Genomic DNA, 144,179 nt, shown 5'->3' on the forward strand with positions numbered 1-144,179 from the left:
GTGCTGCTTATGTCTTTAATTGATTGGCAACCGACTTTATACCCTTACTAAGCACACTCTAGAATTAAAAAAAAAAATATATTTCCATTGAAACAATAAATGGAGATTTATCTCAAACAATGTGTCACTGTTTAAAGTGTAGCTTTGTGTTATTTCATAGAAGGTTTTGATTTCCCACTAAATACAAGTGTAAACAATTTAAAATAAAATTCAAGACCAAAAACTGTATAGACTTGCCTAAGCTGCCATATTCATACAGTAACCAATCAGAAATCGGGCAAAGTGGCTATTTTTTTTTTTTTTTTTACTAAATCTGGGGATTGAATTATACAAAATACAAATAAAAGCGACGCATACATGCTTACAAAAAAGAAAATCAACATAATTTGAAACAATCAATTCGTCTCTTTTTTGATTGTTTAATCTATATTTACGAAGAGTTAATAAGAATGTTCAAATTAAATCGCACTGTTAAACTGTAAGCTGCGTAAAAAAGGGATTATTGGCGAGGGATTGTAATAGATAAGATGAAGAATGTGTATTTGAAGTATGTGTATTTAAAGTATGTGTATTTGAAGTATGTGTATTTTCCAACAAATCAAACTCAGTTAATGTATTTCTTTCTACGTATTCGTAATGGTCCAATCAGATCTCGATATTCTACTAAAAGAATTTTTTAAAGATACCATTGCAAGTCAGTGTAAATTGATTTCACGTGTTTGTCCAAAAAGAAAACTTCGACAAACATGCAATCAACTTTATCAAATGAAATGTTCTACTCTTTTCTGTATGTCAAAAACAGAATACAGTCCAAATTGTTGTATATTTGACACTTTTGACGAAGGATAATAAGTAAAGATCCCAAGAATGAATTTAATGTAAACTGGTTAATAGTAAACTAATTTTTTTAAGTCAGGGTTTACAGAAAAAATGGTGTTCCAAGAAAGTGACAGGTGTGTTTTGTTTTTACTCAAAGTAACTGAATTGCTTGTTACAGCTTTTTATGACTTTTAAAGAACAGATGCCAAAGACAGTCACTTTGATAGACTTATCTAGCTAGGACAGTTTCGTCGTTTAATATTTCTCATCAAATAAATTGTATTTCTGTAAAGAGAGGTTGATAATATTTCTGCTCTCTGGAAAAGGACAAACAAATTAAATAGGAATTATGGTAATGTTAAATCAAATTTATCCAGTATATTATCTGCAAATCTAAACTAAGTTAAATGGTATGTTGAACTGACTTTGAACCCAATTTTCGAATTTCCACCTCATGTATTTGAAAATCAGCGATAGCAGCTTCTGTTGATTAAGAGATGTGTATTTTGGTCAGAGAATTAAATTCCCGCTTATTTTTTTTATTTTTATTTTTTGCTTCTCTTTTATTTTCTTCGAATGTAAACAATCGATTTAAATATGATTCTTATCCAAATTAGATTTTTTCTTTATTTCGTTTAAACGTTTATTGCAGTACCTTGACATATTGCGTGTGATATATTAAAAATGGCCGCACTTTTGCATACATGGAAACAATAGCAAATTGATGAACATGGTGTATAAATCATGTGGTAATACATTTATCGTCACACTAGGTCACATATACTTTATTTTTTAAAAAAAGATACTTGTAAGCAATTTTATATTTTGGAAAAGGCATCTCTTTCTACAACGAAACACAAATGAGAAAAATCAAACACTTCTCCTTAAGGGGGTTGGATGGTCAGCAAAATAACCATCAGATCTACCTTAAGAAGGCTGGATGGTCAACAGACTGACCATCAGATCTACCTTAAGGAGGCTGGATGGTCAGCAAAATAACCATCAGATCTACCTTAAGGAGGCTGGATGGTCAACAAACTAACCATCAGATCTACCTTAAGGAGGCTGGATGGTCGACAAACTAACCATCAGATCTACCTTAAGGGGGCTTAGCTGGATGGTCAGCAAAATAACCATCAGATCTATATCAAATTGTCAGAAATGATCTTTAAAGCTATGGACTTATCTTTTGTGAAGAAAAAATTCAAATGTTATAGTTTTTACATTTGAACATTTTCTTACATCTTTATATAGTGCTCTTCCTTTTATGGAGAACAGTATAGTTCGAAAATGGCCTCGACCATCAAGCTCTCTCAAAATTAATTTCCTTTTTTGCATTAGAACGTGAAAAGTCGCACAAAACATTTTGTATGAATTGAGTTATATCGACACACTATAAATACCTGTCATTTAAGAATGACATTTTCTTATATGTGGAACTTGGGCAAAGATTCCGTTAATCTTTGTTTTTGGGAGTTGATTTTAATCAACTCTCCTATGCAGTTACTCTGACAAACCGAGAGTGAAACAGTGTTTGGACCAAAGCACAAATCATCGCCGCTGACAAGAATTAGTTCTTCAGAATAATTGATAAATCCGAAATAATGTATACTAAAGCATTGTTTTTCAAGGAAACATATTTATAGATACCTTGAAAATAGTCAGATTTTAAATGGTACGAATAATTTAGATATTTTTTGTAGTTGTATGTATTCTTATGCCAGAGTTCAATATAGTCTCCTTTAACTCGACGCTCGGCTGTCTCCGTAAATCTCCGACAAGCAGAGAGTCTCTCTTGCTTGTCGGAGATTAACGGTGACAGCCGAGCGTTTTGTTGAACGAGACGAGAGTTCAATATTGCTTGGATCCATAAATTTCAGAAATATATCTATCACTGATACATAGACATAGTTTGATTGAATTTATTCTATCTTATTTAACATGATTCACATGGGGTTTTATCAACATTCTTGTGTCGAAAAAGTCCGAAAATTCATATTATAAAAATATGCGTAATTCAAATACAGATTAGAAACTACCTGTACATGTCATGCAAAATATCATATCATTGATTTTAGAATAAATACCCATCGATAAAATCAACTCCCGTCAGTTCTTCGGTACTTTGGTACTTCGTTTCCAACATAGGTTTCGTACTGTTTCTTCTTCTCATTATTTATTTCGACAAATTTATTATTTCAAATACAGATTAGAAACTACCTGTACTTGTCATGCAAAATATTATATCATTGATTTTAGAATAAATACCCATTGATAAAATCAACTCCCGTCAGTTCTTCGGTACTTCGTTTCCAACAAAGGTTTCGTACTTTTTCTTCTTCTCATTATTTATTTCGACAAATTTATTATTTATTTATCTCAGAAACTATCAAACTATAAATGAAAATATATTCATTTAACTAGATTTCGTTACGAGTAACGAGTAGGTCCTGTCCGATTTTGTTTTATATGATGCAATGAAATATAGATACTCTCTGCCAAATCTGAGATCCTTGTGAAACCAGGTTTTTTGTCTCGAGACCGGAAACGGACGAAGGAAAGTGATTAATGAAAAAAAAATCTGATATTTCTTGTACATTTGGTGTTAATGTCTTTATTTTCCATCTAATAATCTGATAAAACATACGTGGAAGTAGTCTTATCTCCTTTTTAAAGCACTGTAGAAACTCAACCCATTTGCAAAGTCAAATATTTTCATTTATTTACTTTCGATTGAAACATAAGAAAGTTTTTGAAAGAATAATATGGTGGTAGTCGGAGATAAAAGGGAGATCGTTTATAAATTCATGTTAGCTTTAAGGGGGCATGGTCACGATTTTGGTCAAATTCTATTTTTATGTTTTTATTATTTACAATGCTTTAGAAATGCATTTCTAATGATCAAATAACAGTTTGAGAGTCTTTCGTAGAGTTACAGGCAAGAAACAGGGCTCACAATTCTTTGTCATGTAAACAAGGCGCGTGCCCTGTTTTTGTTTACATAGGTTCAATATACCAGTAAAAAATCTTTTTCCAGCTCATTTGTATATTTTTTTAGGCATAGATAACCAGTTCCTAGCGTTTAAAACATTTGTTTTAGGTTTGAAACTGAAGTTTTTACTTCAACGTTCAAAATTTAAACAAACGCTTTGTTTACATAACTAAGAATTTCAAGCTCTGTTACTCGCTTATAACTCAACAAATGACAATCAAATTTTGGTTGCCTATTAAAAATGCCTTTCTAAAGCATTGTAAATATTAAAATCGGAAAAATAATTTTTGACCAGAATCGTGACCATGCCCCTTTAAGGAGTTGTGGGTCTCATCCAAAAAAACAAACAATTGAATTATAAGAATATTTTCTTTCACAATCTTGAGGTTTAAGAACGTATATAAGCAAAATAGGATGAAGCGCTAGCGTGTGATATTAGTTTATATTTTTCTAAAATTTGTTTAAAAGTATTTAATGTCAAAGATTTGAAAATTTGAAAATTTTCTTTTAAAATTATTTACGACACACGCAAGCTCAGAGGACTGTAATTACTACATCATGACATACCGGTATATTATGATCAAGTGACCCCTGCATATACCAGGCTGAAGCTAGCAGCCACTAACAGCAGCCACTAAGACCGTAGAAGCTAGCAGCTAATAAGGAAATTCATCAAAGTACTGAGAGTACTCGAACAAAAAATTATATTTTAATTAATTATCGACATATTTTAATTAATATCAAAATGATTAATGCTCAATAATTTGTACGAGCATTGACGACTTCCGAAGCAGTAAAGCTTGCCTGGGTAAGAGTTATAAATGCGTCTTTGTTGGATAGAAATGAAATACGTTAATACGGGTCATAAGTTATGAAACTAATGCTATCGTATAAGTGTAGTCTTGTTGATACAAGTAGAAAAACTATATAAAAGCAGTTGGAACGTATGTACACAATCTCACCAACCTTGAATTGTTAATCCATATCTAGAGGATGGTACATATTCGAGACTTTGAGAAGATTGAGAGAAATATCAAAAAACTCAACACAAAACATACACTGACCAGTTAAAGGGGCATGGTCACGAATTTGGTCGAAAAATAATGTTTACAATGCTTCAAAAAGGCATTCTTAATAGGCAACCAAAATTTCAGTGTCGTTCGTTGAGTTATAAGTGAGTTACAGAGCTTATAATTTTTTGCTATGTAAACAAAGCGTTTGTCTACATTTTAAACCTAAAATGATTGTGTAAAACGTTAGGAAATGTTTATTTATGCTACAAATAAATAATTTAATTCTGGTCGTAACGCGGCATTTGATTGGATAGAAAAATTTAGTTAAATTTGTATAACCTGGTTTGCATGTCACAAGACACGTCACAATGCACCAACGTACTAATTCACTTGACGTTACGTTTGAATTTTGAACAGATTTATATCATTTTTAAAAGTAAAACGGACTCAATTTGTACAGCAAATTCCAGAAAATTAAATTATAAGAAATGAACTCAATGTCTACCCAAGTTATACTCGTATAACCTGGGTTGGAGCAATTTACGCTTTTTTATAATCCGCTTCGCGGATTATAAAGCGTAAATTGCCCCAACCCAGGTTATACGAGTATAACTTGGGTAGACATTGAGTTCATTTCTTAAATAATCAGCTTGAAAAAGATATTTTACTGGTATATTGAACTTTTGTAAACAAAAACATGGTACGAGCCTTGTTTACATGACAAAGAATTGTGAGCCCTGTATCTTGCATATTACTCAACGACTGACTCTCAAATTTCATTTGATTATTAGAAATGTATTCCTAGATCATTGTAAATAATAGATACAGAAAAAATAGAATTTGACCAAAATCGTGACCATGCCCCTTAATAGACTTTAAAAAAAATTAATTATGATTTTTTTCAATGTATTAATGAATTTGATAGGGCAATAATGGTTTATGATTTCTATTGATGTTGGATAATTGTAAATTTCCTGTAGAGGACTAAAACAACTGACATTTACAGGTCGAATATGTGTACTTTACTTGTATGTACTGACAAAACATTTTGTTCCTTTTTTCATTTCTCTTTTCTCAACACAAATATGAGATATCTGTCCATCTTTCTTTTAAAGCAAAACGGGTTAATGTTAACCTGACTCTATCCTCAAGCGATTCCACTGAAATACAAAGTGGATGTATTATTTCCAGTACCGAATACCACATGAAGTGGCAGGCATATAGAATGATACCTCTCCAACTGATATCATAATTCTATGTGGATTGTCGAGTAAATTGCATTGTGTAAACTTGTATGTTTTCACAATCTATAGATGGATGGATAGTCTTGTTCGTTCACCAATGCTCCTTGCCTCAGATACCTTCAAATATTCAGGCACGTAGCATCGGGGGGGGGGGGGGGGGGGGGCACTATTTCTCGCAGCAACTAATTTTTTATATACAACCCCCCCCCCCCCACCACCACGGATTAGGATTTTGAAGATTTTGGGAAAGTCCTAATTCTTTTATTTTTATTTTTTTTTGCTTGTCAAGATTTTTTGGATGAGTCTGCCCCCCCCCCCCTTCAAAAACGATGCTACGTGCCTGATCTGTTCACCGTTCCATCAATTTTCATTACTATTTCAGAAAGAGAGAGAGAGAGTGTGTGTGTGTTTGTGAGTTCTCCTTAGATACGAGGTGATATGGCAGATGATATGCTACCTCGAGTATAAACTTACCTCAGTAAAGCAATTACTCCTAAGTGATCCTCTGACTCATCTTCCTCTCTCTGCCCTAACAGAGATGAGGTCTCATGGTGATTTTCTCCATGTCGACTTTCCCTTTGACGTGGCCAAGTACAATTTGAATAGGGACATGTTGCATTGCCGGTTTACATACACTTTCTGTTTACTTGCCTGCGAGATAAGTATTATAAGCCGTATCGAACTGTTTTGTCACTTTTCACCTAAAGATATTTTTCAGGACTATAGAAATTAAGGTTTACAGTATGTGTACATGTTCTTGTACATAATCAACAGGAAAAAACCCGACCTAATTTTATCATATGACATTCACTAAATATATATACAGAAAAGATGATCAAAATTAAAAAAAAATTAATTCATTCAAATCATTTATTTCTTAGTTTATTTAAATACTATCAAAATGTTTATAGTTACAGAGAAAAGATAGACTTTCGACAATAAAAAACCCACTTTGATGGATTAAAAAAAGAACACATATTTTGAACAAATCATGAAGCGAAGATACTGTTAAACAGATCTATATAGATATCTTCAATTCACTTTCTATTGATATACATGTATACATTCTCCATAAATGACCTGTATATATATTATGTAACTTTCAGGTAAATTTGAAATGACGTAACAAACGTAATATACATTAGCTTGTTCCCCTGATAATTTCCAAAATAAAGTAAGAAATGCACACGTGAAACCTTATAGGTTGAACACATTGATTTCTTGTGTATACAGTTAACAGAAATATAAGACGAAACAGTGTGACATAAATAAATTGATATTTTAAAGACGACTTTTACACACAAACACACAAGTAAAGACTTATCATGTACATTCAATCTAAAAGCATAAGTCTTAATTCTTCTTTAAAGATAAAAAATGTTATTCTTTTAATTACAACAATCTGATCAACAGCATATAAATACTTCACACATACGATTTAATTTTTAAAAAAGAACTATTTAAGTTTTTAAACGAGTTTTAAATATGACTAAATAAATGTGTTAAATATCTATATTAATCTGATTATTCCTATCCTAACAAACAACATAGACAAATACTTATTTTAACTGAAAAAATTATAAAACACAAACAACAATAATAACATACTAGTAAATATTTGACCCATTCAAGTTCTAATTATGACCAGCTATTGGCTCAAAGCTACAACGTTGGTGATTTTTTCACGCATAATAAAATAGAAATAAGCAAAAAGAGGTTTAATCTTCATCAGGTTTTTCACTAACTTTGGGTAATTAGTGTGATCACTGGCCTCCTTATGACACCAAGGCCAGAAGTACCTTCCTGTAATCCCCAGAAGTGTCGTCCTGTAATTAAGATACATGTATCATGGTAAAAAAAAAATTATAGAATTATTTTAAAATGCTACAAAGAAAGATTACTTAAAATAACAAAATATTGTAAAGTGTACAGTCAATTACATATCAACTATTTATAAAACCCCTATGTACATGAATTTGCTTAAAAACGGACATAAAACAGTGACTCAACTAAGACCTGTTACCGTCAATTTGAACACAAGAACTCCACCTTGCGGGGGGGGGGGGGGGGGGGCTGCATATTTCCAGAAAAGGTATAGTTATGAATATCTTTTCGCAGTTTCTTTTTGCAATTTTGAATCGAAGTCAAAATTACAGCATAATACACAATTTTAAAATAACGAGTTTTTGCCATTCTATCACACCAAATTATTTCAAGACATTGCAGAAAATTTACATTTAAGCTTTTTTATACCCAAAGAGTCATTCAGACAATGTCATTTTCAATGTTATTTTTATTACATGCATATATACTTACCTTGATGAAGTCTTCCAGGGACTTGCCAAACTCTTTCTGGAACTCCTGTTTGACCTGAACCATATCAACTTCTGCCCTGGTTATAATGACTCTGATCAGAGTTTTGTCATCTGTTCCCAATCCCTGAATTCAAAATTTAACATTTCTTAAGACTGACATTTTTGTGTAGACACTTTATTTTTTTAGTCTCTGTCTTCACTTCACTTAGTAATCATAAAGTACTAGTATATGAAATGAAGGGCAAGGAGATTTTATACTTCTTGCACACTTTACCTTCATTGAATGGTAGAGTTTCTTTGCAAAGTATCCTGGTCTGTTTCTTACTACTCGAACTGGAAATTTCAAGAATCAGTTATTAAGTGTCTTATTATACCTAGAAATGTATATGTCATTTATTCAATAATGACATTCAAAAATTTCTTGCAATCTTCTACCTTATGTCTATTTTTCAGCTTACGTTCTTTTTCATTTCTTTTAATAGCCTTCTATTTGTATGCAGTCGATACTTTCTTTCCTACATATTATGCAACCTATATATTTTCAACAATTGAAAGACATCTTGCAGTCTTAGTGTTCATATCTGATACAAAAAACGTAGTCTACCAACCTATAGCCACCGTCTCTATATCTACTCACCAATAGCAATCATCAATGTATATACCGACTAATAACCACTATCACCCTTTATTTATCTACTTATAGTCATTATCCCTTCCTATCCACTAATAGCAACCATTCCTGTATCTACCCACTAATAGTCACTAACCGTATACATTTATGAACTCACCAATAATCACTACTCCTATATCTACCTACCAAAAGCCACTATCCCTATCTCTACCCACCAATAGCCACCAACCCTATATCAACTCACCTATAGCCACCATCTCTACGTCTACCCATCAGTAGCCATATCCCTATATTTACCCACCAATAGCCACCATCCCTATATAAACTCACCAATCGCCACCATCCCTATCTCTTCCCATCAATAGACACCATCCCTATATCAACTCACCAATAATCACCACTCCTATATCTACCCACCAATAGCCACATCCCTTTATCAAACCACTTAAAGCCACATCCCTTTGTCTACCAACCAATAGCCACCATCCCTATATCTACCCACCAATAGATATAGGTTTATGTCTACCCATCAATAGCCACATCCCATGTCTACCCACCAAAAGCCACCATCCCTATATCTACCCACCAATAGCCACATCTTTATGTCTAACCATCAATAGTCCCATCCCTATGTCTACCCATGAACAGCCACATCCCTATATCTAGCCACCAATAGCCACATCTTTATGTCTACCCATCAATAGCCACATCCCTATGTCTACCCACCAATAGCCACCATCCCTATATCTACCCACCAAGAGTCACCACTCCTATATCTACCCATCAATAGCCACATCCCATTGTCTACCTACCAATAGCCACATCCCTTTGTCTATACACCAATAGCCACCATCCCTATATCAACCCACCAATAGCCACATCTTTATGTCTACCCATCAATAGCCACATCCCTTTGTCTACCCACCAATAGCCACCATCCCTATATCTACCCACCAATAGTCACCACTCCTATATCTACCCATCAATAGCCACATCCCTTTGTCTACCCACCAATAGCCACATCCTTTTGTCTACCCACCACTAGACACCATCCCTAATCTACACAACAATAGCCACCATCCCTATATCTACCCACCAATAGCCACACCCTTATGTCTACCCATCAATGGCCACATCCCTATGTCTACCCACCCATAGCCACCATCCCTAATCTACTTAACAATAGCCACCATCCCTATATCTACCCACCAATAGCCACATCCTTATGTCTACCCATCAATAGCCACATCCCTATGTCTACCCACCAATAGCCACCATCCCCATATCTACCCACCAATAGCCACATCTTACTTCTACCCATCAATAGTCACATCCCTATATCTACCTATCAATAGCCACCATCCCTATATCTACCCACCAATAGCCACCATCCCTATATCTACCCACCAATAGCCACATCTTATGTCTACCCATCAATAGTCACATCCCTATATCTACCTATCAATAGCCACCATCCCTATATCTACCCACCAATAGCACATCTTTATGTCTACCCATCAATAGCCACATCCCTATGTCTACCCATCAATAGCCACATCCTTATGTCTACCCACCAATAGCCACATCCTTATGTCTACCCACCAATAGCAACATCTTTATGTCTACCCATCAATAGCCACATCCCTGTGTCTACCCACCAATAGCCACCATTCCTATCTCCAGATTTCCAGACATTTCACTCTTGATGACTTGCTCTATGTCTTTTCCAGAGATTTTTTGATATGCATCAAACACAGCTCTTAGTTGTTCGTAACTCTGGGAAGCCAACAGTGAATTGAATGTAGACTCATCTGTCCCTAGTTTTTTCTCCCCAGCTGCGTAAAGTCTCTGCAAAATGAATGAATCTTTGTCAACACTTGAAAAATCTTTTACTTTTCTTCCTTAATTTCTGTTAGTATATTTCCCCTTCAGTTAGGATTATCTCCCCTTCAATTAAGTTTATTTCCCATTAAGTAAAGTTTGTCTTCCCGTTTCAGTTTTTATTTGTCAATCGTTTCCTATCCCAGATCTATTTCTGGGTATTTTACTATATATTATAGTGCACTGAAATGGCTGACCTGTGCGTCTTCTTGAGCTTTCGTCATGTCTACAGGTTGGTTTTCCATCCTCCCTCCCTGTCCAACAAATAAATCAAGGAGTTTTGAAACAAATCCATTGTAATTAAATTGTTAAGAAAGATCCCCATCAGACACCCATGCTTAAACTGGCTAACGACACCATCACACACCCACACTTACACTGGCTAAACGACACCATTAGACGCCAACACTTACACTGGCTAAACGACACCATCAAACGCCCACACTTACACTGGCTAAACGTCACCATCAGACGCCCACACTTACAATGGCTTCTGACATCATCAGACGTCCACCCTCTCACTAGCTAATGACACTATGAGAAACCCATACTAACACTGGCTAACGACAACATCAGACGCCCACACTTACACTGGCTGACGACACAATCACATGCCCACACTTACACTGGCTAAATGATACTATCAGACGCCCACACTTACAATGGCTAATGACATCATTAGACGCCCACACTTACACTAGCTAATGACTCCACGAGACACCCATACTTACACTAGCTAATGACACCACGAGACACCTATACTTACACTGGCTAAACGACACCATCAGACACCCACACTTACACTGACTAACGATACCATTTACACTGGCTAATGACATCATCAGACACCCACACTTACACTGGCTAATGATATCATCAGACACCCACGCTTACACTAGCTAATGACACCATCATACACCCACAATTACACTGGCTAACGACAACATCAGACACCCATACTTACACTGGCTAATGACATCATCAGACACCACCCATACTTACACTGGCCAATGACATCATCAGACACCCACACTTACACTAGCTAATGATATCATCAGACACCCACGCTTACACTAGCTAATGACACCATCAGACACCCACAATTACACTGGCTAACGACAACATCAGACACCCATACTTACACTGGCTAACGACATCATCAGACACCCATACTTACACTGGCTAACGAAACCATCAGTCGCTTGAAATGCCCGGATGTATCACTTTCAATATCTTTTTCCAAAGTTGCCTTAAACACTAAAAAGATTATTAGAAGAAACGCTGGGTAATACAAGGAATCTTGCTCACTAAGTGTTTCAGAATCAATTTAACTGTTTTACATGTACTAGTATATTATGACATTTTTACATCGTTTGTATGCATCTTTAATGTCCTTGATCTGTTGGTTGGTGCGGCTACATAAAATCTCGATCATGGCATCCTCGTCTGTTCCAAGTCCCTGTCAACAAAAGTAGATCAAAACATAGCAATAGGTTTAACAATATATCAAAATATGTACTCATAAACTGGTACTTTAAATTGATAGCTTGTAGCATTTCTAATTCCCAATGTGCAATATTTCTTCTTTAAAGTAAGGACACCATATTAATCAATTCTGGTTAAAGCCTGAAAACATAACATGTTTGCTAGCTAAAAACTTGTGAGACTTGGTTGAAAAAATACTTCTATGAGCTGCATACTGTAGCTCTACAGTCTCTCAACTAGCAAGGCTTTCAGTCTGCGGCTGTAGTTTAACATGCTCAAATAAAAAAAAAGAAATATATTAAACGGGTAAACAGCCCTACCTTCATGGCTCTCTTGAGTTCGCTTGCGTCGTACTCAGCCTCCGTCATCATGAGACCCACAATGACGTCCTCAAACTTCCCGCCTAATTCACTCTTGAGGTCCTTCACTAGATCCTAGCAAATCAAAGACGGTAAAGCAAGTTGACTATGAGTAATGAAGGATTTTCATTTTTTTAAATTACATCTATGATGATTTGATTAGATTTTTATCGAATGCTGCATGATTGAATTTATTTTCAATAAAAAACAGCATACTGAACTATAAAAGTACCTTTCCAAACATAGTTTTGTACAAGGCTTTGATTTCCTGGCGTTGTGAACATGATCGATGGGCAAGGACATCAATGATAGCTTTCTCATCAGTGCCTAATTAATGGATAAAAGAAAAATTGATGCACTGTTGAAAATCTACGACGGTGTCTACAGGGGTACTTCATTGTTTAATATTATCTTTTTTTTTTGGTTAATCAACATGATATTCAATTATGCTGTGAAACTTGGTTTAAAGTCGAATGCCTATGAAAAACTCTCTGAGTAGCGTATCATATGAGTTAGAATTATTAAGGGTGATAAAAACCAATTTACAAATGAAACTTATAGGATTATATTCTTAATTGGGTCGTTTTAAACTCTGTTTTTATAAACTGCTAGGAAAGTAGATATATAGCTGAAGCTAAGAAAATCGAACTATGAATAAAACATGAAAACAATCGTTATCATTTATGGAGACAACGCCACTCATTCTGAGGCCAGTTGCATAAAACTGAATTATTATGAAATGCAGAACCAGAGGAAGAAAAAATCAAACCATACAATGATCCACTTACCCAACCCCTTCATCGCTTTCCTCAGGACGTTAGCATCGTTTTCAGCATTAAAGTTGCTGGCTGGTTTCAAAGTGGGCTAGTTAAGACAAAAGAAAACAAGTGACATTCTTTATTGTTATACTTTCATGTTAAATACTGAAATTTGATTGGTTAAGACGCAGTTAATAATATTTACTATTACCCTCAGCGTTAGCAACGCACTTGGCAACGGGTAACATTAAAAAATGTTACATGCGCGAAAATTATGCGCGTACGGTTCGCTGTAGAATTCACGTTATTCCTATATAAAAGCAGTAAAATTTTCTTAAAAATTTTAAAAAAGACATTCAGTATAACAAAATAAATAGTGCCTGTTTGGGAGGATAACAGTTGAAATTGACACCCCTCGAAAACCATTGTCAACCTCCGCTTCGCGTCGGATGACAATGGTTTTCTCGGGGTGTCAATTTCAACTGTTACCCTCCCAAACAGGCACTATTTATATAATGGTAAGTTCTTCAGTTTAATGTACGTATCAACATTACATGTCAGGTTCTTTTTCTTCTGTTGTATTCCTCTTAACGTTTAGAATTCTTTTGTGTGATTTTTTTTTATTTGGCTTCATGGAATGTTCACAGACTGTTCCTTTGAAATGCCAAACATTTCTGCACGGTGTTAATTATTCTAAACAAAAGACCAATGGACCATTTGACTGAATAGAGCAATGTAAATCAAAACTTACTACTGGGTAATTGTAAGAAAAACGTTAAATTCGAATGGCCACATAGATATTAATGTTAAAATTGCATATCAAATAAACCATCGTGTAAGAGTTTTAAAATGCTTTTTCTATACTGCAGAATTTTTAATCTGTCAATTTTTAATCCTCTAAGAGTATTGTCTTTTAAAAAGTTTTGAATTCTAAAATATTAATTTCAAAAAATCTGCCCTCTTTATTCTTAAGAACAGCTCACCTTATGATAAATGATACATATCGCATGTTGCTATATCCTACAGAAGATTTTTTTTTATCTGTCATTTCTTTTATTCATAAACATTATTGAATTAAAAATATCAATTTCACTAAACCTGCCTTCTGCATTCTTCTGCAGAAAACTAGTTTTTCGTTATTACAATTTAAATGTCTGGATCCCAAAACATTGTCATTTTCAAAAGCAATGCGTCATGGGTTGAATTAAAAAATAAAAGCCAAAAAATTATGAAGCAACCTATCGGGGTTTCTTGCTGCCAAAAACAAAATGTCTGTTCATTATTAAATATGTTGCGATAGGTATATATTTTGGCTGCTGAATTTCTGCTGATATAATTCAAAGTTGGAAAAAACTGAGAGATTAATAAAAGACAACACAAATGTATTTTAAGAAAACATTTTTATTCCTAGGTGTTAATGTTCGTGGATAGCCGAAATGGTCCTGGTTCCTGGGGACATAATTTCGTTGGTAGCAAGTACGGGATAATTTTAATGTTAAACAAATGATTGTTTGTACGTTTGTGGAGGTGCAAGATTGTGTGGGTACAAGTTCGTTGGCAAGGGATAGACCTAAAAGCCACAAACACTGGTCCCTCACGAGCAAAGATGTTTCCTCAGTGATGTGTTTGATTGACTCTCTTTGATTCAGTGTATACTGTATCTCAATGAAAAAGACTCTGTTTTGAACAAGCAAACTTTATTGAAAGGCTACAGAGTATAGAGCGATTTTCTCCCCTTCTTTACACACAGCCAGTTTCCCTTCTTTACTCGCAGCAGGTTTTTGGCGTGTGGGTTCGTGGGTGGTTAGATGAATGGCTGTGCGACCCGTAGAATGAGTGTTGTGACAATAGAGATACAAACGAAACCGTTATCATGATCAAAACAGAGATTTTGGAATTTGTTCATAATAGCCCTCGCCTCTTCAAAACAATTACAAACCCAAAAAACCCGGATTTTTCTCCTAGGATACAAATGGCTATTTAGTACAATTTTTCCTCGGGAAGAAATTGGCTTTATTATCAGCTGTAATATCGGGTTTGAAATACGCTCTGTGTTTATCATTTTTACGCTTGTTGATTTTGATTACCAATTTACTAGTACATGTATTTTAGTAAAATATCTACGTTTAAGTTTTTTATCATCTTCACGTGTCTTACTGGTCACTTTAAAATACAGGAAGAATATATTTACATTATGATATTAACATCACCCTTGTTTATTGTACATAGGAGTCTTTGATTGTTCTAAAGGTCATTTATACTATATTTATGAATTTACTTTCTTATTTTGCTCCACGTTTTAGGAACATGTAACAATATATGGAAACCACTGAAAGTAACTGCTAAAATATGTCGCAGTTACATGGGTTAAAACATAGAAGTGGGAAGAAACATTTCCTATAAATTTTGATATGGAGGAATAATTTTACGTTGGTAGTTTAGTGTTAAATATGGAAATAATTAGCGGAGCTCCAAAATTCGCTGGCCACATCATGACCTGGGCCTTGGAATAAATAATTTCCTGATCCAACATTTAAAGCTGATAGAGTGATCTTAAACTAATTAAAAGTATTTAAACATCCTCCACGTAACCATACCGATTAGAGCTGAAACGATCCTCCCAGCCCCCCCCCCCCATAAATGTAAAGAAAGTTTTCTATTGCTTTCTTTTCAGATCAAGATTATTTGGATAACCCGCAGGATGACAAACCTACGTGCCCGTATACATCCACATACGATGCCCTGGTCCAGAAATATACAAAAGGATATTCTACAACAAACGCTGAAATAAATATTGCTAATACTTTCTACTTAATCCTTCCTTTATTGTCATTTTCTGGACAGATGACGTTATGTTTCAGGAAGTGTATAGATATATGTACTCAGGAAGTTTTTGTCTAAGTTTTCCCCCGTTTTTCTTACATGTATGAGGACATATGTGTAAGTGATCACAATACCAGTAAAAAATTTTACGTAGATTTTTAGCTGCACGTAATATCTTGAAATCTAAATGAAATTGCTCAAAACGTCCCGCCATGGTTTTAAATACCTGAAAGAAATTTTTCCAGGAAAAACAACATAGGAGGGGCTTCTATATAAATAGTCCGTTTTTCAAGGAAGGGACATCCGTGTCCTTGAAAAGGACTTTTGAGGGGATGGGCAACCTCAGATATAATACAATAATATCTATATACAATAAAGTCGGAACTGAAAGTTGTTTAGTTGATGCCGATGAAACTTATGTTACAAAAGGCTTCTTCAACATCCAGATGAGCTTAATAAAAATTTCTCATTGCTTGAGAATGCCGTATAGAATTTTTATCTAAACTTGACAGAAGCACTATATATATGATTAATGTTTTCTGACATTTTCCCTTAGCTTTCAAAATTTTTAGATCACAGGCATTTCCTATATCTTCCGTACATAGTTTAAGATTATTTTTTCTTGATAAGTAAACGAAGAGACAAATAGAACAGGTTTCTCTATTTTTTTTTTTTAAGTTTCCCGTCATGAAAAGAGCGAAGGTAAATTTAAAGGTTTCCTAACGCTGGTCCTACGAGAGGAGGCGTGTCCCCCACCCTACACCCAGCGCACTACTCACGGACACTGCCCAGAGCCCAAAGGAACCTCAACTCAACATGAAAGTATAACAATACCGAATACCACATGAAGTGGCAGGCATATAGAATGATACCTCTCCAACTGATATCATAATTCTATGTGGATTGTCGAGTAAATTGCATTATGTAAACTTGTATGTTTTCACAATCTATAGATGGATGGATAGTCTTGTTCGTTCACCAATGCTCCTTGCCTCAGATACCTTCAAATCTGCAGGCACGTGGCATCAGGTGGGGGGGGGGGCACTTTTTCTCGCAGCAACTAATTTTTTAAAATTTACATAAAAAACTGAAGTTATATACTACCCCCCCCCCCCCCACCACCACCACCACCACGGATTAGGATTTTGAAGATTTTTGGAAAGTCCTAATTCTTTTCTTTCTTTTTTTTGCTTGTCAAGATTTTTTGGATGAGTCTGCCCCCCCCTTTCAAAATCGATGCTACGTGCCTGATCTGTTCACCGTTCCATCAATTTTCATTACTATTTCAGAAAGAGAGAGAGAGTGTGTGTGTTTGTGAGTTCTCCTTAGATACGAGGTGATATGGCAGATAATATGCTACCTTGAGTATAAACTTACCTCAGTAAAGCAATTACTCCTAAGTGATCCTCTGACTCATCTTCCTCTCTCTGTCCTAACACAGATGAGGTCTCATGGTGATTTTCTCCATGTCGGCTTTCCCTTTGACGTGGCCAATTACAATTTGAATAGGGACATGTTGCACTGCCTGTTTACATACACTTTCTGTTTACTTGCCTGCGAGATAAGTATTATAAGCCGTATCGAACTGTTTTGTCACTTTTCACCTAAAGATATTTTTCAGGACTATAGAAATTAAGGTTTACAGTATGTGTTCATGTACATAATCAACAGGAAAAAACCCGACCTAATTTTATCATATGACATTAACTAAATATATAGACAGAAAAGATAATCAAAATCAAAAAAAAAATTCATTCATTCAAATCATTAATTTGTTAGTTTATTTAAATACTATCAAAATGTTTATAGTTACAGAGAAAAGATAGACTTTCGACAATAAAAAAAACCCCACTGTGATGGATTAAAAAAAGAACACATATTTTGAACAAATCATGAAGCGAAGATACTGTTAAACAGATCTATATAGATATCTTCAATTCACTTTCTATTGATATACATGTATACATTCTCCATAAATGACCAGTATATATATATATATATAAAACATCTGAAGATGAAAATGAAAGCGCTTATGTTTTACTCGGACTTTGTGTTTTTATTCATTTAAGTTATATATATATATATATATATATATATATATATATATATATATATATATATATATATATATATATATATATATATATATATATATATATATATATATATATATATATCGTAAAAAATGCTACCATGCCATATCCCATGAGGACAAACGTAAATCAATTTCCGAATAAAGGCAACTAACTTAGAAGACTTTCCGATAAACATTTTTTTTATGTAACTTTCAGGTAAATTTGAAATGACGTAACAAACGAAATATACATTAGCTTGTTCCCCTGATAATTTCCAAAATAAAGTAAGAAATGCACACATAAAACCTTATAGGTTGAACACATTGATTTCTTGTGTATACAGTTAACAGAAATATAAGACGAAACAGTGTGACATAAATAAATTGATATTTTTAAGACGACTTTAACACACAAACACACAAGTAAAGACTTATCATGTAAATTCAGTCTAAAAGCATAAGTCTTAATTCTTCTTTAAAGATAAAAAATGTTATTCTTTTAATTACAACAATCTGATCAACAGCATATAAATACTTCACACATACGATTTAATTTTTTAAAAAGAACTATTTAAGTTTTTAAACGAGTTTTAAATATGACTAAATAAATGTGTTAAATATCTATATTAATCTGATTATTCCTATCCTAACAAACAACATAGACAAATACTTATTTTAACTGAAAAAATTATAAAACACAAACAACAATAATAACATACTAGTAAATATTTGACCCATTCAAGTTCTAATTATGACCAGCTATTGGCTCAAAGCTACAACGTTGGTGATTTTTTCACGCATAATAAAATAGAAATAAGCAAAAAGAGGTTTAATCTTCATCAGGTTTTTCACTAACTTTGGGTATTTAGTGTGATCACTGGCCTCCTTATGACACCAAGGCCAGAAGTACCTTCCTGTAATCCCCAGAAGTGTCGTCCTGTAATTAAGATACATGTATCATGGTAAAAAAAAATTAAAGAATTATTTTAAAATGCTACAAAGAAAGATTACTTAAAATAACAAAATATTGTAAAGTGTACAGTCAATTACATATCAACTATTTATAAAACCCCTATGTACATGAATTTGCTTAAAAACGGACATAAAACAGTGACTCAACTAAGACCTGTTACCGTCAATTTGAACACAAGAACTCCACCTTGCGGGGGGGGGGGGGGGGGGGGGCTGCATATTTCCAGAAAAGGTATAGTTATGAATATCTTTTCGCAGTTTCTTTTTGCAATTTTGAATCGAAGTCAAAATTACAGCATAATACACAATTTTAAAATAACGAGTTTTTGCCATTCTATCACACCAAATTATTTCAAGACATTGCAGAAAATTTACATTTAAGCTTTTTTATACCCAAAGAGTCATTCAGACAATGTCATTTTCAATGTTATTTTTATTACATGCATATATACTTACCTTGATGAAGTCTTCCAGGGACTTGCCAAACTCTTTCTGGAACTCCTGTTTGACCTGAACCATATCAACTTCTGCCCTGGTTATAATGACTCTGATCAGAGTTTTGTCATCTGTTCCCAATCCCTGAATTCAAAATTTAACATTTCTTAAGACTGACATTTTTGTGTAGACACTTTATTTTTTTAGTCTCTGTCTTCACTTCACTTAGTAATCATAAAGTACTAGTATATGAAATGAAGGGCAAGGAGATTTTATACTTCTTGCACACTTTACCTTCATTGAATGGTAGAGTTTCTTTGCAAAGTATCCTGGTCTGTTTCTTACTACTCGAACTGGAAATTTCAAGAATCAGTTATTAAGTGTCTTATTATACCTAGAAATGTATATGTCATTTATTCAATAATGACATTCAAAAATTTCTTGCAATCTTCTACCTTATGTCTATTTTTCAGCTTACGTTCTTTTTCATTTCTTTTAATAGCCTTCTATTTGTATGCAGTCGATACTTTCTTTCCTACATATTATGCAACCTATATATTTTCAACAATTGAAAGACATCTTGCAGTCTTAGTGTTCATATCTGATACAAAAAACGTAGTCTACCAACCTATAGCCACCGTCTCTATATCTACTCACCAATAGCAATCATCAATGTATATACTGACTAATAACCACTATCACCCTTTATTTATCTACTTATAGTCATTATCCCTTCCTATCCACTAATAGCAACCATTCCTGTATCTACCCACTAATAGTCACTAACCGTATACATTTATGAACTCACCAATAATCACTACTCCTATATCTACCTACCAAAAGCCACTATCCCTATCTCTACCCACCAATAGCCACCAACCCTATATCAACTCACCTATAGCCACCATCTCTACGTCTACCCATGCACCAGTAGCCATATCCCTATATTTACCCACCAATAGCCACCATCCCTATATAAACTCACCAATCGCCACCATCCCTATCTCTTCCCATCAATAGACACCATCCCTATATCAACTCACCAATAATCACCACTCCTATATCTACCCACCAATAGCCACATCCCTATATCAAACCACTTAAAGCCACATCCCTTTGTCTACCAACCAATAGCCACCATCCCTATATCTACCCACCAATAGATATAGGTTTATGTCTACCCATCAATAGCCACATCCCATGTCTACCCACCAAAAGCCACCATCCCTATATCTACCCACCAATAGCCACATCTTTATGTCTAACCATCAATAGTCCCATCCCTATGTCTACCCATGAACAGCCACATCCCTATATCTAGCCACCAATAGCCACATCTTTATGTCTACCCATCAATAGCCACATCCCTATGTCTACCCACCAATAGCCACCATCCCTATATCTACCCACCAAGAGTCACCACTCCTATATCTACCCATCAATAGCCACATCCCATTGTCTACCTACCAATAGCCACATCCCTTTGTCTATCCACCAATAGCCACCATCCCTATATCAACCCACCAATAGCCACATCTTTATGTCTACACATCAATAGCCACATCCCTTTGTCTACCCACCAATAGCCACCATCCCTATATCTACCCACCAATAGTCACCACTCCTATATCTACCCATCAATAGCCACATCCCTTTGTCTACCCACCAATAGCCACATCCTTTTGTCTACCCACCACTAGACACCATCCCTAATCTACACAACAATAGCCACCATCCCTATATCTACCCACCAATAGCCACATCCTTATGTCTACCCATCAATGGCCACATCCCTATGTCTACCCACCCATAGCCACCATCCCTAATCTACTTAACAATAGCCACCATCCCTATATCTACCCACCAATAGCCACATCCTTATGTCTACCCATCAATAGCCACATCCCTATGTCTACCCACCAATAGCCACCATCCCTATATCTACCCACCAATAGCCACATCTTATGTCTACCCATCAATAGTCACATCCCTATATCTACCTATCAATAGCCACCATCCCTATATCTACCCACCAATAGCCACCATCCCTATATCTACCCACCAATAGCCACCATCCCTATATCTACCCACCAATAGCACATCTTTATGTCTACCCATCAATAGCCACATCCCTATGTCTACCCATCAATAGCCACATCCTTATGTCTACCCACCAATAGCCACATCCTTATGTCTACCCACCAATAGCAACATCTTTATGTCTACCCATCAATAGCCACATCCCTGTGTCTACCCACCAATAGCCACCATTCCTATCTCCAGATTTCCAGACATTTCACTCTTGATGACTTGCTCTATGTCTTTTCCAGAGATTTTTTGATATGCATCAAACACAGCTCTTAGTTGTTCGTAACTCTGGGAAGCCAACAGTGAATTGAATGTAGACTCATCTGTCCCTAGTTTTTTCTCCCCAGCTGCGTAAAGTCTCTGCAAAATGAATGAATCTTTGTCAACACTTGAGAAATCTTTTACTTTTCTTCCTTAATTTCTGTTAGTATATTTCCCCTTCAGTTAGGATTATCTCCCCTTCAATTAAGTTTATTTCCCATTAAGTAAAGTTTGTCTTCCCGTTTCAGTTTTTATTTGTCAATCGTTTCCTATCCCAGATCTATTTCTGGGTATTTTACTATATATTATAGTGCACTGAAATGGCTGACCTGTGCGTCTTCTTGAGCTTTCGTCATGTCTACAGGTTGGTTTTCCATCCTCCCTCCCTGTCCAACAAATAAATCAAGGAGTTTTGAAACAAATCCATTGTAATTAAATTGTTAAGAAAGATCCCCATCAGACACCCATGCTTAAACTGGCTAACGACACCATCACACACCCACACTTACACTGGCTAAACGACACCATTAGACGCCAACACTTACACTGGCTAAACGACACCATCAAACGCCCACACTTACACTGGCTAAACGTCACCATCAGACGCCCACACTTATACTGGCTAAACGACAACATCAGATGCCCACACTTACAATGGCTTCTGACATCATCAGACGTCCACCCTCTCACTAGCTAATGACACCATGAGAAACCCATACTAACACTGGCTAACGACAACATCAGACGCCCACACTTACACTGGCTGACGACACAATCACATGCCCACACTTACACTGGCTAAATGATACTATCAGACGCCCACACTTACAATGGCTAATGACATCATTAGACGCCCACACTTACACTAGCTAATGACTCCACGAGACACCCATACTTACACTAGCTAATGACACCACGAGACACCTATACTTACACTGGCTAAACGACACCATCAGACACCCACACTTACACTGACTAACGATACCATTTACACTGGCTAATGACATCATCAGACACCCACACTTACACTGGCTAATGATATCATCAGACACCCACGCTTACACTAGCTAATGACACCATCAGACACCCACAATTACACTGGCTAACGACAACATCAGACACCCATACTTACACTGGCTAACGACATCATCAGACACCCATACTTACACTGGCTAACGAAACCATCAGTCGCTTGAAATGCCCGGATGTATCACTTTCAATATCTTTTTCCAAAGTTGCCTTAAACACTAAAAAGATTATTAGAAGAAACGCTGGGTAATACAAGGAATCTTGCTCACTAAGTGTTTCAGAATCAATTTAACTGTTTTACATGTACTAGTATATTATGACATTTTTACATCGTTTGTATGCATCTTTAATGTCCTTGATCTGTTGGTTGGTGCGGCTACACAAAATCTCGATCATGGCATCCTCGTCTGTTCCAAGTCCCTGTCAACAAAAGTAGATCAAAACATAGCAATAGGTTTAACAATATATCAAAATATGTACTCATAAACTGGTACTTTAAATTGATAGCTTGTAGCATTTCTAATTCCCAATGTGCAATATTTCTTCTTTAAAGTAAGGACACCATATTAATCAATTTTGGTTAAAGCCTGAAAACATAACATGTTTGCTAGCTAAAAACTTGTGAGACTTGGTTGAAAAAATACTTCTATGAGCTGCATACTGTAGCTCTACAGTCTCTCAACTAGCAAGGCTTTCAGTCTGCGGCTGTAGTTTAACATGCTCAAATAAAAAAAAAGAAATATATTAAACGGGTAAACAGCCCTACCTTCATGGCTCTCTTGAGTTCGCTTGCGTCGTACTCAGCCTCCGTCATCATGAGACCCACAATGACGTCCTCAAACTTCCCGCCTAATTCACTCTTGAGGTCCTTCACTAGATCCTAGCAAATCAAAGACGGTAAAGCAAGTTGACTATGAGTAATGAAGGATTTTCATTTTTTTAAATTACATCTATGATGATTTGATTAGATTTTTATCGAATGCTGCATGATTGAATTTATTTTCAATAAAAAACAGCATACTGAACTATAAAAGTACCTTTCCAAACATAGTTTTGTACAAGGCTTTGATTTCCTGGCGTTGTGAACATGATCGATGGGCAAGGACATCAATGATAGCTTTCTCATCAGTGCCTAATTAATGGATAAAAGAAAAATTGATGCACTGTTGAAAATCTACGACGGTGTCTACAGGGGTACTTCATTGTTTAATATTATCTTTTTTTTTGGTTAATCAACATGATATTCAATTATGCTGTGAAACTTGGTTTAAAGTCGAATGCCTATGAAAAACTCTCTGAGTAGCGTATCATATGAGTTAGAATTATTAAGGGTGATAAAAAACAATTTACAAATGAAACTTATAGGATTATATTCTTAATTGGGTCGTTTTAAACTCTGTTTTTATAAACTGCTAGGAAAGTAGATATATAGTTGAAGCTAAGTAAATCGAACTATGAATAAAACATGAAAACAATCGTTATCATTTATGGAGACAACGCCACTCATTCTGAGGCCAGTTGCATAAAACTGAATTATTATGAAATGCAGAACCAGAGGAAGAAAAAAATCAAACCATACAATGATCCACTTACCCAACCCCTTCATCGCTTTCCTCAGGACGTTAGCATCGTTTTCAGCATTAAAGTTGCTGGCTGGTTTCAAAGTTGGCTAGTTTAGACAAAAGAAAACAAGCGACATTCTTTAATGGTAAGTTCTTCAGTTTAATGTACGTATCAACATTACATGTCAGGTTCTTTTTCTTCTGTTGTATTCCTCTTAACGTTTAGAATTCTTTTGTGTGATTTTTTTTTATTTGGCTTCATGGAATGTTCACAGACTGTTCCTTTGAAATGCCAAACATTTCTGCACAGTGTTAATTATTCTAAACAAAAGACCAATGGACCATTTGACTGAATAGAGCAATGTAAATCAAAACTTACTACTGGGTAATTGTAAGAAAAACGTTAAATTCGAATGGCCACATAGATATTAGTGTTAAAATTGCATATCAAATAAACCATCGTGTAAGAGTTTTAAAATGCTTTTTCTATACTGCAGAATTTTTAATCTGTCAATTTTTAATCCTCTAAGAGTATTGTCTTTTAAAAAGTTTTGAATTCTGAAATATTAATTTCAAAAAATCTGCCCTCTTTATTCTTAAGAACAGCTCACCTTATGATAAATGATACATATCGCATGTTGCTATATCCTACAGAAGATTTTTTTTTATCTGTCATTTCTTAAATTCATAAACATTATTGAATTAAAAATATCAATTTCACTACACCTGCCTTCTGCATTCTTCTGCAGAAAACTAGTTTTTCGTTATTACAATTTAAATGTCTGGAACCCAAAACATTGTCATTTTCAAAAGCAATGCGTCATGGGTTGAATTAAAAAAAAGCCAAAAAATTATGAAGCAACCTATCGGGGTTTCTTGGTGTCAAAAACAAAATGTCTGTTCATTAAATATGTTGCGATAGGTATATATTTTGGCTGCTGAATTTCTGCTGATATAATTCAAAGTTGGAAAAAACTGAGAGATTAATAAAAGACAACACAAATGTATTTCACGAAAACATTTTTATTCCTAGGGGTTAATGTTCATGGATAGCCAAAATGGTCCTGGTTCGTGGGGACATAATTTCATTGGTAGCAAGTACGGGATAATTTTAATGTTAAACAAATGATTGTATGTACGTTTGTGGGGGTGCAAGATTGTGTGGGTGCAAGTTCGTGGGCAAGGGATAGACCTAAAAGCCACAAACACTGGTCCCTCACGAGCAAAGATGTTTCCTCAGTGATGTGTTTGATTGACTCTCTTTGACTCAGTGTATACTGTATCTCAATGAAAAAGACTCTGTTTTGAACAAGCAAACTTTATTGAAAGGCTACAGAGTATAGAGCGATTTTCTCCCCTTCTTTACACACAGCCAGTTTCCCTTCTTTACTCGCAGCAGGTTTTTGGCGTGTGGGTTCGTGGGTGGTTAGATGAATGGCTGTGCGACCCGTAGAGTGAGTGTTGTGACAATAGAGAAACAAACGAAACCGTTATCTTGATCAAAACGTATATTTTGGAATTTGTTCATAATAGCCCTCGCCTCTTCAAAACAATAACAAACCCAAAAAACCCGGATTTTTCTCCTAGGATACAAATGGCTATTTAGTACAATTTTTCCTCGGGAAGAAATTGGCTTTATTATCAGCTGTAATATCGGGTTTGAAATACGCTCTGTGTTTATCATTTTTACGCTTGTTGATTTTGATTACCAATTTACTAGTACATGTATTTTAGTAAAATATCTACGTTTAAGTTTTTTATCATCTTCACGCGTCTTACTGGTCACTTTAAAATACAGGAAGAATATATTTACATTATGATATTAACATCACCCTTGTTTATTGTACATAGGAGTCTTTGATTGTTCTAAAGGTCATTTATACTATATTTATGAATTTACTTTCTTATTTTGCTCCACGTTTTAGGAACATGTAACAATATATGGAAACCACTGAAAGTAACTGCTAAAATATGTCGCAGTTACATGGGTTAAAACATAGAAGTGGGAGAAACATTTCCTATAAATTTTGATATGGAGGAATAATTTTACGTTGGTAGTTTAGTGTTAAATATGGAAATAATTAGCGGAGCTCCAAAATTCGCTGGCCACATCATGACCTGGGCCTTGGAATAAATAATTTCCTGATCAAACATTTAAAGCTGATAGAGTGATCTTAAACTAATTAAAAGTGTTTAAACATCCTCCACGTAACCATACCGATTAGAGCTGAAACGATCCTCCCAGCCCCCCCCCCCCCCCCCATAAATGTAAAGAAAGTTTTCTATTGCTTTCTTTTCAGATCAAGATTATTTGGATAACCCGCAGGATGACAAACCTACGTGCCCGTATTCATCCACATACGATGCCCTGGTCCAGAAATATACAAAAGGATATTCTACAACAAACGCTGAAATAAATATTGCTAATACTTTCTACTTAATCCTTCCTTTATCGTCATTTTCTGGACAGATGACGTTATGTTTCAGGAAGTGTATAGATGTATGTACTCAGGAAGTTTTTTGTCTAAGTTTTCCCCCGTTTTTCTTACATGTATGAGGACATATGTGTAAGTGATCACAATACCAGTAAAAAATTTTACGTAGATTTTTAGCTGCACGTAATATCTTGAAATCTAAATGAAATTGCTCAAAACGTCCCGCCATGGTTTTAAATACCTGAAAGAAATTTTTCCAAGAAAAACAACATAGGAGGGGCTTCTATATAAATAGTCCGTTTTTCAAGGAAGGGACACCCGTGTCCTTGAAAAGGACTTTTGAGGGGATGGGCAAGCTCAGATATAATACAATAATATCTATATACAATAAAGTCGGAACTGAAAGTTGTTTAGTTGATGCCGATGAAACTTATGTTACAAAAGGCTTCTTCAACATCCAGATGAGCTTAATAAAAATTTCTCATTGCTTGAGAATGCCGTATAGAATTTTTATCTAAACTTGACAGAAGCACTATATATATGATTAATGTTTTCTGACATTTTCCCTTAGCTTTCAAAATTTTTAGATCACTGAGGCATTTCCATATATCTTCCGTACATAGTTTAAGATTATTTTTTCTCGATAAGTAAACGAAGAGACAAATAGAACAGGTTTCTCCAATTTTTTTTTAAAAGTTTCCCGTCATGAAAAGAGCGAAGGTAAATTTAAAGGTTTCCCATCGCTGGTCCTCCGAGAGGAGGCGTGTCCCCACCCTTCAGCCAGCGCACTACTCACGGACACTGCCCAGAGCCCAAAGGAACCTCAACTCAAAGTTCCCTAAACAACGCTAAATTATGGATCCGCACCTGGACGGAGAAAATGCTAATGATGCTGACACACCCCGGCTTTTCCAGCTGGGTCATTTTAAACATTTCAACTTACCTCCATTATCCTCCTCGGTAAATCTGTCTTTGGTGGTAAGATATTAAGTACAAGTACGCGTCTATGGCAAGTGCGTGTTACCTATGCGTAAACAATCAATAGCACAATTTTCACGGCCGTGAACTTCGGTGAAGTTTACAAATCTCACATGTATGGCGGTAGATAAAGGACTTGCTAATTTATTTTTGCTATCGACCATTTCAGTGCAATCGCAACTTCTCGGATCTTTCCGGCAAGCTCGGAAAAACACCTCGAATGTATTACCTAGACGTCCATGACAACCCCCCTTTTTGTAAAACTTGAAATAAATAGAACACATTTTACGATCTGTTGAGATGTGAGCTATACTTCATTAAAGTAAACGATATACACTAAAATATAACACAGCAGCGACATACAAGTCTGTCTAGCCGATACTTATTTAATGGGAAGCGACTCCATTTTGTATAAAATTCTAACATCCGGTGATGTTAATACATTCGAGGTGTTTTTCCGAGCTTGCCGGAAAGGCCCGAGAAGTTGCGATTGCATTTCAGTGGTCAATATTGAGAAAGTTACGGAGGTGTTTTTGGGCCAAAGCAATATTCTTTTTATCTTGATATATACATGTATTAAGAGTGATTTGCTATAATCATGAATTAAGTTACTATAATTAGGTATCACCAAAAAGGATATTAATTATGATTGAACAAATTATAAATCTCTTTTAAGAAATGATTCAATCGTTGTAACAAATTAACAATAAGGATTAATATTTTTATTTAAAAAAAGAAATATCAATTTGTTATAACACTAAGTAGCAGCTATATAAACACTAAGTAGCAGCTATATAAAAACTAAGTAACATTTTCGACGATGTAAAAATAACATATTTAGAGGCATCATAATTATGGTATGAAGGAATATGGCACGCCAAATTTTTTAAAAAAAGGAGATACTACAGTGATATTAATCATAATTTCACAGTCGATAATCTAGGTTAAAGATAACGGTTGTAAACTAAAGTTTACGGACAGAGAACTATAGTTTGCGACGTCAATCTTAAGTCCACATCTGTAAACCATTGTTAACGCGATCATCTATGTTTCAGAAGTGTAAAAAAAATAATCAACACTGAAAACAACCATTTGCGATTGCAACGCATAGTTTATCTGACGAATATAGATTTACGATTGTGAAATTATGATTAACAATGCTTAACTATAATTTAAAATATTTATCAACAAAAGCTATCGTTTACGTTGTTCGCAGACACATACACTATATTTATCATTCGTAAAATATAGTGTGCAACCGTATCACATATGAACACAATAGTTAACGAATCGTTAACTATAGTTTACGGTTTGTAAACTATAGTCGACAGTCAATAAACCAAATTTATCAAATGTAAAAGGTTTAGCTCATTTTAAGTGAACTTGCTGTGCCATTAAGGAAGCGAGCTTTGCAGAAAAAAACCCCATAAACTACGTCATCATTTTCCAGTAATTATTATCACCTTCAAATCATTTTGGATCCAAAATATTTCGCCTCGAGTCTCTTTCCTTCATTACCTTAACTTGAAATACACAAGTTATTGTTAATGAGGTAATTTCTTCCACGAGACGTCAGTCCGAGTAGTTCGAGTTCCCGATGAAACTTGAGTTTTTATCAATCATGAAATATTGATAATGAAATAATAAGTGCAATCAACCTCAGTCAAAAGTATTAAAGAAAACGGCATTCAGCAAAATAAAAATAATTTATTTTAGTAATTGGAATAAATTTTGCCACTTTATGAACTTTAAAATTACTTTATATAAAACAATTAAGTACAATGCGGTTGAATTAAGGTGGTATAGGACACTTCCATGTTGTGACGTATTGTTTATCGAAATAAACAATAAAATAAAGTGTAATTATATAAGTAGTTTCTTTCCAAAGATTGTCACATAACTCCGTAGCGCAGTGGGTTAGATGGTTTACTACGAACCTGTAAGTCATGAGTACGAATCCCGCTGGGGGTTTTACAATTTCTACTTTTTCAAATATTTTTTAAAGCGATTTTTTGGTTAAATATTGTAAAATTTGAAAATTCTAAACCGGTGAAAGTGTTTCAATTATATAGTACTTTAATCCACATTAATATCGATAGATGTCCCATGCCACCTTAAATAAAAAGTTCACGGAATGCTTGATTAAATCTGGTCAAAATGTCAGTAGCTGCAGTAAGCACAATCCCATTTCTCTAGAAAAATAAAATATCAGTTTATATAAATTTCATGACTACATAGCATAGACATGTAGTCGCCTGGTATCCGTTTTTATTCTCTTGTAATGTCGGAGTTCGCCAAGGAGAAGATTTATCACCTTTTTTGTTTTCTTTGTACATCAATGATTAAGAAAATTACCCTGTTCAAAATAAATTGTTGGTTTACAAAGTTTTACCAAATCAATAGAAAATGAATTTGTATACATGTCGGCAACAAGGTTTCTCCATCCGCTCCTCTCATTTGTAGTTCTGTTATTTCAGTCATATCCTGCTTCCTATGGTGGTCCTCCATGGGCCATTTGGTCTTCCAGGCTTCCTCTTTCCACGTGGAGTCCATTTTAAGGATCTTCTATCAATGTTCTCTATATCTCGTCGAAATACGCGGCTTAACTATCTCCAGCGTCTCTTCTTGATTTTAACATTTATATCCGCCATTTACTTGTTGCTTATGCGATCTTGGCATTTAATACCCATTACTAGTATTCGCCGCCTTTAAACACACGAAGTCCGCTATCTATCTTCTTGCTTGTTGTTCGTTTCAGCAGCATATAGAAGCACTGTTCTTGCATTACTTTTGTACAACCTTATCTTCCTTAATCTAGTTATTTTCTTTAATTTCCAGATGTTGTTCCGTTTTTTAAACGCTGAAGCTGCTTTTCCAATCCTAATGGTATTCCACTCTTGTTGCAATGTAATTAAAATTAGAACTTCCATCCACTTCCTGGTTTGATACGTCGCATGAGAGAGAGAGAGAGAGAGAGAGAGAGAGAGAAAAGTAAACTAGGTTAATCGACTGTTAGTTAAAGTTTACGAACCATTAATTATAGTTAACTGTTAACTTAAGTTTACAATCGTAAGCTATAGTTAACGAACGCTAATTTAAAGTTTTTTTGTTTGCAAATAAACGTTAACCATATATTATGCTGATAAATATACATTAACATCTGTAAACTATAATTTACAGTCGTCGTTAACTATAGTTAAGAATTGTTAATCATTGTTTCACAATCGTAAAACTATATTTAAATTATGTTTTGCAACCGCAAATGTTTGTTTTTAGTAATATAGTTTTACATTTCTGAAACATACATGATCGCGTGTACTGTGGTTAATAGATGTGAAATATAGATAAACGTCGTTAACTGTAGTTTTCTGTTCGTAAACTACAGTGATCAACCCATGAACCAAGTTTATTGAGTGAATCTATGTTTGGCTCTTTTTTGTCAACTTCACGTGCCATATTTGCATAATTTGTTGTGTGTGACTTTGTATAGTAATATCATCTGCAAAGTCTTCGCCTTCCAATGTAGTAGTGAAGGTCCAGTGTATTCCTCGCTTTCCTTCTGTCACCTCCCTCATCAACTGGTCAATACCCAGTAAAAACATGAATGGTGATCAGATGTGTACACGTACTGTAGCCAGAAACCAGTCAGAAGTTGATATTTCGTGCTATACAGTACATCTGAACCTTTCATACCTTTTATGATTTTGATGATCTTTGATAGTGTTCCATATCTTTTTGATATTTTTCCAGAGCGTAATACGTAATACCATCAGACGTCTTCTCAAAGTCAACAAAATTTATATATAAAATTTATATGATGACCATCATTTCAAACTCTATTCTATGATGTTACACAAGCAGAATGTATTATCAAAAATAATCTATTCTTAATCCACTTTGTTTTTTCTTTAAGATGGTGTCCATTTCACCTTTCATTTTATTAAAAATAATTCTGCATAGAACATTGCCAGGTATTGAGAGTACTTAATGTAATAGATAACCCACTGCTACTCTGAGTTAGGTCCCCTTTCTTTGGGAGTTTCACAATGCTACCCTTTTTTCATTTTTAAGCACTTTCTCTTCTTCCCAAATCTTGTTACATAGAAAAAATTGAAAAGGGTTCACTAATGTTCACTCTACAAGCATCTGTTGAGAAAAAGGTTGAATCTTTCCAGGTATGCTGTAGCTTTGTCTCAAAATAGGGTACCGTATTTTATATCAGTCGGTATTGGATCTACTTTTAGATAGAAAGGATGTCTTGTGATCTTCCGTTATTTCTAAACAATCTATACTAATTCTACTGGTTGTTCATTTTTTTCAGGATTTTCTCTATTGTGTACAGAACAGAAGTGTTTCTTCCATCTTTCAACTTGGTCTTCTTCCCGATTCAAGATGTTGCCGTTTCCATTTTTAACCTATGTTTTTCCAGTGAAGTTTTTAAACAAATTTGATTTATGATCAAAGATGAAATGTAGAGTCCTAAGCTTAAGGTGTCATTTCTGCTATTTCTGCCTGTTTTTCTATGCAATTTTTCTTCTGGTTTCTTACTCCTGTTTTGATGATTTTGTCTCCTTCAACATAATGCTTTCAGAATTTCGGTTGTTCACCCTCGGTTTTGATGGAGTGTAGCTTCTGTATCAGACATTTCCTCTCTTTTATAAGTTTCCATGTATCATCAGACAGTCGTTTTTTCCCTTTTTATTATTTTTATAACCTCTGGAAATATCTCAATGCTCTTCTGTGGTGTTTCCAACTTCTGCAAACTTGTTTTAGACAGAAATACCGGTATTGCGCTTGGTCTTTCTCCTCGTCATTATCAACTTTTGTGGGTACGTAACATTGAATCGCCGACAGACTGCTCTTACTTGTTCTCAAACGCGCTTATATGACTTTGTGATTCTTGTCGCGCCATTCCAATGAAAACTTGCTGACTGTTTGACTGAAAAGCATTGCTACTCCGGATTAATGCTCTCCGTCATCATTTCCTGAATAGCACACAACTCATTCTGAACTTTGAGTAATTCTCGTGGGTCCAATTCATCTACATTCACTAGCACCTGATCTTGCACTTTAACATATCTTGAGTGACTTATGATAGTCCTCCAGTTCCGTGCATAGTCCTCACATTCCAACAACATTTCAAAGTAGTCTGATTTGGAGAATGTATGGAGATGACATGTATCAAAGTGTGTTCACTCGCCATATGCTGTCCTCGAACAGAGATTTTGATTTGCCTTCCAGAATCTGATTTATGATACTGTTGTGGCTATTTTTTTGCTTTTACAGTTGGTGTTGTCGATCCCAAGCACTACCCCCTGAACCCGGAGGACATGTGTTTTTCTGTTTGGGGTTTGCCGTCCCATAGCCACATGTTTCAGTTATTTGAAGACGCTGAGAATCTTTTTTTTTCGACACAGTCACTAACTCAGCTACTGAAAGCATTACCAAGGTCCCCAGACCGGGGAAGTTTGAAATGCGACTAGCTTGCAGAGCCCATCTGCTCCGGTGGGAATTAACTCAAGGTTGTGGTACTAAGGGACAGGAAATACTAGCAGCGCTAACCCATGGATTGACTGTATACGTCAAATTTTTAACTCATGTTTGGAAAGGCCAATATTTAAATACAATGTATTGTATTATATCGCAGTTCCAGAATAGGGTTATACATTAACATAATTCTGTTCGACAAAACCATGCTAACTCATTTTTAAACTTTACTGAGTTTAACACAACAAAGGAAAACAATACATAACCCGCGTTAGAAGGTAATGTATTTTTTTCTGCAATGGTCGCTACCATCATAACACGCACAAATCATCAACAAAAGCATGTTATTTTTTTTTTTATAGTTACGACTTTCTTTTAACATATTAATGAATTGAGAGTAAGTAAATGTATAGCCAAGTCGTCTTATATAGGATCATCATGATTATTTCGTGCAGTCAGTTATTTTTCATAGGTTGCTGAACGTTTCGACCGATCTATAAACTGGTTATAATTGTAAACTTCAATCCTGTCAGTTACTCAGAAGTTTCTATTGCGCCATGAATTACCGATGCAATCAATTTCCATAAGAAATAGAGAGAATCACACTTGGTGGATGTAAATAGATTTTTATTAACACTTAGAAAAAAGGCATTTGTATATCTATAAATACATTTAAGAAATATGAATAAAGAAACAACAAACATCATTCTGATAGACATGAGCACTTTTTCTTTCAACATTAAAAGACTGACAAGTTCAGGTAACTCCACTAGTTTACTACGGCACAGTATCACACTGAATCACTCTCATGCAGAGATAAATAAGAAACAATTGTTTTATAATCAGCTGTGTCTACTTGCTGTAAACCCTTGTTTAATAAAATGATATTTTTATGCACCACTTACATCTAACTCAACTTTGTTTATATTTTAGAGAGAATCTACTATATATTTAATATTACCATACAATCACAAAATACCAAAATAAGAAATAAGGTACCCACAAGTATAATCATACGAAAGCTGTAACTGTACCCCTCTGTTTATTGCTTGTATTAGGATATCTATGGAAAATAATATATGTACAAGCTGGTACAGTAATGTAGTAATTGAAAACGAGAAAAAACAAACTAGCCATCTTAAATATATTAAAAAATCTATAAATGATGTTTTAATACACACAATTTTATAAACAAAGAATTTTCTTTGAAACAAGAAAATTATTAGAAATTTTAATACAACAATAATTCTAATAAATTCTGATTAATGGCAAGTACAGGTAGATACTCCACAATCATGTTCGCTATAATAATATAATAATAATGATAATAATAATAATATTAATAATAATAATAATATATTAAGACTATGTAAGATTTATTAACTTTATAAGAATAGTCAATAGTGTTCATTAAGAATGAACCTCTATTTAATTGCAAGTAACTAACTAGTTACATAACAGTTTGATAAATTCCCAATTTGATTATCACATCTATAAAATTAATACATCTATCTTATTTTAATTGAAAACACTCCTCACATTCTAACAACAATGAAAACATTACAGTATTGTTAATTGAAACTATGGGGACCCAATGCTAACAATAAAGTATATACACTCATGCATGATTAGATAATTAATTCCCAAGCTGCTATATACTATAGATAAAGTCTTTACTTATTTTTATTTTATTTTTGTACTTTGGGTGATTAGTGTAATCACTTAGTAGCCTCCTTGTGACACCAAGGCCAGAAGTACCTTCCTGTAATCCCCAGAAGTGTCGTCCTGTAATTACAATGGATATGTTGTGGTAAAAGATATTGTAACAGTAGAACAAGCTTACAACAAAGTGCTAGAGAAGGGCCATTTTTCTTTGATATAAGCGTAATTTGTTATATCCATCAAGTTTACAACATGTTATTTACTCATGGAGAATGAAAATCATTCACTGTAAGTGTCACTTCATTATGAGTGTATTTGCTATGCCAGTGTTTTACTGTACATAAGTATTTACAAATGCATTCTAGATATTTATTTAAACAAAATTTATGGGAATTTCTCGCCAACAAAATGGATAAAGAATAAAGATAAATAACTGATGCATGAAAAGATGGTCCACACACATCATAAAGATACACAGTGCAAACACTATATCTAATTTATTCAGTCACTTATCAACAACTGCTAGCTGGTAGCTTCTAGTCAGTGGGGAAAACATGTTGAAAAGCCAGGAGTAAAAAACTATTTTAATAGACCTTAAAGGTACATACAGTAAAACTCGGTTATAGCGAAGTCCTAGGGACCAATGGAATTACTTCATTATATCCGTTATTCGTTATATCCGTAAAATAAATTTGTAATACCAGACTATAATTTTTGCTATTTGAAGCTTAAAATAAAAATACATTACTTTGATACATTTGATAATCGGATTGTGAATTGAAAAAATTATATGAAAATAAATTCATTTAAACTCTTTTGTTAAATGGTAGGGCAAACTTTTTTAAACTGTGAAATTTTTTTATACAAAGGTGCTAAATTTCATTATTATTCACCTCTATGGGCCACAAAAATCAGTTCGCTATATCCGTAAATTCGTTGTATCAGAATTCATTAGAACTGTAAAATTTTGCAAAGATTTGTTAAGAATTTTACCGGGGACTCAAAATAACTTAGCTTTAGGCGAGAATTCATTACATCCATGTTCCTACTAAACGAGTTTTACTGTATAGTACTTACATTGGTGAATATACATGATACATGTACAAGTAACTTGATCAGGGTTTTGATAACATACTACTTACCCTAATAAACCCATCCAGGGACTTGCCAAACTGCTTCTGGAACTCCTGTTTTATTTGAACCATGTCAACCTCTGCCCTTGTTATAATAATTCTGATCAGAGTTCGGTCATCTGTTCCCAGCCCCTACAGACAGAATCCATTTAATACATGGCAGCATTTCTCTATTTATTATGATAATATAATTTTTGCTATTTTTCTGATCATAAAATACATAAAAATTATGTAAGCTATTGTGCATTATATATTCATGTAACTTCTAAATGCAAAAAAATGACTTGCCTAAACAAAATTTTTACAGATTTACCTAAACATACCAAAATATTGATAAAACATATTTTTATGAACACTACACATTAAAATAATGATCAGTGTGTCAGCACATTCATTAAGTATAAAAAATAACAAGATTAGCAGCTTACCTTCATCGAATGATAAAGTTTTCTAGCAAAGTATCCAGGTCTGTTTCTAACAACTCGAACTAAAACAAACAATTGTATAAAAGTCTTATTATATCTGCAGATGTATGGTATAATAATTCATTACCTAATCAAAGGGATTTTGTTGTTTTAATACAAATTAAATATTTGCGTCTATTTTGAACTGCCGGTCAATAGACTGCGATCTAATGGACCAGCAACGTGTTTCAGAACACTGGTATGTTAAGACTTCCCAATTGATTTTACAGCCATGTGTACAAAGAAATTTTTCTGTACATTATACGATGTCATAGTTTACTTTGATGTCATGATCTGCATCCTTTCGATAGTTCTCAGGGAATGTATTGTAACGTTATGTTTAAGTACTTGGTGAAACCAAATTAAATGTTATCAATATTGAGTATCAAAATATTCAATAATTTTAAAGCCTCATATTAGGTAATTGACTATTTATAATCTGATGGGTTGGAGACTTCCCCTTCTTTGTGTTAACTAATATTAAGTGGAGATGTTTTAATGCATGCAAAAGGTTTGGCGCATGTAAAAGATGAAAAAAAAAATCTTAGTATATTTCATTATGGCACGAAAACCATCTGTAATATGCAAAATGTAAACCCTGAAAAATAAGAAGAAAAAGGAATTAGGTAATAAAACAATTATTTAATGCCTGAGCAATCAATAGACCAGAATTTTTCCCCTTGGTGCAGGGAACAGCTCAGCCATTGTCCTCGGGCAATAGATTATACTGAGCTGTTTCCTGCACCTCGGGAAAAATATTCTGGTCTATTGACTGCTCAAGCATTTAATACTTGTAAAATATTGGCACACAGAATAAGAGTCAGTTTATCCCTACTCTACTGATTGCATCATATCAAGACGTGCATTAGTTTTAAGGAAATGCTGTAAATATTTCCATATAACTTCCTTTCGCTGATTTATATTATGAAATCTATATCTTCCTATCTCTTAAGTTTCCTACAATAGAAATCCATTGTACAGTCTTCATTATCCTATCTTATTCCAATAATTGATTCATATCATTCAGTTTATATTTTCCTATCTCTTTCTATCAACTGATAAATAAAAGTATCATTCAGTAAACTTTGACATCTGTGTTGCTGTATATAAGTTTCTATATTTGGTATACACTGTATGTACATGTTAATCACATAATTCTACCCACCAATAGCCACCATTCCTATGTCTACCCACCAATAGCCACCATCCCTATGTCTACCCAAAAATAGCCACATCCCTATGTCTACCCACCAATAGCCACATCCCTATATCTACCCACCAATGGCCACCATCCCTATGTCTACCCACCAATAGCCACCATCCCTATGTCTACCCACCAATAGTCACCATCCCTATGTCTACCCACCAATAGCCACCATCACTATATCTACCCACCAATAGCCACCATTCCTATGTCTACCCACCAATAGCCACATACATCCCTATGTCTACCCACCAATAGCCACCATCCCTATGTCTTAGTGATGGGAAATCGGAAAATTTTCATAATCGATTATCGGAAATAATCGAAAGTGTATAATCGATTAAATAATCGAAATTTTCAAATTATGTTTAATTGAATGAAACTCTGAACAAAAACTTGCGTTGTATATACAGTAATTTATACTTGTTTCAGTTGTTTGAAATTATTAAATATTTTTTCAAATAAATCAAATATGTTAATAAAATTTATATATTATTACATGTATGCACATACAATGTTATTTACTGCACCTGGTTAGAATAAAAGAAAACTAGAAATTGTACCATTTAATATAGTGACTAAACTTCATGCAAACAATAAACGTAAACAATTTAAAATATAACAAATTAATTAGAAATTCAGAGTTCAAATCCTATTTTAAAATCATTAAACCAAAACAATTTAACATTTAAACATCGTGACTAGAAATCGTGACTAGAAAGTTTACTACTGGCTGAATCACATGACATACCACTTCAATATCATTTCAAGGTTTTTATTCAAGAAAATAAGCAAGTCAACAATTATCCAAAATACTTCCACACCGTGGATTTAAAGTTTGTATTTGGATATGGAAATATTTCCTGAGTCATGTTATTGTTGGGATCTTGATTAGTGGCATTTGCCTCGTACGTGAGGCTTGCACATCGCGCTGCCATTTTGTTTAAACCTATTTTCGTTTTGATGTTTGGAAAAAGTCAAGTCGTACTAAGAATTTTCGTAACTTACGTTTTTATTAAAAAAAAATTTTTAATAATCGATTATGAAAATCTTAATCGATCATCGACATCGGGAGACATTTAGCGACCGACTTTCGATTGTCGGCGATAATCGGCCCATCACTACTATGTCTACCAACCAATAGCCACCATTCCTATGTCTACCCACCAATAGCCACATCCCTATGTCTGCCCACCAATAGCCACATTCCTATATCTACCCACCAAAAGCCACCATCACTATATCTACCCACCAATAGCCACCATTCCTATGTCTAACACCAATAGCCACATACATCCCTATGTCTACCCACCAATAGCCACCATCCCTATGTCTACCCACCAACAACCACATCTTTATGTCTACCCACCAATAGCCACATCCCTATGTCTACCAACCAAAAGCCACATCTTTATGTCTACCCACCAATAGCCACCATCCCTATGTCTATCCACCAAAAGCCACCATCCCTATGACTTCCCACCAATAGCCACATCCCTATGTCTACCCACCAATAGCCACATCCCTATATCTACCCACCAATAGCCACCATCCCTATTTCTACCCATCAATAGCCACATCTTTATGTCTACCCACCAATAGCCACATCTTTATGTCTACCCACCAATAGCCACCATCCCTATATCTACCCACCAATAGCCACATCCCTATTTCTATCCAACATAGCCACCATCCCTATGTCTACCCACCAATAGCCACATCCCTATGTCTACCCACCAATAGCCACATCCCTATATCTACCCACCAATAGCCACCATCCCTATGTCTACCCACCAACAGCCACATCTTTATGTCTACCCACCAATAGCCACATCCCTATGTCTACCAACCAAAAGCCACATCTTTATGTCTACCCACCAATAGCCACCATCCCTATGTCTATCCACCAAAAACCACCATCCCTATGACTTCCCACCAATAGCCACATCCCTATGTCTACCCACCAATAGCCACATCCCTATATCTACCCACCAATAGCCACATCCCTATTTCTACCCATCAATAGCCACATTTTTATGTCTACCCACCAATAGCCACATCTTTATGTCTACCCACCAATAGCCACATCCCTATATCTACCCACCAATAGCCACATCCCTATTTCTATCCAACATAGCCACCATCCCTATGTCTACCCACCAAAAGCCACATCCCTATTTCTACCCACCAATAGCCACCATTCCTATCTCCAGATTTCCAGACATTTCACTCTTGATGACTTGCTCTATGTCTTTTCCAGATATTTTTTGATATGCATCAAACACAGCTCTAAGTTGATCGTAACTCTGGGAAGCCAACAGGGCATTGAATGTGGATTCATCTGTTCCTAGTTTCTTCTCTCCAGCAGCGTAAAGTCTCTGTGAAATAAATGAATGAGATCCCAATAATAACCTCTCTCCTCCAGTTTTCATTATAATTTGTAGTTTCTTAACACACATGCCCCCTTCCCAATTTTATTTGAAAAATCATGGTGTCCATATTATGAACTGACCTGTGCATCATCCTGGGCTTTCTTCATATCTACAGCCTGGTTCTCCATCCTTCCTCCCTGTCAAACAAACAAATAATGACTTGGGGAAACAGTTAGATAAACCCGAGGCCCATGTGCTACATAGCTAACCTCAACAACAATGCATAGCACTGTACATATAAGTGCAATATGGATATTTATCATAAAACTTCAAATTAATATTCATACAAGCCTTTTAAGTTTTCCCAAATAGTTGTCCTTATATTCTTCTTAAGATTTATGAATAAGTTGAACATTTAGTCAAAACAGCAGGTGAAGTTATCTATTAGGCTTAAGGGGGCTCACTCAAGTTTCTCAAAGCGGCAGAAAATATTCTTGATTGTGACAGATAGCATGATGCATAAGACGTTCATGTATATCAGTCAAATATGCAATTTCGGATGATTTTCAAAAATTTAATTCAGTAAATACTGTAAACCAACTTTTATTCGCCAGCGAGATATTTTCAGGAGGTTCACATAAGCATCGTCATCGCAAAAATTTCTTGCCGTATGGTTGTTATAACAACACAGGTCTTTATAAGGCTTACTCATGAAAATTAGTTGTCCAGTAAATCACAAAATAATGTCGTTGCAAATAAAAGTTGGTATGAACGAAAGCCACAGACAGTTCACATTTCGTAATCTGCGGTTATTCAACCAAATTCATTCATACAAACAATTTAACAAAATATTTAAATCACCATTTTGTGACATATCGGTACATGTAGTGTATTAAAAACTATAAGTCTCGATGTAGTGAGCTACCTTAAACTATAATATACAATGTACATGTATATAGTTCAACAAATTTACCCAAACCATCAGATACACTTACATTAGCTAGGGACACCATCAGTCGTTTGAAATGCCCAGAAGTATCACTGACAATATCCTGCTCCAAAGTTCTACCATACACTGTAAAGAGGTATATCTGAGTAAAATGGCCAAAAATGACTCCACATTTTCAGGTATTTGTAAAATTCTGCATACATACAGTGCATATACTCCTTTGTTGTTTAATTATCACTTTCAAGATCTTAAGGGTATCTTACTTCGTTTGTATGTATCATTTATGTCTCGGATCTGTTGGTTGGTACGGCTACACAAAATCTCAATCATGGCATCCTCGTCTGTTCCCAGTCCCTGTCAACAAAGTAGATCCAAATATATTGACAAGTTTCACAAGAAAAAAATAGGTATATTAAGTCTGATACACATGTACTTGTTTAATGGGTTTTAAGTCTAAAATGCATCATGTTCATCATGCATCAAGCTTAAAAGTTTATGTAGTCTAAATTGCCAAACCCAGATATATAAAAATAACTTTCAGTCATCACCTTCATTCCAGTAATCAAGCCTGAAATGTGTTCAATTCTTTTAAATATTTTCAAGGAAAACTTCGTAAAAAGTATGCAAGCATCCCTACCTTCATGGCTCTCTTCAGTTCATAGGCATCATATTCTGGTTCTGACATCATTAGACCAACAATGACGTCCTCAAACTTCCCACCTAATTCACTCTTCAGATCTTTCACAAGATCCTGGCAAATGGTCAATCATAGACATTAATTTAATTTGCCATAAATACTGAAAAGACTCCACAGAAAATTTCCATTATGATGAACATTTTTTTTATTACCTTTCCAAACATTGTTTTGAACATGGTTTTTATTTGTTGACGTTGGGAACATGAACGGTAAGCAAGAACATCTACGATTGCCTTTTCATCAGTGCCTAGTAAGTAAACAAAATTTTCACATTCCTTGGGAAATTGAAGTCAGTACTGTGTTTAAAACTTTGATTACTGGTATCATATGACACGAATGATTTTCACTATATTTAAAATTCATTTCATTACTATACAAATATATGACAGGTTCTTCATTATTGTACAAAAGTTCATTGTATTTCATCCCTTTCAGGTAGTGAAAACCAAATATCATATCTGTACAATTAGTATTTGCAAAATTTGCAAGCAACATCCACTTACAGATATTGATCATAACAGACCCATGTTCTTGTCATGCTCAAGAAAACTAACTTTTGTAAATCACTTCTCAACTGACCAATCATGATTAAATAAATTACACATAATTTATGGTACTTGATATGGTGTTTTTGTCTCTCAGTTAATACGATATGCAGAGCATGCTCTTAGTATGAACAGTTTTTAAGGCGAGGCAAGCTACTGACAAACAAGTTGATAAAACAGGACTATCACCAGTCTCGTTTGGAGTCATCCTTTCGTAAGTTCTATGGACGATACAACGACTTTGTCAGCAAATATCTTCCACTGGGTGGCATGCTGACTGACGTTTTTCATACTAATTGTTAGACCATAATTAATCACCCAATTGTCTACAGACTTTTCTGTTTTTTCCTGATTTTAATAAAGAGCACAAGGTGGGTGTGACCGTTCAGTAGAGGATGCTCACTCCTCCTAGGCACCTGATCCTACCTTTATCATTTTTGAGGTATGTGTTGCTCTGCTTTGAATTTGTATTTGGTTTTATGGATTTTTGAGATGGTTGACAGTTTGTTATTGTCATTTTTTCATAAACAGTTAGGCAGTATAGTTAAAAATCAATATTTAGAGCAAAAGAGGAAGAAGGAAAAATAGGAATTATAAAAAAGCTGTACCAAATCCCTTCATTGCTTTTCTTAGAATGTTTGCATCATTTTCTGCACTAAAGTTTCTTGCTGGTCTAAGAGTGGGCTCCTCCTGAATAAAAATAAATGCATATCATTGTTACAGTGTATAAATCAATATTATCATCTTTTATTAATAATCTTTTAACAAACTGAATAATACATGTTAATCAATACATGTATAACCTCTTTTCAACTAAAAAGTAAACAACAAATGAAAGTAATAAAAATATCTCAACATAATTACGTAGGGAATGATGCTTTACTACTTCTTGGTCCTTGATAAATGACCATTCTTCACTACCTTTGGTCCTTAGCAACTGACACTATTTAAGTAACTTTATTCCATGAAAACATACCTTGGCTTTGTAGGCGTTAGCGGCACTGGGACCCTGGGAGGGTTGTCCCTGACCGTAGCCTGGTGCAGAGGGGTTGGAGTAGTTCTGACCAGGCATCTGTGAGGGTGCTCCATAGCTCTGTCCAGGTGGTTGAGAAACTGCAGGGTTTCCTCCATAGGAAGGTGTGCTGGACTGTTAAAAGCAAAATTCTTCTGTTAAAAACACTAGGGAATCAAATCAACTCCTCTGCATTAATTTTACAAAATCTGTATATATTGCCTGCTCCATTTTATTACATGATCACCAATTTTTTGTCCTCAAATAATCCAGGCTGAGATAATGCATCAAAAAAAGAGCAATTAATTTTTACAACTGAACCAAACATTTCCATGAATAATAACAAAACTTGTATATATATTTTTCAGATTTAAGTACAAAACTTGCATATATATTTATCACATATAAGTACCGATCTCGTAGACTCACATAGCTTTGTGGTTGTGACTGTGGGGGGCCATATCCAGGCTGGGCCGCAGCAGGTGCCCCATATCCCCCTGGCTGGGGGTACCCTGGGGCATTGCTGACCGGGGGTTGCTGGGGAGGGGCACCTCCAAATCCTGGTCCTCCGTACATATTCTGTTGAGAAGGAGGAGGGGGTCCTCCAAATGACTGCTGTGGGGGAGCTCCACCATAACCCGGTTGTTGAGGATATCCTCCGGCTTGTGGCTGGGGGTATCCCCCTGGCTGAGGGGCACCCCCAAAACCAGGCTGTGGAGCTCCGTATCCAGGTCCACTGTTGAAACCTTGGGAAACACCCTGATCCATGGAAAAAATATATATGAATTGTGAAATCTGTCTTTTTGTTAGACACATGTGTACTTGAAGTAATATATCAAAATAAAGAAACTGTAGACTATATGTAACAAACTCTGAGTGATAGTACTGAACATTTCAAATCTTATGGAAAAAATCCTTCTCTGCATAAAAACTTAGCTTGGTGAATGGTGATGCAATACAGTCATATACAAATAAACAGCAAGCAATTCTAATATGTACTGAAATATTAAATTAAATGTTTGCTCCTTTTTAATATATAGATACAACATACAAAACTAAAGAATATTTGATGGGATCTGTCTAAATTTTAAAGTAAATTGTGACTAGACTTTATAGATACAGGTGCATACTACTAGTATACAGGGTATTCTGATAACACCTTGAAACACATGCAAATTAATGATTGTAATGTCATGTTTTGTTTACACAAGTTGATGTCTGCCTATTGTCCAAACATTGTAACTTAATCTAACAAAAACAGATGTGTATCAATTTAACAGTTAAAAAAAATAATCATAGCTATAGAAATACTTTTATCAAACAGAAAGAACCCCCTTCCTTTAAAAAAAAAAAATGGGAAAATCATGTATGCTTCATTTTTGTTTTGCTGAAAAGAATGGGATGAAGCTCTGCCATTCAAACACTTTTCAGTCACCTTTCAGTCATATTTTAGTTGACTGAAATGTACGATTTCATCCTATGACAAAGCCCCTTGTAATTCTGCAGATAAATTGTAATAGAAGGAGTCTGTTGGTTGAAGTACCCATGACAATTCACATATTCTTCAGAGATCAACGTTATACCAGCCTGTGCTAGATCAATAGACCTTCATAACACATGTACTAACAGGAAATTTCCAAGTTCTGTTCTGACTTCCTGAATGGTTTCTACAGCTATCAATACACATGTATATTGAGGCATGTTTTATATTGTCTACAAAGTTACAAAGAATATTACCCCGAATCCTATCTGTCCCGGGGCCCCAGGGTTTGCCGGGTACCCACCAGATGATCCATAGGCTGCTGCATTGGCAGACTCGGGGGTCGGCATGGACACCTGTAATACAAACAAGCAAATCTATAATTTTGATCAGAGAGATAGATATTATGTTAGCATTTGAGGCCATGAGGACACAGAGAAACTGACAATATCATTAAATGCTCCATTTTATGCTTTGATAAACATACGATGGTGAAGACAGGTCCATAAAACCTAACTTTTCATTTCCTTCCAAGACCAACATTGTATCTGTTCAATATTTCATTGTATCTTTAATTTAATAAAGTCATACTGATAGTGGGAACATCAGACCCGGTTGTCGGTGATGCTGTTCTGATACCTACCTGTACATGTAGCAATGTTTGACACCTGTACAAATTTAACTCTGAAAATATTACGCTCGCAAAACTAGCATGACAATTCAACATGTTGTGAATAACATTTCTAATTGCACCTGAAAAATCTTTGATAATATGTTTACAGTCATCCTCTAGTGTTTTTTACATTCAAATTGTCCCTGTCATATGTCTATTGATAAATGATCAGCTGATTCTGTTTCGTTAAATCTCATTGTGTCTTCTACTACATACAGGTTCCTCACAAAATATCTGTCATGTAATAATTGTTACTTGGAATGACAGGATTTCCTGTCTTTCTTTCCTCTATTTGTCTTATTGAGTGTTTTGTTGAGTCCTGTTGGTCATAATCCCGTAAACTCCCTCTACACTATGATCAGCACCCACCCATTTCCTGATATACCAAGCATGCATCCTTATTCAGGGGATTGACTAGGTACATAGAACATGCATGTTAAAGCCTAAAATTATCTTTCAGAAGTTTATGTGATGTTCTAATCAAACTCTTTCACAAGATTAACTATGCTAAATCTTTATAACTATGGCAAGACTGGCTGTGATATTATGATCAATGAATCTCACTAGGAATGTTTATTACTCAATGATTCCCATAAGGAAATTATAACTATTTATATAATCAAAGTAATAAAATAATAACTGGAAACCCTTCTAACCAATAACATTCAAGAGGGCAATAATAACTTGCTGAGATTTATGATAGTTGGGAAATGTCACACATCTTTTTTCTTAACACTTATCAGATGTCTTCAGAGATAAATGTGATTTTTCTTTGACAATAACTCCACACACATATCCATCAAAGTCATAATATCAAAACAAGAGATTTCAGATTTCTCTATTAAAAATAAAGACAACATTTTTCCCCATATTGTACTACACTCAATAAACATTTCAGGAAATCCAGATTATCAGAAGGTCTGGTTAATAAAATTACAATAAACCTGTTCATTGAATGCATCCAAACTGCATGACAATGGTGCATTTATGGGTGGATAAAGTTCTTACATTGCCCTGTGGGTAGCCTCCTTGCTGGGGATATCCGCCCTGCTGAGGATATCCCGGCTGTTGTCCACCTGGATATCCATATCCACCCCCTCCATACGGATAGCTCATGTTTCTGAAACAATGATCAATATACAGGTGTCAGGGTGTTTGCTGTTTAATCCATGTCGCTACATTGATCTCCTCAATGTAGTCAGGTAAATTAATTGATGAACGGTGACCTTGACTTTAAAAAAAGACAGAATCTACTGACTAGAATCAAGTCGACTTTCCACTACACATGGACCATTGTAAGTGAAACTGGTCCAAAGAGAAAATCAATGTTTCACACAAATTGATCTCAAAGTTCAAGATCAATATTATGTAACATGTATATCAGATGATATCACTCATGATATTTGACAAATCTTTGCTTCAAAATGCCATAATTTGGCAAACCAGACCCTGTTAGTCAAAAGCTGAAAATGTATCATTCACCTGGCATTGTTTTCTTTTTAAAGACTTATTTGTGATCTACACAAATTTAAGTCATAACCTAATGTTACACAACTTTGTGTTATTTTTCTTGCCATTGAGGCAGCAATAGATTTCTTTACAAATCAGAAAATTTCAAAATCTTTATCATTTAATTTACAATTTTCTTTTTGATTTCTTTTTATCTTGTGTACTAAATACTACAGGTATCTTGTTTTGATGAAGTTAGAAATCGCTTTCAGAATAACTTCCCTCTTTGTTTACACAAAACAAACACAGTATTAACAACAAAAGAGAGCAGACAATGTTCACACTCATCTGTGTGAAGTTTTTGAAAAATAGATACTCTGTACTTTAAAAAATTCAAATATAATATACAAAAACATGTACAAGTACTATCAATGTATTTTGTTATGATCATTTGTACAACATGTGTATAAAGTTTCTACCAAAAAATTTGGTAAAACAACATATCACATATTGATTTAAGTTAGTTTCCATAATACCATAAAAATTGAATGAAAGCCCACTGAATATGTGTATAATTCAATACAAGTTGGTAATAAAAATCTCATTCCCTCTTGGGATAAAAAACAAATCAAGTATCATTAGATATTGCAAAAAATTAGGACTGCGTTTTAAGAAAAGGAAAAAGGGGTTTTTTTTAGAAAAGGATTGTAGGCTAATTAGTCTGTGGCATTCAGTCATTATGTTAGTACTGTACCCTCTGTACCTTAGTGACCTACAGGTATCTTTAATAATTTGCTACTTTCATTTTCCAATGCTTTTACACTGCATGGTACCCTCCTTGTAACCCTTTTTCTCCTTAAAGATATAGAAGTGTACCCTAGGGTACAAAAGTATCACCTCAAAACATAGTCCTAATTTCTTGCCATATATGAGTATCTCTTCCGTGACACAGAGATGGTCTGTACTTAGATCATTGATTGTTGAACACCAACATTCATGGCTTTCATTGTTGATTCTCAAAATTAATTACTCATTCAAACAAGAAACGTGACAACAATACAGTGTATTAATACTGTACCAGTAGTTTGACAATTGTCAATTAAATCACGTACTTTCAAAGCTATGAATTTTATGAAATCCACAGTATCAATTTAAAAATATCCCCTTTACATAAGGAAAAACATATGTATGTACAAATGTACATGTCATTCAGTGTAAACCAATTGATAATCTTACCTTTAAGAGAGATTGGACTTGAATATTACAAATGGCGTAGATATTTACAATTCCTTCATGATTTTTTTAACAGTCCTGCATAATTTTAGTTTACTTAGGGGAGACTGCAATATAACTGTATATGTTATATGAAGTCTTCACCCATTGCACGTCCTAACTCCCAGCCGGGTATTACAAAGAAAGGAGACTAACGTGATAGGCCCCCCACTAACCAAGGGTAAACAATGAAATCAAATGAAACATGCATATTTTCTCTGTGAATATGAATGTGTATATATATATATGTTCCTCACACTGACAACCAAGACCCTTCAGATCTCTTTGAAATTATAATTATGACCAATTGAAATTACCTTTATAACGGAATCTAATTATACACGAGAGATTGATATTATGTCCTTACACCCCTTTGTTTTCTTAAGAATTCACACCTTTTCAAAATCAACGACCCGTCAGTTCCTTGTTTATTGAACGTACACAAATTGTTATTTTGATAGAAATGATAACTGAGATTATAACGTTTAGGAAACTCGAAAATACATTTAATTTTTTAAGGTGAACTTGGTATCTGGTTGTTATTGTGAGCAATACATATTTGCATATTCATATATATGTTATACATTGCTCAAATTCTGTGTGAAGAAAATGTTTTTGTTTGTATTGTTGGCATTATATCTACAGTAGGGGTGACCTTGATAGGAAAACTATCAGTGTTCAACAGCGTACAACCAAAGACAGATCGCTAGTAAAGTACATGATAGTTTAGAATAGGAGATCAATGTTTTGTGTACAACCCGAGACAGAACACTCTACATTGATCAATATTATGTATATTATGTATAGTGTAGGTTCCCTTTCGAATAGGATAAAAAATGAGGGAGAAAGAATGAATCATTGCAGATACAGCTGGCTAGTATATATGGCGGGGATTTTAAGCAATTAACAATAAGAGTTCCATCCATACAGCAACAGACAAACAGCGTAGATTGCGGCCTATTTGCCATCGCCAACCTCGTTCAGTTCTGCATCGGCTACTATGTAGGAAAACAGCTCATAAAGTTTGACGAGGAGTACCTTAGGGAGCATTTGATTTCATGTCTGGAAAACGGTCGCTTTACGCCTTTTCCACGACTGGAAACAAAAGCCAAGTTGAATAAGAAAAAGACGGTATACATCGACGTGCCATGTGACTGTTCGAAATGCAGCCTTCCAAATCTAATGCAGGAGATGATTGGGTGTGAAGCGGGGAAGAACTTCTGTGATATATGGAAACATTTGGATTGTGCAGATGTAGAATCAGATTCAGAGTTTTACTGCACACCACACAGACGAACGCAGTAGAATCAGATTCAGAGTTTTACTGCACACCACACAGACGAACCCAATGAGTGTCACATATTGTAAATAGTTTGTAAATAAAAAAAAAACAAAATGTAAAAACAAAATGTCAAAATAAAAAAAAAAAAAACAAAACAAAAAAAAAAAAAAAAAACAAAACAAAACAAAAAACTATACAAACTAATATTGACCCAGAGTAGAACCACGTCCACGTCGTTGGGTCTGGAAACATGCATGGGCATGGCTAAGAGTTCTACGTTCACTCTAAAAATAATTAATAATAGCCATCAGGTCATTACTGTTATACTGAATATCAGGACAGTTCGAAATGCAATCAGTTTTCAAAAGGCGGTATAAAATATTCTTAAGTCGTGACGAAATTATTATTTTTTTAATAAACAATTAACGTCATATAAAGATTAATCAAATATAAGTATAAATAATTAAATATCATCATTTTAATCATGTACAATGTGAAAATAAAGTTCATCAGGTCATTATACAAAATATCAGGGCATTATATCCGTCAGATTTAAGAACATGTAATAAAATATTCCAAATTCATTACAAAATATTTTTTTTCTTCAAATAATCATTTAAGAATATAAAGATTAATCAAATAATATGCAAAAATTATTAAAAGCCATCTATTAATTATCTAAAACTTGAAAAGAAAGTTCATCAGGTCTTCAAGTCTTATACAAAATATCAGGACATTATACCCGTCAGATTTAAAAACATGTAATAACATATTCCAAATTCATAACAAAATATTTTTCTTCTTCAAATAATCATTTAATAATATAAAAATTAATCAAATAACATGCAAAATTTATTAAAGCAAACGGGCCTGTATAATGACCTGATATGTATAATGTCCTGATGACCTGATGAACTTTCTTTTTAAGTTTTAGATAATTAAATAGATGGTTATTAATAAATTTTGCATGTTATTTGATTAATTTTTATATTCTTAAATGATTAATTGAAAAAAAAATATTTTGTTATGAATTTGGAATATTTTATTACGTTTTTAAAATCTGACGGGTATAATGTCCTGATATTTTGTATAATGACCTGATGACCTGATGAACTTTCTTTTCAAGTTTTAGATAAATAAATAGATGGCTTTTAATAAATTTTGCATGTTATTTGATTAATTTTTATATTATTAAATGATTATTTGAAGAAGAAAAATATTTTGTTATGAATTTGGAATATGTTATTACATGTTTTTAAATCTGACGGGTATAATGTCCTGATATTTTGTATAAGACTTGAAGACCTGATGAACTTTCTTTTCAAGTTTTAGATAATTAATAGATGGCTTTTAATAATTTTTGCATATTATTTGATTAATCTTTATATTCTTAAATGATTATTTGAAGAAAAAAAATATTTTGTAATGAATTTGGAATATTTTATTACATGTTCTTAAATCTGACGGATATAATGCCCTGATATTTTGTATAATGACCTGATGAACTTTATTTTCACATTGTACATGATTAAAATGATGATATTTAATTATTTATACTTATATTTGATTAATCTTTATATGACGTTAATTGTTTATTAAAAAAATAATAATTTCGTCACGACTTAAGAATATTTTATACCGCCTTTTGAAAACTGATTGCATTTCGAACTGTCCTGATATTCAGCATGTTTCCAGACCCAACGACGTGGACGTGGTTCTACTCTGGGTCAATATTAGTTTGTATAGTTTTTTGTTTTGTTTTGTTTTTTTTTTTTTTTTTTGTTTTGTTTTTTTTTTTTTTATTTTGACATTTTGTTTTTACATTTTGTTTTTTTTTTATTTACAAACTATTTACAATATGTGACACTCATTGGGTTCGTCTGTGTGGTGTGCAGTAAAACTCTGAATCTGATTCTACTGCGTTCGTCTGTGTGGTGTCCACCATGTCATCATTGAACCCAACTAAAGTATCTTCCATGGTTCTAAACTATATTATTAGTGAAAGCAAAGACAACCATAGGGATATTTTGGAACAGACCTGAAGTGAAAATGCCTTGATTCCTGGCAAGGAAGTCACTTGATTATGATTACCGGCATTTCCCTTTTTCTATACAAAAAATACCACCCTATGTAAAAACAGGGACGTATAGGCTATATACTAACGTTACTGTAATATAAATAAAATATATGTGGAGTAGGCAAAGAGCAAGATTCCCTGTTTGTCTTTACCTAAAACGGAATTATTTCACATGATAAGATTATATACCTCATGTAGGCCTACGTTTCTACAATCTTTGCCATTTTTTTTTTTTTTTTACAGCATTGGTCAGAACTCATCATGTCATGATTTAAGCCACAAATAACAGATACATTAATGGTGAATTTCAGTGATTAGTAACCAAGGGGTAAAGTCATTGCCTCTGGAAAACCGTTCATACAAACCTTCTAGTTGATCTTGATTTTTCGAATAATAATCAAATAATTCCGGAAACTCTTTCCCAAAGTTGAGAGGTATAGAATAGGGTACTTTTTATATCCTATAACCAGGCACTATAACCAGGATGTGCGCATGCGTGAACCAACTTTCCATCGGGATCGGTAAACGATTGGGAGGAAATTCGAAAGCTATTTGGAGGAACTTCGAACTGATATATGTGCAATTTAAAAATGCGATTTTTATATGAAAAATATTATCAGAAGTGATAAAAATGTTATGTACATTAGATTTTACACCAAAAAATTAAATAAATAATTGAGAGAACAATCAAAATCAATGTTACAGGAAAACAACAGGCACTTAGCATCGGAGGGGGGGGGGGGGTGGAATGGGGGCAGGGACGGGGGGACGGGAGCAAATATTTTTCTTGAATTTACTTTTAAAAAAATGTAAATTAACATACAGTTGCACCCCCCCCCCCCAATGTTTTTGGGACCATGTAAAATTTGAAATGAAAGAGAGGAAATAAACTGTGAAATTGAAGTTAAAGGTACACTTAGCCCCCTACCCCCACGGATTAGGATTTTCAATTATTTAAAAAGTATTTTTGAGTTGGGGTTTTTTTCAAGGCAAGATTGGATGAGTCTGCCCTCAACCCACTTTGCTACGATGCTAGGTGCCTGAACAAAATATCATGGTTTCATTACATACATGTATGCTAGTATAAAGACTTTATGTAAACCAATATTATCTCATGCATTGTTCCTTTCACCAGGTTCTACAAACACCTTAGTCCAAAATGAATTAAAAAATCCAAGACTAAGGGGAAGAAAGAAGAAATCTATTTTTATTTTTTTTTACTCAGGAGCTATTTTGTTGGGGGGGGGGGGGGGGGGTATTAATGGTGAACAGGTCACTGACCCTTGTAGATCTACCCATGACCTATCACCAGAGTCTGTATACACATAACCAGGGTCAGTATACCCATCATCATGGTCTCCAGGGTCAGAGTACGTATCACCAGAGTCTGTGTGCCCATCACCAGAGTCTGTACACCCATAACCAGGGCTAGTATACCCATCACCAGGGTCTCCATACCTATCACCAGGGTCAGAGTACGTATCACCAGAGTCTGTGTGCCCATCACCAGAGTCTGTACACCCATAACCAGGGTCAGTATACCCATCACCAGGGTCTCCATACCTATCACAAGGGTCAGAGAACGTATCACCAGAGCCTGTGTGCCCTTCACCAGGGTCTGTACACCCATAACCAGGGCCAGTATACCCATCACAGGGTCTCCATACCTATCACCAGGGTCAGAGTACGTATCACCAGAGTCTGTGTGCCCTTCACCAGAGTCTGTACACCCATAACCAGGGCCAGTATACCCATCACCAGGGTCTCCATACCTATCACCAGGGTCAGAGTACGTGTCACCAGAGTTTGTGTGCCCATCACCAGGGTCTGGATACCCATAACCAGGGTCAGTATACCCATCACCAGGATCTCCATACCTATCACCAGGGTCAGAGTACGTATCACCAGAGTCTGTGTGCCCATCACCAGAGTCTGTACACCCATAACCAGGGTCAGTATACCCATCACCAGGGTTTCCATACCTATCACCAGGGTCAGAGAACGTATCACCAGAGTCTGTGTGCCCATCACCAGTGTCTGTACACCAATAACCAGGGCCAGTATACCCATCACCAGGGTCTCCATACCTATCACCAGGGTCAGAGTACGTATCACCAGAGTCTGTGTGCCCATCACAAGGGTCTGTATACCCATAACAGGGCCAGTATACCCATCACCAGGGTCTCCATACCTATCACCAGGGTCAGAGTACGTGTCACCAGAGTTTGTGTGCCCATCACCAGGGTCTGGATACCCATAACCAGGGTCAGTATACCCATCACCAGGGTCTCCATACCTACCACCAGGGTCAGAGTGCGTATCACCAGAGTCCCATAACCAGGGTCAGTATACCCATCACCAGGGTATGTACACCCATAACCAGGGTCAGTATACCCATCACCAGGGTCTCCAGGGTCAGAGTACGTATCACCAGAGTCTGTGTGTCAGTCACTAGAGTCTGTACACCTATGACCAGGGTTAGTATACCCGTCATCAGGGTCTCCATAGCTATCACCAGGGTCAGTGTACGTATCACCAGAGTCTGTGTGCCCATCACCAGTGTCTGTACGCCCATGACCAGGGTCAGTATACCCATCACCAGGGTCTCCAGGGTCAGAGTACGTATCACCAGAGTCTGTGTGTCAGTCACCAGAGTCTGTACACTCATGACCAGGGTTAGTATACCCATCATCAGGGTCTCCATACGTATCACCAGGGTCAGTGTACGTATCACCAGAGTCTGTGTGCCCATCACCAGGGTCTGTACGCCCATAACCAGGGTCAGTATACCCATCACCAGGGTCTCCATACCCATCACCAGGGACAGAGTACGTATCACCAGAGTCTGTGTGCCTATCACCAGGTTCTGTACACCCATAACCAGGGCCAGGATACCCATCACCAGGGTCTCCATACCTATCACCAGGGTCATTATATCCATCACTAGTGTTTGTGTGCCCAACAACGGGGTCTGTCCACCCATCACCAGAGTCAGTATACCAATCACCCGGGTCTGTACACCCATAACCAGGGTCAGTATACCCATCACCAGGGTCTTCATATATCACCAGGTTCAGAGTACGTATCACCAGAGTCTGTGTGTCAGTCACCAGAGTCTGTACACTCATGACCAGGGTTAGTATACCCATAATCAGGGTCTCCATACCTATCACCAGGGTCAGTGTACGTATCACCAGAGTCTGTGTGCCCATCACCAGGGTCTGTACGCCCATAACCAGGGTCAGTATACCCATCACCAGGGTCTCAATACCTAACACCAGGGACAGAGTGCGTATCACCAGAGTCTCTCTGCCTATCACCAGGGTCTGTACACCCAGAACCAGGGCCAGTATACCCATCACCAGGGTCTCCATAACTATCACCAGGGTCATTATATCCATCACTAGTGTTTGTGTGCCCAACAACGGGGTCTGTACACCCATCACCAGGGTCAGTATACCAATCACCCGGGTCTGTACACCCATAACCAGGGTCAGTATACCCATCACCAGGGTCTTCATATCTATCACCAGGTTCAGAGTGCGTATCACTAGAGTCCCATAACCAGGGTCAGTATACCCATCACCAGGGTATGTACACCCATAACCAGGGTCAGTATACCCATCACCAGGGTCTCCATACCTATCACCAGGGTCAGAGTACGTATCATCAGAGTCTGTGAGCTCATCACCAGGGTCTGTACATCCGTAGCCAAAGTCAGTATACCCATCACCAAGGTCTCAATATTTATCACCAGTGTCAGAGTACCTATCACCAGAATCTGTGTGCCCATCACCAGAGTCTGTACACCCATTACCAGGGCCGGTATACCCATCATCAGGGTCTCCATACCTATCACCAGGGTCAGAGTACGTATCACCAGAGTTTGTGTGCCCATCACCAGGGTCTGTACACCCATAACCAGGGTCAGTATACCCATCACCAGGGTCTGTACACCCATAACCAGGGTCAGCGTGCGTATCACCAGAGTCTGTGTGCCCATCACCAGGGTCTGTACACCCATAACCAGGGTTAGTATACCCATCACGAGGGTATCCATACCTATCACCAGGGTCAGAGTGCGTATCACTAGAGTCTGTGTGCCCATCACCAAGGTCTGTACGCCAATAACCAGGGTCAGTATACCCATCACCAGGGTCTCCATACCTATCACCAGGGTCAGAGTACGTATCACCAGAGTCTGTGTGCCTATCACCAGGGTCTGTACACGCATAACCAGGGCCAGGATACCCATCACCAGGGTCTCCATACCTATCACCAGGGTCATTATATCCATCACTAGTGTTTGTGTGCCCAACAACGGGGTCTGTCCACCCATCACCAGAGTCAGTATACCAATCACCCGGGTCTGTACACCCATAACCAGGGTCAGTATACCCATCACCAGGGTCTTCATATATCACCAGGTTCAGAGTACGTATCACCAGAGTCTGTGTGTCAGTCACCAGAGTCTGTACACTCATGACCAGGGTTAGTATACCCATAATCAGGGTCTCCATACCTATCACCAGGGTCAGTGTACGTATCACCAGAGTCTGTGTGCCCATCACCAGGGTCTGTACGCCCATAACCAGGGTCAGTATACCCATCACCAGGGTCTCAATACCTAACACCAGGGACAGAGTGCGTATCACCAGAGTCTCTCTGCCTATCACCAGGGTCTGTACACCCAGAACCAGGGCCAGTATACCCATCACCAGGGTCTCCATAACTATCACCAGGGTCATTATATCCATCACTAGTGTTTGTGTGCCCAACAACGGGGTCTGTACACCCATCACCAGGGTCAGTATACCAATCACCCGGGTCTGTACACCCATAACCAGGGTCAGTATACCCATCACCAGGGTCTTCATATCTATCACCAGGTTCAGAGTGCGTATCACTAGAGTCCCATAACCAGGGTCAGTATACCCATCACCAGGGTATGTACACCCATAACCAGGGTCAGTATACCCATCACCAGGGTCTCCATACCTATCACCAGGGTCAGAGTACGTATCATCAGAGTCTGTGAGCTCATCACCAGGGTCTGTACATCCGTAGCCAAAGTCAGTATACCCATCACCAAGGTCTCAATATTTATCACCAGTGTCAGAGTACCTATCACCAGAATCTGTGTGCCCATCACCAGAGTCTGTACACCCATTACCAGGGCCGGTATACCCATCATCAGGGTCTCCATACCTATCACCAGGGTCAGAGTACGTATCACCAGAGTTTGTGTGCCCATCACCAGGGTCTGTACACCCATAACCAGGGTCAGTATACCCATCACCAGGGTCTGTACACCCATAACCAGGGTCAGCGTGCGTATCACCAGAGTCTGTGTGCCCATCACCAGGGTCTGTACACCCATAACCAGGGTTAGTATACCCATCACGAGGGTATCCATACCTATCACCAGGGTCAGAGTGCGTATCACTAGAGTCTGTGTGCCCATCACCAAGGTCTGTACGCCAATAACCAGGGTCAGTATACCCATCACCAGGGTCTCCATACCTATCACCAGGGTCAGAGTACGTATCACCAGAGTCTGTGTGCCTATCACCAGGGTCTGTACACGCATAACCAGGGCCAGTATACCCATCACCAGGGTCTCCATACCTATCACCAGGGTCATTATATCCATCACTAGAGTTTGTGTGCCCAACAACGGGGTCTGTACACTCATCACCAGGGTGAGTATACCAATCACCCGGGTCTGTACACCCATAACCAGGGTCCGTATACCCATCACCAAGGTCTTCATATCTATCACCAGGATCAGAGTGCGTATCACCAGAGTCTGTACACCCATAACCAGGGTCAGTATACCCATCACCAGGGTATGTACACCCATAACCAGGGTCAGTATACCCATCACCAGGGTATGTACACCCATAACCAGGGTCAGCATACCCATCACCAGGGTCTCACTACCTATCACCAGGGTCAGAGTACGTATCAGCAGAGTCTGTGTGCTCATGACCAGGGTCTGTACATCCGTAGCCAAAGTCAGTATACCCATCACCAGGGTCTCAATACCTATCACCAGGGTCATAATGCCTATCACCAGAGTCATAGTACGTATCACCAGAACTGTAAACATATCACCTGGGTCATTATACCTTTTAGTAGGGTCAGTGTTCGTAGTACTAGGGTCTGTGTGCCCATTATCATGGTCTGTATATTCATAACAAAGGTCAGTTTACCCTTCACCAGGGTCTTAATACTTTTCACCAGGATAGTGTACGCATCAATAGGGTCTGTGTGCCCATCACCAGGGTCAGTATACCTAACACAACAGTCAGTGCACTTATCATTAGGGTTTGTATATCCATTACCTGAGTCAGGTAATACTGACCCTGTTGATAAGTACAGTGACCCTGGTGATAGGTATACTGATCCTGGTGAAGATTACACATACCTTGGTGATACGTACACTCATGATCCTTGTGATAGGTATACTGTCTCAGGTGATGGTTATACTTACCCTGGTTATAGATTTTGAGATTCTGGTGTTACGTATGCTGACCTTATAATATCTACACTTTTGTGTATACCGACTCTGGTAATGGATACATACTGACCCCTGTGATTGGCTACAGACCCTTGTGATACGTACACTGACTCTGTCGATAGGTATACTGACCCTGGTGATAGAGAATGTGATAGATATACTGGTGATAAATGTACTGACTCTTGTGATAGGTATACTGACCTTGGAGATGGGCCCTCAGACCCACGGATGCGTACACTGACACGGCCGTTAGGTAAACTAACTCTGGTGATAGGTAATAGGTACAGTTATCCTGGTGAAAGTCTACTGATCAAAGTAATGGATGTACAAACCCTGATGATAAGTGCACTGACTGTTGTGATAGATATACTGACCCTAATGATGGGCACACAGACCCTATTGATTCGTAAACTATTCCTGGTGATAAGTATTTAGACCCTGGTGATGGGCATACTGGCCCTGGATATGGGTGTACAGACTCTGGTGATGGGCACACAGACTCTGGTGATACATACTCTGACCCTGGTGATACGTATGGAGACCCTGGTGATGGGTATACTGACCCTGGTTATGGGTGTACAGACTCTGGTGATGGGCACACAGACTCTGGTGATACATACTCTGACCCTGGTGATACGTATGGAGACCCTGGTGATGGGTATACTGACCCTGGTTATGGGTGTACAGACTCTGGTGACTGACACACAGACTCTGGTGATACGTACTCTGACCCTGGTGATGTGTAACTGACCCTGGTAATGTGTATACAGACCCTGGTGATAGGTCATGGATAGATCTATTAGGGGTCAGTGACATGTTAACCCCTTATACCCCCCCCCCAAACAAAATAGCTCCTGAGTAAAAGAAAAAATATATAGATTTCACCCTCTCCCCCTCCTTGTCTTGGATTTTTTATTGTTGGATATGTGTATACTGACACTTGTGATGGGCACACAGACTCTGGTGATACGTACACTGACCCTGGTGATAGCTATGGAGACCCTGATGATGGGTATTCTAACCCTGGTCATGAGTGTACAGACTCTGGTGACAGACACACAAACACTAGTGATACGTACTCTGACCCTGGAAACCCTGGTGATGGGTATACTGAACCTGGTCATGGGTGTACAGACCCTGCTGATAGGCACACAGACTCTGGTGATACGTACTCTGACCCTTGTGATAGGTATGGAGACCCTGGTAATGGGTATACTGACCCTGGTTATTGGTGTACAGACTCTGGTGATGGGCACACAGACCCTGGTGATACGTACTCTGACCCTGGTGATAGGTATGGAGACCCTGGTGATAGGTATACTGGCCCTGGTTATGGGTATCCAGACCCTGGTGATGGGCACACAAACTCTGGTGACACGTACTCTGACCCTGGTGATAGGTATGGAGACCCTGGTGATGGGTATACTGGCCCTGGTTAAGGTTGTACAGACTCTGGTGATGGGCACACAGACTCTGGTGATACGTACTCTGACCCTGGTGATAGGTATGGAGACCCTGGTGATTGGTATACTGGCCCTGTTATGGGTATACAGACCATGGTGATGGGCACACAGACTCTGGTGATACGTACTCTGACCCTGGTGATAGGTATGAAGACCCTGGTGATGGGTATACTGGCCCTGGTTATGGGTGTGCAGACTCTGGTGATGGGCACACAGACTCTGGTGATACGTACTCTGACCCTGGTGATAGGTATGGAGACCCTGGTGATGGGTATACTGGCCCTGTTATGGGTATACAGACCCTGGTGATGGGCACACAGACTCTGGTGATACATACTCTGACCCTGGTGATAGGTATGAAGACCCTGGTGATGGGTATACTGGCCCTGGTTATGGGTGTACATACTCTGGTGAAGGGCACACAGACTCTGGTGATACGTACTCTGACCCTGGTGATAGGTATGGAGACCCTGGTGATGGGTATACTGACCCTGGTTATGGGTATCCAGACCCTGGTGATGGGCACACAAACTCTGGTGATACGTACTCTGACCCTGGTGATAGGTATGGAGACCCTGGTGATGGGTATACTAGCCCTGGTTATGGGTGTACAGACTCTGGTGAAGGGCACACAGACTCTGGTGATACGTACTCTGACCCTGGTGATAGGTATGGAGACCCTGGTGATGGGTATACTGGTCCTGTTATGGGTATACTGACCCTGGTGAAGGGCACACAGACTCTGGTGATACGTACTCTGACCCTGGTGATAGGTATGAAGACCTTGGTGATGGGTATACTGACCCTGGTTATGGGTGTACAGACTCTGGTGAAGGGCACACAGACTCTGGTGATACGTACTCTGACCCTGGTGATAGGTATGGAGACCCTGGTAATGGGTATACTGACCCTGGTTATTGGTGTACAGACTCTGGTGATGGGCACACAGACTCTGTTGATACGTACTCTGACCCTGGTGATAGGTATGGAGACCCTGGTGATGGGTATACTGACCCTGGTTATGGGTGTACAGACTCTGGTGATGGGCACACAGACTCTGGTGATACGTACTCTGACCCTGGTGGTAGGTATGGAGACCCTGGTGATGGGTATACTGGCCGTGTTATGGGTATACAGAACCTGGTGATGGGCTCACAGACTCTGGTGATACGTACTCTGACCCTGGTGATAGGTATGAAGACCCTGGTGATGGGTATACTGGCCCTGTTATGGGTATACAGACCCTGGTGATGGGCACATAGACTCTGGTGATACGTACTCTGACCCTGGTGATAGGTATGAAGACCCTGGTGATGGGTATACTGGCCCTGTTATGGGTATACAGACCCTGGTGATGGGCACACAGACTCTGGTGATACGTACTCTGACCCTGGTGATAGGTATGAAGACCCTGGTGATGGGTATACTGGCCCTGGTTATGGGTGTACAGACTCTGGTGATGGGCACACAGACTCTGGTGATACGTACTCTGACCCTGGTGATAGGTATGGAGACCCTGGTGATGGGTATACTGGCCCTGGTTATGGGTGTACAGACTCTGGTGAAGGGCACACAGACTCTGGTGATACGTACTCTGACCCTGGTGATAGGTATGGAGACCCTGGTGATGGGTATACTGACCCTGGTTATGGGTATCCAGACCCTGGTGGTGGGCACACAAACTCTGGTGACACGTACTCTGACCCTGGTGATAGGTATGGAGACCCTGGTGATGGGTATACTGGCCCTGGTTATGGGTGTACAGACTCTGGTGATGGGCACACAGACTCTGGTGATACGTACTCTGACCCTGGTGATAGGTATGGAGACCCTGGTGATGGGTATACTGGCCCTGTTATGGGTATACAGACCCTGGTGATGGGCACACAGACTCTGGTGATACGTACTTTGACCCTGGTGATAGGTATGAAGACCCTGGTGATGGGTATACTGGCCCTGGTTATGGGTGTACAGACTCTGGTGAAGGGCACACAGACTCTGGTGATACGTACTCTGACCCTGGTGATAGGTATGGAGACCCTGTGATGGGTATACTGGCCCTGGTTATGGGTGTACAGACCCTGGTGAAGGGCACACAGACTCTGTTGATACGTTCTCTGACCCTGGTGATAGGTATGAAGACCCTGATGATGGGTATACTGACCCTGGTTATGGGTGTACAGACTCTGGTGATGGGCACACAGACTCTGGTGATACGTACTCTGACCCTGGTGATAGGTATGGAGACCCTGGTGATGGGTATACTGACCCTGGTTATGGGTATCCAGACCCTGGTGATGGGCACACAAACTCTGGTGATACGTACTCTGACCCTGGTGATAGGTATGGAGACCCTGGTGATGGGTATACTGGCCCTGGTTATGGGTGTACAGACTCTGGTGATGGGCACACAGACTCTGGTGATACGTACTCTGACCCTGGTGATAGGTATGGAGACCCTGGTGATGGGTATACTGGCCCTGTTATGGGTATACAGACCCTGGTGATGGGCACACAGACTCTGGTGATACGTACTCTGACCCTGGTGATAGGTATGAAGACCCTGGTGATGGGTATACTGGCCCTGGTTATGGGTGTTCAGACTCTGGTGAAGGGCACACAGACTCTGGTGATACGTACTCTGACCCTGGTGATAGGTATGGAGACCCTGTGATGGGTATACTGGCCCTGGTTATGGGTGTACAGACCCTGGTGAAGGGCACACAGACTCTGGTGATACGTTCTCTGACCCTGGTGATAGGTATGGAGACCCTGTGATGGGTATACTGGCCCTGGTTATGGGTGTACAGACTCTGGTGATGGGCACACAGACTCTGGTGATACGTACTCTGACCCTGGTGATAGGTATGGAGACCCTGGTGATGGGCATACTAGCCCTGGTTATGGGTGTACAGACTCTGGTGATGGGCACACAGACTCTGGTGATACGTACTCTGACCCTGGAGACCATGATGATGGGTATACTGACCCTGGTTATGTGTATACAGACTCTGGTGATAGGTCATGGGTAGATCTACAAGGAGTCAGTGACCTGTTCACCGCTTATACCCCCCCCCCCCAACAAAATAGCTCCTGAGTAAAAAAAAAAAAGGAAAATATATTTCTTCTTTCTTCCCCTCCTAGTCTTGGATTTTTTAATTTATTTTGGACTAAGGTGTTTGTAGAACCTGGTGAAAGGAACAATGCACGAGATAATATTGGTTTACATAAAGTCTTTATACTAGCATACATGTATGTAATGAAACCATGATATTTTGTTCAGGCACCTAGCATCGTAGCAAAGTGGGTTGAGGGCAGACTCATCCAATCTTGCCTTGAAAAAAGCCCCAACTCAAAAATACTTTTTAAATAATTGAAAATCCTAATCCGTGGGGGTAGGGGGCTAAGTACCTTTAACTTCAATTTCACAGTTTATTTCCTCTCTTTCATTTCAAATTTTACATGGTCCCAAAAACATTGGGGGGGGGGTGCAACTGCATGCGCGGATCTAGAGGGGGGGTCGGGGGGGTCCCGACCCCCCCCTGGAAAATGAAAATTTATTAAATTTACATAGTAAAATTATCGCAAAAATATGCCTCGGCCCCCCCCTGGCAAACACAATTATCCTTCGGACCCCCCCCCCCTCCTGGAAAAAATTTCTGGATCCGCGCATGAACTGTATGTTAATTTACATTTTTTTAAAAGTAAATTCAAGAAAAATATTTGCTGCGAGAAAACGTGTGCTGGAGGGGGGCAGTCCCGTCCCCCTGTCCCTGCCCCCATTCCAACCCCCCCCCCCCCCTCCGATGCTAAGTGCCTGTTGTTTTCCTGTAACATTGATTTTGATTGTTCTCTCAATTATTTATTTAATTTTTTGGTGTAAAATCTAATGTACATAACATTTTTATCACTTCTGATAATATTTTTCATATAAAAATCGCATTTTTAAATTGCACATATATCAGTTCGAAGTTCCTCCAAATAGCTTTCGAATTTCCTCCCAATCGTTTACCGATCCCGATGGAAAGTTGGTTCACGCATGCGCACATCCTGGTTATAGTGCCTGGTTATAGGATATAAAAAGTACCCTATTCTATACCTCAAGTTGATCCCGATTAGAAATAATTGAGGAAGGAGTGTACATAACGCAATGCGCAAAAATCATTTCGAAACATACAGTAATTGTGAGTTTATGAGTTATAAGTCTGGACTTTAATGTAAATTGAACAAATCACAAATGTTTCCTATATCTAAAACGCTATTAAATATTAAATTCACTAATCTTTTTTTAAATAATTGTCAGAATAGGGTTCGATCCCGATTGTTTATTTCTTTTATTTTGCGTCATTTAAAAAAATTGTGATATAATATCTAAATTGAAAAATAAAAAAACAGTTTGATTCACATTCCTTAATCATTTAAGTTAAGACATGATTTTATATTTATATTTTTTATATTTATTTATTTTTATATAGCACCAGGGACGTATATTCCCTGATAGCGCATTCTCCTGCTTTTCCCGGTAAATAGCGTGACCTTTGTTTACCTATCTCAACGACTAATTCAGTGGCAAGTGGCGGTGAATCTTCACTGAAAATGTCACAGAGCTCGGTGTTTCTTTTAATGGTTGGAGGGCAGATTGAATCAGCAGAGGTGTGTGAAAATAGTGTGTTCATGTTTTTGTAGAAAAGCATCCTAATACTATAGGAACGATGAAATCATGTATAACGTTGAACATAAAGTCATGCACCAACTTGTTTAATGTTGATAAAATGATAATTTTTCTTTTATTTGAAAAGTGATTTATTTAGCAGTTTGTTGAAAATTATTATAGAAAAAGGCTTGATAAAACTTTTTTGCGAAATTATCACGATATAGATGTAGACTGACATTCATGATAATGGAAAATACAGAGTGCATAATACGACATAGCAATGTAAATGCATTTTGATGTTAGTTATAACAAGTAGCAATATTAGTTTTTATTTTACGTTAATACGTTAACATAAAGTACAATTTAAGTATTAAGGATGAATGTTGGAGAAAACGTACCCAGGAGAAAATGTACCTAACTTATAGGGTAAGTCTTCTGCAGGAGAAAACGTACCCAGGTACGTTTTCTCCAAGAGAAAACGTACCCTATCGAAATAATAAATAATGGTTTTCATAGATATTCTTAAATGAAATAAAATATAATATACAATGAACATTTGTATCATTTGTTGAGCACTGTAGTTTTTAAATGCATAGTTAGCATGGTCACTGTAGTTTTTAAATGCATAGTTAGCATGGTCACGTACCTAAATTAGTAAGACAATAATTTGTAACATACACATACACGAAAGTGGCCTGAGCAGTTTAATTAGTCGACAATTAATCCACCATAAACGAAACCATTAAATAATTAGTTTTTATTGCAATCTCATTTGGAGTACTAAATCATGAGTATCTCATGAAGTCGATATTGCGTTTTTTAAAACATTTTTTTGAAAATTATCTATAAAACAAAGTTGCTTAATAAAACCAAGTCCAAGACTTTTACACAAAGAATGTATTCTTATTTTTCTTTTTTTTTTTTTGTAAGTATACTTTAAAACATCTATACGTACATTTTTTATAATGGCACTATTTGTAAATATTTGTTTGATTCATATAGATATGGAAACTACTACGAGATGTAACATTGAACAGTCAATTTGCTTCCGACACCACTGACATGTATAATGTGTGGAGAGTGAATATTTCTACCTCCTGCGCGGGGAGGCAATACATAATATTACATAATAACTCCTCAGGTATTTAATTGATTATCACTATAATTAAAATCAGGGGATCTTTCATACAGAAACTTAAATCGGTAAGGCTACCGATAAATGGTTAATTAGAAGTAGACTGATAACACTTTATGACAGGTCATTATTTTGTACTAGAATAAAAGTTGCTACAATTATTATAAAGATATCATTCATAAAATGAATATATTTCTATACATCTATGCATTGAAATATGCATTAAAGTAGCATATGAAAATTATTTAATGTGTCCAACCCCTTTAAAATTATAAAGTATTAAATTCATATATCTATGAAATTCTTACATTTCTGTATATTTATTATGAACAATAGTATTTAAAAGTATTAAAAACTATGAAGTAGTATAATTATGATTTTTATAAGGTACGTTTTCTCCAGGAGAAAACGTACCCTATAAATTGGGTACGTTTTCTCCTGGGTACGTTTTCTCCTGATACCTGATATGTAAACTAAAATATCGAAAACTTTTCCAGTTTCCAGATTTTGATGACATATATTGCAAATACTGCTTCACGTTTGGACCGGATTGGCTAGTTACATCAGTGAGTATTATTTCTAATCAGATGATTTTATTATTTTCACAATTGTCTGTACTCAGATTTTGAGTTTAAAAATCATTATTGTGAAATATTCAGTAATTACATGAATTATGGACTAAAATGATTTTTTTTTCTATTAGGGATTGGATGAAGGCCTGACACAAGTCACAAAGAAAAGTCGAGATGACAGGCAACAGTTTGTCTGGAATTTTCCTCTGGATATAACATTTAAAACCACTAATCCATTTGGTTGTAAGTGCTCCTGAATTTTGATTATATCTAAAGATTGAAGAACCTGAATGAATAAACAGATGTTTAGTTTCAGCTTGAATTTGTATGAAATTATTTCTTTAAATCTTTAAGGGCCACAGTTGATAGTCCATGCTTATGGCATTGATGCATTTGGGACGGATGTTGTGAGGGGATATGGAGTCACTCACGTACCCATCACACCCGGAAGGTAAAGGTTTTCTCCAATTTTAATTTTACTTATTGATCTACTGATCTGATGCCGTTTCCTGTGGATTTACATCCCATCAAGACTTTATATTAAAGCCTACGCCTGTGGGTTTTTGGCCATTGAGTTGGGAGGGTTCTTGGTTTTGCTAGCAACCAACATGGAACCTCCAATTTCTTGTTTTTATAGCTGTTGTTTCTTGATTGAACTCTTTATTTGCATTGGTGTTCTACAACATTAAAACTGCAAAAATTTTAACACTTGCAATTTGACCACAAACTATTAATGATGTCATAATCTAACATCAAATGACCCCGACCTCTGACATTTACAAAATCAATTTTAAGATGTGTGATAACACTGAGAATTGTTTTTCAGGCACAAGATTCGCATTCCAATGTTTGTACCCGAGTCCTCCTCCCAACTTCAGAAATTAACAGCGTGGATCCTTGGGCGACGCCCCGAGTATGTGGATGTCAGGGTGCTGGCCCAGGGAGAGGGAAGAGAAGGTATCATATCATGTATTAAAATGGCTGTTTCCTGACTTTTTTTTTTATAAATTTATAGAAAGATTCCTTATGAAATGTGAGGACTTAATATCTGCATTAAATCGCTAGAAGATTATTTTATAATTTTGCATTTATTTTTTGGAGAAATGTAAGCTAAATGAAACTATAATAAAAATTTGGCGCTCATGATTTCATATTCTCGCCATTTGTTGCAAAATGGTTAAATCAAAGAACTCTTGTAAAATAAAGAATCTACAGTAAATTACATGCAAAGCACTAAAAGAAAATCTTATTGCTTCAAGATATTTATAGAACCATAACAGGAGCTTGGACTTTTGGTAGTTGTGTCAAACAGCACTGTGACGTAGCCCTGTCTATTTCATTGCTGGCCACTTGGCCATAGCTCTTTGAAATCAACAAGATTTGTCTGGCTTTTGAGCTAAGACTACGTAATCAGTGTAAATTTCACTTCAAACCAGCGTAATTTTTCACTTGTTTTGACGCAAGAAATAGATAGTAACATACTACTGAAAGTCTAAGGTCTTGTTAAAATAGTTCTAAATGAGTCTTGAAATTGTTACCTATTAAAGTTTGGATAGTTAAAAGTACCATGAACAAGTGTTATAGTATTTTTTTCTATTTACAGTAACCAGAGTGAGATCGCAGGGCTTCCTGACAGTGTCATTTAATGTTGTGATGAAAGACATGAAAAAACTAGGCTACGACGTCATTCCATCTGAAATGTCCACCTCAGTGATTCCAGAATCTGTGGGGCCCAACAGTGGGGGGACAACGGAAACATGATCTGTGCTGAGTTATTATTTATGTAGAAATAGTATTGACAGATGAGTTACGTATGCCTTCTGTTGGCTGATACCTGGTAAATCACACTCCGTCCAATATTAACAAGAACATGGGTTGTTAAGGTATCATGTAATTGTTATGAATTAAATTGTCTGAAGTGTTTTCAGAAAACAGCAAAGTGTAGCTAGCATTAACTTCATGTAGATATACCGGTACACTGTGTATGGTGTAGAATAAATATACATGTGTTTTATTTTAAAGTTTTACATATCTCGAGTTTCTCGTTTCTTGTTAATTTTAAGTTATTACCAGTAGTTATATACTATATATAGCAATTAAGGGAAAATGTCTAACTATTTGTAGATCATACTGGCAGTTAATTTACTGGTGCTTGCTATTACTTAAAGCACAATATTAAATTGAAGAGATTTTTTGTTAAGAATTGAATAAGACTTAGAATCTTAAAACAGAAATTGTTCATCCAATTACATTGTGTAACTTATTTTTTTGACCAAATAGGTCATTTTATACCAAATAATACTTTACATGTATTTAACGTTTTTAATATAATTTTATCAGCACATAAATTGTTTCTTTGTACATGTATTATAAGATCTGAATAATAAATCAAATACAAGTACGATACTGTAACATGTTATTTTATTTTGAGTTTCTGACTGAATAAAATGAAGCATGAAAACAAGAGTCTTTGTGGTTACAATCGTGTGAAATGATTAAGTTCTTGAAGCAATTCTGTATCCAAATCTGGCAACCATCAGCAAACTGAAATGACAAATGCACTAGTAATGAAGTGAGATACAGGTCTTTTAAAATAACAAAAGAACTCCATTAATACTTATAAACCATCCTTCAGTTATTATTTTTTGACCGGTAGTTAAAATCTCTCCCCTAAACCTTTCTACTCTCAATTCTAGCCTCTACCTCTCTCTCTCTCTTTTCGAATTGAGAATGTTTAAAATAATGAGAAAGCTTGATGAGCAGAACCATCCTTCACCATTATATTTTTAGTCAAAATCTCTCTTTCTCTGTCTATCTCTCTCTCCCTTTCTCTTTCTCTCTATAATAGCTTTCACTAGAGTCCATAAAAATACAGGTATTACCTCAAGCCAAATACAAGACCAGCAGGCATGAACTTTCCAGAGTTGAAAAACCTGTATCCCATCACACCAGCCAGCAATCCACTCGTCACTTTTTATAAGAAATAATTACATCCTAATTAAAGCATATATATCTTCAATATTCTACTTATTGCTACTGAATTCAAATTCATAGACTCTAACTCTACATCAATTCATTATTCATAATACAAGTACAGGCAAAAAAGTTGTATCCAAATAGTGATAAGTAAAAATCAACAGAATTCAAACTTGTCCTCCAGTGTTGGAATCGAGTCTGAACGAGATCACATACCCAGAGACAGGTTGACGTTTTGTGGGTCGTTGGAGGTCTGATAAGTACCGTACCCCATCAAACTTCCAAAGGCAAGACCAGCAACCAAAGAGGGGATACTCCCTGAAAAATGAAGAAGAATTTAATAATTGCTGTCTTTTGTCATGTTCCAAATTACAATAAGATCATATAAATCCGCATTATATATATCAAATCCAACAACTTTTAAATGGCAAATTTTCCTATAAGTCTATAGTTCATAAGATTGATCCCCAAGAAGTTTTGGATGAACTAAGGGATCTCCTTGTCCATTAATCTGATGAGATATACCGGGTAACAAAATTAATGCAATTTGAATTGAAAGAGATTGGACGGTTAAGTTGGGCAGTAAATATATCTTTTCAGACTTTTGGCAATTGTGAATCTTCACTCCTTGCAGCTACTTCACTATTACTACAATGGATTAATCATGTTATCGGCTTGCATTGAGCAAATTGAAACTATTATGACTACAAGTCTATGGTGAGCAGCAATGTACTTATGTAGGTCAATTACCATGGTTGACACAGCATGATACCGAACTACAAAACATAATAACGAAAAAACAAATTCTACATTACCTGCCCTCACATATCCCATCAGCCCTCCAGCTGTTACAGTCACGGAATATGCAAGGCTCACAATATCCACACCACCCATTTTGTTCCTGTAATGTGAAATCGAAAGTAGACGGGGGAGGGTTAATTTGTCACCCTCTATTTCTGTTGAGCACATACGACCTTAATAGACAGGGGACATATGAATAAAGTTTTTTCTTTCTGTTTTAGGGAGTATGCTAGATTGAATTTATTAATATTGTTTTTTACGTCAATGTTTTCTACTGGAGCAATTAAGATAAACATTTTAATAATTATATTTGAAACATATAATGAAATAAAAACTTGAAAGAGGAGGATATGGGATAGGAGAATAAACTGATATCAGCTTTATTATTGATTACGACCCCCCCCCCAACCGAAAAAAAAAAAAAAAAAAAAACGAATGGTGAAGCTGCATTCGGCACACCCCGGCAAATTGAAGCTGTACTTTTTCAGCAGAAAAAGTCGTATGGTTATTTATCGGTATAACGTTACAGTCTGATTGGAAGTTCTAAATTAAGTGTTACATAATTTTGAACCCACAGAGAAAAGCTCCAATCCTTGTTTTTATTCACTGTCCAATATAGTTAGAACTGAGTTCATGTTTAAATGTACTATATCTATGTGCCGTTTAAAGTTCCGCTTTTGTTCGCGAAAATTCAGTACTATCGCCTTCAGTGGCGTAGCTACCATGTATGCTTATATATGCCTGAGCATGCACATCATTTTTTTTGGGGGGGGGGGGGGGGGAGGAAGGAAGAAACTCAGTAAAAAAAATAAAGAAAGAAAAAAAAGAATTCAATCATTAAGGTCCATACTTAGTTATATTATTCCATCAACCCGGTTCTGTCACCCGGTCCTACTTTATCCGGAATCTTTGTGCCTACACTTATTTCTCATATATATGAATATACATGTAGACACGCAATGTGGTCTTACAGTACCATATTACAGAACATAGGCGTCGGAACGGGGGGGGGGGGGCTAGGGGGGCTTAGCCCCCCCCCCCACTTTTTTTTGCAAAGTTATACCTAACCATTAGAAACATAGCATGATAGAGGATTCAGCCCCCCACTTTTTCTCGCAGGAAAGAATATTGTTCCTAAATTTACCTTGAGAGATTGAGAAGTTGGATTCAGAAGCATAGAACCCGTTCCCCCCCCCCCCCCCCCCCCGCTCCACCCCCCATGATTTTTGAAGAAAAAAAATTGGGTAAGTGTTTTTTTCTTTTGGAAGTATAGGTATACCCCCCCTCACGGATTAGGATTTCCGTGATTTGGGAATTACTTTCTTCTCAATATTTCTGAGGATTAGTCTAGCCCCCCCCCCCCCCCCCCCCTTTCAATTTGCTTCCAACGCCAGTGCAGAAACAGTACATAATGTGTGTACCTAATAAAGCAAAGATTTGTTTTGCATTTGAACTTAGTTTTACACATCATTTTAAATTTCCCCCTTAGAATATCACAGCTTTATTGAGATATTCATTACCATAAACTAGGTGAAAATGAACTTCAGAATAAAAGCTTTGGGTGGGTAAAAAAAAACACACGTGAAAAGTGTTTTCTTCTTTTAGCTTTTAATAAGTTTTGTGATTTTATTTTATGCCTAAACTATAACCAAAACAATTTTTTCTGCCTGAAAATAATGCTTAAATAGTGAGCATTCCATGATTTTAGTGTTAAAAATCGTCAGAATCCACGAGCTTCCTGGGCCTTCGCCCCCTGGACCCCCACCAGGCTTCGCCCTGGACCCATTGGGGGCCGCTATGAGGCCCCCAGACCCCCTGCAATTTTAAGCATGCACTTCGTTTCTGGTCTAACTACGCCACTGGCATTAGTTCATAAATGTAAATCTTTTTATAGCAAAAAGAAGATGGGTGGATAAGGCGTGTAAAATGCCCATACACGGTCGGACAGGCTACTGAAAAATTAAATTATCAATAAATCTGATAGGTTTTTTTTTTAAATCATTTAAAACAATATATATTTAACGAATCATTGATTTTTAACCTGTAGGTATGTTCAATACTTGGAATATGTTGACTCAAATAGGCGTATACGTATCAAAACCTGCAAATACTGTCATTTTTTAGAACTTCAAGACATTTTCTTTTATAGAGTGGGTCGGTGCTCCAAATTTTTCTTATAATCTAATTAAAGTCTATTGGAAAACAAACCGATTTCAATCAACAAAAGCGTGGAGAGATGACCCACTATACATTAAAAATACCATTTTGTATCCCAACAATTGAACGTTTTGAAAAAAATAATACAAGTCCGGTAGTTCGTGGCTTTAGTCACACATAATATTTAAAAAGCCCACTTTTTTGTGTCTGAAATGGCTCAGTGGTTAGAGTCCCTGGCATAAGCTAACCTTATATATCTAGGGTTTTTATGTTACGGGTTCGATACCACCAAAATTTCCGAGAATATTTTTTTCCTTTTTTTTTGTTAAATATATTAAAAACTGACTATAGTTAGAAATTTTGCTTTTGCAAAGTTGTATTATAATATATTTGATTAGATTCAATTGGGGAAAAATAAATACAAAATTGTATTTCACTACTAAACCGAATGGGCATTTGCGCCATCTTATTCCCCCATCTTCTTTCGTGGTTTTAAAACAAAACTTATTCGAATACTCGCGATTGTAGCTACCGACACGGTTAACATTTAGCAATTGTTTTTCCTTATATTTCATAAGTATCCCCGTATTGTCCAAGCCTAGGCCCTAGGGGATCTTTTTTTTTATTTAAAAATTATATATATTTTTTAAAAACGGGAAAATAAAGGCAGCGATTTCATCAATTTGTCACATCAATTCAGAGTTCCACTGAAAGATAACAATACGATAAACTGGCCTCATAACTAAATGATATTTCCTGATCAGTTATTTTTTTTTTAATAAAAACTCGACAGTTTAATGTAACATAATAGAAAGCTCAGATGTGTAGTGAAATTGCGTATATTATTTTTTGAAACCTAAATTCATTCCGATTTATTACCCTGGGCATGCGAAGAAATTAACAGTGAAAACGAGACTGAAAATTTATAAGAGCAGTTTCCGCGATAAATTTATATCGCGAGCGTAACAAGTTTTCCCGAAAGGTTCGCGTTACATCGCTAAAGCTACGTGTTGCATTCAGTATGAAAATGTCACATTTAAGCGCAATATAAATAGTTACACCTTTAATCTAGTAAATTTGTATTTACTCCAAAAGTAACTCGCCGATCGAAAAACCATTACTATTTTAATAATCGCAAAAATAAGAGTTTCCAACTTTATTCCTTCTCGAAAAGACACGAACTTTCTCTTATCTTTGCATTAGTTATGTGACCTCAGTAAGCTTATGTATTATTTTTTTTTTAAATTAAAACCCCAAAAATTGTTTATTACAGCGCGAAGCATAATATTCTTAAAATGAAAATATTGAGTAGTCAACTGGGTATATTAAGGAGGTCAGATCATCTCCAGCCTATTCCACCTTTCCACTACAAAGAAAAAGTGCGACGGAAAGGAGCAAGGTGATACGATAGTACTGCAACTCTGCAGAATCTAAAGCTGATCAAAGAAGCAAAAATAACTTTAGTACATGTACTACATTGCAAATAAAAAAAAAATTGCAAACCCTGGCAATATCTTGAGGGGGTTCAGAGTATTATATTCTTTCCTAAAGAGAGTTTTGAGAAGACAACGGGGGAAACTTACCGGTACTTCGCGATTCACTTATCTAGTTCATGGTGACTAATTTTAGCAAGCTCAAATATAGAAATATAAACAAGATTTCGATGCTTTTAGTGACCTGCATCAAGAAATATTCGCAACAACAATATTCTTCCACTTCAATATATCAGTTCCTTGGAGGAATGCTATCATTTTGCATTTGAAGAGAAATTGACCAAGTAGCCAGTTTTGTTACTTAACGAATAATATACATTATGCCTGTTCCGGAACTGTTTCATATGATTTCTTTTTACAACTCCAAAGCAGAGACATGGACAATAACATTTATGTCTCTGTCCAAGGTGTAAATCAAAGTACTGAAGTACTGAAAGCCGGGCTCTTTTGGTGTGTCTTTGTGCATATTGTGTTGTAAAGACTGAAAATCTCTCTCTCTCTCTCTCTCTCTCTCTCTCTCTCTCTCTCTCTCTCTCTCTCTCTCTCTCATGCTTTTAATGTCAGCAAAGAGTCAGAGAGAGACTAAATTTTGTAAGCGGCTATAAACAAAAATATGTCTTTCTAGTAGAAAAAAGTTCAACAGTTGCTGCCTTGAATTTTGCAACAAGCGTTATATATTCAATCCCCATTTCTTCAAAGCGCCGCAAAGTAGTTCATGGAAATTCATGCGCATTGTATGTGTCCAATATGCATAGTCTTGTTTTTAAAACACGTAATTAATAAGAAAACTAAAAAAGATATACAATTCTCGAGAAATTAAAAAAAGAAACAAAACGTGACTCTTTGTGTAACTATTTGGTATAGCGGAAGCTTTTACTTTGACGCTGTTTGGTTTTTTGTTTACTTTTGAAGCTGTGCTATTTATAGTAACATTGACGAATTGCCTGCCTACAGCCAGGACTCTGCTTTCAGCAGAGCCCGGCTAAAAATTTAAAAAGACGATATTTGTCTTATTTTATAAGTTTTAAAATCAATGACAGTTTGATTTATCACAGGAGTACAGTTCACTTTTCAACAATATAACAGGTTAAACAAATACATGTAAAAGTACACTTACATATTAAACTATAAATAAAAGTTGATAGGATTTCCCATAAACACACACAAATGTATGTCAATAAATTTACATATGACATGTGCATGTTTAATTACAACAAAATATATGTATATTTAAATTTGCTACATTGAAGAGATTTAGACAATGGTCAATGCATCATAGATTGACTAACCTTGACCTGTGACTTTGACAAATTGAGACCACATCTAGACAACAGGAAAGTAAAGTATCGATAACCTATCAAATTAAGGCATTACCTTGACTCACCAAGACAATGAAATGCATGTCACAAGGCAAGATGAATTTGGTGTAAAGACAGAAATTCACCCCAGGATCATGAGTCAAAATTTGTACACACTCCTATTGACTTATGGTTGAATAAATAAAAAAATGAAATGCTTTAAACTGTCTCTCTATATAATGTTTCTAGTTACAAATTATCAGCGTGCCATAATTTTTGGATACATTATCATTTTATGAATGATTGAAATTTGGAAAATTTCAAAAATGCTTCATGATATCATTGCCTGGACATACAATGTATTTGGTTGTGTTGTTGAACAGAGAATTGGTGAAATGATCATGGCTAATAACACAAACAAAGCCTATACATGTACATGGCACATGAGATGTGTATGTTGTTAATCAAATTACTATATACCACATCAGAACATGTACTGATATTATTTTGGTTTTTTTTTTCATCTATAAAAAAAACAATACTGCAACCACTGCAATTCACACTGTGTAAAAACTCATTAAATCTTTTTAAAAATTGGGCAAAATAAAAGAGAACAGCATTTTGATCTGGGCCCAACATGAACCAATGGTTCTCATAAGTATGTAAATTATAAATGATTGGAATAAAATTGAAATTAATAATTTGAATAATACCAAATCAATATTTACATTTATGGTAAATAAAATCTCAGTAGATTTGTTTCACCTTAGATAAAGTTACAAGTATATGATTGCATTGAACAGTTCACAGGCATTGCATCACTCACAACACATTCTAATATCAAATTAACTTATGTACCTTGTATCACTGTTTGTATCAATTCATACACCAGATAATCAACACCTAAATCAAGTATTGAACTAATACTATGAGCACCACATGTTTTCTCTTTTCCCTTTAACAAGACAAAAAGGACTCAAGTCATCACAATTCTTCGACTGCCCCGTATGATTTTGCGGATGTTCTTTGATATTTGGCAAGTCTGTGTCTCCTTATGTACTCATTGCGCTGAAAAAAACTGCTCAAGCCCCTCCTGAACCTACTAAAGATCTGTGACCCCGAGGAATCCATATCAGGATGGAAGTCAAAGTTCGCAACCTCCACGTTTGATTTCTTGCGGAGTCGCACTACGTACGCGGCGCCAGCCACCACCACAACCAGGCCCAGCATGCTGAAAACCACAGGCACCACTAACGTGGACAAAGTCTCTGATGCTCCTTAAAAAATGCAAGAAAATCAAAAAATGTTACTAAGGAGGTCTACTCATTCCAAAAGGAACATCATCTTGTATCTAAACTAGCTTTTCAGTAAAGACAAATCTAGAGTAAAACACAGTAATTGCAAAGCCCAAGGGAGGAGCTATTTTCTTTGGTTAGTACTGTAACTTTATATAAACTTATAATGCAATTATTAAAGATAATAAAAATGACTTTGCTTCAATCATTTTGTTTTGAGCGTGTTTGCTGTAACTGTGTTGTACTGTACTTTCTCCTCCACTGATAACTGATCCTGGCCGGTCACTTACCTCCACCATTATATACAGACAGCACCCGACTCTGTCCGCTCACAGCACTCACATCATTGGTCACATTGACCTGGACAATATACTGGCCCTGAGACAGGGAAATCTCCGGGGTCAGGAACCACCCTCCTGACAGGGGCTGGTCACATGACCTGTTGACTACACTGTTGTTGTTGAGATCCACAATCCTCCAACACACGGTCACATCACTGCAGACAATTGTAAGACAAGGAGATTTAAACAAACATCTAATATGGTCAATTTACACAAATATGAATATATTTTTAATATAAGGTATTACTCTTGGATAGGATGGAAATAGAAGAAGATAATTTTTATGCAATGGTGCTATATTTGTTATGTATTGGAACTGTGACTCTCACCTTCCATCATAAGTGACATTGAGGGTAAATGGTTTATTTGTGACCATCTCAGAGGCAGACATGATCTCAACGGTCTGAATCTCTTCTGTAAAATAAAAGGAAATACCCCATTTCAATCTAATTTTAGTACACATTAATCTCTTTTGATTTCTATCTATACATGTAACATTTGCTTATGCAATAGAGGGATTGGCAGGAATGTTAAGTTTCCTCTTCCTTCAAAGTACTTGTCTAGTAAGAGAAGCAAGACTGACCGTGGGTTTCCGAGGATGTGTAATATAAGATACTATTACATGTATCATATCAGTCAGTAACATTTAATTAACCCCAAGTCAAGGCAATATGTAAATAAAATGCTAATCTGCTTTCAACATCTGCAGTGATGGCACAGGTCCAGCCAGGTAACTAACTCCATTCTCCCCACCTGTACCAGGTGCGACCTGTATCAGAGACAAGGTTGACTTGAAGGCTTCACTCATTTCTGGTCAATATAAGTATAAAGCTGTGAGTTACACGGTAACTGTTCTGTGATGTCGGTGTTTACTTAGCGATGTACAAAGGTTGATACTTTGTGTGACGTACAATCATTTTATAATACACAGAGGCATGCAGGTCATGGGGTTAGTGTGTTATCTGAATTGCAACTACTGGGTACAACACAAATCCAAGTTGATAAACATCAACATTAATTGCTCTTTTTGTACTGGTGTTACTAAAGATTGCCTTATGCACACTAAATTAAAATAAATTAACATTTTTTATACACTTTTTCAATAATAAAACAAGGACTGAAATTTTTTTTTTCAAAAGTAAGTTGCAAAATCATTTTTCATTTGATTACAGGAAAGTGTTTTTGAAAATACCTGTAAAAAAAATAAACAATGAAGATATTACAGATATTTGAAAACAATGTTATCATTTCCCTTTACACATGCTATTCAAGGAATGATCTACTATCTAACCAATGTAAACAAGGAGTGCAAAACTGTGTAATATCAACATTTGAAGGACAATAAGGGACGGTTTGTTTTAATTTTTATCATGCATGCATGTATGAAAGTTGATACTGAATGTGTTGCATAATAATGACAATATATATGTAAATGATTGGATAAAATCATGATAATTTTAATTTAGTAAGAAATTTTGATAAGAAATCCTCAATTACCAATACACATTCTGCTCATGTGAGATAAAGGAAAATGAAAATGTAATCACCTTCAAAATAAATGTGTTTAAGCCAGCTTCTTTTTAAGGTTTTGTGCTTTCCAAAAGAATCCATGGTAACCTCAACGGTGAGTGTACATAATCCAGTTTTGTTGTGAACAAACTCGAAGAAGTTCCTGTTTTCTTCTGTTTCAATATGCCGTCCATCAATGAACCATTTAAACCAGAATGTTGGTGCAGTAGGAAACTTGTCTGTTAAGTTAACACTGTATTGCATTGTTCTGTCTGTGCAGAATACACTAGATTGTGTTTTATTATAGGTGAGATTTTGATAAAGGTGGGCTATTCCGTTTAGGGAGGCTGAAAATAAAAATAAAAAGTTTAACATCAATAAAGCATTTAACAAGTTCAAAAATTAAGAATTGTCAGTCTTTGCAAATATTTGGGTTGACAGGTCCCCATTAACCCCAGAAAACTACAGTTTTGCAGTCATGGATTATCCAGTACCATTTTGCAAGTTGGTCATAAATATAATCTACCTGTTAATTCAAACAGTGTATAGTTCTCTGCAACCTTCACATAAAACTCCTTGTGCCTTTTGTAGACACACACTTTCATTTTGTATTTATTGGGCAGTATGAGGTCTGAATCAAATATGTAGGAAGAAATGTTGCTCTTGTAGTTGTTGGTTGCTTCCAGACGCTCATTGTTGTCGGCGTCGTTCATCCAGTGGTACAGAAAGCGCTTCTTGTCTGTCACAATGACATCTGTCGACAACTCAGCCAGGAAATCAATCTGTGACCCAATCACTGCTGGTCCCGTGTTTGATACATCAACCTTAAACTTCTCATCTGCAATATTTATGAAATTTAATGTCATTATAATCTACTTTCAGTTTAACTAATTTACAGAACTGTTGAATCAATTTAAATATTATCCTTACCAAATATAGCTTCAAGGTTTCCCTCTTCACCGATGTTTGGATACACAACTTGTGTTTTCAAACCGTGTTTTACAACAAGTTCACCACAGCTTCGCATGGCACAGTTTACATGGTAAACCAAGAGCAGTACCAGTGCAAGTTTTGACATTAACATGGTTCTGAGTCTGTGTTTAACTGGACTCGGTGTTTAGAAGTTGGTTGTAAATTTCTTCACTCATTTTTACGTTTCCCGTTGTCTCATCACTACAATTCTCCGTTACATCTCCTCAATATCACCAGTACACGAATGTCACATGCTTTGACAGGTGGACACTGGACAAACACGCGGAAATATTTTGTAAATACGTAATTCACTCCGCCCACCAACCAGCAGCATCACACGTTTTCATTAAGTTGTTCGTCAAATATTCGTTTAGATGTGTTTCTCTAATCTGTTAACGTTCGTGAATGCCTTGGTTTTCAAAAAATGATTTACGATATTGCATAAGCCTCTCATTAAGATTTAAAAATTTTTACTTCACAATGCATTTATCACAGTTTCGCACGGCGCAGTCTAAGAGCAGTAACGTTACCAGTGCCATTCGGATAACCAGAGACATGTTCAAGATTTATGTCTCTATAATATATATATTAACATTTTGGAGTCTGAAAACAAATTACACGTATCCTTTTTAATTATTGATATATAGTTCAATGAATTTATTAATCAATCTGCATTGCTACTTCTTCTGAAATTTCTTTAAAACTGCTTAGTCCGATTTAATATCTATTTATGCGTACGCTTTTAAACAATGATTATGCTATAAGTATGTGTATATTAATAGACATTGCAGTAGTTCATACACTTTACATAAAAAGAATAGAATAATAAAACGCGCCATTTTAAATAGATCTTTTCTCGTAATAACGAGATAATTAACTCGTAATAACGAGATCTTTTCTCGTAATTACGAGAAAATTATTTCGTAATAACGAGATAATTAACTCGTAATAACGAGATCTTTTCTCGTAATAATGAGATAATTAACTCGTAATAACGAGATCTTTTCTTGTAATAACGAGATAATTAACTCGTAATAACGAGATAATTAACTCTTAATAACGAGATAATTAACTCGTAATAACGAGATCTTTTCTCGTAATTACGAGATCTTTTCTCGTAATTACGAGATCTTTTCTCGTAATTACGAGATAATTAACTCGTTATAACGAGATAATTAACTCGTAATAACGAGATTTTTTCTCGTAATTACGAGAAAAAAATATTTTTTTAAGTGGCCCTATTCGTTTGTAAATAACAGATAGGGACGTCCCTGGAGAGAATGGCTTAGGCTACATATGACAAAATTCAAAATGATTTACTCTAGCCTGCTTATATACGAAAGACGAATAGGGCAGATCTTTTCTCGTAAGAACGAGATAATTAAATCGTAATAACGAGATCTTTTCTCGTAATTACGAGATGAAATATTTTTTGTGTGGCACTATTCGTCTTTCGTACTTCTATATGATATATATGTGATTATAGAAAAAAAGCCTTCTTTTCCTTTTTTTTTAAATTCAACACCCTAATTTTTCTAGGTCCCATTATTGATTACATGTAGGTCAGATTTCAACAAATATTAATCTGCAATAGTTTCATTAGGAAGTTTAATTATAGTAACATTACAAGTTGTAGTTTGTTTGATATTAAGAAAAATTATAGAAGTTTTCCTGTAACATGTACCTGTAATTTCTTATACTGATTCAGGAGTTTGCTTTCCTCCCATAGGGCCCATTATATACATTGTATTGGTCCGAAAGTCTAGGGCCTGAGTTTTCCCATAAAAGAACATCATTAGTATTACAGTTGAACTTCTATATCTCGAACACTGATATCGCGAATAGAATGAGAATCAGTGATTTGTTAGTCCCAACCACTTATTATATAGGTATTTTGCCCTCGATATCCCAAATACTCAAATACTTCTAAGTTTTTTAAAGTCCTATCTAGTTTGTACGAGAGCCAATTGAGCTAATTTTCGTAGGTAAAAAAAATGTTTTCGCGAATTTCGCGATGTGTTACTTTCGCTAATAAACGTGTTACTTCTGCGAATTTACATGAAACTTTCGCGATCAAAAGCGAAACTTTCGCAATATAACGCGAAACTCGCGCATTTATTGCCTAAATTAGTTTCGTGTTTATACACGAAAAAAAAATTACCTACGAAAATGATTTCAAAGGACTTTCGTAAGTTTGAGATAATGAAGTGTGTGTGTGTGTGTGTGTGTGTGTGTGTGTGTGTGTGTATATATATATATATATATATATTTTTTTTTTTTTTTTTTTTTTTAGATTTCAATGAATTTACATACCAACATCACAACTTTCATTATAACAATTCAACAAGTCAACTTGTAGCATTTGTAATTGTTCTTTAAAAGAGGATTTTTAAAGAAGCCTGAATTTCCCACTTTAAATAAAGGTAAATAATTTCACAAGTTCATTATTCTTTGGAAATTTATTATGCACAAGATAAAATTCAAATCAACAATAAAATACATCTCTTTTTTCAATTATTTCTGTTATGCATTGTGTATTTTATGATTTAGCATGATCATCTCACTTTCTATCCTTCATCATTACTTGTACATTAGTCTATTTGGCATTATAGCATAAAATACAAAGCACTCACCAGTAACTGTTGTGTTCTTAACAATGGCTTTACCCAATGATGCTTTGTGCCAAGTTTAGTTGAAATTAAACAAGCAGTTCTAGAGTAGAAGTCAAAAATGTGAAAAGTTTACAGACAGAAAACAGACGGACAAATAGATGGCTGCCCGATAAACAATGATCAGAGAAGCTCACTTGAACTTTCAGCTCAATTGAGCTAACAGGAGGCAGGTTCAAGCATAATATTAGATTCTTTTTACTATTGGAAGTTACAGAAGAAACATTTAATTAAATCATTGGTTGAAAGTAAATCTTAACTTTAGTTTTGGTGCCTATGATAACAAACTCAAGTCTTCATCTTTATATTTCATACGCTGGTACCAGTAACCACAATACATGCATGTAATTCATTCATAAAATGTTGTTTGATTGATATGTTTTCTCAAATTGTTACTTTGTTACAGTGCCATGGGTAGAGAAAATTGCTACGGAAATGGGGGGGGGGGGGGGGGGGTAAAGGCAAGTAACAAAATAATAAACATCAAAATCATGTATTGCAATTTTCACTTTCCTTATTCATTACTATATACCTCAATAACTGCTTTCTGTAAGTTCTGATACACATAAGAGGGTACAGTACAACCTTAAATATTAAATGACCTTTACAGCATAGCATCACAGTCAAATTATTAGCAGCTTTCAAAAATCCATTCTGCATTAAAGTATTGTGATGCTTCTTAATACCATTTACACTTAAATTAAAAAAATAAATCACTCAGAAATTAGATCTTTTTTTGGAAAAAGCAGTGAGGGTTTGTTTAAGTACAAGAAAAAAATTGAGGTGAAGCTTGTACAAAACCTCCAAACCACATTTAATGCCTTGTAACTTACAGGGTATGATTTGTACAGTATTTGTACCAGTGTAAACATGTTAATACATATGTAAGCTTACATAGCAGAATATGTGCAGCTACAGTCTTGTCACAACAGTATTTGTTTCCATGTAAACATTTGTAACCTTGTTAATACATACTGTAAAACTGTGAAAAGGTGTTTATATTTGTATCGAGGAGAACTGGAGTTCATATTTTCTTACATTTTTACAACCATAGGTATTTTACATGTAATTTTGAGAACATGAGAGAAATCAGAGTCTTGAGGTACCAGTACAAACAAAAGTTTTAGAAGTATCATTCAATGACACATGATATTGGTTGAGGAGGCAAACAGTGTAAAATCTTTAAAAATTAATCACAGAAAACAAAACAACCTGTATTAGAGATCAAGTTTGCTAGAAATCTGTTTATATATCTTAACCTAACAATCCTGAAAACTAACGGTAAGCACGTATATCAGGGGGCATCTCTCCTCTTCATCAGCAGATTTATCTGAACTGCAGTATCAATTCAGATGGGCAGTTTTTATGAAATAACAATTTGTCATCCAACAAACAGGACCTGATTATTCATTCAAAAATAGTCATTAAAAACAATTCAAATGTTTTAAATAGTGTCCTTTAAAAACATTCAAGGGAATAAACTGTTTCTTGCACGACCCCAAAAAATTCTGTTCTTCATCAACAAGTTTTGAGATCCCATGATTACACAATCCCGAATCCCTCGGTCTGTTCTATGGCCATACAGAGCTTCTCTTTCATGGTCCGATAGTCCTGGTACTTGGGGAGGTCTAACAGATTAAAACATGTGTGGGCGACGGGGAGGTAGCTGTTCCCACCGTGGGTGGGCTGGATGATCATCTTCACCGCCTTCATTCCCAGGATTGGAATCCGGTCACTCCCAGTCAAAAATACTGCAAACATATTTTTTTAAAATCAAACTATAGAATTCTTACTCATGGAATAGATTCCTACTGTTAACAGGATTTATTTATAACCCATCTTTTTGCCCCATCATGCATGCCATAGATTTCAACCCTTTTTATTTACATTTTCAAATATCTTCCATTATAAGAATCTACTGAGGAGCACAATATTTGTGAACAGACTCAGTGCCTTATAATGTATAAAGTTCACACATGATCGATCTCTCTCAAAAGTAAATGCAGGCTGTGCATTTATCAGGGATAAAGAACAATGTTAAACAGTTTACAGGAATAGGAATTTAAATGGTTCCGAATTTTGAGAAGTCCTTCTGACTCATGTTTGAGGATATCACTGAAATTGTAGCTCAGATGTAGAGCATCTGACCGGTAGAGCGTCTGACTGGAGATGCAGGCAGTGTCCAGGGATTAATTCACATGTCAAAACAAAGTTATTACTGACATTGATTTTTTTTTATTCTTTCTTTCCTACAACACTTACATAAGAACTTCTTTTTGAGCTGAATGGTCAGCTCGTGGAACACCTCCCAGAAGAGTCGGATCGTGGGATGTTGTCGGTAGTACTCTCCCTTGTATTCCGTGTTCTGTCCAAAGAAATCAAACAGGGTAAAATGTGAATATTTGAAAAAAAAAAACTGATTTAAAATACTTTATCATCGAAATCAATGAAAAGGCAATATCAACATTTCATTTTCATCTCATATACCCTGTATATGTACATGTATAAAATCAAACCATAGTTTCTTGAGCATTTCTTCTTCATATTATGACCTGCATAGTGGTAAAAATACATGTACACAAGATCAGGTTTTGATTATTGAAGAAATATCTTCATAGCTCTCTCTCTGACTTGGTAATAGGTTCTATTAAGTAAATTTAAAAGTGAGTAATACGGAGTAAAAGGAGCAAGGCAACAAAGCCCCTGAACTTTAAAAAAAAATCTCACCTTTTCAAATTCATGGAAATCATAGTTTTCATTTCCTATTACCATGGCCTGTAGTTCTTGTGGATGGAAAAGTTCCTATAAAAAATTAACAAATATTTAAAAATTTACCTATAAGCTTAACTACATGTGAAAAACATACAGATACTTTACACAAGCTGCCAAGCACTCACCAGAACTTTTCCCCCACAAACTTTGTGGAAGCCGTCGCTAAAAGCACTGAAATGGTCCTCCACTGATTTGTTGAATAAATAGTCTACATAGGCATCTATGTACTCCTGTCTGCAAAATGTTCAAAAGAGAAAATGATGTAGAAATATGCAATGACGTTAAACAGAGAAAATGATGTAGAAATATGCAATGACGTAGCCCTGTGAGTGGATATTCCAAGTAATTTGACAAGTGTGGGTTCCTGGTACGTACCTGTTATCTTTGGTTACCGGCCTATCCGATCCACCCTCTACAAGAGGTTTATGTTGAACTTCTCCAAAACTCTCTACTGTAATCTATAAACACAAAGGGGAAAATCCTGGTTCAGCACTGCATAAAGTATACGGTAGTTGTAATTGTTTTATCTTGTGTACCCAGACTTGTTTGAACTTACCTCAAAAGTTAAGCAGAACACATCTTCTACATCATCTCCTTCATAATCTAAGAGGTCATGCATACCTCTATAAAAGAACAAATACCAGAGAACAGTGTCATGTACCGGTACACAAATATACAAGTGAGTAAAATACAGAGATACATGTATATGATATATTTTAAGTTTCTTAATTCTGGTTATTGCGATTGGTAACCACATGCAAGTGTATGACCTAACCACCAATTATCACCTACAATCTCTGCTGTTTCACCACTTTATGATACATTATTCATGTCTAAACATAGCAGGAGAGCTTGTGAACATCTAAAGATGAATTGACAAAAACCTGTGATGAAATGTGTACATGTACTTTGGACTATTAATTCTAAAATGTATATCCACTGTAAAACTCACCTGCCAACTGAAGGCATCAACTCCATCAAGTCTTCTAATGTTGTTTTTCTGTGAATAAACACGAGTTCCATATCATAAAACACCCACACAACAATAGGATGCATCAATAAATGCAGCTCTGTATGTGCACTATTACTAATCTTGCAAAGATTCAGCTCAGCTAGGAAACTAGTATTTCGACTTGCAAAAGCATAAGTTATAACACCCTAGCTTAGCCAAATCTTGCCACATTTAGTGAGTCACTATTTCACAAACCTACCTATTGAGCAGTTTTTTGTACAGCGCCAGGGGAAAGCTGAGACCAATAATGGTGGAGTTATATATTGCCAGTCCACAAACAGCACCAATCAGATGAAACATTTGTTTGTCCTCAAAAGACTGAAAAATGATCAATATAAAACCATAAGTTCAGCAAGTGTAAAAACACAGTTCAAAAGAGTATCATAAGTTAAAAGTTATATTATATCAACATAGATAATAAAAACATTGCATATTTCTGTTTGACAAGGGTATATTACATGCAAATCTACGCCAAGACAAAACTCAATACTAGTATTATCTGGGTATTCAATTTAGAACACTATTTTGCTTTAGAGAAAAAAAAATCTATATGATACATGTATCAGGGTATTAGACTTTCACTGTTTATCAGTTTATATATCATTTGCAGTGTATCATTAGTATAAAACTATTTAGCAAGAAGCTTAGCAAAGTGCCATTGAACATTCTGGCCTTACAACTAGAGGTCAGGCTTATTCAGTAAAGTCTTACGTTAGGGTTGAACCATTGCAGTCTTGATTCCTCAAAGAATTTAAACATTCCATATTTGGGATCAAGTATTTCTTTCATCAATAGCAGAAAGAACTCCTAAATAAAAGACAAAGAAAACAGATGTATAAATTGGTCATTATGTCCAGCTGTAGTATTATGTTGATGTAGACTGTGAACCAACTATTATTCACAACAACTTTATTTTGTGATTTACCTGGGATAAACTGGTTCATGCAGACCAATTTTTGTGACCAAGCCTTATCCATACCTGTTTTTTATCTCAACTATATGGCAAATACTGGTCCGCCGCGAGAAATATTCCCAACAATGAAGCTTTCACAAACCTCACGAAAATTTCTTGTATGCAAATGAAAGTTGGTTTACAGTAGATTCTTTCTTTAAAGATACCAGTAATCTTGAAATTGCAATAATTTTACTTTGAAGAAAATTCATTAAATACCAGCATGAAAAACCTTCAATCAAAACATACAACCCCTTCAAGCAATAACCCACCTTTCTGACTCCACCTTCATCGATGGCCTCCTCATTAACAAATATCACCTGTAAGTAAGGAAAACAAATGTTATAGCCAATTATATGCATATAAATGCAAGTTTTGGATTGCTGCTTTTTTCTATATCACAGTAAATATTTTGACCTTGAGTGGTTTCTTGAGATCAGCTGGTCCTTGACGAGACAGTTGTTGAAGCGTATCCGTTACAATGTTATGTCGCGTCACGTGTAATATCAACATGGGGTTTATTGGATCAATAGGAAGAAACAGATTCTGGAAATTTCGTCTCTGAACTTCTTCGTATGCAGACTACAAGAGACACATGGGTTAATCCAATGCAATAAATCAATATCTGTATGATTAAAAAGAAAAAGATGTTTTATCAATTAATCATATTTAGGTTACCTGCATTTGCATGCAGGCATCTGTCTGTAGAAGAACACTTTTAGCAGACGCATCAAATATAAATGGATAATCACAGAAATGCAGCTGGGGCTATAAATAAAACCAATTACAATGTCAAACGCAGCATAGAATGCTACAATAAAGAACTTATTGCTACCAAGAATTTAAAACCAATTACAATGTCAAACACAGCATAGAATGCTACATGTACAAGAAAGAACTCATTGCTTTAAAGTATTTTCAATTCAGTTCACATAAAAACAAAAGATTAAGATAATTCATGTAAAAATTTGAATATTTATCCAATAAGCTCTAAGATTTTTTATAAATTGTTCAGGGATTATGATGAACTACCGGTATCTCAATCATCGTTTAGACTTACCGATGGTAGAGTTTTCCCCCTGTGAACCCAGTTGACGTAATCTTTTCTAATGTCAACAATATCTGTAACCTCTGGTATGTAGAAGTTGTCATAAGGAATTATTTGACCATTATAGTCATTGACATTGTTTAATTTTTTCAGAACCTCTAATGAAGCCTTCAAACTTTCAAAACGAATCATCACCTGCAATTTCACAATTATTAATAGTTAATACCTACATGCTTTTTGAAAATATACTACTTGATTACTGCACAGAGGTTAACAGCCATCTTTTACATACATTGTACATAATATTTACTACATGTATTACTTATACATAGATAAAAGAGATAGGGAATGAAAATCCTCTGTAGAAATAGATCCACCACACATAACAGTTTATTGAAATAATTCATTGCGTACATTTCCACAAACAAGAAGTCAATGGTACTACATGTAGTATTGATTTGTAAAATTTTTATCAAACTCTTGCAAAAGTAATTATCATATTACAGATGGTGCAAGAGTACTGTTACTTTTATTATAATAAATTTACGATGAATGCATGTAAACTTCTTTGAAACACTTACTTCCATATTGCTAGTGGCAGGGAGATTTGGCAGACGAAGAATTAATAATGCTGTCTGTTTGAAGATCTGAAGGAATAATTATTCACAGTATGTACAGTACTTCAAAAGACATCTGACTGAATTTGAATTTGGAAAAACAAATAATTTGATGAGAGAGTGGGTGTCAAAACACAACAGTTATCAAATTAATATTAGAGGGATACTTACCCCTAAAATCCTTTTAAAAAACCTTGGCTTTAGAGATCCCCACCATATATCTGTTTAAAAAAATGAATTTATGTAAATGTTTATTTATTTAAAACAGTCCAATAAATAAAGAAATCTGTGATACTTACCTAGCACTCTTGATGCTGCCTTTTCTAATCCTACTATAGACTTCCCAAATGGACCAATCAGAGTTGAGAAGAATTTGGGTTCGTATAACAAATGGAATTCTGGCAGAATGAGGTAGACTCTGAGAGCCTCCACGTCGGGGGGTGAGGGAGGGAGAGACCTCAACAGGCGGTTCTCAATGCTCTCTGTTATCTACAAGCACCACATCCAGTCAGTCAGTCACCACACTTATACCAATAACAAAGAGTTCACTCAGCTGAGCTTCTACATTACCTGCTGAATGATGTTCACATTTTTAGCGTCAGCGATTCGGTTCATCAGCTTCCTGACATTGTCCATGTCTAAGCCATTATTCTTACTGCTACAGCCGAAATGTTCATCATTTCTAAATACAATACCAAAATCTAATATACATGTACATTTAGATGTATGGGACTGTAGCATTTGAGTTAACATTACACAAATACAATGCTCATATACACAAGCACTAGAACATCAATAAACATGTACTTACTTCAGTAAAAATGATGCATTCAAACATGCAGAACTTGAAAATATTTTCAAAACATCACTGAAAAAGAAGTGGAATATGGACATTAATTAAATACCTAAATGATCCTTGAACATGCAGTATATGTACATGTTCCAGTAAACATACCCTTAAAGGGACGTGTGACAGTTGTGTGACAGTTGCATGCATTGTTTTATTCAGGAGAAACCACACCGTATTCAGGTCACGACTTTGTTACAGTTAATATCTAAGACTTGTAATATGAAAATTACATGTAGGTAATATTACCTACCAACTCATTTATTTCAGATACTTCACAATTTCTTGCTTAAATGTCTGAAGAATTCCAAATCAAATTGATAGGGTTATAGGAGCCCTAAATTATGTTACTCTTGACCTAACAATATATCTATGTTCTCCTATCTTGTGTCTTAATAAAGTGTCCTTACTCGACGAGTTCTGATGGTGTGATGACATCCGGCTGTAGAGATTTGATCTTTTCACATTTCTCAGCGGTCAGGATTGTTATCTGGGTACTGGGGTCAACCTCCCTGAAATCATCTGGCTCTCCACCCATCTATGATGAATAAATCATAAAACAAATATAGAAAGCATATTGCTATTCGTTCATAAAAATACCAAGATAAGTCTGAATCACAACCCTTAGAATTAAACGTCAGTTTATATTTCCTATTTGGAATATAAGAACTAGATACTGGTATCTCAAATTTAGACTAAAAGATAAATAGGTAAGTATTTTTTCGTGGTAGAACACTTTGATCAATAAAATAAGTAGAGAGATTACTCTACATAAATCATCTCCCGGTTCCATGAAATGTAGGACTCACCTCCGCATTCCTATGAAATGTAGGACTCACCTCCGCATTCCTATGAAATGTAGGACTCACCTCCGCATTCCTATGAAATGTAGGACTCACCTCCGCATTCCTGGCCAGTAGTAGGCAATGATCTCCCCCGCTGTACAGATGCTTGACCAGGTATAACGAGCCGTCATGGTCCATGACTTGAGACAATCGCCGCCCTGTGCTGGGAAAATTTGGACTCAGGATTGGAAACGGAGAGTTACGAGCTGAGGTATCCCCTAATCCAAGCTGTCCGGATCCTCCTGATCCAAATGCATACATCTTACCACTGGACGGAGAAAACGCTACTGTGTGTCGCCTGATGATTAGAAAAGAGTAAGGATTTTTTAATTTGTGTCTTTTCTAAAGTACATGCAGATATAAAATCACTCAGAATTCAAAAAGATAGTTTTTGAAACTCAGTAATGAAAAGATATTAAAATCTAGAATTATATCAAAAAGAGAAAGACTGAAGCTACATGTATATGTGAGAGTAACTGATAGTATTATAAAGAAAGGATTGACATATAACAGGATAAAAACTGACCGTCTTATAGACAATACTTTACCTTCCACATGCGACCTGAGATATGACACTCCCCATCAGCTCCATCACCCGTTTAGGTAAGATCTCGTTCTGAGTGGAGTTGTGTCCCAACTGCCCAAAACCCCCTGCCCCAAATGAGAAAACACCACCTTCCTGTAAATAACAACACATTGATATCCACATGTTCTAATCTCTTGGTTACATTAAGGAGTTCAATGTCATTAATGACCCCACATATACAGGGGTGACGATCTGACCTTGGTCAAGGCCACAGTGTGGTCTTCCCCACAAGAGATGTACATGACCTTCTGGTTCCTCAGAGACTTGCATAAAGTGGGATGACTTTTATCTTCAAACAAAACAAAAAAAACAGATCAAGCTAAATAAACAGCACTGAATGAACATGAACTGTATATTCTGATTATACCGAAATTTAAGAATTAAAACTAAAAACACATACCATGCTCATCATTTAAACCAAGCTGTCCAAAACTGTAAAACATTTTTATTCGAAAATTAATTCATGTAATCAAGTTCAAAAGATGAAATTATAAACAAATGAAAATATAAGGTGTGAATATGCAATCCGGCCTACCTGTTTTTGCCCCATCCAAACACTGCTCTGGACCAGGTCAGTATAAAGCTATGGTTACCCCCCGAAGCAATCTGTGCTATAGGTATGCCCCGCAGACAGACAATTTGCTGGGGAGTATCATGGAATGAGTGACCTGAGCCAAGTCCTAACTGGCCGTATTTATTACAACCCCAAGAAAACAGACGACCATCTGAGGAAGACCCAAAGACATGGGTAGTTTTAATACATAAACATAAGAAAAAAGAATTGACAGATTCAATTTAAATATTCAATGTTAATATATTGTTAGAGTCTATAACATGTATAATATATGATATCTCTATACCATCGGTGAGTGCCAGGCAATGATTGGCTCCGCATGTTATCTGTACCACTGTACACACAGCAAGGCTCTTCATCAGTCTGCAAAACCATTGGTACATACCTATACTTTTTAAACTGAAATTTTCTACATTGGGATAATCTTCACTAAATAAGCAAAGTAAAAGAATTTATCAGGTTAAACACCCATTTGAAAGCTAACCATATATATTTTACATATCATTTCTAACACAAACATATTAGGTATTCACACCTTTGAAATAATAACTACGCCTGCTTTTCTCACAATGGAATTTTTTAACTATTAAACACTGGAATATTCACACTTAGAGAACTCCATCATTTCTCTGATATAAATTTCTGAATTTTCTTATTCTAGTTCTCTGTATCAAACTTGTGGAATTATTTACATTAAGGTAAACGAGATATTTCCATGTTATTTGACATATTATAAACTAAGACAATTAAGTGGACAAGTCAAATATTGACAGTTTATGTTAAACTTTCTTATCTAAATCTAATTATTTGACCGAACTTTTTTTTCATGGTATTTTCAAATGTGTGCATATATATTAAAGTTTCAAGTCTCTTAGATGTTGTTCATACTTTGGTTTCCTTTCCTCTTCCTTAGATAGTTTTCCTCGCCCCAGCTGTCCTTTGTCGTTCCTGCCCCAACTGAACACCTCCCCCGCAGTCGTAATCACCAGACTGAACTCGGACCCTCCTGCCGCCTGTATGACCTGCATACTGCTCAGAGAACTCACCAACTCTACAACATCAATACTGACTGTAGCCACAGAATTACCACTAGTCTTTTGAAAAGAAAGTTACACATCATTCTCTCAAAATGTGTGTGTCAATACATCTAACAACAGTCAAATTTCCAAAGAACCAATATAAAGACTCTAATAAAAGACATACGGTACCAAAACCTTATATCAACCAACAGAAAGACATATTATAAAAGTCTTACAGTTCTAACCCACCTTTAAAACATAAACATCTTTACAGAATTAATTCCATAACTACAGGTATTGACATAAAAAGTTTGTTGGGGCAGGGGTTGAACATGTTCAATATTATTCCTTTTTTAGAGATGGTTAAGGGGGTTGTTTGTTTGCATGTCCATGTTAAATCAAACATTAGGGTTACTTACCTGCCCGAGACCTTGGTTTACTGTGACCCAGTTCTCCATACTCGTTACTGCCACACGAGTAAAGCTTCCCATCCTTGGTGACAATGAGAGTGTGCTTCTCTCCACAGCTGATCTCCTTAATGTCCAGCTCCTGGAGGCGAGACACTTCCTTAGGGGAGAGAATGCTTGTCTCCTCCGAAACTCCGATAGACAGTTGTCCATCATTACTTCTGCCCCAGCCGAATACCCCTATCATCTCTCAAGTGTAGTGCTGACATATGCTGAACATTTCCATAGAAGCCCTACGAGGCAGACAAGCAGTAGTACTTTTTAGTAACTAGCATTTAGCTATGGAAACATCTTGCAGATTAAGTGACAACTTTAGATCTATTCTCTATTTTCCTAATTTGAAAAATTGAAGCCATATTATACAATATTAAAAATGAAGATTTAAAATCAAGTTTTACTTTCTATCAACTAGCTATTATAGTTTTAGTTTCACTTTCGTTGCCTTGACACACAGTGACAAACTTGCTCCCTTGATGAGATCAAAACAATGCAAAATACCAGTCCGAAGATATTTATTTCTTTAAATCTAAATACCGTATCAATTTCAATGTTCATTTAACCACATGACAATCAAATGTAAAAACAAAATTTAAAAAAGAAAGGGAATAAAGGATGAAAACAGAAAAAAAAATTGGCAAAAAAACGTAAACAAACATTACCTATTTTTCTGACCCTGGTGAATACTGAACATCGAATTTTTTTCTATACAGAGTTAAAAATCATATAACAATCTATATCAATATTCATGTAACAGCAAAGGGTTATATTCGATATGTTCCATATTTTATCTCTAAAGAAAGAATTCGCCAAACTGTTCGAGTTTCCTCGAATTTCTAAAGCGTTTGCGCTACATTGATTGTGACTGAGGTTGGTCTAATTAAGGAATTGGTTGGGAAAGAAACTACTTTGTTTCAATCAGTATGAAATAGCGCCGATAATGAATCCATTTACGATTTCTCTAGAGAGGGTGCCCCCCCCCCCCAAAGAGAGAGAGAGAGAGAGAGAGAGAGAGAGAGAGAGAGAGAGAGAGAGAGAGAGAGAAGGGGGCTACATTATTGCAACTAGAATAATAAATGCATACTTTATATTTATCGAAAATAAGCCCGAAACCCTCCCCCTTCCCCAGCAAACATGGACATTCCTCGGGAACACCCCCCCCCCTCTTGAAAAAAAAATCTGGATCCGCCCTTGTTCGTTTACATGTAATGAATACTAATCCAGTAATAATTGAGACTGAAAACGTCATATAAATCTGTCTATGATATTTGCATTCCTAAATGGTAAAATCTATATAAATACATGTACATGTATTCTAAATCAGTAAACTGAACCTTACCTGATTTAATTAAAATATGATTTTTTTAATTTCTCAATGGTACAATATACAGCGGAAATACAACTGCCAATATCGGGAAAGAAAATCAAGGGTAGGTTAAAAATATATGAAATGAGAAAGGAAAAGTAAATTTTATATGTTTTAGATTTTTTTTGTCAGTTACCATTATTTGACAAACCAATATTATTAGCAATTTTGAATTACTTTTTGAAGATATCTTACCGTGTATCATTAAAAAGGAATGTAGTTAGAAGTTTCATTTAACATCCGTTACTTTAACGTTATCTTTTCATTTTGTACCAATCTTTCAATTTTTTTTTATATTTTTTTATATCCTTTTATGAATATTTCAGGCATACATAAATTTGCCTTTAAAAGGCAAATATATGTTTCTCACATTAATGTTACTATCATTAAAAGACTTTGAAATGGGTCTCTGTCAATAAGCAAATGCTTTAATTTCCATGCATGCTGCGCATTCAATTTTTTGCAGTTTTATAAAAATTGTCCTTGCTTTTCAGGGTTTGAACAGTAAGCTTCTTTATAATTTGAAATAAATATAGAACTGGTGAATTTTTATACTACTTATTTATTAATTGCGGGAATAAAGCACTGCTCCGATAAGATTAGCATCCGTTACTGTGATTTCACCCCCATGCAAAGAATCTAAGCTAGATTTGTAAATACAACATTTGTGTGGGAATAATTTTCAGAAAAAGTATCATAGATGGTGTTCTCCTGGAAAACCAAATTTTTAAAACAATCTGGCAAACTTGATTTTTAACAACGTAACCAGTGCAATGGAGTAGCAAGTCTGAGAATGACTGTATCACGCTTTTTAAAAAGACGTTATAACGCTTTTTATAAAGGCGTTATATTTGGCCTTTATTCACAATATTAGGCCTTTTTAAAAGGCGTTTTTACATCTTATAGAAAGTCGGTATCATGCCGTTTTCCCGTTATTACGCCCTTTTTGTGTTATAAAGCGTTAAAAAGGCGTTACTATGCCCTTATCCGCGTTATACGCCTTTTTGCGTTATGAAGCTTATAACGCCTTTACTCGGGTTATTACGCCTTTTTTTTATTTTTCAGTTAAATGAATGATACTTACAGGGTTTCGTAAAACCCCTGTCACACCGGAGCTGCGTCCTCACGGCGATCCCGCTGCGTCCTTAAATAATGTAAAACGCCAAGGTAAACGCTGTGGGGTCTCTTAAAGCGCTGTAACAATGCAACGGCATCTTCGTTCGTCGCAGTGGGATCGCCTAGAACATTTTAGAACGTCATGCGACGGCGCGCACTTTGAACATGCACGGTGCGCGCCGTGACTCTGTGTTCTGATAAACACGCCGCAGAAGCGTAGTGAGGTCGCAGTGACAACGCCGTAATTTCTCCAGCAGCGCCACGACAGCTCCGTTCGCGCGCTCAAGGAGCGCAGCTAATCGCAGTGTAGACGCAGTGATAAGTCAATTGCGCTTGCACGGAGACCTGTCGGAGTCCTTTGGGGTCTCACTGCGTCTCTATCGCGCTCTCACTGCGCATCTACAGCGTTTTAACAAGTCGTTTTTCATTTGGTTGCGTTCATACAGCGACCCCATGAAAAAAAGAAATTATTGTTATATTGAATATAATTCAACTTCACTTTCAGACCACTTTAAATCCTACTCACGAGTTTGAATTAATTTCATAAATATTCTATGTTCGTTTGGGTAAAACAAATAAAAACATAAATGAAGTTATTGCAAATCCTAAAAGATTAAAAACTAATTATGTTAACCAAATGCTATATCTGTAAATGGGTTTTTGCCCGTGAATCCTTTTTCTACTTACCTATTTACCATTGTTTTGTTTGGGTTTTTTTCTTCATCTACATTATTCATATTTTTCATCTACTGTACAATTCTAATAAGAAGTACTATGCAATCTTACATATATTTATTTAATAAGCACTAAATTAAAAGTTGCATTGAATTAGATTATATGTAATAATAATATATACCTTGTTCCTCATGGAGAAGGCTTACGTAGGCAATGCCTGCAGCCTAGTCCATTTATGTAATTTATTTACACATTCAATTCATGACTTTTTTAACGTCACATTTATTCTTTCTCAAAATACCTATGGGACAAAATTCTCTTGAAGCACTGCATGTAAAAACCCAGTAATTCCACTGGCGATATTTGAGTCATTATGTATGTTGATTGATTTCCGACTGGTCCTGGCACACACTTAACGCTCGTTTTAAGAGGGCTTGGTGATCGTGACAATTTTTAGACTGTATTGACCTCCTTTAAAAGGAGAGCTCTGTATAAAAATATTGGAAAATGCTCAAATTTAAAAGGTAAAATAGTATATATTTTTCTTTACTAAATGATAGTTTATAGCCAGAGAAATCGTATCCAAAATTTAAGGAAGACCTGACCACCTAGGCCCCCCCCCCCCCCTCTTAACAGCGGGTTTGACATGCGCGTTGTGTATCACCCATTCTGATTAAAAGCATCACTTCTCCTTACACGTGCCTGACGAGCATGGGAAGAGAGGTAGTTTTAATCAGACTGTGTATCACCGGATGTTTTGATGTCGTGTTTAACCGAACAAAAAGTGACAAGATGCTTAAGGAGTACTTCTATGTCTAATGGCAAAGACAACGATGGCCCAATAAAATCATTTTAAAAATAAACATGTCTACTAAAACGAAAGCGAAAATAAAACAGAGCCACACAAATGACAGTGTCCTGTGCTGTGTTGATAATTTCCTTACTTTTACTATTGCATTTTTTGACAAAAAATCGAACGCCTCTCCTGATAAGATTTGGTAATACATGTATTACTAGAAAACCAATCGAACAGGTTTATGACAAAGGATTTTACTATTCACAGCATGTTTCTTGAAATCCATATCAAATTTGATCACTTAAAGAAGAGGCCCACGAGACACATCGCTCAACTGAGCTGCAATTTAATTTTGAGAATGAACATCGAAAAACAATCTCTTGAATAATATTGGTTGTGTATCTTATTCGATAAAAATGTAAGAAAATATTAACACCACACATGCACTGCATTTTTTGTTTTCTTGTTTAGCAATATCCAACTTCGCATAGTTTCATACAAGAGCTACAAGCGTATGTTTCTGTAATGAAAGTTCATCCCACAGTGTAATAAATAAAATGTTTTATATCACTTTAGGGTGGACTTTTATTACAGAAACAAGCGCCTGTGATAAGAGCATATTATTGCTGTTGAAAATATCTAGAATTTGTATATGATCACACATTTAGAGATGTGTGACCTTTTGGTTATAAATTATAATCCTAAGAGTCTATTTTGTTAACAGGACGATGTTTGTTTACATTTTGTACTTAAGGTATTCCACAGTTATGTATAAAAAATTCAATGCTAGTATTGAATAAAGACAACCATTATCTTGTTACTTGCAACGCTTGTAGGGAAATTACGACAATCTTTGTTTTTAATTTTCTACAAATGACATAATTATACATGATATTTACAAAAACTTATCAAGCTAGAATTACTATAAGCACGATAATTATGACAGGTTTGAAAACTGTGTTTGTAATCAGATTCCGATGAGAAGTTACAAGTACATTAGATTTCCATTACCCTGAAAGGGTCAAATGTTTTTGTACTTCGCATACAACACATAACCTGGATATTGTAGAGGTCAGAATAAATTCAGGATTGTTTACTACTGTAAGAACCACCATTCGTATGATGTCTAGTAATTCATGTGGGATTATAATGCCAAAAAGATAACAATTATGACAATAAGAACCATCATTTGCCATCATCTGGAATTTAAAGTGGAAGAAATGTTCACAGATTCTTGCCCATGTAGAACGAATGCTAACCCATTTAGAACGAGTACTGACCCATATAGACAGAGGATGGACTTCAATAGACGGGATATCTTTTAAGGTTCTGTTCGTGCCTATTCCCATGGTACGTATTCGATTGAAATCTATTTTGGTAAATGAAAACAGAGCACAAGAAAGAGAAATGATAATAATAATATAACATGATTTTAAAACTTCTTTTTTAATCAACAATGGGTACAAAGCTTACGTTGTAGTAAATTTATCAAAGTGTATTTCATGGAACAGACAGCCAGACGTGGTCAGCCGCCCGGTGCAGTGTTGTGAAGGAAATGTAGCGTGGCGGTCATCGACTGGTCGAATGCAGTACGATGCTAACAGTCTTTGGATTGAATAGAGTGTTCGACACATATATCGGGTGCTCGATATGCACGTTCTCGAGATACATTTTGAGTGTTTTTACATTAATCATTGTTTTCTACGTGACTGAAACTCCAATACCTGGCCTTAACTACATGGTAAGGTTTATTATCAGATAAAAAATATATGCTAGGGTTTTCGGTCCATTCTTTGGGCGACGTTTATCAGTGCATGCAATAACAAACCCCAACAAGAAACTACTTGATGGATTTGCTATCGTACGATGTCTTTATTTCAAAACGGAGCACATTGTACAGAATTCCTCCGACATGTCACAACATTGGCACGGCTCTTGGGTCTTGATTGACGGGTCAAGCAGGAGAGGGACGGAGATCCTGGACTCACAGAAACGGCAGCACCCCGCGGACAAATCCCCCGAACAACAACTGGGTCCAACAGAGTCAGAAAAACGATATGTATCCACAAACGGGAAAAGATTCGTTCTCTTGCCAAATTTCACCATGGGAGATTCCCATGCCCGCTTATGGTGGAAATTTCTACGTCGATAGAGAGGCAGCGCTTCCCAGCCTCGCTTTGATAGTGCCAGTCTTTGTCTCTGGAAAGTGATCGGTTCCCATCCTCGCTTGTCCTCAATCTTCATTGGGAATTCTGATCTGTACAGCAGCTTATTCACAATGCCTTCCAAATCCTCGTCACGGCGCATGGTGCTGTCGACATTTGCTGCTAAAAGGAATCAAATAAACATATCAAACATATATATTTATAATTTTAGAAAATATTGTCAATACAAAAATGATGTTGTATAAGGTTGTCGTGAAAAGAATTGATATACATTTAGAATGTCAGAACAACTTATTTTATGATATCTCTCTGCAAATATACTATATATCATAGTTTTCTTGTTGGTTTGTTTTTTTTTTTTGCTGGTTTTTTTTTTGTGGGGGGGGGGGGGTGTTGTGGCCAAATTCTGTACTACGCCACGCATGAATTTAATCATATACTTCTTGTAAACATCATCAGCGAGAAAAATCACATCAGTGGGTATAGATGGATGCATGGTGATAACACCATTCCTGGATAAGCGTTTTCTTGTTAATGGACTATATGGTAGGTAATTCGCAGATTGAAACTACATATACCCTTGGATTACTGTACTTTTTTATTTGAGATTTGGACTTATTCTTCACTGCTTATCTACGTCAAAAACGTCACACCATAACACATAAAATCAGTCGCTACTTAAGCATGAAATAGGGAGTTGATAGAACCTTTCATAGTCCTCTAATATCTGCTTTGCGTGATTTTTCGTACAGTTTGTTTGAAAAGAAGCGGATTGGAAAACGATGAATATATATTATTTTTGATCTTGTGCAACATAGAAATGCTAAGACACGTGTTAAAGACAACAAAAGATTCACTATAAGCAATTAATTTCTGCAATATTTAATTAGTTTATACAGTCTTTACGAAAGAACTTACGACTTACCATCCAAATAATTAATGATAATTAATCACGAACTAATCAATGTTTTATTCTATTGGCTGTAAAATATGATTTTGGAATTCAAAATAGTTGTAAATAAATTTAAATTTCATGAAAATAGCATTAAAAAGTACCTATGTACACATTTTTAGAAATATGTTTTAATATGTTGCAATATCTACAAGCATTTGCTCATTGATATGTATACGACTCTTGGCAAATATATAAAGCTACGACATAATGGTAAGTAAGATTAAAAAAACAAAACTTTTCAAAAATCTATACAATTGCATAGCCTATATGTAACCGTATTACAACTTTTCAAATTGCGTTTGAACACGAACCTGTAGCTCAGTAATATGATGTTTTATCCACTAAGCCACGAAGTTAACAAAATAAATTCATTGACATAAGAATTTTTACAAGACAAATAGCTCTTTGAGTTGTGAAGAATTGTACAATTTTGAAACGTAGAGGACCTTCCCGAGTAGTTGATCATACGTATCCCAAACTCCACTTTTTATATAATGAAGCTATGACGGTGTGATATCAGCAGGCAATCAATTATATTTGTATACTATGTAGGTAAAGCAAAAGTTTGGCTGTCCTTTGATTGTTAGATAACGGACATACTACGATGTACATAGACACAAGGCAACAGTCAAAGAGAGCGGGCGCCCATACATCGTCAGCGGAGCTTGATGCCGGGAGCCCCCCTCGACCCGTTGTAAGCTGCGCACTTTTGGGAGATCTAAGGTCTCGGGCGACTGAAGAGTCAGTTCTGATTTTAATTCCTTTAGATCAAGGACGTACAGCCGATTGACATGAAATTCGCCCTGAACTGTGTCAACGGGTACATACTACGCATGCTGGCTACCAAACTAATAACGGGACCACACGGCTAAGGATAGAACCTAACTAGCTACCAGTAAACCACGCATTCTGTATATCAATGATTCCAAATCCACACACTTCCTTTCAAATAGGTCTAATATTTTGGAAGATGGGGGTAGGTTGGATCTTAACACAAGGATTTGAGTGGACTATGAGGTGTTTAAGTGACTACCGTGCGATATTTCTCCGATACTGTTTCTCAGATCATTTCCTTACACTACATGCATGGATTGAGTAAGGTATACATGTACATAATTTCAAAAAGACAAATTGATCTCCCGAAACCATGCTATTTTAGGAACATATATACATGCTTCAAAGGTGTTTTACCATTGTCATTTTATACGATTGAATAGACACGTTATAAGAGTATTTTTGAGACTCTTACCGCGAAACAATTTTTCAAGAACTATACGAATTAATTCTCGCAAACAAGATATGGCATATAAGGGCCTTAATGGGGAGGTTCCCTAGGGGTTAAACATTCATGTAAATGTAATTTTTGATATTTTTAAATGTTGTTAAATCACGAGTGTTGTATTACTAAACAGAATATATTATGGTTCAAATGCCAGAATTTTAAGTCTTATTTTGTCGGTAATTTAAAAGCAAAGTCTAATTAAGAGATAAAAGATGAGTTTCTAATCATGAAATGTTTAAGTCCCTTCAAAGTTAATGATAATCAAATCAAAAAATAGTTTTCATCCGATATACTGGTTTTAAAGAATAAAAAATTATCCTACAATTGTTATTCAGTAGTTTAGAAGATAGTGTTTATATATATGTAAGAGAAAGCGAAAGTTTTTTGATAAAACTAGAACAAACTTATCGATCTACAGGCTACGCTAGAAAATTAGTGCTGTGTTTTTACTCTGATCTTTTAATTCATAACATAAATCATACTTAGGCCTAGTGCGAATTAATTAGTATATCTTTAAAATGCTGTGAATTTGTATCTGTATTATAACAGGCCATATAAAGGACAATATTCAAAATGCAGGTACTTAACAAGTGAAATGAGTACTTACATATATTTTGTATATGTATAGTGCACCTCTTGTACAGTTTACATGGTTTAATTGAAAAGGTACTTCAACAACGTTCAATTACATCCACATGTACTAGTATATCAGTTTTCTCGTACTTACTCGGAAACTCCTCTGTATTCACTGTATAATTTCGGTTTTGAATTTTAAAAAAAAAATCAAAAAGAGTAGATGAATTTGTCTTACCTGTAGCAGCCAAAATCAAGGCAAACGTAAAGCACCTGCAAAAGTTGGAAAAAATCATAATCTGTTATATCAACGGAGAGAGAGAGAGAGAGAGAGAGAGAGAGAGAGAGAGAGAGAGAGAGAGAGAGAGAGAGAGAGATGTGTTCTTACCGTATATCCATGTTATAGGCTAAATTAAAATCAAGTAAAACTGTACAATCTCTTATGCAGCAAAAACTGGAACTATTACCCCGTTTGCTGTCGTTCGGTTTTATACTCCAAGAGCCCATCCAACCTTAAATAGGTGTCACTGGGCGGGGGGCGGGGTCTAATGGGGATCTTACTTTATTCAGCTCTACCGATCGATGAATGTCAAATGAACAACAAAAAGCTCTCCGTAGTAAAAATAAACTACCACAAATCGCATGTATTCTAGTAGAGAGATAACACCTTTGATCAATAGCATTGGAAGGCTGAGTTTCCAAAAAACCACCCATTGCTTGGTTCCAATTTTGTAATGCATATATAGCTAGCCAAACTGCTTTACATCATTTGTTAAACTAACCGCATGGTATGTTGATAACAATCGAGAGATTTTACACGATAATATCAATTGAATGTTTTATTTCCTGTTGTTATCGAGTAAAACCATAAATACATGTGCATGTACAGACACAAAGTTGTTGGTAATTTTAACAATTCAGGGTTAATGCTAGAGTATTCGAAAACAAGCAGGACTTGGTAGTTTCTTATTTTTTATAATAAAATATTCCAACTCTTTCAAAACGCTTCAAAGTTTGACTGATATCAAGAATGAAGGAAGCCCAGTGTTCACCAATACAGGTCTGTAATTACTAGTGTTTTGGTGCAGTGGTTGGGTGTATTCCACTCGATTGACTGTTCGATTTCTGCTTTAAAACTTTACAAGGACATCTCAAAAAAGATGAAACCGTCAAACCGAGTACAGAAATTTTTATTTGATTTGGTATTACTTTTGTTTAAAGTCTGACCGAGATCAAGTGATATTGTCTGGCCTTTTTGGTCGCAAAGTGTTCACTCGATTTTAAATTCGTATGTACCCTTAAAATTAATAGTACCGCGGAACAAATACAAGGTAATTAGCTCACTGAAAGATCCACCACTTTACAAGTTGCAATTAATGTTAACTCGATTTTAAATTCGTATGTATCCGCAAAAAAAAAAAAAATAGTGCCGAGGCACAGGTACAAGGTAAATAATCCACTGAAAGATCCGCCACTTTACATAGATATTGTTTTAAATTATTCATTTTTGATAGTAAGTTTATACCTTACAATGAATGAAATAGCATGCAGAGTCTATAATATGGGTAACTATCACAGGACGTCCCTATAACTTGACTTAGCCTCGATACCTCACCAAGTCTACTCTTGTTGTGTCAAAAAATTTTAAAACAGCAAGGGTACAAACATCGCACCATATACATAGGAACAATTACACAGCAAGGGTACATATATCGCACCATATAGGAACAATTAAACAGGAAAGGTACACACATCGCACCATATAGGAACAATTAAACAGGAAAGGTACACACATCGCACCATATAGGAGCGATTTGACAGCAAGGGACGTGTATCGCACCATATAGGAACAACTAAACAGCAATGGGTACATATATCGCACCATTGAGGGGCGTATTACACAGCAAGGGTACAAGTAACGAACAATATAGGAGGGGATTAGACAGCAAAGGTACACACATCGCACCATATAGGAGCGGATTAGACAGCAAGGGTACAAACATCGAACCAAATAGAGCGATTAAACAGAAAGGGTACATATGTCGCACCATATAGGAGCGATTAGACAGCAAGGGTACAAATATCGCACCATATAGGAGCGATTAGACAGCAAGGGTACAAATATCGCACCATATAGGAGCGCATTAGACAGCAAGGGTACAAATATCGCACCATATAGGAGCGATTAGACAGCAAGGGTACAAATATCGCACCATATAGGAGCGATTAGACAGCAAGGGTACAAATATCGCACCATATAGGAGGGATTAGACAGCAAGGATACAAATATCGCACCATATAGGGGCGATTAGACAGCAAGGGTACAAATATCGCACCATATAGGAGCGCATTAAACAGCAAGGGTACAAATATCTCACCATATAGGAGCGATTAGACAGCAAGGGTACAAATATCGCACCATATAGGAGGGATTAGACAGCAAGGGTACAAATATCGCACCATATAGGAGCGATTAGACAGCAAGGGTACAAATATCGCACCATATAGGAGAGGATTATACAGCAAAGGTACAAATATCGCACCATATAGGAGCGCATTAGACACCAAGGGAACATATATCGCACCATATAGGAGCGCATTAGACACCAAGGGAACATATATCGTACCATATAGGAGCGCATTAGACAGCAAGGGTTCATATACCGCACCATATAGGAGCGCATTAGATAGCCAGGACACATATATCGCACCATATAGGAGCGGATTATACAGAAAGGGTACATTTTTCGCACCATATAGGAGCAATTAGACAGCAGGGTCAAGAGTAGAGGATTACCAAGCGTTACTTTAATTAGATAAGGCTGACAGCTAAATGAAATCATGCTAAAGCGAATTCTTTAGCGATACGAAGAAAAGTTGGGAAAAAAATCTGTCGAAAGTATTAATGGTATCAAGCCATTAAAGCTAACTGAAAAAAAAATTCAGTTTGAAGATTTTGGTACGCATCCACTAGTCCTCGTCATTAAGTTTCCAATACTAAACTCATTTAAGCGCTATAATCAATATTATGCATAGTATACATTTTTAGAACGGATTTTTTGAAAGAAATGTTTAGTGTGTTGATATCTATCTTTCAGGTTTATATTCGTCCACCTACATGTATAAGCATTGTTTTTCGCCTATCTAGTCAATCTTTATGTCATTTAAAAGAGTTTTTAAAACTTTCTATTCCAAAAATCATACCGCAGCACTCAACACATTTTTTTTACTCACATGTACATGTTTATCTGCGAAGACAGACGGAATATATGTAGAATGGTAGTGCTCTAGAACAGCGAAGTCAAAATTAACAAAAAATAAAATCAACATTTTGTTAAATGAATTAGACAATTGTTTCGGAAACTTTGTAAAATGATTGTAAACTTAATACTAGTATATACATGTAGCACATACATGTGCAATATTCCGTTTTTACCATCCTTATTCTTCTCGCATTTTATTCAAAACCTGTTCTTTGATATCTACATGTATATTCAAAATAAATGCAAAAACGTCAAGAATTGGACACTACTTAATATTGTAAAATGAAACAAATAAACCGGAATCACTTATATTGCATTTTATTGCGCTACCATTTAATATATGAATTCAGTAATGAAATCATATAACACAAAAATGTATTTTCACGTCATTATAACATTAACTACAGGGTGATCAATCGCAACAGATGGGAAAGGTTTGCACCTTCTACTGAGGCGTGTCACTCGTGGAGCCAGGTGTATATTTCAGGTGTGCCGCGGATTTTCGGGGTATGTATGGTTTCTGCTTCATCAATGGCCCTCTTCTCAGTCCCTCAATCGTTTACATGACCCTGGAAACTTTTTATTTGCATCACGTTTTTGTCATATTACTAGAAACTCTCGATTAATTACATTAATTACATTCCCACTTATTTGAACGGTGCGGAATATGGTACTTTTGACGACCTGATGCTTCCGATGGGAGAGGGGTTAAAGGCTATGGAGCGTTTGTGTTCGTCCGCCCACTGGACAAACAGGAGGTCACTCTTGACGCTTCCCGAGGGACTTCCCATGGGACTCTTCTCCTTCCTCTCGCTCAGATTTGGACTGACAGAGAGGTCTATATTTTTTTCGTCCACGGCGGACGTTTTTGTAAAAGCTGTGTCTAGGTTCTGGTCGGCGGTATATGCCTTGTTAGTATATTGGTGGCCGTTCTTGTTCCCTCCATTCGAGTACTCTGTAAAAAAAAATAGACCATGTAGAAGACGCCCTACTAGTTAGTTTCTTTTTTTCCCTTTTCAACCACGCGTTATTTGATTGGGTGACATACTGACCGGAACTCGAATTGGAGAGTTGAGAAGACCTCGTTCCATTGGATAACGGGTTAGCAGTTGAGAACTGTGAAATATAAAGTGGAATAAATGTACTGGCACCGGTATATCAAGCAAAGTTATCAATATTCTTGAATTTATTTCGAATGGGCTACAAAATGATTTCGATTTGTAAAGTTTGAAATCATGAATAAAATTATAGGTATTTCAAAGTTTAATGGAGATTTATTAAAGGATATTCATTAGAAACCAAAATAAAAAAAAAAAAAATTAAATGTCACAAAATAAAACACATGTCGAAATTAGTTTCTGGCGCGCTTTATACAGAACGACTATTTCTAATCACCGATGGATATCTAATTTGCAATTTGATGCTCGTCGTCTTTACTATCTTTTTCGAAATTTTCATTATGTGCATGTCTCCAAAATAACTGCACATTGAGCAAGAAGGTATGTTTATTATCAGTGCAACAGGTGTACGTTTGAAGCGATACTGAATGTGTTCCAGTGTACCTACACCGGCGGGCAAATGATTGATTAAACAGAACCATGATGCTTCGTTTTGACTACACAGTCTAAGGTTTCTCAGGAGTGCAATACTATTAAAAGAAAACTCAAATCAACCCGCCAATGGATTGCTTATTAAGAAAAGAAAAGAGAATATTTGAAATTATTGATATATTTTTTGCTAACAACCACCGAAGCCTTATAATAATTAACCTATAAACATGCATATTGTATTTACATCTAGCGGACAGTAGCCTGACTCTAGCTTTGGAGAGGTTTATCTGATGCAGCGTTTGGATGACTGCGGCACATTTGTCTGATGCCAGTCAACATCACAAGCCTTGCTTCTTACAACAGTACAAACAGGGGCTCTAAGTTTAGAACAACAACTAATATTATACATGTTTCATGAGCTCCAGAAAAATAAAACTCTCCCCCTCATATACCGTGCCAACAGCCAACCACCTGTTTACGTTGGGGTGCTTGGAGTGGATAGGGCTTATATTTCCATTTGAAGGAGCAGGAGGTTACCATTTTGGGAGTACTTAATGCAATGCATAATGTTAAATACATGACATTTTGGAGGGAATAATCTGTTGCACTGTCGAGGGCACGATTAACGGCAGAGTATTAGGGGAGGGGAAGGGATATCTCCATGAGCTGCACAGCTTTTTCCTTCTTTTTAGTTTTAGACCGTCATCTCTGCAGAAGTTAGTCCTCATTACACACCTTATTACTGGTTTCACTTTTATGCTTGTGTTTTGAGGAGTCATCCATGCTTCTCATACAATGGCATTTTCTTCGGATAGCATCCACAATCTGAAATGATTAGATTATACATATTTATATTTCAAGAAATGAATTGAATCAACAAAAAATTGACTCGATATTCGCTAATTGTATTTCTCGGCATCATGATAAGTGTTTTTCTAAGTTATTTATAAACAAACAGAACTTCATAAAATAAGCCAAAACTATTGACTGGTCCTGGTGTCAGAGATTACACAATTCTACTCACCGCTCTGTTTAATACGCAGTGGAACAGGAATATGAAAAAACCCTGCAAAAAGAAGTACAAAGTTCATAGCGTGACTAACTAATATGTAACAACTTAAAAAACATTCATTATTTACTTCCACAATATTAGCAGGTATCAGTAGTTTTAATATCTCTGATAATTACGTTATCCATCTAAAAAAAAAACTTGACTCTTTTTTTAAAATATCAAATTAGCCTATTTATATTTAGATTGATTATTAAATGCTCATTTGAATGAGAGGTTTGAATTATTCAACACCGGTAAAAACAATGCAATTGTCTCCATCATAGTGATGACGAGAACCTTGAAAAACGATGGTATTTTATTCCCAAACAATTCATGAAAGATACAAAGCATTAGCTGAAACGGACAGCAAGCGGAAGGGTCGTATCTGTTGTATATATCAGAATTCAAATGTATGATGAATTATTTATTTTTTAAAATAAAATGTAAACTGGAACAAGGACACCCCTGCTAATTGGTCACTTAGATTAAGTATTGAAAACAAAAGTGATCGATTTTCGGTTGTGCAATAGTTTTCATTTGTGTAAATATTATCCTAATCTATTTTTCAACCCTGAATTAATATACACTACCTATCCAGAGAAATGAGGTATTCTATATATGCAATATTTTGCAAAAATTAAAATCCAAGTAATATGATCACCTCTGATGTATTTGTACAATTAATATGCAAAACGAAAACGTCATGTCTTGAAAACTGTAGAACGAGTTATCTTATACGGAGGAGGTCTCCGTACAATAAGGTACACTGTATCCTATATTATGCCAAAAATAACTAAATTCAACAGCTGGTATTTTTTCATGAATTATCTAAACTCAAAATCCAAGTAATATGCACATATCTGATATAAGAACAATTGATCCGCAAAAACAATTTCCCATCTTAAAAATTGTAGAAGGGGTTATCAATACAACATACTACCCTTTTTGCAGCCGTCCGCCCGCCTTCCCGCCCATTTTCATCATTTCAGTAACCGGATTTTTCCTTTACAAAACCGAGTTATATATAAAAGAATTACCCATCTTCACATTCTAATATTCTTTTCTGCATCGTGTCAACTTATCATCTTTGTATGTAATATTTTTATATGATCTATTGCACAACCAGAAATCGATTTCTTTTGTTTTCTGTAAACAATCGTAGATTATTTATTAGCACGTGATTGATTAGCAGGCGTAACAGAAAAAAAACACAGAACGCTGATAAATCTCAATAGCACAATCATAATACAAAATTTTACATTTAAGTTGAAGATATTTTAATAGCTCAATGATAATACAAAATTTCATTTAGGTTTCAGACAAGGGTTAATTTTTTTTGTTTTAAAAACTTTTTACTTATAAATGCAATATAGATATAAAATGAATTAAACCTGTCTATTGACAATTGTATTTTATAATTAAAAGGTTCTTACTTGAAGAGAGTTGAATATTGTGAAAAGGTACTGGAAAATGATTGTGCTGGAGTTCACCGAGAGAACACCGAAGATCCAGGAGATCCCTAGGATAGGGGCTAGCACGGCAACACTCCGTACCCCGGCCCTGTTTATAGAGGAAGAGAAAAGGAGGGGTCAGTACTTCCCAAGATATAGCAGGTCCTATAAACTAACTATTCATTCTTTGAGTATTGTGAGATGATAATTTCAGTCGGGGCGTGATCAAATTCAATAAAGCCCGAATGGCTTTATGGTAGATTTGATCATGCCCCGACCAAAATTATCACCTCACAATGTTCAAAGAATGTTTCCTTATTATTTTACATCATTTGAATTTATTGAAATGTATAGTACAAAATCGATACGTAGAGTTATTACAGGCAAAGACACTAAAAAATGTAAATATTAAAATATAGCAACACTGCGCACACAGCACTGTACAAAGTTCAGTACCTGTACAGTACATACATGGTAGCTGGTATATATATCATAAGTACCTGGTACATACCTTATAAGTACAGTGCCTGCTACACAAAATATTTTTTATCACATGGCTATATTTTACATGATACATATAACAGTTTTAAAACTTATGTAAAACAGAGAACTGTTAAGTCATAGGCTATGTTTTGTAACGTAATTTACACATAATACAGATAACAGTTTTTATTCCCTAACTGTCTTTTGTATCTTTATATAATGATACAGAGAATAATGTTTAATCTATTACTATGTTTTGTATCTTTGTATAATGACACAGAGCATAATTTTCATCACGTGACTTCGTTTTGTATCTATACATGATACAGAGAGCATTTATCATTAACTGGCTATGTTTTGTATCTTTGTATAATGACACAGAGAATAATTTTCATCACGTGACTTTGTTTTGTATTTCTACATGATACAGAGAGCATTTATCATTAACTGGCTATGTTTTGTATCTTTACATAAGGTGCAGTATATAATCTGACTATATTTATATCTCTAAGTGATAAAGAAATCAATTTTTTCACCAGACTATGTTTAAAATTTTGTATCTTTACATTATATAGAGAACAGTTTTTATCACCTATTAATATTTTCTATCTCTGCCTGATACAGAGAACAATTTTCATCACATGTTAATGTTTTATATATTTACATATGATACAATACATCACCTGAGTAAATTTATATCTCTACATGATACAAATCTCAATTTTATTACCTCACGATGTTTTTTATCTTTACATGATACAGAGAACAATTATCATTACCTTTTAACGTTTTGTATCTTTACATATGATAGAGTTTCTATCACCTGACTATGTTTAAATCTCAACATGTTACAGAGAACAGTTATTATCACCTGACTATGTTTTGTATCTATACATGATACAAATATCAGTTTTATCATCTGACTATGTACTGTATCTTTACATGATAGTTTTGTATCTTTACATGATACAGATATCAGTTTTATCATCTGACTATGTATTGTATCTTTACATGATAGTTTTGTATCTTTACATGATACAGATATCAGTTTTATCATCTGACTATTTTTTGTATCTTTACATGATATCAGCTTTGTATTTTAACATGATACAGATATAAGTTTTATCATCTGACTATGTTTTGTATCTTTACATGATAGTTTTGTATCTTTACATGATACAGAAATCAGTTTTATCATCTGACTATTTTTTGTATCTTTACATGATATCTTTGTATCTTAACATGATACAAATATCAGTTTTATCATCTGACTATTTTTTGTATCTTACATGATACTGATATCAGTTTTAACACCTGACTATGTTTTGTATCTTTACATGATAGTTTTGTATCTTTACAAGATGCAGATATCAGTTTTATCATCTGGCTATTTTTTGTATATTTTCATGATACAGATATCAGTTTTATCATCTGACTATTTTTTGTATCTTTACATGATACAGATATCAGTTTTTACCACCTGCCTATGTTTTGTATCTTTACATGATACAGATATCAGTTTTATCATCTGACTATTTTTTGTATCCTTATATGATACAGATATCAGTTTTTATCACCTGACTATGTTTCGTATTCTTACATGATACGGATATCAGTTTCATCACCTGGCTATGTTTTGTATCCAACATGATACAGAAATCAGTTTTATCACCTTACTATTTTTTTGTACCTTTACATGTTACAGATATCAATTCTATCATCTGACTACGTTTCATATCTTACATGATACAGATATTAGTGTTTATCACCTGACTATGTTTTGTATATTACATGACACATATATCACTTTTTATCACCTGACTATGTTTGTATATATACATGATACATATATCAGTTTTATCACCTGACTATGTTTTGTTTCTATACATGATACATATATCAGTTTTATCACCTCACTATGTTTTGTATCTCTGCATTTTTATTCAAATGACTATGTTTTGTATCTTTATATGATACAGAGAACATTTTTATTACCTGACAATATTTTTTACACATTATACATGAAAGAAAGAGCAATTTTTATTATACAACTATGTTTTGTATCGCTTTATGATACCTATAAATGAAATAGATTTACCTGATTTTGTCCTGCTGGGATTTACTCATGACGGCTCTGGTTGAGAACAGCGCTCTCAGTACTATGGCAGTAATTATCAAATTTATCTGCAAGGGAGGAAATCAGTCAACAAAAGGAGACAATCATGCACACAAAAATCTAAATCAAGGGACAAATCACCTGGAAGAGTAATTGGGTAAAATATTTGAATTGAACATATTTTATTGACTGTAAAGGTGTCAAAAGGATTGGACACACATTCTAAAACTTAAGTTGTCCTCTTATTACATAATTATATTTTATTTTTTACACTGTCATATAATAAACATTAATAAGAATTGTGATACAAACTAAATGAAGCAGAAATACAACAATTTGTTTTAAATGCTGTAATATTGTGTATAAGTAGAAGTTAAATGAGAAAATTATGCAAATACTATTTAATAATTTAGTGAATATTTGAACTGCTTTAAAAAATTTCACATTTTTATAATTAGATAAAGATTTATCACCTCAATTAAAGTATGAAGTGTACATCAATTATATTCAAAAAGTTCAAAGAAAAAAAAATTATACATAGGGGATTGTCTTACTTATGAATATTGATATATATATATATATATATATATATATATATATATATATATATATATATATATATATATATATATATATATTAAGATATTGATACATCTGAAACAAATAAGGCTGAGGCAAGAAAACAACAACTGTGGTAGGGGAACCAGGAAAGTATGCTGATTGTACTTCACATTGTTACCTTAAAGTACATTTGTATTACACTTAGATATATGGTCTGCCTAAAATCAGATAAGAAACCCAGATAGAGAACAATGAATTGAGTGCCACAGGAGACCACTGACTCCCCCGAAAGTATAGATAATTGAGTGCACAAGCACCCAGGGATGTTGTCACTATATACTATACATTACACTGGTAAGGAAGACAGTATCACCACACATGAATAAAAAACCCCACATCAAAGTCAGTGAAAATAGAGAATAACACTGTTAGAAGTCCTGTTAAGACTTCCATATTTGACCTTGATGTGGCTACTTTATTGCAATCATGAAGGTATGTTTTTGTAATTTTTCAACAGCTAAAAATATTTGATTTCTCTCACAAACATATATAAGTTTGTGCTTTACCTAATTTTACATTAGCCTGACCTTTAATAAAAGAAGTGTATGAACTTATAAAATGTGAGACATATTTCAAGACTTACCACAATAATTAGGGCAGCTGGAACAACAAAAGCATATATCACACCTTCCTCAATGGTCAGCCAACAGCTACAACAGAAAGGTATCGGGTGTTAATTAACTACTGTACAGGTAGCAAAAACTGAATCTTTTTTAGGTAATATCATCAATGTTATTAGATATAACTCATAGAAAAAACCATCTATAATAAAGTCTTTGAATATACAATGTAATGCGTTATGCATCTAGCTCTATATAGTTAAATCTTGTGAAAAAGGTCCCACAAAGCAAAACTGTTTTGAGAATAAATGTACTCACAATTTGTTGTTTCCATATCCCTCCAGTCCAGTGGCTCCCATTGACACGCCAACAATGACCAGGGGTAGACCTGTCAACACAAAAATAACAAAATCACTAACAGAATAAATCCCCAAGCCATACCTGTCAACACAAAAATCCAAATTTTTGTCAACACAAAGAAAAAAACCATCAGATCGCTGTCAATGCAAAAATAAATAAATAAATCACTGACGAAATGACTCACAAAGCCAATATACCTCATTATACTGTCAGCATAAAAATAAATAAGTCACTGTCAATACCTAATTATTATTAAATGTTATCAACACAAAATAACAAAATAGCTGTTAACACAAAAAACCCAAAATCACTGATAAAATAAATCAAAAAGCTATACCTGTCAACACAAAGAAACCACGTCACTTTCAACTCAAAAATCACAATCCACTGTCAATACAAAATTATCCAAATCACCAACACAAAAATAACAATGATAGAATCACTGACAGCTATGCAACCATGACCAAGGGTAAACCTGTCAACACAAATATAATCAAACCATAGTCAATGTAAGCAAATCTAGATCACTAACAACAAAAATTTAACCATATCACAGTTAGAACAAAGTTTACAAAAAACTGTCAGCAAAAAAAATAACCAAATCATTGACAGAATAAAACACAAATGGTATATCTGTCAAAACAAGCATTACCATATCCCTGTCAACACAAAAATTAACAAATACACTAAACACAAAATGACCAAATCACTGACAACAATTTTTACCATATCACTTCAACACAAAAATAACAAATACACTATCAACACAAAAATAATTAATCAATGACAGCAAAACTGACCAAGAGTATATAACTGTCAACCAAAGAAATAACCAAATCACCTACAGCTTCAATGACCAAGGGTATACCTTTCAACACAAAAATATAAATAAATGTCAACACAAAAATAACAAAATAACTCACAGCAACAATGACCAATGGTATTCCTGTAAACACATAAATAACTAAATCAATGACAGCAATTTAATAATAATCAAGGATTTTCCTGTCAGCACAAAAATTACCAAATCACTGTCAACACAAAAACAAAAGTTATACCTTTCAACACAAAAACAAAAGTTATACCTTTCAACACACTGTCAACACAAAAATGACCAAATCATACTGACAGAAACAAAGACCAATGTTATACCAAGCACCATCCCTGTCAACACAACAATTATCAGATCACTGTCAACACAAATGTCACCAGATCACTAGATTTAACATTTACCAGCGGTCAAAAAGTTGATGGTCTGTAACCAGTTAACTTTAAGATATTGGCTGGTTCTTTGTAAAGAACACTTGTTTTGGGGGCCCATGGGACTTTAAAAACTCTCCACCATCTAGTAAAGGTTCTACTTGTTGAGAGCAGAGGTCACCCGTGAGAAAAAAAAAATGATGCATATTTCTAGCCCTGCATATATTCTTGTATTCCATTGCAACAAGATAAACAAAGTTAGATAAATGAATCTGTAAATGTTACGTATGATACTCACCCCAGGCTAAAGGAAGCAGGACCTTGACCTTGGAGTTTGTCCAGAAGACCAGGATAACAGAGACTGCGATGGTAATTCCCTCGGCCAGCATCAGAAAGAAGGACACAAGGAAAAAGTACTGCAGGAGTACAGCAATGGCTGTACACAGAATCTACAGAACAGAGAGGATTGATTATAATTACAATGGTGTACACAGAATCTACAGAACAGAGAGGATTGATTATAATTACAATGGTGTACACAGAATCTACAGAACAGAGAGGATTGATTATAATTACAAAGTGCAGAGAAGGGTGGAAAACAATTGGTCCATAGCATCATCAACCAGCTAACTAGTTCTAATTCATTACTCACTACTTAGTGAGTTAAATTAAAAACTTTCACACTGTTCCATTATTGATTTAATTTCACATCAAACGAACTTAAAATTCATCTCTTTTCTTAGTTCAATGGTAGTAAAAAAGTATAAATGGCCAGAGCCATCTAGTCTTGTGAAGAACTTCATGATCATGATGAAGAAACCGATGACCAACCTTATGTTGTGTCTGTTCCACACCAAGGAGAAATATTGTCATGGCGACAGTAAGGGAAAGACAGAGGTTCAGCAGGATTTTGGTTTTGTCTGATTTTACATACCTAGAAAGTAAAAGAATCAAAGGACAAGGAATCACTGCAGCTTATTCATACCTTTAAGTTTAATCATCTACAAAGAAGAGACCCTATTGCCAAGGTCAATGATTGGTGCGAAGAAAATACCCCTTAAATATACAAAGAACCTACAATATGTTCTTAAGAATACAAAGTAAAAATATGAAAGTCTTGTCACATATTGCTTGGTGTCAGTTTACTTCAAAAGGCAGTACTATGATCTGGACCATTAATTTTCACATTCTAAATGCTTGACATGCAGCTCTACAAATGCATCATACGGGGTTAGACAGACATGTCTGTCTAACAGATATCTATTCAAACTTTGCTAAGAGAGGAGGAAAATGGACATGGCAAAGCAACCTACCTTTTTTATTACAGCACCAAATTCAAAACAAGCTTACCTCCAGAATATCAGATGACAAACCACTGTGGCCAGAAGTCCAGCTATAGAGATGGTACATCCAACAATTGAAATCAGACCCAGAATGTAATTCTCAGACTCGGACTGAAAAAACATTGAAATCAGACCCAGAATGTAATTCTCAGACTCGGACTGAAAAAACATTGAAATCAGACCCAGAATGTAATTCTCAGACTCGGACTGAAAAAACATTGAAATCAGACCCAGAATGTAATTCTCAGACTCGGACTGAAAAAACATTGAAATCAGACCCAGAATGTAATTCTCAGACTCGGACTGAAAAAACATTGAAATCAGACCCAGAACGTAATTCTCAGACTCAGACTGAAAAAACATTGCCACAAATTGAAATTTTTTACATCAATTATGGTTTTACAGATGAACTGTTAAAAAAAGGTAAAAAGTTATGAATGGTAAATTTTAATTAAAAAAAGAAGTGAGGAACAAAATTGCATATCTGAACAGTTTATCCAGCTCTTGTATATACATGTATTGAGATCCTAATGTAACAGTTTATCCAGCTCTTGTATATACATGTATTGAGATCCTAACAGTTTATCCAGCTCTTGTATATACATGTATTGAGATCCTAATGCAATAAGCAAATTCTGAGAAAAATCATCAGAACTTCTAATTAATATTTGATTTTAAAATCATAAAACAAATTATATTGCCCTGAATTTTTGTTCATAATCTTACAAACATACCTACATAACCCTAACTCTTTATGAGAAAGAAATAGTAAATTTGAATTACCATTCTCAATGAGATATTTTATTTTTTAATTAAATTCTAAATTAAATCTCAAGTACTAGACACAATATAAAATGCAAAATGCAATTTTCATTCACCATGGACATTCTGGAAATTCAAGCTACAGACATACATCATCACACTAAGAGTCATTCTCACAGGGTTTCATAAAACAAAAGTGGTTGCGGTTACAGTGGTTACCTCACAGTTTAAAATAGAAAAGTAGGTCAATCTTTTTGTTCAAAGGATATTGAAGAAACAGCATTTAATACTTCTTAGCTCTCTGTGCCAATATCATACAAGAGCTTTTATTAATAATTTTAGCTATTAATAAGTTGTAATTAGATTTATGTTACATTATTGTTCTTATCTGATTACTGATTACTGAAAAAAGAAATAATCATCTTGCCATAATTCACTGTGTGTTAATAAAATGTCTTACTGCTTCCACTGAACTCATCAGGACTGCAAAGTTCGTCATGTGATTACACTGGCAGGTAACCCAAGTTGAGTTTTTAAACACAGTATAACAGCCTCTGTCTGACCATGCACTAAAAGACAACAAAAACAAAGAGCTCCAGTCAAAAACAACAACTGATAACCTCAAGAGTTAAGGGAGCCAACATGTCTGATAACATCAACAGTCAAGAAAGAGAACAAGTCTTATAAGATTTAATAACAGCAAAAAACTAGAACAAGTTGAAAACACCAACAGTCATGGGAAACAATGCCAACTCATATAAACGTTGATAACATCAACAGTCAAGGGAAACAACAAGTCTGATAACATCAACAGTCAAGGGAGACAACAAGTTGTTAACATCAACAGTCAAGGGAGACAACAAGTTGATAACATCAATAGTCAATGGAGACAACAAGTCTGATAACATCAACAGTCAAGGGAGACAACAAGTCTGATAAGATTTAATAACAGCAAAAATCTAGAACAAGTTGAAAACATCAACAGTCATGGGAAACAATGTCACCTCATATAAACGTTGATAACATCAACAGTCAAGGGAAACAACAAGTCTGATAACATCAATAGTCAAGGGAGACAACAAGTTGTTAACATCAACAGTCAAGGGAGACAACAAGTTGATAACATCAACAGTCAAGGGAGACAATAAGTTGATAACATCAACAGTCAAGGTAGTCTAAACAAGTCTAATATCTTCAACAGTCAAGGGAGACAACAAGTTGATAACATCAACAGTCAAGGGAGACAATAAGTTGATAACATCAACAGTCAAGGGAGACAACAAGTTGATAACATCAACAGTCAAGGGAGACAACAAGTTGATAACATCAACAGTCAAGGGAGACAATAAGTTGATAACATCAACAGTCAAGGTAGACAACAAGTCTAATATCTTCAACAGTCAAGGTAGACAACAAGTTGATAACATCAACAGTCAAGGGAGACAACAAGTCTAATATCTTCAACAGTCAAGGGAGACAACAAGTCTAATATCTTCAACAGTCAAGGGAGACAACAAGTTGATATCATCAACAGTCAAGGGTGACAACAAGTCTGATAACATCAATAGTCAAGGGAAACAACAAGTCTGATAACGTCAATAGTCAAGGGAAACATTAAGTCTGATAAAATCAAAAGTCAAGGGAAACAACATGTCTGATAACATCAATAGTCAAGAAAGAGAACAAGTCTTATAAGATTTAATAACAGCAAAAATCTATAACAAGTTGAAAACATCAACAGTCATGGGAAACAATGCCAACTCATATAAACGTTGATAACATCAACAGTCAAGGGAGACAACAAGTCTAATATCTTCAACAGTCAAGGGAAACAACAAGTCTGATAACATCAACAGTCAAGGGAGACAACAAGTCTAATATCTTCAACAGTCAAGGGAGACAACAAGTCTGATAACATCAACAGACAAGGGAGACAACAAGTCTAATATCTTCAACAGTCAAGGGAGACAACAAGTCTAATATCTTCAACAGTCAAGGGAGATAAGTCTGATAACATCAACAGTTATCAGAGGAAACAAGGGAACACATCTGATAACTTCAACAGTCAAGGGAGACAACAAGTTGATAACATCAACAGTCAAGGGAGACAACAAGTCTGATAACATCAACAGTCAAGGGAGACAAGAAATTGATAACATCAAAAGTCAAGTCAGTCAACAAGTCTGATAACATCAACAGTCAAGGAAGACAACAAGTTGATAACAGCAACAGTCAAGAGAGACAACAAGTCTGATAACATCAACAGTGAAGGGAAACAACAAGTTGATAACGTCAATAGTCAAGGGAAACAACAAGTCTGATAACATCAATAGTCAAGGGAGACAACAAGTTGATAACATCAACAATCAAGGGAGACAACAAGTTGTTAACAGCAACAGTCAAGGGTGACAACAAGTTGATAACAGCAACAGTCAAGGGAGACAACAAGTTGTTAACAGCAACAGTCAATGGTGACAACAAGTTGATAACAGCAACAGTCAAGGGAGACAACAAGTTGATAACATCAACAGTTATCAGAGGAAACAAGTCTGATAACTTCAATAGTCAAGGTAAATATGTCTGATAAAATCAAAATCATTGTATGTGGCATTTAAGCATTACAGCAAAATGCAAAACATTAAGCAGAAAGTCAATGTTAAAATTTAGAACTAAATTTGTCATCCAAATTATCATTAACAATATATAAAATCATTTCTACTGCTTATGCATTAAAGAATATTAATGTAAACTACCTTTGATCAAAGTCCCAGAAACTACAAATTGCATTTTCTTGTCCAATATCCTAAAATAGAACCGAATAATATGAGGATATTCACTGAGATACATGTAAGAACATGATTAACTTTTTTGATAACAATCTATGATTTTTATATTTAGACATCAGCACAATTCCTAATTTTACCTTGTGTAGGAGGAATTCGAGTTTGAGAGGTGGTTCTAGATTCTCGGTTTCTCCATTAGCAAGGGAAAATGAAATGATGTCTGTATTGATTAAGTTGCTGAAAAAAAAATTGGAGATAAATAATCATCTTGAAATAATTACTGCATGTACATATTAAATATTGCATAGTCAGGCACGGATTTTCTTCATATTACATATTTTGATACCCTTTGGTAAATAAAGATGAAAATAAATTAAACGGTTGCTATGGGGACCTGTTGCCGGGCAGCTGAATAGTTCAACAGTGTTACCATGGTAACTAAACAGCACTTCAAATTACCATTTTTTCATTCTATTTGTCAATGAACATAAATAGTTATATATGAAAAAAAAATCAAAATTGTTGTTTTAGTTTGGCAACATATATAATATATCTAAAAAATGAAATTTGTTGCTATAGTAACAACAACTAAAAATCTCACAAAAATATGTATACTTTGTCAGAAATACATTTAAAGATTTATTACTCATGCCTGGAACATGATACTTAAATTCAAATTGATCAGAATGACTAAACATGTCCTCAACTTTCATGCAATAACAGTTGAAGCTGCATTTTAGCAAAAGAAATGGCCATTGCTACGGCAATTAAACAATTAGAAATTTATGTATGATTTTCTTTTCAAGTCCACATATTTCTTTAGCAATGGCAGCTTTAAGAATGAAAATAATGCTTTAATATATGTGATGTAAAGATATATGCCATATTTCTCATGAACAGTAGCAAAAAATGGTTTTAAATTATGTTAAAAAGAAGCATTTTTGCTTGACATAATGACAAAGGTTTTCTTCATTTTTTTTCTTATTTTAAAACTTTAAAACCATAGCAACAAGTGCCAATTTTTTATCCAACATGTATCTTCTAATAAAGCTATAAATCTATGAGTTTGGTTTAATGTTAACTTATATGCTATATGAATTAAGGATATGAAAAAATTATGTTTTGAAAATAATATTTTATACTTCATAACTTAGATAAGCTGTAATTACTTTCTATATTGCTTTAAAGTTGCAAAGAATTGCTATTTTCTATTTTTGGTCGCTGTTACCATGGCAATGGTAGCCCTTAGAAACAATTTTATGGCATCTTGCTACTTATTACATCAATATATATCATTTTATGAAATTTGTGGGAATTTGGTGACTATGTGTGCCAGAATTCCTATATACAATTTTGATTTTTTATACAGAATTGATCAAGATCTAAGTAAATAAAAGGTGCCTACAGGCTTATATTTTAGATATTTAAGATATAAATTCTTTCAATGATGCTTCATAACAATATCTTTGTTTGATATAGTATACTGGGGCTAAATTATTTTGTAAACACAAAGAAAAATCATGTTTTAAAGTGTTATTTTCAATAAAATATTAAGGAAATTAGGAACAAATTTCGGAGTTTTGTCAATATTTGACTATTAAAATATATCTAGAATGCCTACAGTCTCTCCAAAAACGAAATTAATCAAGCTCTTGACCTCCTCTTTAAAATGATGTCAAATTGAATGTAGGTATCGGGATTTCTTTTCCCATGAATTAACAAAAAATGTCAAGAAATTTTTTAATTTTCTACACATTCCTTTAAAGTCGTAAAGTACAGGATAAAGATTCTTCAAATCGATTATGACTTCATAATGGTTCTAGCACTAAAAAGACACTCTGGAATCATTTACATCTTGACCTTAAAATCTGTTATCATATCAAGGAAGTATGACAATATGTTGGGTTTTTTTTTTAGTAAGTTTTCATGATTTCATTCACTTAATCAATTTACCACAAATTCGTTTGAGGAGTGATGGTATGTCTCTTTATATACTTTCTTTTTAAATACTGTATACAGGGTCAATTAAACTCCATGGGTTTTTTTTTGCATATCTCATTTTGTCTCACTTTAAGTAATTACATTTCATTTTCAGCTCTTGATTTAATATAAGCATAACAAGATTTTTTATAATGTAAATCATAAGAACAAATTAGATGTAAAGCATTGTGACATCAGTTGATGATTTGGGGATGCAGTGAGAAATATAACTCTGGAATTAATAGGGCACCTGCTGAGAATGATAGAGTCCATCAGATGAATCCTGCCCCTTTCATTAATTATCACGATAGTAATACTGTTTGATGTAATATTTCATTTTTTTCTTCAAAAACTTGTTCAGACTGTCATCTATGCATGTCTGGTGATACAGATAAGTAATGTGATATTCACCGGTCTCCAAGATTTAGGACAAAAATAACATCCAGAACTTAAAGCCAGATTGCATTTATGGAAAACATAGAATATACTTTACACTAAAGTATTTTGTTCAGCATTCAATTTACTACAATTTTTGAACATGCATAGAAAGGCAACCATAAAAAAATCCTCCAAATATGGCTTGTCAATGTTGATATTTTCCAAACAATATGACATATACCGGCATATTCATTGCTTTCAATATTGAAATAAAAAGTCGCAATTTGTTAATGGAAAAACCCATTTTTACTGTGGATTTCACTGTGATACAAATAAACACTTAGCTAAGCAGGCTTTCCCCCTCATACATAATAACTGACCCCCCCATGAGGCTTTCTTGACACGCTCAAACTTAGTAATATTGGTCCCAACAGACATACGCGACTAAATCTAAATATTCCTCTGAGTAATAATGACAGATACTCTCGCACTTGTTCATCATAAATGATCATCCCAGAAACCTGTATGTATACATTTATTTGACAAAAGTTCCTCATTGAGCTTCAATTATTAATCGCTAACATTTAGGCAATAAATTTGAAATGAACATTTTTAGTCCAAAAGTCAATTTCTCTAACTTCATTAGATTAAGCAGTAAAAAATTGATAGCGCTGTAGCAGACATGTTAGTGATTAGGAGCTGTGTGACCAGAGACAATAGCCTTAATGGGCGGTTCAGCTGACTGTCTAATGACCGGTGAAATGAGCCGACAACCCATCAATCACACAGACAGGTCTAGTTCACACACCAACAGATCCCATCCCAATAGTGTCCTTGTAACAGAAGGATTCCAAGCTTTTTTTGCAATTAACACGTCCTTTTTTTGCTTTGCTATAATATGTAAAAAAAAAAACCTTTCTATTGTACATATACAGATCTTAATAAATTTTTGCGTGGCAGAATTACAATTTGAGAACTTGTGGCAGAAAATTTAATTTGACACTTTGTTTTATCACTCTTTTTCAACTGAATTAAACAATATTATCTAATCATGTTCAAAATATGCAAATCAAAGTTGCATTTCACAATTTTTATTATATTCATGGTATATGATTTTTGGAGACACTTTGATTAAACATTAAGGATTATCCTTTAATGACCTCTTTCAGCAGCAGTCTGTGGTCAGTGTGTTGTACTTGTGTGAATCGTTTGTGTATCTATGAAGTATACGCACAGAACTCCCATACTAGTCACCTGTCTTAATATACTGTACATCTAGGTTTTTTCGTGTGTCACAAATATTTGTGAAAATGGAAAAAATCTGTAACATATTTAATTTGTGCCAGTCATTTTTTGCGATTTGAAAAGTTTCTTATAGAACATAATACAGGATTCAATTATTTGCGATTTATAAGAGATTGCGTAAAGGGCAAAAATTAGATCATCACTAAAATTACCGCATATATGGTATAGTTAAAAAAAGTTTAATCCTTCTCTATGCCATTAAGCACATAAGGCTGGTGCTTATCCCTGGTTTTCATGGTTCTAAGCAGATGAGAGTCATTGACTCCCCCCTGGATGGGACACCATCCAATTAAGGGAAATGGTTGTCTTTATAAGCTATTGAATCTTGCTGATACTATGAATTATTTAAAAGTGAGCATTTGACAAATGAAAAATAAATAGAATTCTTCATAATACATCATGTAAAAAACTTGAATAAATATTTCATAATCAAATTTTAAAAAAAACACTATTTTTTTTCTAACAAAAGGTTTCATATTTTTTATTTGAAGGCAATTATTGAACAAAACAAAATCCAATGTTTAATGTGGATGATTGCAATTAGTTAAATTAAACAAGAGGCCCAGGGGCCACATTGTTCACCTGAGCAACAATATCCATAACTCTGATCAATTAGCATAACAGTATCAAAATCAAAATATCTTGACAACAAAGTACAGGAGATCTTGCTTAAAAATTTTTAAAATATCAACCGATATTTATCCACATATATTTTTATTGTAAATACCAAGCCCCTTTTGTTGTTTTACCTGTAAACAGATTTTTTTCTATTTCTATATAACCCCCACCCCCCATTGTGGTCCCACTAAGGAATCATGTTTGAGCAAAGTTACTGCTTTTTGGACTGAAAACTTTCCCAGAATATTTCTAAAATTTTCTCTATATATTCCTATGTAAAAATTCACAAAACTTTAATCTACACTATCTGAAGATGCTTCCACTCCAATTTGAGCTTTCCTGGCCAAATAGTTTTTTGAGAAGAAGATTTTTAAAGATTTTCTTTATATATTCCTATGTAAAAATTAATTCCCCTATTGTGGCCCCAACCTATCCTCGGGGACCATGATTTGAACAAACATAAATCTACACTATCTGAAGATGCTTCAACTCCAAATTGAGCTTTTATGGCCAAATAGTTTTTGAGAAGAAGGTTTTTAAAGCTTTTCTCAATATTTTCATACATAAAAACTCATCCCCCATTGTGGCCCCATCCTACCCCGGGGGACCATGATTTGAACAAACTTGAATCTACACTACCTGAGGATGCCTCCACACAAGTTTAAACTTTTCTGTCCAAATAACTTTTGAGAAGAAGATTTTTAAAGACTTTCTCTATACATTCTTATGTAAAAATCCATCCCCCCCATTATGGCCCCACCCTACCCCCGGGGACCATGATTTGAACAAACTTGAATCTACACTACCTGAAGATGCTTCAACTCCAAATTGAGTTTTTCTGGCCAAATAGTTTTTGAGAGCTTTTTTTAAAAGCTTTTCTCTATATTTTCCTATGTAAAAATTCATTCCCCCCCCCCCATTGTGGCCCCATCCTACCCCTGGGGACCATAACCCTTGAAAGAGGGTGTGACCCTTCCATTGAACAAACTTGAATCCCCGTCACCTAGTGATGCTTTGTGCCAAGTTTGGTTGAAGTCTGTCCAGTGGTTCTTGAGAAGAAGATGAAAATGTGAAAAGTTTACAACAACGCCAAAGCCAATGACAACGCCAACGTCGACAGACACTTGACAAATTTTGATCAGAAAAGCTCACTTGAGCTTTGAGCTCAGGTGAGCTAAATATGTTAAAAAAGCTAGTTTAAAAGATCATGTTTTAGAATGATACAGTTAACCAAAGACATTGTAAGACACTGAGAATCAAAAAGGAATCACTTTGTCTATTTCAATTTTACATAATTATAAATACATATATCAGCTTTTTATGCAAAAAATACAGCAGTTTGCAGATCTCTGCATTTTGAACAACAAAAAGGTTGAAAAGAAAATTTGACATGTAAGAAAAGGAAATTTAATTTTTCTCTACCTAAGAACACAAAATCAAATCACGTATCACAATATACTTTTTTTTTGAAGTATTTCATGATTTTTTTTTTAAATGATACTTTTTAAAAATTGATAGAAATGTGGGCAGATATTTGACCTTATCAAAAATAGTTCTTTCGGGTCTTACGTTAGGTTGTAATAAAATGTATTGTCTCATTTCAGTTCTTAATTAAGAGATATGCACATTGGAATCAATCTTTGAAATACTGTACTGAAATAGTTGTATCTCAAAATTCTCACCTGTTTTGACTTGGTTTCTTTGGAAACAGATCTGAGAGGGTTTTGTAATAAGTTGCTGCATAGTCCACTGTATTATTTTCTACAAAATAAGTACAAAATCTTCAAAACAGTTGAAATATATGATCACTTTCAAGACAAACCATTGTTTATGTGAAAAATGTCAGGGATGTACGAAAGACAAGTATAGGACACATTTGAAGAGGGATGGATGGCTTGGCCAATTTTTGACTATATTTTTTTCCTGAAGATGCAGAGCACTGCGTAAAGAGATATAGGAAAATGATACAATTTTAAAACCTAAATATTTTGAATTTTTTATTTGCTAAATAATATAAAAACGACTAATATCAGACATATCTAAATCATTTAGGTAAATCTGATAGGTACATGTTCTAGTAATTGGTTGAGCATCCAGCCTTAAGGTGCGGTCACACGATGCGATTTTCCATCAGATTTCCAATCGAATTGCTCAGTTAAATCGATTGGAGTATATTGTTGAGGTGGTCACATGATACGATTTTACAATCGATTTTTGATTGATAAAACCTATTCAATATTTTTGTGGTATGGGAAAAAAAAGTTATTGTGATGTCACCGTTCTCACCACAGAGTCGATTGAAAATCGGACGCACTTCAGATTTTTAATCGAATTAAGACTTTGCTTTCGACTTAAGTGGACACATGGTACGATTTTAGTTGAAAGTAAATTGGATGAAAAATCTGATGGAAAATCGTATCATCTGACCATATCTTTAACAACAGTTTGATATCATAAAGAGGCAATGTAAATACAGGAGCTTTATTGGTGTTACCTGATACAATTTTCTTTAGTGTGCTCTCCTTCAGCTGAATTACACTTTTGTAATCTGAGTTGGCAGAGATTTTGGACACAGGAAAAGCAATGTCCTCTAACGCTGATTTCTTGTACTCCACAACTAGCAAAGCAAAATGTTAAGTAACATGAGAGAGAGAGAGAGAGAGAGAGAGAGAGAGAGAGAGAGAGAGAAATATGCTTAGAGATTTTAACCAGAGTTGTTCCCCTTGATATAGATTTAATTTAACAATAATACATCAATGATATATAATAAAGAAGGGGATATTATGATTTCTTTAGAACAGTTATTACAGTACTATTTTTGTGAGAAATGGTGAGTGAGATATTCACCTATATTCTGCTGGGCCAATGTTTTGGTCTCTCCTTTGGGCAGTCTTTTGGTGACACTGTTTCCAAACTCATGCACAGCATTCATCAGCTCCGCCGCTTTGTTTTGGCCCCGCTAAAGAAAAAAAACCCAAAATTTTGTTCACTATTTGAAATATTAATTTATATCAATTGAAATACAGTAGTTTAATCTCAGCTAAAGATGTTTACTTGTCTCAAAAAATTTATTTTGCACATCTATTTTACATTGTATGTAGCAGCTAAAGAGAGATAACTCCTGCCTGTGCCTCTCTCTCTCAAAATCAGCTTCACTTCATATGAAATATACAAAACTGTACTATTAAGTAGAAATAGTATAAAGACTATGTAATATGTTTATAAAAATGTTACAATCAGTATTATGTTACATATGTACATGTGTTGTGAAATGAAAAACCCAATAAAAAAAAAAAAAAAAAAACAAAAAAAAAAAAAAAAAAAAAAAAACTCCTGCCTGTGCCAGTACATGTCTTGGGTAGCTAGGCAACAAATACACTCACTTTTATTTGTAAATTGTCCCATACAGGTTTTATTCCCTCCTTCAAGACATTATTCACAGACAGCAAAAAGTCCTTTTTTGAAAACAAAATAACATTCCAATTAATGAGCAGTCACAAAATAAATGTAGAAATTAAATAATAGCTGACTCCATAATTCCAAGTACAAGCATGAATTGGGTAAGTTGCTGTGACTGCATCAGTTTATGACCTGTATATATACTAACCTGAGTGTCGGAATCTGTGACCAGATCCTCTCGCCCCACGGAAATGGCAGCGACCTTGTTGATTATCTCGACACTGGTGTCTAAGTCTCCCGACGTTATGTTCTCATTGCTCGTGATCTCCGCCGTCTGCTGAGAGAAGTCCCTCAAAATGCCACTAATGTTGTTTGTGTCGTAGCCATCTCTTACCTGGGAAACCTGTTGGTAGAGAAAATTCAATTTATTTTCTTTAATTGATAAAACTGATGTACAAAATTTTACTGATAAAATTCTACCACATGAATTCCCTTTGTGAATGTCACACAGAATAAAACTTGCCTCTACAAAGATGCTGACAAGATCGCTCTTGATACACATAGAAAAATCTACATCCTCCCATACTCCGTTGGGTCCACACTTCCGCTCCATCATACCTTAAGTAGTAATTCACAGCATTTCAGTGTAAAAAAAAACTAGTATATGCTAAGGAAGTGTCGCCACAGCATCTAATTTCATGTATATTTAGTACCTATTCTAGAGACAATTTTTAGGGATAAAATATATCATTGTCAAAATGTTAAATGCACTAACTTTACATTGTACAAGTTGTTAATAATAACATTTGCAAATATATTTCTCTTATATAAACCTACAGCAGAGCAAAAATGTTTATTTCAGTTTGAACTTTTTAATGAGTCAAAAGGTCATATTTATGATGTCACAATGATCATTGCATAGGCGTATGGTATCTTGTTTTACTAATTAACATGTATCCTATATGTATACTGACCTATATATCCCTCGGGGCAGGGTCGGTAGGAGGACAGACTAGCATACACCCAATCCCACACTATACCATCCTTCTCCTCCTTAGGACATAAGAGGTTCTCTGTATCAAAATCAAAAAATGTAGTATGTGAGAAAAGATTGCTATCAGGTCCAAAATTATGCTATTTATAACTTGCACATTCTCATTAGATGCTTAATATTAAAATAGATGTTGAGGAAGCAATAAAGTCTCTCACTTGAATTGTAAACATTGAGCTGGACTGTCTGGGAGCAGTTTCTGTCCTCCGATTTAGCGTACCTCACCCCACAGCTGTAGGCCTCAGAGTGGTAGGCTGACATAATGTTGATAGTCTCTTTAAATGATGAGTCAGCAGAAATCTGGTATTCATCTACAATATCATAAAAAAATATAAATGTTTTAACTTAGCAATTTATAACCATAAATACAACAAATGACAACACTTTGTTTTTAAGATTTGAAATCCAGATAATTCAATATCAATGATAGGAAAGCTTGAGTAGGTTAAATATACAGTAATCCCTCCTGGAACTTGTAGGACTGCTCTTTTGCAAGGAAAATTGATATATTTTGGTGAAATATAATCCAACAGGAATTATGTTACTGATGATTATGTATTTGTTTATCAATTAAAACTTTGGCAAATATATTAATTGGCCCTGTATATAAAATGAGCAGCGCAACAGTCATCGTGAAAGGTTGAAGAGAGTGACACCCACTGTGTGTGGATGAGGAGAGAGTCCCGCCGTTCTGACACCAGACAATGGTGAGGACTTCAGGGACGGGCGGGGTGGGGGTGATGGTACAGGAGATGGTTGCCTGACTCCCCCGCAGCACTGCAGAGGGGGGTGCTGTCATCTCCACAGTGTAAATCTGCAGGGTTGTCTCATTACTGACCGAGGTCTGCCCAACAAGCGCCACGCATTCAACTTTGCCCTCTGTAACAGACAAAACAATAGGCTTCACTGGGTCCAGATCACAATTACTGACACCTGGAGGAGGACCAGGAAACAGGATACAAATCGGTCTCTGATACAGGGAGGTTTTACTCCAATTCTTAGCCACGAAGAAGCAATATAAGCTTACAAAAACTAATGTGGACAATTGAACATCAAAAAACATTAAGGGAACATAAAACACTTTTTGTATGATATTTATGGACTTGTTCGTAACTCTCTCATATAACCCTGTCAATTAAGTGCTTGATAGGTAAAGGTTTCACCTGGACTGGCTTTGTGTTTATTTTTATACCTGTGTCCACCTTTTTTATCCCATTGATTATGAGGTTACTGGTGTACAGAGAAGGGTCGTAACTGTCCCTGTTGAGTTCCGTCGTCTGAATTCTGGAGTTAAGCAGTGGCTTCACCCATCTCCCGTTAATTTTCCAGCGGATGTTCATTGCTCCATCCATGGATACAGCAGACACAAGACAAGACACTGTCACATGATTCCCAAGGATCATGTAATTGTCCGGCTTGTACATCTTGATTCCCTTGATGTAGCCCACTAAAGAAGCACAGAGCAGATATTTGGACTGACATAACTCAGAATTAATTACATTCCCGGTATGATAAAACTCTTCATACTTTTGAATGTCATAAAAACTATTAAAGAATTAACATAAACTTAATTTTTTGCCCAAAAGTTTCATAAAACATGTTTGGTCACAGACAAATCAAGCATTACTCAGCTTATAAAAAAAAACAGCATGTGCATTTAGGCTTTAAAGGAGATGTTCATTTCAATTTCACTTGTCAAAAATCTGGGTACATTTTACCTCCATTCTTGGTGACAAAGAAGGTTGGGTCCATTAACAGACTCCCAATATTTCCTCTCTTCACAGCTTTCTCCAAGATCTCCATGGCAGGGAGAGATTTCTCATTGGGGTCCTGAACAACCAACATGTCTGCTATAACACTCCCCTTCCTACAACCCCAAAAACACTGGACTGGTGACTTTATTAAAGTATTTTATATCAATTGATCATTATTTACAGTCCACCCATTCACCATGTGGATGCAAACAATACAAGTGTGTGGGGAGTTAGAAGGGTATCAAGTGTTAACTCCAAGGACAAAGTTCCTGGATTTCCAAAAGACCATAAGTCTTATAACTTTACCAGTGTGCCTGTATCTGGGTGAATAATTGTGCTACCTGTGTCTAAAGCTCTCTACAATTCTTTGATAACTTTACATTTTTTGCTCCCAGTAAAATCTTAAGTGTCCCATAAATTGTAGGGTTTATACCAACAATCCATGTTTGTAAACTATATGTACTATTGACAACCTGTTGTGGAATATATGATTTTATTAAGGTCACACAAACATCTTTGGGAAATATAAACATCCATGCATGGTCAAAGTTAGGCCAACAACTTCATTTACCTGTCATCAGAATTTTCTGCTCTGAAAATTATGCAAATACAATGATGATTTGAAATAATTAGCTATACATACACTAAACATATAGAAATAAAATTTATAAACATTTAGAGGTGAATCCATAACTATCATATTTCTTATCAAAGTTTGATTACTAAAATCTAAGTGTGGTTTTAAGGAGTTTATTTTAAAATAATAAAGATTCATCTTTTTTAATTTTGAATATTAACAAATTTATCCCATCTTGAAGTTAACATTGAAGTCTTTGGGAAGTCTATGGAAAAAATGCATTTTTAAATATATCTTTATAGTATAAATAATTTTTTTACAAATCTCTTGGTAAAAAGTTGCAAAAGCTTTCCTTTTCTTTGCTAATGCTAAGATAATTCATTATTTACCATACATATTTTAAATAATTGAATTTTTTTAATTTTTGCAAGGAGCAGACAACTCTTTTAAAAAGTTCCAAGTGCAAAAAATTCATTTCATCGACTGCAAACATATTCCCGAGTTTGGTTTATGTCAGCATCACAATAGTTTTGAAATAGATATTCAATGTAGTTCATATCAATCAAAGTTGTTAAATTCATTGCAATCATTTTAATTAACATTGCAAAATATTCAATATACAGAAATTATGTGCAGTATTGTTTGCTAAAAGAAATTTTTAAATCACAAAAGGTTACTGGTACACATTTTCCCCCGTTTTGCAAATTTTGTGACATGCAAAAATTCCTGGATATACAGTATATACCGCGTTTCTGAATCTATTTAGGTACTACATATATGTGCATGACATTTATTGGGAGCTGCTTTCTGCCAAAAAGGCTAGATAGAATATTAGCAGCCATGCAGGTGTAATATGTTTACAGAATTTTCTACTGTAAAATTTTTGGCACATTTTGCAAATACACAAGAGACAGAAATCACTTGTTTTTTAACAAACTGAGATGAGTTTTAAAAAACCTATACAACAAGGTCATAAATATGTTAAATTATTAAATAGTCCCAACACGCAGAATTAATCTACGACCACTTATTTACAAGTTTTTCAATTTCTATGTGAAAAATATTTGAATTTATAAGTTGGAATGTAAGTTAGTTTATAAAACCCTAAACTGTACAAAAGAGTATAAATAACATGCACTGTAATTTTTGTTGTTTTCCCTTTAAGTACAACCTTTGAAATTATGTAAAACTTTCATATCTTAAAGAAAATATTCAAATATACAATAAAGTAATAATTTGATCTGGTTTTTAGATCAATCATAAATTTTATGCATGTCCTTAATTAAATGTAAAATTGTATGTTTTCATTACAAATTTTAATAGAAATAGTATATGATTGCTTTTCAAATACATCCATGCAACATATCAAGACAGCAATAATGACTAGAGAAATGGTAGATTGAGAATCCTAATTAACATTACCTGAATGAAGATACCTGGATCTCCCGAAATCCAATTCCTGCCAAGGACAACTCTTGTGACACCTGTAAGAGAGGTAAGAATGGCAAAGGCGTGCGAAGATCAACAGAGGGATGTTGCGGGAGTAAAGACCCTCTCAACTTATAAACTTATAAAATTTGCATAGTAAAGTTAGTCAAAAAAACAGGTCTTAGACCCTCTCCCCCAGATGAACATTTTCTCACCCAACCCCAACCCCTGAAGAATTTCTGGATCCAGGTATGAAAAGTATGATAGGAAAATCCTAGTGCAAATGGACTTAGACACACAGGGTCAAAAAGCTACTCACATTTCCTATAACCTGCGCTGCCACCTGCCTGTAGACCTCAGAGTTTGGGTTCAAGAGATTCTCCTGCCATTCCTGTGATGTGATCTTAACTGATACCATAAAAGTGGTGAATTTAGTCTCTGTAAACAAAAATAGGAAGTGACAAAGTCAAATCAAAACAAAAATTAATGTCAATAATTTAGCTATAAAAAATTCAAAACAGATACTTTCAACTACATTTGAGAAATTCTAACTATCATGCTTATTTTTCTTTTAAAAAATAAACACTTCATTTTGTAGGGAAAATTTGGATTTAAAATCAATCTAAAATATTAGAACCAAAAATATTTCACTTTGTAAGACTTTTAAAATTATACTCATCCCTCCTCAAATAAAAATTGATAACTCCCTTTCCCTAGAAAGCCTGAAGCCTGACCTAGATCTGGTATGTACGTGAGTCTACAGTGTCCGTTCTTCTCATTGTACCCTGCCCAGCACTGACACAAGTATCCCCCAACTGTGTTCTCACACTTCTGCAGGCAGTCATTGAGAGTGGGGTCTGCACACTCATCTTTGTCTACAAACACAACAAAATTAAGTCCATAAACCTTTAAGAACAGTTTGAAAACTATATATGCAACAACTTAAATGAAATTGTTATTCCAATTGACAATTACAGGAGTTTAGATTACATAATCAAATTCACTTCAAAGAATGAAAAGAAAGAATAAGAAACAGAAAAATTTTAACAAATTGTGTTCTACCTTTACAGAGTCTGTCCCTCTCTTCATAACCTTTAGGACAGTCACACATATATCCACCCTCTGTATTGATGCAAGATCCATTACATAACTGTACATCCAGACATTCATCTTCATCTACACAGGTCACACCATCCTCCAGAAGTACATAGCCACTTGAACATGCACAAGAAAAGTTCCCTTCTTCATTTACACACACCTGGGTGCAGTTATTCCTGAATTTGTCGGCACACTCATTGATGTCCACACATGACTGTTTATCCGGCTGAAGCCAGAAGCCTTTTTTACATCCACATTCAAAGCTCCCCCTGGTGTTCACACACTCCTGGTCACAGATGTTCTGGACTGTGCCGGAGCACTCATCAATGTCCATACAAGTCACATTGTCTGTTCCCAACCTGAATCCCTGATTACAGACACAGTAGTATGATCCCTGCAAGTTCACACATCCCTGTGAGCAGTTATTAGATCCCTCACACTCATCCACATCAATACACTGTCTGAAATCATCTTTAAGAACAAATCCAGAAGGGCAAACACAGCTAAAATTTCCAGCAGAGTTAATGCACTTGTGCTCACAGAGGTTCAATTCTGTCTTGTCACATTCATTAATGTCTTCACAAGTGATATTGTCTGTGGATAAACTGTATCCCAGAGAGCATCCACATGTAAAGCCTCCAATATAGTTGATGCATTTCTGGTCACATATTTTGGAATCATTTTGAGTACATTCATCTATGTCTACACAAGTCTTGCCATCTTTCAGTAGAGCAAACCCTTCTCTACAAGAACATGAAAATCCTCCATCCCTGTTTGTACATAATTGTGAACATACCGTAGTGTCCTGCTTATAACATTCATTAACATCTTGACAAGTCACATTGTCATCACTTAGATAATACCCTTGTAAACATTGACAATGAAAAGATCCATTGACATTCTTACACAGCTGAGAACAGTTGTGAAGAGAACTATCTTCACATTCATTAACATCCACACAAGTCACATCATCAACCAACAACGAAAAACCAGTAAAACACTCACAAAAGAAACTGCCATCTTTATTTCTGCAAACCTGTGTACAGTTATGTAAATCTTTACTTTCACACTCATTCACATCAAGGCAACTGGATCCATCAGAATCTAGTTGATACCCCTGGAAACACTCACAGCTGTATTTTCCATCATGGTTCACACATTTTTGTGAGCAGTTGTGGAAGGAAAGGCCTTGACATTCATTGAAATCTTGACATGTTCTGTTGTCTGATGCCAGAGTATATCCAGAATCACAGTCACAGAAATAGCTTCCTTCAATATTCATACACTTCTGTGTGCAGTTGTGCAAGGCAGGACTTGAACATTCATCTACATCCAGGCAAGAAAAGCCATCTCTTCCAAGTTGGAAGCCTTCCAAGCATTCACATGTATGGTTTCCAATTGCGTTTACACAGGTCTGGGAACATCTGTTCAGTTCATCACTGTTGCACTCATCTATATCCTCACAAGTCCTGTTGTCATTCCCTAGTCTATATCCTCCAAAACAAGAACAGTGGTATCCTCCATCTTGGTTCAGGCAGAGTTGGGAACAGTTATTAAGCTCAGTCACTAGACATTCATCAACATCAACACAAGTGCTGTTATCCCCTGATGAGAGATTAAAGCCATCAGAGCAGTTACATTGGAAGGACCCTTCTGTGTTCTGACACAGCTGTGAACAATTGTGAAGAGAACCATTTTCACATTCATTAACATCCACACAAGTCACACCATCTGATAACAAAGAATAGCCAGAAAAACATTCACAAAAGAAACTGCCATCTTTGTTTCTGCAAACCTGTGTACAGTTATGTAGATCTTTACTTTCACACTCATTCACATCCAGACAACTGGATCCATCAGAATCTAGTTGATACCCCTGGAAACACTCACAAGTGTATCTTCCATCATGGTTCACACATTTCTGTGAGCAGTTGTGGAAGGAAAGGCCTTGACATTCATTGAAATCTTGACATGTTCTGTTGTCTGATGCCAGAGTATATCCAGAATCACAGTCACAGAAATAGCTTCCTTCAATATTCATACACTTCTGTGTGCAGTTGTGCAAGGCAGGACTTGAACATTCATCTACATCCAGGCAAGAAAAGCCATCTCTTCCAAGTTGGAAGCCTTCCAAGCATTCACATGTATGGTTTCCAATTGCGTTTACACATTTCTGGGAACATCTGTTTAGTTCATCACTGTTGCACTCATCTATATCCTCACAAGTCCTGTTGTCATTCCCTAGTCTATATCCTCCAAAACAGGAACAATGGTATCCTCCATCTTGGTTCAGGCAAAGTTGGGAACAGTTATTAAGCTCAGTCGCTAGACATTCATCAACATCAATACAAGTGCTGTTATCCTCTGGAGAGAGATTAAAGCCATTAGAACAGTTACATTGAAAGGACCCTTCTGTGTTCTGACATAACTGTGAACAATTGTGAAGAGAACCATCTTCACATTCATTAACATCCACACAAGTCACACTATCTGATGACAAAGAATAGCCAGAAAAACATTCACAAAAGAAACTGCCATCTTTATTTCTGCAAACCTGTGTACAGTTACGTAGATCTTTACTTTCACACTCATTCACATCCAGACAACTGGATCCATCAGAATTTATTTGATACCCCTGGAAACACTCACAGCTGTATTTTCCATCATGGTTCACACATTTTTGTGAGCAGTTGTGGAAGGAAAGGCCTTGACATTCATTGAAATCTTGACATGTTCTGTTGTCTGATGCCAGAGTATATCCAGAATCACAGTCACAGAAATAGCTTCCTTCAATATTCATACACTTCTGTGTGCAGTTGTGCAAGGCAGGACTTGAACATTCATCTACATCCAGGCAAGAAAAGCCATCTCTTCCAAGTTGGAAGCCTTCCAAGCATTCACATGTATGGTTTCCTATTGCATTTACACAGGTCTGGGAACATCTGTTCAGTTTATCACTGTTGCACTCATCTATATCCTCACAAGTCCTGTTGTCATTCCCTAGTCTATATCCTCCAAAACAGGAACAATGGTATCCTCCATCTTGGTTCAGGCAAAGTTGGGAACAGTTATTAAGCTCAGTCGCTAGACATTCATCAACATCAATACAAGTGCTGTTATCCTCTGGAGAGAGATTAAAGCCATCAGAACAGTTACATTGGAATGATCCTTCAGTGTTCTGACACAGCTGTGAACAGTTGTGAAGAGAACCATCTTCACATTCATTAACATCCACACATGTCACACCATCTGATAACAAAGAGTAGCCAGAAAAACATTCACAAAAGAAACTGCCATCTTTATTTCTGCAAACCTGTGTACAGTTATGTAAATCTTTACTTTCACACTCATTCACATCCAGACAACTGGATCCATCAGAATCTAGTTGATACCCCTGGAAACACTCACAAGTGTATCTTCCATCATGGTTCACACATTTCTGTGAGCAGTTGTGGAAGGAAAGGCCTTGACATTCATTGAAATCTTGACATGTTCTGTTGTCTGATGCCAGAGTATATCCAGAATCACAGTCACAGAAATAGCTTCCTTCAATATTCATACACTTCTGTGTGCAGTTGTGCAAGGCAGGACTTGAACATTCATCCACATCCAGGCAAGAAAAGCCATCTCTTCCAAGTTGGAAGCCTTCCAAGCATTCACATGTATGGTTTCCAATTGCGTTTACACAGGTCTGGGAACATCTGTTCAGTTCATCACTGTTGCACTCATCTATATCCTCACAAGTTCTGTTGTCACTCCCTAGTCTATATCCTCCAAAACAAGAACAGTGGTATCCTCCATCTTGGTTCAGGCAAAGTTGGGAACAGTTATTAAGCTCAGTCGCTAGACATTCATCAACATCAATACAAGTGCTGTTATCCTCTGATGAGAGATTAAAGCCATCAGAGCAGTTACATTGGAAGGACCCTTCTGTGTTCTGACACAGCTGTGAACAGTTGTGAAGAGAACCATCTTCACATTCATTAACATCCACACATGTCACACCATCTGATAACAAAGAATAGCCAGAAAAACATTCACAAAAGAAACTGCCATCTTCATTTCTGCAAACCTGTAAACAGTTATGTAGATCTTTACTTTCACACTCATTCACATCCAGACAACTGGATCCATCAGAATCTAGTTGATACCCCTGGAAACACTCACAGCTGTATCTTCCATCATGGTTCACACATTTTTGTGAGCAGTTGTGGAAGGAAAGGCCTTGACATTCATTGAAATCTTGACATGTTCTGTTGTCTGATGCCAGAGTATATCCAGAATCACAGTCACAGAAATAGCTTCCTTCAATATTCACACATTTCTGAGTGCAGTTGTGCAAGGCTTGCCTCAAACATTCATCCACATCCGGGCAAGAAAAGCCATCTCTTCCAAGTTGGAAGCCTTCCAAGCATTCACATGTATGGTTTCCAATTGCATTTACACAGGTCTGGGAACATCTGTTTAGTTCATCACTGTTGCACTCATTTATATCCTCACACGTTCTGTTGTCACTCCCTAGTCTATATCCTCCAAAACAAGAACAGTGGTATCCTCCATCTTGGTTCAGGCAGAGTTGGGAACAGTTATTAAGCTCAGTCACTAGACATTCATCAACATCAATACAAGTGCTGTTATCCCCTGATGAGAGATTAAAGCCATCAGAGCAGTTACATTGGAAGGACCCTTCTGTGTTCTGACACAGCTGTGAACAATTGTGAAGAGAACCATTTTCACATTCATTAACATCCACACAAGTCACACCATCTGATAACAAAGAATAGCCAGAAAAACATTCACAAAAGAAACTGCCATCTTTGTTTCTGCAAACCTGTGAACAGTTATGTAGATCTTTACTTTCACACTCATTCACATCCAGACAACTGGATCCATCAGAATCTAGTTGATACCCCTGGAAACACTCACAGCTGTATCTTCCATCATTGTTCACACATTTTTGTGAGCAGTTGTGGAAGGAAAGGCCTTGACATTCATTGAAATCTTGACATGTACTGTTGTCTGATGCCAGAGTATATCCAGAATCACAGTCACAGAAATAGCTTCCTTCAATATTCATACATTTCTGAGTGCAGTTGTGCAAGGCTGGCCTCAAACATTCATCCACATCCAGGCAAGAAAAGCCATCTCTTCCAAGTTGGAAGCCTTCCAAGCATTCACAAGTATGGTTTCCTATTGCATTTACACAGGTCTGGGAACATCTGTTCAGTTCATCACTGTTGCACTCATCTATATCCTCACATGTTCTGTTGTCACTCCCTATTCTATATCCTGCAAAACAAGAACAGTGGTATCCTCCATCTTGGTTCAGGCAAAGTTGGGAACAGTTATTAAGCTCAGTCGCTAGACATTCATCAACATCAACACAAGTGCTGTTATCCTCTGGAGAGAGATTAAAGCCATCAGAACAGTTACATTGGAGTGACCCTTCTGTGTTCTGACACAGCTGTGAACAATTGTGAAGAGAACCATCTTCACATTCATTAACATCCACACAAGTCACACTATCTGATAACAAAGAATAGCCAGAAAAACATTCACAAAAGAAACTGCCATCTTTATTTCTGCAAACCTGTGAACAGTTATGTAGATCTTTACTTTCACACTCATTCACATCAAGGCAACTGGATCCATCAGAATCTAGTTGGTACCCCTGGAAACACTCACAGCTGTATCTTCCATCATGGTTCACACATTTCTGTGAGCAGTTGTGGAAGGAAAGGCCTTGACATTCATTGAAATCTTGACATGTTCTGTTGTCTGATGCCAGAGTATATCCAGAATCACAGTCACAGAAATAGCTTCCTTCAATATTCATACACTTCTGTGTGCAGTTGTGCAAGGCAGGACTTGAACATTCATCTACATCCAGGCAAGAAAAGCCATCTCTTCCAAGTTGGAAGCCTTCCAAGCATTCACATGTATGGTTTCCAATTGCGTTTACACAGGTCTGGGAACATCTGTTCAGTTCATCACTGTTGCACTCATCTATATCCTCACAAGTCCTGTTGTCATTCCCTAGTCTATATCCTGCAAAACAAGAACAGTGGTATCCTCCATCTTGGTTCAGGCAAAGTTGGGAACAGTTATTAAGCTCAGTCGGTAGACATTCATCAACATCAATACAAGTGCTGTTATCCTCTGATGAGAGATTAAAGCCATCAGAGCAGTTACATTGGAAGGACCCTTCTGTGTTCTGACACAGCTGTGAACAGTTGTGAAGAGAACCATCTTCACATTCATTAACATCCACACATGTCACACCATCTGATAACAAAGAATAGCCAGAAAAACATTCACAAAAGAAACTGCCATCTTCATTTCTGCAAACCTGTGAACAGTTATGTAGATCTTTACTTTCACACTCATTCACATCCAGACAACTGGATCCATCAGAATCTAGTTGATACCCCTGGAAACACTCACAGCTGTATCTTCCATCATGGTTCACACATTTTTGTGAGCAGTTGTGGAAGGAAAGGCCTTGACATTCATTGAAATCTTGACATGTTCTGTTGTCTGATGCCAGAGTATATCCAGAATCACAGTCACAGAAATAGCTTCCTTCAATATTCACACATTTCTGAGTGCAGTTGTGCAAGGCTTGCCTCAAACATTCATCCACATCCAGGCAAGAAAAGCCATCTCTTCCAAGTTGGAAGCCTTCCAAGCATTCACATGTATGGTTTCCAATTGCATTTACACAGGTCTGGGAACATCTGTTTAGTTCATCACTGTTGCACTCATTTATATCCTCACACGTTCTGTTGTCACTCCCTAGTCTATATCCTCCAAAACAAGAACAGTGGTATCCTCCATCTTGGTTCAGGCAGAGTTGGGAACAGTTATTAAGCTCAGTCACTAGACATTCATCAACATCAACACAAGTGCTGTTATCCCCTGATGAGAGATTAAAGCCATCAGAGCAGTTACATTGGAAGGACCCTTCTGTGTTCTGACACAGCTGTGAACAATTGTGAAGAGAACCATTTTCACATTCATTAACATCCACACAAGTCACACCATCTGATAACAAAGAATAGCCAGAAAAACATTCACAAAAGAAACTGCCATCTTTGTTTCTGCAAACCTGTGAACAGTTATGTAGATCTTTACTTTCACACTCATTCACATCCAGACAACTGGATCCATCAGAATCTAGTTGATACCCCTGGAAACACTCACAGCTGTATCTTCCATCATTGTTCACACATTTTTGTGAGCAGTTGTGGAAGGAAAGGCCTTGACATTCATTGAAATCTTGACATGTACTGTTGTCTGATGCCAGAGTATATCCAGAATCACAGTCACAGAAATAGCTTCCTTCAATATTCATACATTTCTGAGTGCAGTTGTGCAAGGCTGGCCTCAAACATTCATCCACATCCAGGCAAGAAAAGCCATCTCTTCCAAGTTGGAAGCCTTCCAAGCATTCACAAGTATGGTTTCCAATTGCATTTACACAGGTCTGGGAACATCTGTTCAGTTCATCACTGTTGCACTCATCTATATCCTCACATGTTCTGTTGTCACTCCCTATTCTATATCCTGCAAAACAAGAACAGTGGTATCCTCCATCTTGGTTCAGGCAAAGTTGGGAACAGTTATTAAGCTCAGTCGCTAGACATTCATCAACATCAACACAAGTGCTGTTATCCTCTGGAGAGAGATTAAAGCCATCAGAACAGTTACATTGGAGTGATCCTTCAGTGTTCTGACACAGCTGTGAACAATTGTGAAGAGAACCATCTTCACATTCATTAACATCCACACAAGTCACACTATCTGATAACAAAGAATAGCCAGAAAAACATTCACAAAAGAAACTGCCATCTTTATTTCTGCAAACCTGTGAACAGTTATGTAGATCTTTACTTTCACACTCATTCACATCAAGGCAACTGGATCCATCAGAATCTAGTTGGTACCCCTGGAAACACTCACAGCTGTATCTTCCATCATGGTTCACACATTTCTGTGAGCAGTTGTGGAAGGAAAGGCCTTGACATTCATTGAAATCTTGACATGTTCTGTTGTCTGATGCCAGAGTATATCCAGAATCACAGTCACAGAAATAGCTTCCTTCAATATTCATACACTTCTGTGTGCAGTTGTGCAAGGCAGGACTTGAACATTCATCTACATCCAGGCAAGAAAAGCCATCTCTTCCAAGTTGGAAGCCTTCCAAGCATTCACATGTATGGTTTCCAATTGCGTTTACACAGGTCTGGGAACATCTGTTCAGTTCATCACTGTTGCACTCATCTATATCCTCACAAGTCCTGTTGTCATTCCCTAGTCTATATCCTGCAAAACAAGAACAGTGGTATCCTCCATCTTCATTCAGGCAAAGTTGGGAACAGTTATTAAGTTCAGTCACTAGACATTCATCAACATCAACACAAGAAAACCCATCTTGATCAAGCTGAAAACCAGGATTACAGGAACATGTATAGTTTCCAGGTGTATTGATACATCTTTGTGAACAATTGTGACTCGCTGTCTGCTCACATTCATTTATATCTTCACAAGTTACCAAATCTGAACTCAGTGAATACCCTTCCCAACAGCTACAAATCAGACTACTATTCACGATGCTGCACTCTTGACTACAAGGTTTTTCCAGCTCACAATAGTCAATTTGTTTACAGGTCCCATTCTGATCCAAAGATCCATCTGGACACTCACATCGAAATCCTCCGGGAAGGTTTTGGCAAAGTGAGTCGGAGCAGTTATGAGTACCAGATAGGCACTCATCAATATCATCACATCTTCCATCAACTAGCAGGTATCCAGGAGAACAAAGGCAGCGAAATTCCATTTGGAAAAACTCACAACTCCCACTACAGGCCCAGCTGCAGTTCTGAAAAACTATTTGAAAACTCAATAAATAAGGACATGAATAACACAATAAACTGTTTACAAAATATCAATGTTCAAGGAATTTATTCTGTCTTTAGTGTTGTGTTCCTACCTTGCCCGTCTCTGGCACACACTTTTTCAGTGGATGTGATTCTGACACACACTTTATTTTGCTCACAAATGTCTTCACAGCGAGAATATTTTTCACATCTTTCACCTGTACAAAAAACAAGTAAAACAGTTGAAAATCACTGCCTTTAGAAATGCAATTGTCTGGGGTACATTATTTGTACTAAGCACTAAAATTTGTTTTTTATCTGTTGCAGTTTTGACCTTACCACGATAGGGTTCAACACAGCGACACCTTGTTGTTCCAGTCACAGTATCATTAATGCAGTCACCATGGAAACTGCATAATGAACAGTTTGTACTGGCAGCTAAAAAAGGAAAAACAGTCAATAAAACAACAGAAAGAAGAAAAATAGAATGTGAAAATTATTTCCAATGACGTATGTTAACCAGAACTAATAACTTTGTCTGACCTGGCAGACACGTCCTTGTCATATTCTCCAATCGCACACATTTCTCATTGATATCACAGGGGTCTGCTAAACAGGGGTCTCTCTTCCCACACCTTGGACCTGAATCATAAAATAAAGATGGTTCAAACTCAATATATATATAGGTATCCAGTGCAAATTCATATTGCACAATAGTGTTATGATGACCAAAAACATCTTGCATGTTACACAGAATATTTTTTATTTGAAAGGTAAAAATCCAAATATGAGTGTCAACGAAGCTTCTTACCAAAGTAAGGGTATGGACATTTGCATGTTGTTTCGGTATCGGTTTGAATGCAGTCACCAATCCCAGAACAGAACTCACAGGAGACATTATACTTCAGGGTGATGTCATTGGAAAACACTGAAAGAAAACATCAAACCATCATCACCACATGTATATGGAAATAACTTGACTCTGATCGTGTATGGGCACATTTAGACTATAATGATTGATTCTTGACCCTTACTGTGTCTGCAGAAGAATCCTCTTCCTATTCTTCGTGGGTTACAGAAGCTGTCTCTGTCCTGACACATGTTCAGCTGACAGTAGTCCCCCACATCCCAACAGCTTGGTCCTGAATTGTAACGTCACATCAGTAGATAGGATTATACAAAACTACCGTCATAATTTAACTCTATCTCTTAGTAATATAAGCATCTTAAGTTTCAATATGTGGGAAAAACTTATTCCACAAATAAGTTCCAAATAGTTAGTTTATATTGTTGGGAATTAAAAAAATTTGATTAGCAACTGAATGAAAATCTGATTACATATGTATTGATAATAATTTTTAATTAGATTTACCTTCATACGGGGGATGGCAGTCACAGTAGACATCAGAGTGAGCATCTAGCTGAATACAATCTCCATTTCTGTTACAAAATGGACAAGAAGCTTCCAACAAACCAGCTGAGCTCTCTGGAAAATAAAGGAAATTCCTGGGATTATGTTAGAGTCAGGCGGTTCCCATGGATTTCATGGTTTTATACCCCCCCCCCCCCCTTGACAAAAAGGACACATTGCATTGTTGCTTATTTGATGGACCATACAGATATTGTTTAAAAAATAGTTGAATGTCACTTGTTTAAAGTTTATCAAATTTTTATGATAAATTTATAGACATGTAAGACTAAATTACTGTAAATTTTTAAGATATTATATTATAAAATATAGCATATTTTAAAGATAAGAGAATGAATTCATTTGATGTCCAGTTATGATAACAGTCAATAATAATCATACACCTTCATTTACATTGGGCAGATATAGCAAGAATCTGTACTACTTCTACTGATTTATTACCAATCAGTACTAAATAGAGCTCATTGCAAGTCAATGAAATATATAGACAGTTTTATGATCAGAATATGGCCAAATAGCAGCATACTAACACAGGTAAACATTAAAAGACACTTATATTGTATAGTCAGTGCTTCCTTTATTCCGTGGACCGGGACAGAAGTCCGATTCCAGGGAGGGGCTGACAACTTGCCTTATCAACTGACACATCATAGTACTAGTCCAGTGGTCACTGAATGAGTCAACACCTTGTGTACTGACTATAGATCAATCCACTAACCAGGAATCCTGTATCTAATTCAGGATTCACCTGTAGATGCTGACTTACTGGACATCAAAATTTTGTGAAATGATTATCAATAACGGTTCCAAAGTGACTGATTTTTACCTATGGAAAACGCATTTAAAACATGGTCTCTTGGTAAATAACTCAAAGTATCTTTATTGAAAGGTCATGAACCCCAGCAAATTAATTAATTTTTACAGTCTCCCTCTAAGTTAATGTTTAGCATTTTGTTGAGACTTTGGTGAGAAAACATGTTACCTACTAAAATCACCCTAGGCCGTTACGCTATATTCTGAGTTTCGGTTTAGCTTTGTGACTTTATTACTACATAAAATCAATAGAATTCATAAACTACATTTGATTACAGGTTAGATCGTGAGAAATCAACAATGCCCTTTTCAGACTGCATTGGGTCCTGAACCACGTCTCATTGCTTGTAAGGGCACTGAGTGGTCATGGTTATTTGAAGTTTAAGTATATAGAAACCTTATCAGAAAGAATAGTTCTGTATAAAAATAATCATATTATTTTACTACGAACCAATGGGAATTATGAAATGTTAATGGCTTGAAAAATTATACT

The 144,179-nt window shown here is 35.8% G+C and overlaps 8 protein-coding genes across 12 annotated transcripts in view; 1 reads left to right on the forward strand and 7 right to left on the reverse strand.

Moving 5' to 3' along the window:
• Window positions 1-7,831: 7,831 nt before the first annotated feature.
• Window positions 7,832-28,274, reverse strand: LOC128164788 (annexin A6-like). The gene is given in 23 exon segments (XM_052828776.1): window positions 7,832-7,894; window positions 8,385-8,507; window positions 8,658-8,716; window positions 10,673-10,862; window positions 11,093-11,149; window positions 12,073-12,152; window positions 12,264-12,354; window positions 12,701-12,814; window positions 12,972-13,066; window positions 13,528-13,603; window positions 16,212-16,239; window positions 17,698-17,752; window positions 19,277-19,331; window positions 19,823-19,945; window positions 20,096-20,154; window positions 22,060-22,249; window positions 22,480-22,536; window positions 23,318-23,397; window positions 23,509-23,599; window positions 23,946-24,059; window positions 24,217-24,311; window positions 24,773-24,848; window positions 28,120-28,274. Coding segments are annotated over 23 exon segments (1,977 nt in total). The 5' UTR covers window positions 28,126-28,274.
• Window positions 28,275-34,251: 5,977 nt separating this feature from the next.
• Window positions 34,252-52,342, reverse strand: LOC128166979 (annexin A4-like). Of its 2 annotated transcripts, none has more exons than XM_052832464.1 (15): window positions 52,278-52,342; window positions 46,841-46,952; window positions 45,417-45,515; window positions 44,109-44,438; window positions 43,644-43,814; window positions 43,276-43,357; window positions 42,275-42,369; window positions 42,063-42,176; window positions 41,689-41,779; window positions 41,472-41,551; window positions 40,617-40,673; window positions 40,293-40,482; window positions 36,865-36,923; window positions 36,446-36,568; window positions 34,252-35,426 (listed from the first exon to the last, which is right to left on the reverse strand). In XM_052832464.1, the coding sequence occupies exons 2-15, from the start codon at window positions 46,946-46,948 to the stop codon at window positions 35,364-35,366; spliced, it is 1,662 nt and encodes a 553-aa protein (XP_052688424.1). In that variant the 5' UTR covers window positions 46,949-46,952; window positions 52,278-52,342; the 3' UTR covers window positions 34,252-35,363. The 2 variants fall into 2 exon arrangements, with proteins under 2 accessions (XP_052688424.1, XP_052688423.1); XM_052832463.1 differs by lacking the exon at window positions 52,278-52,342 and adding an exon at window positions 52,102-52,123.
• An 11,671-nt stretch (window positions 52,343-64,013) lies between these two features.
• LOC128166982 (B9 domain-containing protein 1-like) lies at window positions 64,014-68,671 on the forward strand. Its single transcript, XM_052832468.1, has 7 exons — window positions 64,014-64,082; window positions 64,374-64,551; window positions 66,185-66,253; window positions 66,391-66,502; window positions 66,614-66,710; window positions 67,086-67,216; window positions 67,863-68,671. The coding sequence occupies exons 2-7, from the start codon at window positions 64,495-64,497 to the stop codon at window positions 68,018-68,020; spliced, it is 624 nt and encodes a 207-aa protein (XP_052688428.1). The 5' UTR covers window positions 64,014-64,082; window positions 64,374-64,494; the 3' UTR covers window positions 68,021-68,671.
• On the reverse strand, window positions 68,664-70,219 carry LOC128166983 (transmembrane protein 14C-like). Its single transcript, XM_052832469.1, has 4 exons — window positions 70,051-70,219; window positions 69,452-69,553; window positions 69,142-69,229; window positions 68,664-68,803 (listed from the first exon to the last, which is right to left on the reverse strand). The coding sequence occupies exons 1-4, from the start codon at window positions 70,202-70,204 to the stop codon at window positions 68,755-68,757; spliced, it is 393 nt and encodes a 130-aa protein (XP_052688429.1). The 5' UTR covers window positions 70,205-70,219; the 3' UTR covers window positions 68,664-68,754.
• Window positions 70,220-74,688: 4,469 nt separating this feature from the next.
• LOC128167660 (uncharacterized) lies at window positions 74,689-79,465 on the reverse strand. Its single transcript, XM_052833505.1, has 6 exons — window positions 79,060-79,465; window positions 78,656-78,967; window positions 78,168-78,476; window positions 76,950-77,034; window positions 76,570-76,775; window positions 74,689-76,261 (listed from the first exon to the last, which is right to left on the reverse strand). The coding sequence occupies exons 1-6, from the start codon at window positions 79,211-79,213 to the stop codon at window positions 75,969-75,971; spliced, it is 1,359 nt and encodes a 452-aa protein (XP_052689465.1). The 5' UTR covers window positions 79,214-79,465; the 3' UTR covers window positions 74,689-75,968.
• A 2,080-nt stretch (window positions 79,466-81,545) lies between these two features.
• On the reverse strand, window positions 81,546-93,351 carry LOC128166735 (probable E3 ubiquitin-protein ligase HERC4). 2 transcript variants are annotated; one of them, XM_052832068.1, is made up of 28 exons: window positions 93,169-93,351; window positions 92,462-92,742; window positions 91,912-92,074; window positions 91,310-91,386; window positions 90,985-91,174; window positions 90,850-90,881; window positions 90,647-90,738; window positions 90,412-90,542; window positions 89,918-90,161; window positions 89,429-89,556; window positions 88,983-89,039; window positions 88,742-88,853; window positions 88,471-88,660; window positions 88,343-88,392; window positions 88,136-88,201; window positions 87,567-87,749; window positions 87,185-87,274; window positions 86,924-87,088; window positions 86,779-86,826; window positions 86,266-86,361; window positions 85,754-85,872; window positions 85,495-85,542; window positions 85,099-85,165; window positions 84,918-85,000; window positions 84,668-84,776; window positions 84,498-84,572; window positions 84,033-84,135; window positions 81,546-83,521 (listed from the first exon to the last, which is right to left on the reverse strand). In XM_052832068.1, exons 2-28 carry the CDS (start codon window positions 92,694-92,696, stop codon window positions 83,313-83,315), a joined length of 3,162 nt encoding a protein of 1,053 aa, XP_052688028.1. In that variant the 5' UTR covers window positions 92,697-92,742; window positions 93,169-93,351; the 3' UTR covers window positions 81,546-83,312. The 2 variants fall into 2 exon arrangements, with proteins under 2 accessions (XP_052688028.1, XP_052688027.1); XM_052832067.1 differs by having other exon boundaries at window positions 92,462-92,842.
• Window positions 93,352-97,889: 4,538 nt separating this feature from the next.
• Window positions 97,890-101,956, reverse strand: LOC128166584 (uncharacterized). Of its 2 annotated transcripts, none has more exons than XM_052831851.1 (3): window positions 101,823-101,956; window positions 101,673-101,707; window positions 97,890-98,786 (listed from the first exon to the last, which is right to left on the reverse strand). In XM_052831851.1, exons 1-3 carry the CDS (start codon window positions 101,939-101,941, stop codon window positions 98,332-98,334), a joined length of 609 nt encoding a protein of 202 aa, XP_052687811.1. In that variant the 5' UTR covers window positions 101,942-101,956; the 3' UTR covers window positions 97,890-98,331. The 2 variants fall into 2 exon arrangements, with proteins under 2 accessions (XP_052687811.1, XP_052687812.1); XM_052831852.1 differs by having other exon boundaries at window positions 97,892-98,783; window positions 101,823-101,951.
• A 3,043-nt stretch (window positions 101,957-104,999) lies between these two features.
• Window positions 105,000-144,179, reverse strand: part of LOC128165640 (fibrillin-2-like) — a 44,923-nt gene continuing 5,743 nt past the window's right edge. Inside the window, exons 4-39 of one of the 2 annotated variants that reach the window (XM_052830368.1) lie at window positions 142,817-142,930; window positions 142,479-142,586; window positions 142,256-142,372; window positions 141,988-142,086; window positions 141,784-141,882; window positions 141,558-141,662; window positions 132,530-141,454; window positions 132,202-132,342; window positions 131,787-131,905; window positions 131,462-131,523; window positions 130,034-130,054; window positions 129,427-129,575; window positions 128,901-129,155; window positions 128,369-128,587; window positions 127,867-128,019; window positions 127,632-127,730; window positions 127,181-127,275; window positions 126,866-127,060; window positions 126,642-126,713; window positions 126,106-126,217; window positions 125,753-125,875; window positions 124,941-125,019; window positions 119,118-119,214; window positions 118,948-118,997; window positions 116,655-116,763; window positions 115,440-115,543; window positions 114,921-115,023; window positions 114,388-114,538; window positions 112,848-112,917; window positions 112,553-112,619; window positions 111,331-111,416; window positions 108,732-108,858; window positions 107,272-107,313; window positions 106,983-107,072; window positions 105,750-105,813; window positions 105,000-105,652 (exon numbers count right to left, since the gene is read on the reverse strand). In XM_052830368.1, coding sequence (XP_052686328.1) covers window positions 105,345-105,652; window positions 105,750-105,813; window positions 106,983-107,072; window positions 107,272-107,313; window positions 108,732-108,858; window positions 111,331-111,416; window positions 112,553-112,619; window positions 112,848-112,917; window positions 114,388-114,538; window positions 114,921-115,023; window positions 115,440-115,543; window positions 116,655-116,763; window positions 118,948-118,997; window positions 119,118-119,214; window positions 124,941-125,019; window positions 125,753-125,875; window positions 126,106-126,217; window positions 126,642-126,713; window positions 126,866-127,060; window positions 127,181-127,275; window positions 127,632-127,730; window positions 127,867-128,019; window positions 128,369-128,587; window positions 128,901-129,155; window positions 129,427-129,575; window positions 130,034-130,054; window positions 131,462-131,523; window positions 131,787-131,905; window positions 132,202-132,342; window positions 132,530-141,454; window positions 141,558-141,662; window positions 141,784-141,882; window positions 141,988-142,086; window positions 142,256-142,372; window positions 142,479-142,586; window positions 142,817-142,930 — 12,929 coding nt within the window. In that variant the 3' untranslated portion in view covers window positions 105,000-105,344. The remainder of the gene's footprint in view (window positions 105,653-105,749; window positions 105,814-106,982; window positions 107,073-107,271; window positions 107,314-108,731; window positions 108,859-111,330; window positions 111,417-112,552; window positions 112,620-112,847; window positions 112,918-114,387; window positions 114,539-114,920; window positions 115,024-115,439; window positions 115,544-116,654; window positions 116,764-118,947; window positions 118,998-119,117; window positions 119,215-124,940; window positions 125,020-125,752; window positions 125,876-126,105; window positions 126,218-126,641; window positions 126,714-126,865; window positions 127,061-127,180; window positions 127,276-127,631; window positions 127,731-127,866; window positions 128,020-128,368; window positions 128,588-128,900; window positions 129,156-129,426; window positions 129,576-130,033; window positions 130,055-131,461; window positions 131,524-131,786; window positions 131,906-132,201; window positions 132,343-132,529; window positions 141,455-141,557; window positions 141,663-141,783; window positions 141,883-141,987; window positions 142,087-142,255; window positions 142,373-142,478; window positions 142,587-142,816; window positions 142,931-144,179) is intronic. The other variant, XM_052830369.1, reaches the window with a different exon arrangement.

Source organism: Crassostrea angulata, chromosome 10, assembly GCF_025612915.1.
Source record: "Crassostrea angulata isolate pt1a10 chromosome 10, ASM2561291v2, whole genome shotgun sequence".
In the NCBI taxonomy this organism is placed as follows: Eukaryota; Metazoa; Mollusca; class Bivalvia; order Ostreida; family Ostreidae; genus Magallana; species Magallana angulata.

Excerpts from the sequence above, each read along its gene's own strand:
- LOC128166979 (XM_052832463.1), bottom strand. Across the intron at positions 44,439-45,416 it reads CGGGACAGATAGGATTCGGG|GGTGTTTCCCAAGGTTTCAA; the intron begins GTAATATTCTTT and ends TCCATGGATCAG. Across the intron at positions 43,358-43,643 it reads CTAACGCCTACAAAGCCAAG|GAGGAGCCCACTCTTAGACC; the intron begins GTATGTTTTCAT and ends ATTTTTATTCAG.
- LOC128166982 (XM_052832468.1), top strand. The coding sequence starts at position 64,495 with ATGTCACAGAGCTCGGTGTTTCTTTTAATGGTTGGAGGGCAGATTGAA. Across the intron at positions 64,552-66,184 it reads GGCAGATTGAATCAGCAGAG|TTTCCAGATTTTGATGACAT; the intron begins GTGTGTGAAAAT and ends AAACTTTTCCAG. Across the intron at positions 66,711-67,085 it reads GTACCCATCACACCCGGAAG|GCACAAGATTCGCATTCCAA; the intron begins GTAAAGGTTTTC and ends ATTGTTTTTCAG.
- LOC128166983 (XM_052832469.1), bottom strand. The coding sequence starts at position 70,204 with ATGTGCTCAACAGAAATAGAGGGTGACAAATTAACCCTCCCCCGTCTA. Across the intron at positions 69,230-69,451 it reads AAACGTCAACCTGTCTCTGG|TGACGAGTGGATTGCTGGCT; the intron begins GTATGTGATCTC and ends TCTTATAAAAAG. Across the intron at positions 68,804-69,141 it reads GGTCTTGTATTTGGCTTGAG|TTTGCTGATGGTTGCCAGAT; the intron begins GTAATACCTGTA and ends TTGTCATTTCAG.
- LOC128167660 (XM_052833505.1), bottom strand. The coding sequence starts at position 79,213 with ATGTTAATGTCAAAACTTGCACTGGTACTGCTCTTGGTTTACCATGTA. Across the intron at positions 76,776-76,949 it reads AATGTCACTTATGATGGAAG|TGATGTGACCGTGTGTTGGA; the intron begins GTGAGAGTCACA and ends AATTGTCTGCAG. Across the intron at positions 76,262-76,569 it reads GTCTGTATATAATGGTGGAG|GAGCATCAGAGACTTTGTCC; the intron begins GTAAGTGACCGG and ends GCATTTTTTAAG.
- LOC128166735 (XM_052832068.1), bottom strand. The coding sequence starts at position 92,696 with ATGATAGGGGTATTCGGCTGGGGCAGAAGTAATGATGGACAACTGTCT. Across the intron at positions 91,387-91,911 it reads GAAGAGGAAAGGAAACCAAA|ACTGATGAAGAGCCTTGCTG; the intron begins GTATGAACAACA and ends ATGGTTTTGCAG. Across the intron at positions 87,750-88,135 it reads CTGCCACTAGCAATATGGAA|GTGATGATTCGTTTTGAAAG; the intron begins GTAAGTGTTTCA and ends GTGAAATTGCAG.
- LOC128166584 (XM_052831851.1), bottom strand. The coding sequence starts at position 101,941 with ATGGGCTCTTGGAGTATAAAACCGAACGACAGCAAACGGGGTAATAGT. Across the intron at positions 101,708-101,822 it reads GCCTATAACATGGATATACG|GTGCTTTACGTTTGCCTTGA; the intron begins GTAAGAACACAT and ends CAACTTTTGCAG. Across the intron at positions 98,787-101,672 it reads CTTGATTTTGGCTGCTACAG|CAGCAAATGTCGACAGCACC; the intron begins GTAAGACAAATT and ends GATTCCTTTTAG.